The sequence below is a fragment of the Aspergillus candidus genome, assembly GCF_002847045.1.
Source record: "Aspergillus candidus strain CBS 102.13 unplaced genomic scaffold BDW47scaffold_28, whole genome shotgun sequence".
NCBI lineage: Eukaryota > Fungi > Ascomycota > Eurotiomycetes > Eurotiales > Aspergillaceae > Aspergillus > Aspergillus candidus.
Genome location: NW_020194033.1, coordinates 1 through 123,260, shown reverse-complemented (window position 1 = coordinate 123,260; position 123,260 = coordinate 1). Strand labels below are relative to the sequence as shown.

General features: G+C 53.5%; 50 protein-coding genes and 1 non-coding gene across 51 annotated transcripts; 30 read left to right on the top strand and 21 right to left on the bottom strand.

Annotated features, from left to right (window-relative positions):
• Positions 1-355: 355 nt before the first annotated feature.
• BDW47DRAFT_118118 (uncharacterized protein) lies at positions 356-1,668 on the bottom strand (the record flags this gene model as incomplete). The annotated part of the gene is made up of 3 exons (XM_024815169.1): positions 356-873; positions 969-1,530; positions 1,603-1,668. The coding sequence occupies 3 exons, from the start codon at positions 1,666-1,668 to the stop codon at positions 356-358; spliced, it is 1,146 nt and encodes a 381-aa protein (XP_024671258.1).
• Positions 1,669-3,293: 1,625 nt separating this feature from the next.
• BDW47DRAFT_107177 (uncharacterized protein) lies at positions 3,294-4,213 on the top strand. Its single transcript, XM_024812943.1, has one exon. It carries the CDS (start codon positions 3,436-3,438, stop codon positions 3,772-3,774), a length of 339 nt encoding a protein of 112 aa, XP_024671257.1. The 5' UTR covers positions 3,294-3,435; the 3' UTR covers positions 3,775-4,213.
• On the top strand, positions 3,739-4,434 carry BDW47DRAFT_38816 (uncharacterized protein). The gene has a single exon (XM_024818891.1). The coding sequence runs from the start codon at positions 3,843-3,845 to the stop codon at positions 4,239-4,241; it is 399 nt and encodes a 132-aa protein (XP_024671256.1). The 5' UTR covers positions 3,739-3,842; the 3' UTR covers positions 4,242-4,434.
• A 54-nt stretch (positions 4,435-4,488) lies between these two features.
• On the top strand, positions 4,489-5,552 carry BDW47DRAFT_38798 (DNA-binding protein). Its single transcript, XM_024818888.1, has 4 exons — positions 4,489-4,739; positions 4,817-4,926; positions 5,001-5,011; positions 5,100-5,552. Exons 1-4 carry the CDS (start codon positions 4,716-4,718, stop codon positions 5,381-5,383), a joined length of 429 nt encoding a protein of 142 aa, XP_024671255.1. The 5' UTR covers positions 4,489-4,715; the 3' UTR covers positions 5,384-5,552.
• Positions 5,552-6,705, bottom strand: coq4 (ubiquinone biosynthesis protein COQ4). The gene is made up of 2 exons (XM_024818890.1): positions 6,432-6,705; positions 5,552-6,367 (listed from the first exon to the last, which is right to left on the bottom strand). Exons 1-2 carry the CDS (start codon positions 6,646-6,648, stop codon positions 5,721-5,723), a joined length of 864 nt encoding a protein of 287 aa, XP_024671254.1. The 5' UTR covers positions 6,649-6,705; the 3' UTR covers positions 5,552-5,720.
• Positions 6,706-6,884: 179 nt separating this feature from the next.
• BDW47DRAFT_126442 (TMEM199/VMA12 family protein) lies at positions 6,885-7,924 on the bottom strand (the record flags this gene model as incomplete). The annotated part of the gene is made up of 2 exons (XM_024816552.1): positions 6,885-7,568; positions 7,658-7,924. 2 exons carry the CDS (start codon positions 7,922-7,924, stop codon positions 6,885-6,887), a joined length of 951 nt encoding a protein of 316 aa, XP_024671253.1.
• Positions 7,925-8,114: 190 nt separating this feature from the next.
• Positions 8,115-9,304, top strand: BDW47DRAFT_107174 (tubulin-binding prefolding complex subunit PAC10). The gene is made up of 3 exons (XM_024812942.1): positions 8,115-8,243; positions 8,383-8,851; positions 9,007-9,304. Exons 1-3 carry the CDS (start codon positions 8,224-8,226, stop codon positions 9,130-9,132), a joined length of 615 nt encoding a protein of 204 aa, XP_024671252.1. The 5' UTR covers positions 8,115-8,223; the 3' UTR covers positions 9,133-9,304.
• Positions 9,305-9,903: 599 nt separating this feature from the next.
• Positions 9,904-10,541, top strand: BDW47DRAFT_126440 (uncharacterized protein; the record flags this gene model as incomplete). The annotated part of the gene is made up of 2 exons (XM_024816551.1): positions 9,904-10,369; positions 10,453-10,541. 2 exons carry the CDS (start codon positions 9,904-9,906, stop codon positions 10,539-10,541), a joined length of 555 nt encoding a protein of 184 aa, XP_024671251.1.
• Positions 10,542-11,359: 818 nt separating this feature from the next.
• Positions 11,360-14,020, bottom strand: BDW47DRAFT_38786 (putative mitochondrial respiratory complex I chaperone (Cia84)). Its single transcript, XM_024818887.1, has 2 exons — positions 11,667-14,020; positions 11,360-11,606 (listed from the first exon to the last, which is right to left on the bottom strand). The coding sequence occupies exons 1-2, from the start codon at positions 13,880-13,882 to the stop codon at positions 11,435-11,437; spliced, it is 2,388 nt and encodes a 795-aa protein (XP_024671250.1). The 5' UTR covers positions 13,883-14,020; the 3' UTR covers positions 11,360-11,434.
• A 191-nt stretch (positions 14,021-14,211) lies between these two features.
• BDW47DRAFT_132097 (calpain-like protease PalBory) lies at positions 14,212-17,367 on the top strand (the record flags this gene model as incomplete). The annotated part of the gene is made up of 4 exons (XM_024817482.1): positions 14,212-14,605; positions 14,710-15,086; positions 15,164-15,389; positions 15,445-17,367. Exons 1-4 carry the CDS (start codon positions 14,555-14,557, stop codon positions 17,365-17,367), a joined length of 2,577 nt encoding a protein of 858 aa, XP_024671249.1. The 5' UTR covers positions 14,212-14,554.
• A 368-nt stretch (positions 17,368-17,735) lies between these two features.
• pyrG (orotidine-5'-phosphate decarboxylase pyrG) lies at positions 17,736-19,369 on the top strand. Its single transcript, XM_024818885.1, has 4 exons — positions 17,736-18,030; positions 18,119-18,952; positions 19,036-19,138; positions 19,195-19,369. Exons 1-2 carry the CDS (start codon positions 17,874-17,876, stop codon positions 18,793-18,795), a joined length of 834 nt encoding a protein of 277 aa, XP_024671248.1. The 5' UTR covers positions 17,736-17,873; the 3' UTR covers positions 18,796-18,952; positions 19,036-19,138; positions 19,195-19,369.
• Positions 19,370-21,664, top strand: BDW47DRAFT_38770 (Zn(II)2Cys6 transcription factor domain-containing protein). The gene is made up of 2 exons (XM_024818886.1): positions 19,370-19,860; positions 19,922-21,664. The coding sequence occupies exons 1-2, from the start codon at positions 19,805-19,807 to the stop codon at positions 21,429-21,431; spliced, it is 1,566 nt and encodes a 521-aa protein (XP_024671247.1). The 5' UTR covers positions 19,370-19,804; the 3' UTR covers positions 21,432-21,664.
• A 44-nt stretch (positions 21,665-21,708) lies between these two features.
• BDW47DRAFT_107168 (allantoate permease family MFS transporter) lies at positions 21,709-24,106 on the top strand. The gene is made up of 7 exons (XM_024812941.1): positions 21,709-22,368; positions 22,436-22,531; positions 22,589-22,733; positions 22,788-22,848; positions 22,903-23,322; positions 23,416-23,764; positions 23,853-24,106. Exons 1-7 carry the CDS (start codon positions 22,140-22,142, stop codon positions 24,083-24,085), a joined length of 1,533 nt encoding a protein of 510 aa, XP_024671246.1. The 5' UTR covers positions 21,709-22,139; the 3' UTR covers positions 24,086-24,106.
• Positions 24,107-25,221: 1,115 nt separating this feature from the next.
• Positions 25,222-27,367, bottom strand: BDW47DRAFT_118110 (Pet127 family protein; the record flags this gene model as incomplete). The annotated part of the gene is made up of 4 exons (XM_024815168.1): positions 25,222-26,833; positions 26,885-26,948; positions 27,005-27,170; positions 27,227-27,367. The coding sequence occupies 4 exons, from the start codon at positions 27,365-27,367 to the stop codon at positions 25,222-25,224; spliced, it is 1,983 nt and encodes a 660-aa protein (XP_024671245.1).
• A 789-nt stretch (positions 27,368-28,156) lies between these two features.
• pmi1 (mannose-6-phosphate isomerase pmi1) lies at positions 28,157-29,953 on the top strand. Its single transcript, XM_024812940.1, has 5 exons — positions 28,157-28,305; positions 28,357-28,377; positions 28,448-28,539; positions 28,589-28,826; positions 28,887-29,953. Exons 1-5 carry the CDS (start codon positions 28,275-28,277, stop codon positions 29,888-29,890), a joined length of 1,386 nt encoding a protein of 461 aa, XP_024671244.1. The 5' UTR covers positions 28,157-28,274; the 3' UTR covers positions 29,891-29,953.
• Positions 29,954-30,041: 88 nt separating this feature from the next.
• BDW47DRAFT_132095 (methyltransferase B) lies at positions 30,042-31,427 on the bottom strand (the record flags this gene model as incomplete). The annotated part of the gene is made up of 4 exons (XM_024817481.1): positions 31,268-31,427; positions 31,076-31,202; positions 30,867-30,990; positions 30,042-30,792 (listed from the first exon to the last, which is right to left on the bottom strand). Exons 1-4 carry the CDS (start codon positions 31,406-31,408, stop codon positions 30,042-30,044), a joined length of 1,143 nt encoding a protein of 380 aa, XP_024671243.1. The 5' UTR covers positions 31,409-31,427.
• A 3,195-nt stretch (positions 31,428-34,622) lies between these two features.
• BDW47DRAFT_132093 (heme-dependent oxidative N-demethylase family protein) lies at positions 34,623-36,108 on the top strand (the record flags this gene model as incomplete). The annotated part of the gene is made up of 4 exons (XM_024817480.1): positions 34,623-34,730; positions 34,799-34,949; positions 35,006-35,751; positions 35,819-36,108. 4 exons carry the CDS (start codon positions 34,623-34,625, stop codon positions 36,047-36,049), a joined length of 1,236 nt encoding a protein of 411 aa, XP_024671242.1. The 3' UTR covers positions 36,050-36,108.
• Positions 36,109-36,255: 147 nt separating this feature from the next.
• Positions 36,256-37,038, top strand: BDW47DRAFT_107160 (thioredoxin family protein). Its single transcript, XM_024812939.1, has 3 exons — positions 36,256-36,321; positions 36,377-36,455; positions 36,535-37,038. Exons 1-3 carry the CDS (start codon positions 36,279-36,281, stop codon positions 36,827-36,829), a joined length of 417 nt encoding a protein of 138 aa, XP_024671241.1. The 5' UTR covers positions 36,256-36,278; the 3' UTR covers positions 36,830-37,038.
• Positions 37,039-37,259: 221 nt separating this feature from the next.
• On the top strand, positions 37,260-40,861 carry BDW47DRAFT_107157 (putative MYB DNA binding protein (Tbf1)). The gene is made up of 4 exons (XM_024812938.1): positions 37,260-37,446; positions 37,601-38,484; positions 38,557-39,210; positions 39,277-40,861. Exons 1-4 carry the CDS (start codon positions 37,356-37,358, stop codon positions 40,567-40,569), a joined length of 2,922 nt encoding a protein of 973 aa, XP_024671240.1. The 5' UTR covers positions 37,260-37,355; the 3' UTR covers positions 40,570-40,861.
• A 229-nt stretch (positions 40,862-41,090) lies between these two features.
• On the top strand, positions 41,091-43,694 carry BDW47DRAFT_38717 (aconitate hydratase ACO2). Its single transcript, XM_024818884.1, has 2 exons — positions 41,091-41,162; positions 41,264-43,694. Exons 1-2 carry the CDS (start codon positions 41,118-41,120, stop codon positions 43,625-43,627), a joined length of 2,409 nt encoding a protein of 802 aa, XP_024671239.1. The 5' UTR covers positions 41,091-41,117; the 3' UTR covers positions 43,628-43,694.
• A 195-nt stretch (positions 43,695-43,889) lies between these two features.
• BDW47DRAFT_38715 (putative SNF2 family helicase/ATPase) lies at positions 43,890-47,696 on the top strand. The gene is made up of 2 exons (XM_024818883.1): positions 43,890-47,118; positions 47,172-47,696. The coding sequence occupies exons 1-2, from the start codon at positions 44,104-44,106 to the stop codon at positions 47,565-47,567; spliced, it is 3,411 nt and encodes a 1,136-aa protein (XP_024671238.1). The 5' UTR covers positions 43,890-44,103; the 3' UTR covers positions 47,568-47,696.
• A 243-nt stretch (positions 47,697-47,939) lies between these two features.
• BDW47DRAFT_126426 (putative mitochondrial inner membrane protease subunit Imp2) lies at positions 47,940-48,829 on the top strand (the record flags this gene model as incomplete). The annotated part of the gene is made up of 2 exons (XM_024816550.1): positions 47,940-48,379; positions 48,472-48,829. The coding sequence occupies 2 exons, from the start codon at positions 47,940-47,942 to the stop codon at positions 48,827-48,829; spliced, it is 798 nt and encodes a 265-aa protein (XP_024671237.1).
• Positions 48,830-48,916: 87 nt separating this feature from the next.
• Positions 48,917-52,528, bottom strand: BDW47DRAFT_107149 (PH domain protein). The gene is made up of 3 exons (XM_024812937.1): positions 52,279-52,528; positions 49,690-52,230; positions 48,917-49,621 (listed from the first exon to the last, which is right to left on the bottom strand). Exons 1-3 carry the CDS (start codon positions 52,396-52,398, stop codon positions 49,043-49,045), a joined length of 3,240 nt encoding a protein of 1,079 aa, XP_024671236.1. The 5' UTR covers positions 52,399-52,528; the 3' UTR covers positions 48,917-49,042.
• Positions 52,529-53,055: 527 nt separating this feature from the next.
• On the top strand, positions 53,056-54,063 carry BDW47DRAFT_38694 (GLTP domain-containing protein). The gene is made up of 4 exons (XM_024818882.1): positions 53,056-53,312; positions 53,367-53,425; positions 53,489-53,607; positions 53,700-54,063. The coding sequence occupies exons 1-4, from the start codon at positions 53,189-53,191 to the stop codon at positions 53,992-53,994; spliced, it is 597 nt and encodes a 198-aa protein (XP_024671235.1). The 5' UTR covers positions 53,056-53,188; the 3' UTR covers positions 53,995-54,063.
• Positions 54,064-54,228: 165 nt separating this feature from the next.
• BDW47DRAFT_38682 (CorA family magnesium transporter) lies at positions 54,229-56,530 on the bottom strand. The gene is made up of 3 exons (XM_024818881.1): positions 55,858-56,530; positions 55,145-55,773; positions 54,229-55,082 (listed from the first exon to the last, which is right to left on the bottom strand). The coding sequence occupies exons 1-3, from the start codon at positions 56,464-56,466 to the stop codon at positions 54,539-54,541; spliced, it is 1,782 nt and encodes a 593-aa protein (XP_024671234.1). The 5' UTR covers positions 56,467-56,530; the 3' UTR covers positions 54,229-54,538.
• Positions 56,531-56,739: 209 nt separating this feature from the next.
• On the bottom strand, positions 56,740-57,966 carry BDW47DRAFT_107145 (3,4-dihydroxy-2-butanone-4-phosphate synthase RIB3). Its single transcript, XM_024812936.1, has 3 exons — positions 57,562-57,966; positions 57,349-57,466; positions 56,740-57,278 (listed from the first exon to the last, which is right to left on the bottom strand). The coding sequence occupies exons 1-3, from the start codon at positions 57,623-57,625 to the stop codon at positions 56,762-56,764; spliced, it is 699 nt and encodes a 232-aa protein (XP_024671233.1). The 5' UTR covers positions 57,626-57,966; the 3' UTR covers positions 56,740-56,761.
• A 311-nt stretch (positions 57,967-58,277) lies between these two features.
• On the bottom strand, positions 58,278-62,585 carry BDW47DRAFT_107143 (mannose-ethanolamine phosphotransferase GPI13). The gene is made up of 2 exons (XM_024812935.1): positions 61,607-62,585; positions 58,278-61,529 (listed from the first exon to the last, which is right to left on the bottom strand). Exons 1-2 carry the CDS (start codon positions 61,855-61,857, stop codon positions 58,556-58,558), a joined length of 3,225 nt encoding a protein of 1,074 aa, XP_024671232.1. The 5' UTR covers positions 61,858-62,585; the 3' UTR covers positions 58,278-58,555.
• Positions 62,586-63,209: 624 nt separating this feature from the next.
• On the bottom strand, positions 63,210-65,693 carry BDW47DRAFT_126420 (AFI1/MesA family protein; the record flags this gene model as incomplete). Its single annotated transcript, XM_024816549.1, has 3 exons — positions 63,210-64,889; positions 64,940-65,000; positions 65,062-65,693. 3 exons carry the CDS (start codon positions 65,691-65,693, stop codon positions 63,210-63,212), a joined length of 2,373 nt encoding a protein of 790 aa, XP_024671231.1.
• A 759-nt stretch (positions 65,694-66,452) lies between these two features.
• Positions 66,453-67,733, top strand: BDW47DRAFT_107141 (putative mitochondrial export translocase Oxa2). Its single transcript, XM_024812934.1, has one exon. It carries the CDS (start codon positions 66,569-66,571, stop codon positions 67,568-67,570), a length of 1,002 nt encoding a protein of 333 aa, XP_024671230.1. The 5' UTR covers positions 66,453-66,568; the 3' UTR covers positions 67,571-67,733.
• Positions 67,734-67,978: 245 nt separating this feature from the next.
• Positions 67,979-70,222, top strand: BDW47DRAFT_107140 (tRNA modification GTPase). The gene is made up of 3 exons (XM_024812933.1): positions 67,979-68,326; positions 68,408-69,930; positions 69,988-70,222. Exons 1-3 carry the CDS (start codon positions 68,060-68,062, stop codon positions 70,004-70,006), a joined length of 1,809 nt encoding a protein of 602 aa, XP_024671229.1. The 5' UTR covers positions 67,979-68,059; the 3' UTR covers positions 70,007-70,222.
• A 2-nt stretch (positions 70,223-70,224) lies between these two features.
• On the bottom strand, positions 70,225-71,579 carry BDW47DRAFT_107139 (guanine nucleotide exchange factor SDO1). Its single transcript, XM_024812932.1, has 2 exons — positions 71,416-71,579; positions 70,225-71,272 (listed from the first exon to the last, which is right to left on the bottom strand). The coding sequence occupies exons 1-2, from the start codon at positions 71,480-71,482 to the stop codon at positions 70,329-70,331; spliced, it is 1,011 nt and encodes a 336-aa protein (XP_024671228.1). The 5' UTR covers positions 71,483-71,579; the 3' UTR covers positions 70,225-70,328.
• Positions 71,580-71,747: 168 nt separating this feature from the next.
• On the top strand, positions 71,748-74,564 carry BDW47DRAFT_107137 (putative C6 finger domain protein). The gene is made up of 7 exons (XM_024812931.1): positions 71,748-72,062; positions 72,140-72,252; positions 72,329-73,186; positions 73,245-73,331; positions 73,380-73,678; positions 73,741-74,188; positions 74,272-74,564. The coding sequence occupies exons 1-7, from the start codon at positions 71,892-71,894 to the stop codon at positions 74,447-74,449; spliced, it is 2,154 nt and encodes a 717-aa protein (XP_024671227.1). The 5' UTR covers positions 71,748-71,891; the 3' UTR covers positions 74,450-74,564.
• A 47-nt stretch (positions 74,565-74,611) lies between these two features.
• On the bottom strand, positions 74,612-76,277 carry rsmA (putative bZIP transcription factor (Fcr3)). Its single transcript, XM_024812930.1, has 3 exons — positions 75,937-76,277; positions 75,624-75,868; positions 74,612-75,547 (listed from the first exon to the last, which is right to left on the bottom strand). Exons 1-3 carry the CDS (start codon positions 76,069-76,071, stop codon positions 75,016-75,018), a joined length of 912 nt encoding a protein of 303 aa, XP_024671226.1. The 5' UTR covers positions 76,072-76,277; the 3' UTR covers positions 74,612-75,015.
• A 188-nt stretch (positions 76,278-76,465) lies between these two features.
• On the top strand, positions 76,466-77,985 carry BDW47DRAFT_107135 (deubiquitinase OTU2). The gene has a single exon (XM_024812929.1). It carries the CDS (start codon positions 76,490-76,492, stop codon positions 77,468-77,470), a length of 981 nt encoding a protein of 326 aa, XP_024671225.1. The 5' UTR covers positions 76,466-76,489; the 3' UTR covers positions 77,471-77,985.
• A 269-nt stretch (positions 77,986-78,254) lies between these two features.
• BDW47DRAFT_38615 (DNA-dependent ATPase RAD26) lies at positions 78,255-82,220 on the bottom strand (the record flags this gene model as incomplete). The annotated part of the gene is made up of 3 exons (XM_024818880.1): positions 81,768-82,220; positions 81,644-81,717; positions 78,255-81,589 (listed from the first exon to the last, which is right to left on the bottom strand). The coding sequence occupies exons 1-3, from the start codon at positions 81,981-81,983 to the stop codon at positions 78,256-78,258; spliced, it is 3,624 nt and encodes a 1,207-aa protein (XP_024671224.1). The 5' UTR covers positions 81,984-82,220.
• A 57-nt stretch (positions 82,221-82,277) lies between these two features.
• Positions 82,278-83,757, top strand: BDW47DRAFT_107130 (uncharacterized protein). The gene has a single exon (XM_024812928.1). It carries the CDS (start codon positions 82,983-82,985, stop codon positions 83,514-83,516), a length of 534 nt encoding a protein of 177 aa, XP_024671223.1. The 5' UTR covers positions 82,278-82,982; the 3' UTR covers positions 83,517-83,757.
• Positions 83,758-83,912: 155 nt separating this feature from the next.
• Positions 83,913-86,059, top strand: BDW47DRAFT_107126 (3-oxoacid CoA-transferase). Its single transcript, XM_024812927.1, has 8 exons — positions 83,913-84,224; positions 84,304-84,588; positions 84,686-84,872; positions 84,924-85,305; positions 85,359-85,390; positions 85,438-85,555; positions 85,616-85,837; positions 85,898-86,059. The coding sequence occupies exons 1-8, from the start codon at positions 83,936-83,938 to the stop codon at positions 86,030-86,032; spliced, it is 1,650 nt and encodes a 549-aa protein (XP_024671222.1). The 5' UTR covers positions 83,913-83,935; the 3' UTR covers positions 86,033-86,059.
• A 427-nt stretch (positions 86,060-86,486) lies between these two features.
• On the top strand, positions 86,487-86,777 carry BDW47DRAFT_126410 (uncharacterized protein; the record flags this gene model as incomplete). The annotated part of the gene is made up of 2 exons (XM_024816548.1): positions 86,487-86,508; positions 86,629-86,777. The coding sequence occupies 2 exons, from the start codon at positions 86,487-86,489 to the stop codon at positions 86,775-86,777; spliced, it is 171 nt and encodes a 56-aa protein (XP_024671221.1).
• Positions 86,778-88,666: 1,889 nt separating this feature from the next.
• BDW47DRAFT_132091 (P-loop containing nucleoside triphosphate hydrolase protein) lies at positions 88,667-96,055 on the top strand (the record flags this gene model as incomplete). Its single annotated transcript, XM_024817479.1, has 6 exons — positions 88,667-90,146; positions 90,222-91,655; positions 91,711-92,047; positions 92,119-93,782; positions 93,835-94,602; positions 94,665-96,055. 6 exons carry the CDS (start codon positions 88,667-88,669, stop codon positions 95,975-95,977), a joined length of 6,996 nt encoding a protein of 2,331 aa, XP_024671220.1. The 3' UTR covers positions 95,978-96,055.
• A 216-nt stretch (positions 96,056-96,271) lies between these two features.
• BDW47DRAFT_118090 (Zn(II)2Cys6 transcription factor) lies at positions 96,272-98,992 on the bottom strand (the record flags this gene model as incomplete). Its single annotated transcript, XM_024815166.1, has 5 exons — positions 96,272-96,293; positions 96,609-97,160; positions 97,221-97,409; positions 97,469-98,085; positions 98,309-98,992. 5 exons carry the CDS (start codon positions 98,990-98,992, stop codon positions 96,272-96,274), a joined length of 2,064 nt encoding a protein of 687 aa, XP_024671219.1.
• A 764-nt stretch (positions 98,993-99,756) lies between these two features.
• Positions 99,757-100,659, bottom strand: BDW47DRAFT_118089 (oxygenase MpaB family protein; the record flags this gene model as incomplete). Its single annotated transcript, XM_024815165.1, has 1 exon — positions 99,757-100,659. One exon carries the CDS (start codon positions 100,657-100,659, stop codon positions 99,757-99,759), a length of 903 nt encoding a protein of 300 aa, XP_024671218.1.
• A 589-nt stretch (positions 100,660-101,248) lies between these two features.
• BDW47DRAFT_132090 (uncharacterized protein) lies at positions 101,249-106,802 on the top strand (the record flags this gene model as incomplete). The annotated part of the gene is made up of 10 exons (XM_024817478.1): positions 101,249-101,478; positions 101,570-101,994; positions 102,069-102,193; positions 102,264-102,661; positions 103,510-106,357; positions 106,388-106,422; positions 106,459-106,486; positions 106,517-106,588; positions 106,631-106,663; positions 106,758-106,802. 10 exons carry the CDS (start codon positions 101,249-101,251, stop codon positions 106,800-106,802), a joined length of 4,239 nt encoding a protein of 1,412 aa, XP_024671217.1.
• A 210-nt stretch (positions 106,803-107,012) lies between these two features.
• On the bottom strand, positions 107,013-107,095 carry BDW47DRAFT_t90. The gene has a single exon. It is a non-coding gene; the product is annotated as a tRNA-Val (tRNA).
• A 283-nt stretch (positions 107,096-107,378) lies between these two features.
• On the bottom strand, positions 107,379-109,705 carry BDW47DRAFT_107117 (isocitrate lyase 1). Its single transcript, XM_024812926.1, has 4 exons — positions 109,055-109,705; positions 108,494-108,992; positions 107,885-108,437; positions 107,379-107,822 (listed from the first exon to the last, which is right to left on the bottom strand). Exons 1-4 carry the CDS (start codon positions 109,256-109,258, stop codon positions 107,462-107,464), a joined length of 1,617 nt encoding a protein of 538 aa, XP_024671216.1. The 5' UTR covers positions 109,259-109,705; the 3' UTR covers positions 107,379-107,461.
• A 919-nt stretch (positions 109,706-110,624) lies between these two features.
• BDW47DRAFT_107115 (uncharacterized protein) lies at positions 110,625-111,289 on the top strand. Its single transcript, XM_024812925.1, has one exon. It carries the CDS (start codon positions 110,715-110,717, stop codon positions 110,955-110,957), a length of 243 nt encoding a protein of 80 aa, XP_024671215.1. The 5' UTR covers positions 110,625-110,714; the 3' UTR covers positions 110,958-111,289.
• A 572-nt stretch (positions 111,290-111,861) lies between these two features.
• On the bottom strand, positions 111,862-113,515 carry BDW47DRAFT_132089 (HAD-like protein; the record flags this gene model as incomplete). Its single annotated transcript, XM_024817477.1, has 5 exons — positions 111,862-112,383; positions 112,443-112,585; positions 112,645-112,726; positions 112,870-112,944; positions 112,976-113,515. The coding sequence occupies 5 exons, from the start codon at positions 113,513-113,515 to the stop codon at positions 111,862-111,864; spliced, it is 1,362 nt and encodes a 453-aa protein (XP_024671214.1).
• Positions 113,516-113,914: 399 nt separating this feature from the next.
• On the top strand, positions 113,915-114,492 carry BDW47DRAFT_126401 (DUF4334 domain-containing protein; the record flags this gene model as incomplete). Its single annotated transcript, XM_024816547.1, has 3 exons — positions 113,915-113,925; positions 113,986-114,262; positions 114,325-114,492. The coding sequence occupies 3 exons, from the start codon at positions 113,915-113,917 to the stop codon at positions 114,490-114,492; spliced, it is 456 nt and encodes a 151-aa protein (XP_024671213.1).
• Positions 114,493-114,941: 449 nt separating this feature from the next.
• On the top strand, positions 114,942-116,763 carry BDW47DRAFT_118085 (cytochrome P450; the record flags this gene model as incomplete). The annotated part of the gene is made up of 4 exons (XM_024815164.1): positions 114,942-114,980; positions 115,202-116,320; positions 116,377-116,549; positions 116,604-116,763. 4 exons carry the CDS (start codon positions 114,942-114,944, stop codon positions 116,761-116,763), a joined length of 1,491 nt encoding a protein of 496 aa, XP_024671212.1.
• Positions 116,764-117,911: 1,148 nt separating this feature from the next.
• BDW47DRAFT_132088 (cytochrome P450) lies at positions 117,912-119,603 on the bottom strand (the record flags this gene model as incomplete). Its single annotated transcript, XM_024817476.1, has 5 exons — positions 117,912-118,086; positions 118,140-118,309; positions 118,360-118,467; positions 118,523-119,361; positions 119,414-119,603. The coding sequence occupies 5 exons, from the start codon at positions 119,601-119,603 to the stop codon at positions 117,912-117,914; spliced, it is 1,482 nt and encodes a 493-aa protein (XP_024671211.1).
• A 622-nt stretch (positions 119,604-120,225) lies between these two features.
• Positions 120,226-121,008, bottom strand: BDW47DRAFT_118083 (acetoacetate decarboxylase family protein; the record flags this gene model as incomplete). Its single annotated transcript, XM_024815163.1, has 1 exon — positions 120,226-121,008. One exon carries the CDS (start codon positions 121,006-121,008, stop codon positions 120,226-120,228), a length of 783 nt encoding a protein of 260 aa, XP_024671210.1.
• Positions 121,009-121,928: 920 nt separating this feature from the next.
• On the top strand, positions 121,929-123,063 carry BDW47DRAFT_126397 (putative cytochrome P450 oxygenase; the record flags this gene model as incomplete). The annotated part of the gene is made up of 3 exons (XM_024816546.1): positions 121,929-122,169; positions 122,227-122,982; positions 123,041-123,063. 3 exons carry the CDS (start codon positions 121,929-121,931, stop codon positions 123,061-123,063), a joined length of 1,020 nt encoding a protein of 339 aa, XP_024671209.1.
• Between the last annotated feature and the right edge of the window lie 197 nt (positions 123,064-123,260).

The window sequence follows — 123,260 nt, the reverse complement described above, 5'->3', positions numbered from 1 at the left end:
ATTTCAATTCCATTCTTGTCCAGTCTACACTCCTGTCCTCCCTCTACTCCATAACTACCGGCGAAACGCGTAAAAACAAACCCAGACAAGACCTCCTAAACTATGGCAGAGGACCCTAACACCCAATGGAAGTCCGGCGAAAAAAAAAAAAAAAAAAAAAAAGAAATCCAAAAACACAATGCACAAGTTGACAGTGATGGAAAACACAGCCAAAAACACGACAAACATCACTAACCACACCCTCCACGTGAGCAGCATCTCCACACAAGCCCATATGGCGACTTTATCCTCTTCTATCCGAGCTCCACAACTTCCCCAGTGTTTCCCCCCTTTTCTCTTCGAGGGGAAAAATGATTCAAGGATACATAGTCCTCTCTTGGGCCAATACTGACGCTTGGGCGCATACGAAAAACTCATCCCCTTGATCGGGATTCCTCCATTGCACACGAATACCTCCGCAAACAACAAGGAGAATGCGCATCCCCTCAACCGACTCATCGCCGAAAGCGGGCACGTGGTCATTGGCTCTCTTCACCATTCCAGACTCTTTGTTGAAGGTCTTTCCCAAGTCGGGCAGTTGGTAGAAATCGAAGTTCCCACGGAGGGACGAAATCCTAGCCCATTTCTCGGCTGACCAGCGGTAGATATCTGTTAGTCTCGAGTGCCTATTTTCCTCCGAAAATCCGCTGTCTGGTCTCAGGAGCCAGCACGCCGGCTCGCTGGCTATGAAGTCGGCCGCCCATTGTTCCACCTGCCGTGCGCGGCGCTCGACGTGGTGCTTTGCCCAGACCCCGGAGCGAACCTGACATGGCGGGATCCCGTTTGCCAGACGAGAAATGTCAGAGCGCAATAGCGAGGCATCGCCAGGGTCGGCTACATTACACCCACCGTGGGTTGAAGTTAGCAATCTGTCCGACGAGGATCGACTACTGTTGCTCAATGTTATAATGGCTGGAAGGCGCACTTACCTTCGATGAATCTGTCCAGCAGGTACTTGAGCCGCGGACCAAACGTTTCGTCTCCTTCTTCATCGTCCTGACCTTTCTTGCCGTCAAGGTACCAAAATGGATTGTCGTACATTTTGGTAACGATATCCTTCTCTATCAAAACACACAATAGGTATTTCGTAAAGTCCTTTTTGACGGAGAAGGGGAAACGGCTCAGCAGGGATTTCCAGGGTATCTGAACGCACCATCCGTCAAGACTACTGATGATTTTTTTTTTCTGGTCGTCCGACAAATGGTTCACGTCTTTGAGTTTTTCCACGCCAAAGTAATTTACCCATCGCCTTATAGCAATCTCGTTTCTGAGTTCACGCCCGATTTCATCGTTCCCCTTGGTCAACCATTCGCCGTTCTTTCTGTCCCACATATTGAATGGACAACCATGTCCAAAACGAATTATCGACAGTTCATCCGAGGTAAGAAGGGCGATTGCATCCTCTATTGGCCTAGGAGCTGGCTTGGTCTCCTCCGTGTCCTGCTCTGTCTTTTTGGCCTTCTGTTTGCGTGGGGGTGGCGAGGAGGATTTCTAGTATCGGCGATAGTCAATAAACCGACACGACAATCACAGCAATCTTCAAGAATGTTTCGCCGTGCTCACCTGAGCCTTGCGCTTGGTCCCTTTGGGAGCCTGGATCTTCTGTTTTGCCCCTTTTGTCTTTGCCATGGTTGAAAATACGTTGCCTGAAACAGGGGATGGTGTGCTAAGAATGAAAATGACAATGACACAAAAGCAGATGAATACAAGAAAAGTCTTCTTCTTGTTTTCTGGTTTCTTGTCGTGATGGTGAATAAGGGATACCGTAAGAGAGATGGTGAGGAGCGGAAGGAGAAGGAAAACAGAACATCAGAAAGGAAACACCTCAAAGGACAAAGAGACTTTATATGTTCCCGCCACCCGTGTCTTCCTTTTGAGCGTAGGAGCGGAGTTTCTTTGTTCAAACGGTCTTTATCCGACCTTTCTTGCTGGAAAACGAGACAGGCCGGCTACTTTGTTAACATCTTCGGGAGGCTGCAGTTCCATAGATGAGATGTAAAACAATAATCAAGACATCGCTCCATGATAATTCTGAAGATAGCTGAGACACAACTCATGGATCTGCCGAAAGTAACTCTATAAAGACTGCGATGTGCTTCCCTCGTCAACTTCATGTCTCCACCACTCACTGTATCTCTATTTTCTGCGCTTGTTAAGTAAATCATCCACAGGAGCGTACTAGCAACATGCAACGAGGCGCTGGACCCAGGCTGGTTTTGGCGGTTGATTACGGTACTACTTCAACAGGTCAGGTTCCCCGATATCGATGCCAAAATCCGGCGACTAACTGTTGTATGTTAGGGGTGGCGTATGCACTTGCTGACGGCTTGAAAGAGCGTCCAATTTTGACGCTTTCGGGGTGGCCTGGTAGTGAAAAAAGCAAAGGCAGGCGTCTGAAAGTCCCATCTCGCATTTCCTACCGACAAAGTCGCGAACTACCATGTGATTGGGGCTTTCGATGCCAGCCGGCTTCGGAGACTTATGCCTGGACAAAGCTTCTGTTAGGGGTTCAATACTCCTCAGAGCAGCGTTCCGACACAAATCCTTTGAACGATCCGATCTTGGAGAGAGTCATGGGGATGGGCATCCTGGAGCTGCCTGGCGAAAAAAGCGCCGTCGAAGTCATTGCAGATTTCCTTCGCCATGTAATTGAGTACGTGCTAACACAATTACCTGAATCCATTGCCAAGGATTGTCAGGTTATTGAAGGAATCGACTTCTGGATTACAGTGCCGGCCACCTGGTCCGCAGAACAAAGGTCCCTCATGAGGCACGCTACCCAAAGAGCGGGATTCCGGACAAGAGCCGAGGATAGGGTGTTTTTCTTATCGGAACCCGAGGCTGCAATGCATGCAGTCGCCTACTTGAATGGGGTGGAACTTCAGGTAAGGGTTCAGGATTGGGATGTTCAAGTACACACGCATCAGAGCGAGCTGACAACCACCTAGCCCGGTGATGGGGTGCTCGTTTGTGACTGTGGGGGTGGCACAGTGGTAGGTTGGCCCGTATACTCTACCTTCTTCCATCATGAGGAGGGCGTCTTCTCATCGGCCGTTCCCTAGGATGCCGCTTCTTTCCTTGTCACCGAATCCGAATCGCGGCCCTATTTCAAACGGCTTAGTGAAGACATTGGTATGTATGGCACCGACGATGCATGAACGCCTCCGTAGCTAAGGTCTTGATTATAGGTGTCAGATGCGGCGGCACGGATATTGAGGGTAGTTTCTATCGGTATCTGGAGGGAAATCAGGCTCGTTCTTTCCAGCGCCTGCCCATGAGCAATATATGTGCATGCGACAACCCGTTTACGGAATCAATGGAAAGGCTATTGGCACAGTATGACGGTCGTACGGGTGGCGGTCATTCGCTGCAATTGACACTCCGGACACAGCGGGAATGCACAATTCGCTACAATCTGACATCACGCCAATTCTTCCTCGACGAAAACGAGATCGGCGATCTCTTTGCTCGGACTTTGGAAAAGATCCATCGATTGGTGATATCCCAGATCGCAGAGGTGAACGAAAGATTTCGAAGGAGCGCTATCAATGTAAGCACTGCCTCGAGCGCTTTCTGGTTGCTCAGATGGGATTGAAGCTGATACCGAAGTCGTTCATACAGAAAGTCGTCATGGTAGGTGGGCTCAGCGCCTCGCCCTATCTTCAGATGAAGTTGAACCAAATCCTGGACGAGACTCCGGGAAATATTACCATGATAGTACCCCCCGAACCGTAAGACCACCGTGACTTCCCAATCCAACAATAGCCTTGGGAATCAGACTAATATGCATACTCCTCAGCGAAATGGCTGTTGCTCGTGGAGCGGCGGCTTGCGGGCTCCGAGGGCACGTTGCTCCAGAGTCCACATGCCAGCGACACATCGGTCTGGAACGACCCCACCCTGCAAGAGCCAGACTGGGAAGCATGGGACCATTGGACCCGGAAGTATGCTGGATGATTAGAAAGGTAACAGGTCCCACCTGCAGTTGTGATCAATTGGGGAAGCCTATGCAGCTTCATACTAACGGGGGTGGTGTTATGCCATTGCAGGGCGAACGGTTTTCGACCGATGTCTATGTCACTTCAATCATCCAACTGCCCTACCAGCCAACGTGGCCGCCTACCACGACACTTCGTATATACGATTGTGATCTTGATGCAGCACCAGATCAAGCAAGTTGCCCAGGTATGTATGATGCATGATGCTCTCTGTCAATCTCACACGTCCGCTGACCGATCATGCTTTCATCCAGGGGTCCGTTGTGTGGGCCAACTCGTCTGCAACTTCGGCGACGTAGACCTCAGCAAGCTTGTATTCGAGGCCGTTGGAGGACAGGGACTATATCATCTCCAGATCCGAGTCCATGCAGCGCTGACTATGACCGATGGGGCTGTGGAGTTCACCGCATATGCATTGGGGCAACAGATTGGACAGACGACGGTGGAGTAAGAAGAAAGAAGAAGAAAGTGGAGGGGATCCACTCCGATCACGTGTCCAGGCAGCAAGGCCCCAAGAAGTGATGCCTCAGGCGGTCAGGCTGGTGGGGTCAAGTCCGTCACGATCCCAGCATCGCTGGGTAAAATCCTCGGATTCCACTTGATCGCACCCCACTTGGCAGCTGGACCGTCAACGTTTCTTTGTTTGTTAGCTAGATTGTTGCAATTTGAACCAAAAATATGGCCGATGCAGAGCTTGAGGAGGTGAATCCCCTACGCTTGACCCCGTTATGCGTCTTAACGTCGCGGGTTGTTGAAGCTTCGTTTTAACCTCTGTACAGATAAGACGCGCCCGTCTTGCGCAGCTGCAGCAACAACAGGGCGGGCCCCGGGGCGGCGGCGGAGTTCCACGCGGGGGAGGTGGCGCTGAGGGTCAGGACGAGCAGAGAAAGTAGGTTATCCTCTTCCGACCACGGACCGTGAGGACGTACCAAGCCCCGTATCACTGACAGGCTATATACAAAGGCAAGCCGAAGGTATGTGACGATGAGTAGATTGCCCAACAGTCGCGAGAGAGACACCCACGGACAACTGAATCGCTTACCCCAAAACCACCGACTCCAGCTGAACGTCGCTCCGCCATCTTGAATCAAATCCTCGAACCCGAAGCCGCGGATCGCCTGGGCCGGATCCGACTCGTCAAGGAGTCGCGCGCGATGGATATCGAGAACCGACTCATCACGCTGGCGCAAACGGGTCAGCTTCGACAGAAGGTCTCCGAGGACCAGCTCAAACAGCTGCTCAACGCCGTGGCGGAGAACCAGCGCAAGGACGAAGAGGAGCACAAGATTGTGATCAACCGACGGAAGGGCGGCTGGGACGACGATGATGACTTGTTGGATCTGTGAACGTCGTGGCAGGTTGGATCATAATGAATGAATGATGTGATTTTAATTGGTTGTTTGATGATGCACCGTCACTGGATCTGTACTGTGTGCGTCTTGTACATCGCATGATGTGTGACAGCGAGCTGTTGAATACCGAGCTTTATATCTGCGCGTATTGACCAATCTACGTGCCTTGGTACACTGTCAACAGCTTCGCCTGGGTCAGCTGTATCTATACAAATACATTAACACTCCGTTGTTTCATATACATGCTCCCAAATATGAACCAACGCTTGCTCAGTTTGCTATAATACAGTGGGTCCTAAAAAAAAAGAGAGAGAGGGAAGAGGAGAATCGCCTACGCATGTTGGGCTAACTTCTCCTTCTCCCGCTTCTTCTGCTGCCGAATCATGCGTCGAATATCCCGCATATCCGGCGGTTGCTCGATCCCGAGCTCCGCGCGTAGCTCGCCGACATCCTTCTCCAGGATCTTTTCCCAGTAGACGTTGATAACCTCCTTACTCCCGAGTCCACTGCGCACCGCCCAGGGCAGATACAGCGAGAAGAGGCGCTCCCGCTCAGCAGGCTTGAGTCGCACAGCGGCGAACAGGCTCAGCCCCGTCATTGGGATCACCGTGTTCAGGAACTCAAACGCCTTGAGGGCCAGCTCGCCCTCCGCGAAGACCGGCAGCCCCGTCACGGCGTGGTAGAAGTCGTGACACTCGCGGTACCGCTGCATGACGTAGGCGCACTCTTCGTCGTCGATGTACTGTACGCTGTCGCGGGTGTCGGGCGAGACGCCTTCGCGGTCGAGCCAGGCGGCGTAGGTGCGTCCGACGGAGTTCTCGGGCAGGGAGCGGAGGTAGGGCAGACGGAGGGATTCGGAGGTGATGCGGGGACGGTCGCGCAGGATTTGTCGCCCGGTTTGGTCGGACAGCATCGCGTCGCGCAGTCGGTAAATAAAGTAGGGCGTGGCTGTCGCTTCGCCGCAGGTTGCTACTAGGTCTGGGACCGGCAGAAGCGGGTGGTTAGCTGGCGTTGTCTGTGGCTGGGGGAGGACTCGACATACCTGCTCTTCGGGGATTCAAGAGAGCTCCGACTGCAGATCCCACGGCCAGAGCACCCCGTTCGACAATCGACAGGGGGACATGGCCGGGGTAATTGGGTTGCGGGCGATTGAGGACGGAAAAAGGCCGCACGCGACCGCAGCTCAAGGCTATTGTTTGTGTTGGTGTCGTCAATTCTCTGACACGAAGTAGAGCTCCACTCCTCTTTAAGACCGACATGATGCGTCTGGGTGTATGGACAATCCCAACCTGGGAAGGGTGGAAACAAGACTGGGATGGAAGTGGTCCGATGTTGCTCGGAGACGGCGGGCCAAGATAGATAGGAATCTCCCCGATCGGCGCGGGTGGCGGTCATGCGATCCCGTACCGCGATGGACAGCTCTATACAGATATACAGATTCATGCCATTAACATTGAAATACAATCTGTAGTAGTCTACAATGGTAGAAACACAGCTACGTGGTAGAACCAGGGCTTTCCCTCTCCTGTTCTTCCCACTTCTCCCGAACTCTCCTCCGCAGTCCCCCGTTCGCTCCCCTTCCCCAGATCTCTACTTGGTCCCCATCCACCGCTGTCTCAACCTTTTGAGGACCGTCTCCGCTGCTGACAACTTCACTGGCGATGACCTGCTTGCGCTCTCGCAACTTCTTCTCACGCGCTCGTGCATGATCGACTTTGTGTAGGTAGATCGCGTAGATAGTCACCTCCGCAACACCGACCACCACGGCCACCAGCAATGATACTAGAATGCGCACGGCTTCCGACACCCCAGCTCCGCCCCCCGGTTTTCCTCGACCCCCAGGTGTCTTCCCTGCCAATCCACTCCGCCAGATAGACGAGACTGCGGTCGTTAACAGCTCCGGCGTAGGGAAGCTCGTCAACGCCCAGTAAACCCCGAACCCAGTGATCAACACGGAAAGAAAGATGTTCAGAACGAGGGACGGAGTCAGCGGATCGGGGTACTCAGAGTCGGGGCCCCCGGATGATTTGGTATCGTGCATGGAGGCGAGGATCGGGGTGGATGAGGAAAAGGGCGACGCATGGCTGTGCGATACGGATGGGTTGGTCACCAGTCGGTTATACGCGTCGGCTTCTGCGGCGGCGATGAGACGGGCTTTGGACGCAAGGTATTCGGGGGACTAGTTGAAGAGCATGTCAGTGTTTGATTTCTTGATTGGAACACAGACATTCCATCCTTTTTGCCATGGTTCAGAGATGGAGAACATACCGGCTCAGGTTTCGGCGGCGGCGGAGGAACGTACACCTTTGTCCCTCGAAGCAGGGCGTCTAGACTTGTGGGTGTGAGTCCCGATCGATCATGGCCGTCGTCGTCGATAGAGGAAGTCCGACGATACCGCGCCAGTCTAATCAATTGATCATGGGAAATCGGAGCTGCCAGCGAGAGCGACTCGGGCAGGTCGAGCTCCTGGCGGTTCTGGGAGGACACGGTCTCGAACGCGGAGAGAATGGGGGGAGTGGTAACTAAAAGCACCATGGTCGCAGTCAAGAATCAGTCCAGAAGAACCTCTCATAGCATATTATAAGGCACACGCGTTCAACAATATGGAATCAGAAGGAGAAGATTAACTTGCTGAAGAAGAAGAGAGATAGTAGGATGGCGACCATTCCCGAACGGGTAGATTGCTCCCCCACATCACTTCCATCCCATCCCTCCATCTGCATGAATCTCTTCAGTCCGACAACAGTCAACACTGCTGGTCTGTCTTGTACCTTTTTGTTCCCTCCGTGTCACTTCCTATAGGTCTATCCAGCTGGGCTGGTTTGATTTTCAGTATGGCGCAAAATAACCCCTCGTGAGTAATTTTTTTTAACCTCCCAGCTTCGTTTGACTGCCTCGTTTTATTCCTCTACCCCACGTACCGGAGGGACCCCGCCTACTACCCAGATTGTTAAGTCTAGGGAAAAAAACATATAATTGACCAATAATACCAGAGTCACCCCCCAGACCAACCCTCGTGGTATCCCCGCCGCCCCGTTCGTCGACAACGTATCCGACTATGTCTCGAGCCGCGCCGACGTCGAGTCCACCCTCCGCTCCTTCCAGGAGATGATCTCCAAGTACCAATTCATGGAAGTCAATGCCTCGCGCCGCGGGGCAGGATTGCGCGACAAGATTCCCGATATCAAGAAGACCCTCGAAACCGTTCGGTTCCTACAGCTACAGAAAGCCAACTCCGGGGCACCGATGGACGCCAGTTTCGAGCTGAACGACACGCTGTATGCGCGCGCGACGGTCACCCCGGGTGAACTGGAGGAGGTCTATCTGTGGTTGGGGGCAAATGTCATGCTGGCGTATCCGTTGGCCGAGGCGGAGACCATGCTGAGCGAGAAGCTGGCGGCTGCGGAGCTCAGCTTGAAGAACTGCGAGGAGGATTTGGAGTTTTTGCGGGAGCAGATTACGGTATTTTCTCCTTTCTTTTTCTTTTTCTTTTTCTTTTTCTTTTTCATTTTTCATTTTTCATTTTCATTTTCATTTTCATTTCCTTTTGTTTTGAAATGGGGACTTCCGGCTTGACGCTGGGCTTGACTGTTAATGGATGCTGACAATGATAACAGACAATGGAGGTCGCTACTGCGCGTGTCTACAACTGGGACGTGGTCCAGAGACGGAAAGACAAGGCTGAAGGGAAAGGCGGTGATGACGAAGATGAGAGTGCCGGTAAAGGGAGGCCAGGTGGTTGAACTTGCTCCCAGTCTAACAAATACATTCCCACTGCCATGTCCTGGCCTTGTACGTTCCACAGACCTGGAAACAAAAGTGACATAAGTCCGTTAGGTGAATATATTAAGGGTGATGACCAGCTGCTGCGCCTCTTTGATTTGACAAGACTAAACGCCACAGACTATGTTCTAGATGTATAGGCTTATATCGAAACACCAACAACACTCCTTGAAACAATTTAGCAATATACCAAAGCACATAGCCGTCACTATGATCTACCTACCCGTTCTTGCAATCTGTCTCCCGTCCGTGCTTCTTTCGATGGTTCTGATATCCAACAGTCCATCACTCCGTCATGGTGACATAGTCTGGGAATATCGCCCTGGACATACTACAGACGGTCAACCGCCGACAGAATCATGCCATTGTAGAGTGATTCAATTACTCGTATTCATTACTTCATGTCGACGCTATACTAAATTCACGAGCCGCTCCCACGAGCTATAACAAACCACAGAAGGATCCCGAACCACCCAGCCCCATATTCATTATCCGATATCGATGTCATTCCGGACAGTAACACGGCGCAGATGACAGGATGACGACTGATTGACCTATATCAGGCAGTCAGAAGCAAAAAGTATATAAAGAGTCGTAGTCTCCTCTAGTCTCCCATCCTCCCTCCCTCTTCATCCTCCATCCTTTCATAGTCTTCTCAGTAAAGTATACATCTTATTCAACTTACCTCGACAAAAAAACCACTTCATACTTTCCAACGCAACAAAACCAACATGCCCACCAACCCAACCAAACTTCTCCTCCCTCTGGCATCCCTCCTCCTCCTCCAAGGGTCCATAACCAGCGCCTGCGAGGTATGGTCCGGCGTACAACACACCTTCTACGGCTACCCGGACAACGACCCCCCCGGCGCAGCCATCTCGCAAGATTGCGGCCGCGGCTTCACCGCAGGAGGCACAGGCACCTTCAGCGACCCGCTGACGATGGCCACGGCGCCGGGCGAGCTCGAGAACTGCGAGGTCGTCTACGTGCCGTTCCTGAAGAAGTACCTGCGCAACGAAGACTACTGCGCGCAGTGCGTGGTCGACTGGCAGAGCGGTCTCCGTCACATCGACGTGTGGACCGGCGAGAGCACCGTCAATGGCGGGGAGGACCAGATCAACTGTGAGAAGCAGTTGACTACGGCCGAGTCCATTTATACCATTGTTCGGAGCCCCAGGGGGGATTTGGAGGTTGACCGTGAGTTTTCTTTTTTTTTTTTTTCCTTCCGTTTTGTTGTGCGTGTTGAGGTGGATGTGTTGGCTAATATGTCTTCTTTACAGCCAACCCGATTTACACGCCCGATAATGACGGCCAGACCTGCCATGCTGACCGTGTCTACCCCGGTTTCGACTCGCAGCAGTTCTGCTAGAGTCGTTTATTTGTTGATTGGGGTGGGGGAGAAAGAGGGGAGCAGGGGGCGTCAAGGGAAGAGGCGGAGGAGCAGAGGCACCAAAATCACATTTCATGTTTAGATAGTTACATCTTGTCATTTTATTGAACTTTTTGCAAACCCATTCCATCGTCTCACATGTAGCTTCGTATATATAACCAGTCTCACGCTGAGGCAGAAGCAGTCCAGACCGTGTAACCCTATCAAGTGGATAAGGGTATCGACATCATCCCATATACAAGACGGCTAGCCGTAGAGTCCCTAGAGATCTGGATCGCCAATTTGCTTGTCAGCTTTTCATCTCCACAATCAAGGGCTCCTGTATCGACTATCTCGCTTGGACTCGCGGTACGGGCATAATAAAACGGTTAAATAGATAGTGTGCAGTCTTCTTGGCGATCAACAGTAAGTCTCTGTTAATTATCTCTGCCCTATTCACAAGCATAGGTGGCTAGAGAAGCCATGGTTATGGAAGTCGGCATATCTTCGAGGGCCGGGTTGTCCTGGAGAACGAAGCGCTTGGACTTCGTGGAGGTCTATATAACGAGGACGGACCATGGACGGGTGACGAGGCTTCTGGCGAGCCTTCAACAGCAGTCCAGCTCGCTATACCCTGGAAGTTCCTTTTTAAAAGCGCCCAGTGTTCCCAGACGACGAGTGATGGTCTTCCTGAGTTGTTGGAGAAAAAGTGGTATACATTATTCAAACAGGTATCGTTATTAATTTGAAACATTTTGCTTTTTTTTTTATCCTTCTCCAGCGAGGACTTTTCGTTGTTGGCAATGCAGTTGTACAGTTGACTTCATGGTGCGCGTCTGAGCCACTCATTGCGGAACTAAATTACCGTAGTGTAGTAGTGTAGACTGCACATATTAGGCATAGACCGGATTGTCCTTGATGTGGAACTTGAAGCCGTCTTCCTCAGAGTCCGTCCGTTCGACCTCCTCCAGCTGAGCCCATTGCTCGGGGTATTTGACTTTCGCCCACTTTTCAACTTCGTCTTTCCAATACTGGTAGGGGATGGCGTTGTAAAGAAGGCCGATTCTGGAAATATGCGGGTTAGATTTCTTCCGCGGAAAATAAACGGACATGGGTAGTTCTTACGAGTTGCGGGTGGGTAAGCATCCAACTTCCTCTGGCATCCTGTCAAGGGCCTGGGTAGCCAGTTCGAACTCGCATTGCGCCGCCAGGGCTTCCACGTAGGCCATGTACAATCGCCGATCCATGGGGATCTCCAAAACCTTAACCTTCTTCATCATTTTCATGGCTTCCTGGGCGCCGTTGTGGTGCTTCTCGCACATTTTGAAAAAGATCGCGATCGTCTTGTCGGAGGGGCCCTCGTCTGACTGGAGGATTTCACGGAAGATTTCCATGCTTTTCGCTGGCTTGTCGCAAGCGGCATATGCGAGCATCAGGGAGTCGAGGATGCGCGTGTTCAAGTCAACCTCGACATCTAATTTGAGCATGTTGTGGACGGTCTCGAGATGGGTGTCGTCCAGTGTTCGGGCTATCCCTTGGAAACAGCGGGCGTACGTGTCCGGCTTGGGCCGCCGCGAAAATTCTTCTGCCTGGCGCATGTGTCCAAACACTAGGAAGGCCAGGTCGGCTCTGCCCCTGTTGAAGAACGAGGACATGATCTCGCTTCGGATGCCCACGCCCATTTCGGGAAAAGCAATGCGAAGTAGGCCATACATGTCCCAGACGTCTTTGCTATCTTCGTTAAGGTCCATGATGTAGTTGGTCAGTGCCTTGCGCACTCTTGTCCGTTCTTCCGAGTCATACAGGCCAAGACGTGGGCGGAGCAGCTCCGAGACGCCCTCCCAGTCGTGGCGATAAAGCAACATGTGCGTCAATGCAGCGAGGGTTTCCGAATCCAGGCGAACGTTGTTCGCAAACAAGGGGTCGAGAATAAACGAGACTTGTTCAAACAGAGCATCCTCTTGTCCGGACAGGCAAAGCATCTTGATAAGTCTGTTCATCAACGGCAGATTCGCGCTGTCAACTGCCATGGATGTTATATCGCCCAAGCTGACGATGAATTCCATTGTGCCAGGGACGTCTCCTGCTTGAACGAGGGTGTCTAGCTGTAGGACATGTGTTTGCGTGTCGGGCTCCAAGCCCCAGCGAGGGATCAGAGACGCAAACTCCGTAGCCAGCTGAGGATTGCCGAGGGAATTGGCATATTCAATCAAGTCATTTACACAAGAAGTCGTCAGCGACGATTCCACCTCCGGGTTCTCGGCGATCCACTGCTCGACCGTTGCGCATATGGCGTCCAGCCCTTTTCCACTAGCAGCTTCCCAGAGCACCAGTGTAGCTATGGTTTCAGTAATGGGTCTCTCCCGAAGTGACTCAAAGACCGGTCTCGCCCACTCTTGATCGCCCCGGATGACTGAGTGCTTGATTAAGGCCTGCTTGGCAGCAAGAGTAGGCTCTTGGTCGTGAAATAGGCGGCATTCGTAGATTGTCTGCGCGCCACTCAAAAACCCCTGGCTGATCAGAACATTGACCAGCTCCTCCTGGGAGGCAGGATCGAACTGGATGCCGTATTCGTCAAACTTCTCCGGCATCTTTTTGAGATGGTACTTGTCATTCGCGATGGCATACCCTTTCATGACTGTCAGCCATGGCGAGGGGCAGGTCTTTTGCAACCTGGACCAAAACTTCTCCACCACGTGGCGGGCTTCGTCGGGATTGCCCTGCGAAGCTTGCAGTCCAATATAGGCCAGCAGTGCCGGTCGGCTAATGTGATTGGGACCAAATCCATGATTTGCGCAGAGTTCCAGAAAGGCGAAGCGGGCTAATCGTAAAACAACGGCCCGGGACTCATCGGTGCACTCCGTTTCCGACAGGACAAATAGGACATTCTCCAAGTTCTCGGTGGAGAAAATCATCTGCCACTCCTCCCGCTCCAGCTCTTCCTTATGAGCCCGCAGGTATTTCCACGTTGTAAGGAGCAAGCGGGAGTGGAATCCAGTAATCACCTCCACATTCTCGGCGCGTGCCACGAAGAACTCCCGAAATGCTTTGGCCAACGTTCCATTTGCTGGTCCCCGACTCTTGTCCGACAGCGCTCGCATGAGATCTCTCATCGGTTTCAGTCCCTTTTCGGAGGAAAGAACGGTAGACGCCGGGGCCTCGGGCGGGGCGCTAAAGGCGAACAGTGACCGTCGTGGGGTATACTGGGGATGGGGGAAAGCAAGCTTTCGCATTCGACCATTCCGGACCGTATGAAACAATCGACAACGGCATCGAGTAGACGACAGTGGTTCGTTGTTGAGTATAGCGCGAAAGACGCCTCTGGTTAGATGCGACTGCATGGTGTCTTGTTGACTCGTAGACTGATGAATTTCCTTCAAGGGAGATCGTGATCCTTGAGGTCAATTCAATATGAGAAACAGTACACCATTCCTTGCGTTAATCGATCCAAATGAAGAGAAGTGGGCTGGTAGTGTAATTTGTCGCCAAAAAAAAAAAATCCCACGGCACGATGTCATGAACGCGAAGAAGCTCAGGAAAGCTCGGGGAGATGGGCGTTCAACACGTGACCTGCCGTCATGGCGCCGATTGTTACCGTACAGTAACAACCACTACTTCTACTTCTACTTACAACTACAACAGTCACCATGATCAAGTCCCTTCTTGTGAAGAACACCGGTGGTTGATTTTATCTCCTTCTAATTTCCTTTGTATGGACGTTTGTACCATTATCAATTTTGTCTGTCAAACAGCGACTGTCAAGCGTACGGAGTGTATATCTCGTATACTTGTACTGATTTCCGTACTGGAGATCGTCCGGCACCTGCAGGCCTGCCTGACGAATGTGCTGATAGGGAACTTTGCGGGGCCTCTTCGCGAGGGTGCTGACTGCTGAGGGTTCGAATCATTCGAGGACACGGGCTGACCTCCTGGATGCATGATTGCGCAGAAACGTGCGCCGTTGTTTGACTGGAGTGTGACCGTTGAGATCAACCGACCCGCCGTGGGACACGATGTCTGCGTTAAACACTGCGGCTCAGAAGTCGCATATTACTCAGGCCTTAGTACGTGGTTACTATATCCTCTTCCTGTCCCCATACCGGCTTTCTCTTGAAAAATGGAGTGGTAATAGAACATGGGACCAGCTAACCGCGAGGGTGTGTGTTAGAGGTTGGAGCGGGATGTGTCTTCAGCTACCTCCCAAACCCAGGCCCTAGAGGCGGCCATTGAAGTGGTGGAGCATTACATGAAGGCGTTGAACCTCGCAACTGTCCAAAAAGACAAGCAGGCTCTAGATGCAAAATGCCAAGAATGGCTGACCCGAGCCGAGAAGATTAAGGGCGCCAAAGATTGGCAATCTGCGGCCCGCGTGCATTCCACGGGCGAATCTGGGCTGCGGCACCCGTCATCCACCCGCAAACTGACGACTCGCGAGGAGATCATTCTTCTGGAAGGGGCAAAGTTGAATAACTTCGTGTTCCCTCCTTGGACACATCCCCCAGCGCCCAGCGAGTTCAAACTGGAGCGCGGGAAAGAGCCGTTTACGTATGTACCTTGAACAGTGGCCCCATTTCGGCGCTGGCATGTCCGTCGTCGTGTGCACATGGTCTAACTAGAGTCAGCGATCACCCGGAGCTCCACCTGTCCAATGTGCAGAGGCAATTATTCGACGGCTGGAAGAGGCCTCATGAGTTGCTGGCGAAGATTAATGAACGGACGGGGCACACCCTGACACCTGTGATGTCTCCGAGGGAGAAAACAGATCTGGTCCAGGACATGCTGACGGATTGCTCGGTTGTTGCGAGCCTCTGTGCAACGACTTCACGAACCGAACGGGGCTTATCCAAGGTTTGTTCTCTGAGCCCTCTGATTCCAGCATGGACGGTGCGACTGACCAGTGCAGGGCTATCTCCCTGTAGCATTCCCCTGCGAGTCTGGGCAAACCGAGATCTCGCCGGCAGGGAGATATATCTTTCGCTTCTACTTCAACGGGTGCTTCCGAAAGGTGATCGTCGATGATCGCTTGCCGTCTTCGAAAACCTCGAGGTCACTCCACGTGGTCGATCGAAATAACCCAGATTTCCTGTGGCCTGCCCTGGTAGAAAAGGCGTATCTAAAGCTCCGGGGAGGATATGACTTCCCAGGGAGCAACTCTGGAACCGATTTGTGGGTTCTGACCGGTTGGATTCCGGAACAGATTTTCCTTCACCATGAGGACGTCACAAGCGATGATCTCTGGCGGCGGCTTTACCGATCATTCTGCCACGGAGACGTGCTGCTCACCATTGGCACCGGTAAGCTGACGGAGAGAGAGCAAACGGAAGTCGGACTTGTGAGTGAGCACGACTACTCGATATTGGCGCTGAAGGAGTCCAAGGGGCGTCGCCAGATGCTAGTGAAGAACCCGTGGGCTGGAGCGGATATGGTTCATCAGGACATTGAGACAGCGCTTGATTCCGTTGAGCTGACCCATGACCAGCCGTCTTTTGCGCCTGGGTCTTTCTGGATGGACTGCGACAAAGTTCTCCAAAACTTTGAAAATCTGTATCTGAATTGGAATCCGGGACTCTTTAGATACCGCGAGGATATCCACTTCCCTTGGGATCTCACGAGCGGCAGAGGCGTTGCTGGTTGCTTTGTGAAGAACCCGCAATTTTCAGTGTCCACCAAGAGCGGGGGTACTGTCTGGCTGCTGCTTGGAAAGCACTTTCAGACAATCAAGCACCGTGGAAACATTGATGACGCTCCGGACAGCGCTGTGGAGCATGAGGAACCGGGATTCATCAGCATCTACATCTTCAACACGGACGGGAAAAGAGTGTCTCTAAGTGATGGAGCCCTCCACCGCGGACCTTATGTCGATTCCCCCAATACCCTCATGAGGCTGGAAATGCACCCCAACACGACCTACACTGCCGTGATCTCGGAGCAATCCCTACCCTCCTCGAATCAGAATTTCACACTTTCCGCTCTGTCCACAGCTCCCGTGCAGATCGCGCCCGCGCAGAATAAATACAAGTACGTCACCAAAGTCCAGGGATCATGGACCGGTTCGATGGCTGGCGGAAATGCCGAGTCCCCCCGGTATCCCCAGAATCCCCAATTCGCCATGAAGGTCTCGAGCGCCACCGACGTCTCCCTCTTGCTAGAATGTCCCGAGACGGAGATCGCGACACACATCAAATTATTCTGGTCCAACGGAAACCGCGTCGCCAGGGTTCGGAGTCGCGACATCATCACGGACAGCGGTGATTATCGTCGGGGCGGGTGTCTCGCCGAGAAACAAACCCTCGACGAAGGGATCTACACCATAGTGTGTTCCACCTTCGCCCCAGACCAACTCGGCCGATTTACACTCTGGATCTCCTCCTCGTACCCGTGCAAAGTGGATCCCCTGGCCCCGGAAGCCGCCGGACGGCTCGCGAGCATATCAGACATTGGCATTTTACCCCCAGGGAGCGACCGCATGCTGGCCCCCTTGCGGGTCCCACGGCTTACGCGGATCAAGCTCATCGCACGGAGCCGACAGTCTCTGATTGGGAATCACCCCGTTGGGCCGTCGCCGGTGCTCATGACCGTCGAGCTGGGCCAAGGACCGTACAAAGAGATCCTCGCCAGCTCTGAAGATGGACACCATAGCGATGCCATCTCTGGAGTGCGGGTGTCGGACTTTGATCTGCAACCGGGCTTGGAAAACCAGGGCGGCGTTTGGATTGTCCTCGAGCGGATCGGGGGCCCTGGGGGACAAGTAGAAGATCACTTCGAGGTGGAGGCTTTGGCCGAGGAACGGGTTGATTTTGGGGAGTGGATTGTTGAAGATGCCTGAGAATCTGTAATTGCCCAGAGTAAAGCTGGTTTATTATGAATATCATGAATGATTGAATCTCTAGATCTTGCCGATGCAGCACCATACACTGTATATATATATTACGGTGAGCGCAATGGTAAACCTGGTGAGATTACCAGGTTGGACGACCTTCACACAATCCTGATTATGCATTTCATCAACCATCCATCTTAATACCTATGAGATTCTAGAGTAAAAAGAAACAATTTCCGTGTTGGCGTATCTCGAGTATAGAACTGAGAACTGGTGTGGCTAACCGGATGTGGCTGATTTCGGGGATCCTCCGTCGCGACCAGGAATTTCTCCCGACACTCCATGAACAACCTGCATTTCTCTCGGTGAAAAGCATCTTTTCAACACCGACACATTCATCTTGACCTTTGACCCAAGTCATTCGGTCGATTCCTAAAGACCCCGCCAGATCAGGACGATTTTCTCCCCATCGCATCGGTCACCCCGCATTACCCCTCCAATTCCGCATCAGGATGTCCTCCAAGTCACAATTGACCTACACGGCCAGGGCAAACAAGCACCCCAATGCCCTTGCCCGGCGCCTCTTTGAAATTGCCGAGGCTAAGAAATCTAATGTCACCGTCTCTGCCGATGTGACGACGACCAAGGAGTTGCTGGACCTGGCTGACCGTACGCACTCCCCACCCGAAGACCTTGAAGCTCTCTCGTTGCGCACGACAGCATTGAATTGTACTAACCCGACGTGTCGCTACTACAGGCCTTGGACCCCACATCGCCGTGATCAAGACGCACATCGACATCCTCTCCGACTTCAGCGTCGCCACCATCGACGGGCTGAACGCCCTGGCAGCGAAGCACAACTTCCTCATCTTCGAAGACCGCAAGTTCATCGACATCGGCAACACCGTCCAGAAGCAATACCATGGCGGTGCGCTGCGCATCTCGGAGTGGGCGCACATCATCAACTGCGCCGTCCTGCCCGGTGAAGGCATCGTGGAGGCTCTAGCGCAGACAGCCTCCGCCGCGGACTTCCCCTACGGCCCAGAGCGCGGGCTCCTAATCCTCGCCGAGATGACCTCCAAGGGATCGCTAGCGACGGGGTCATACACGGCCGCATCGGTGGACTACGCGCGCAAGTACAAAGGGTTTGTGATGGGCTTTGTGTCGACGCGCGCGCTGAACGAGATCCAGTCGGAGGCTACCTCCGCGTCGGAGGACGAGGATTTCGTGGTGTTCACCACGGGCGTGAACCTCGCGTCCAAGGGCGACAGCCTGGGCCAGCAGTACCAGACGCCGCAGTCGGCTATTGGGCGCGGCGCGGACTTCATTATTGCGGGACGGGGCATCTACGCTGCGCCGGATCCGGTCGAGGCGGCGCAGCGGTACCAGAAGGAAGGGTGGGAGGCGTATATGGCCCGCGTTGGGGGCAACTGACTGCCGAGTAATCTATACTACATGCCTGTCACTGGGGTTTCATCAACTAGCATTAGTTATTTCCATCCATGGTGTAGTAATTCGTGGCGTTCGCGTGGTTGTCGGCATAAACGAGGCTGTGCGCATAGTTTCGGACATCGTGATTATAGTGCTTAAGGTATTCCACTTCTTCTCTTGATCAACCATCGTGTTTCTGGTTGAGTCATATCCTGTGTCCACTATTCTGACCAGCAATTCCAGAGTCTACCGGGCTATACCCATGCAGATCCAACAACCGGAGTATCCGATGATTGGACGTTGAATACTGGGATACAGCTGAATCAAGCTTCACTCCACGTGGCCGGTGAGCAGCCTCACTTTCCGAGACAATGGAAGGATACACGCTAACCAAGGATGTAGACACTCTAGCTATCAACCCTTGCAATTGTGGAAATTGTCTGACGGTTTCTGTTGAAAGTGCGCTCCTTGTGGCGTGTACCCACGAGGCTGACACTAGGATTAGGCAGATGGCGCCTCTCCTCATGACTCAGGGAAAGGGGCCTTCTTTCGAATACCTCGCCAAAGATGATCAATCCAATAGGTACCTGAACCCAATTCGGCACCGGGTAGGTTCCTGTCGCAGATGATCACCGGGGTTAGCTAGGCTGGGGGCTGTGCTTCCCTTAGAGCTCTGGGGGCGATGCATGATCGACGACTAAGTGATTACGGCTACTACTATAATTATCGCTTACAACCGGGATTAGGGTCGTCTAGGCTGAAGTACTATTGTCTTGTCGCCGTTCAGCCCTGTCTATTCTGTCCTGGCCAGGGTCTTCGTCGACAATAGCTTCCCTGCTGGGCATGGCCCAGGTCCTCAACGACCTCGATCCATGGGTATTTAATCCACCCCTGGACTACCGCTCTTGACGGATGGCTCGTTCCTCGCCGTTAGTGTTTCATTCGTCACGCCTTTCAATCGTCACTTGGCGCGAACCCATATCCTGTCCCGACATTTGAAGGAATAATCAGCATGCAACAACGGAGAGCGGACAAACCGCGGTCACGCGATGGATGCATCACTTGCAAGTAGGCTATCCTCTTTTATCTCGGCTGGGACCATTAGCTGGACAGACGCTGACCAGCTCAGGATCCGTCATGTGCGATGTGACCAAGCTCGCCCGGCCTGCGGGCAATGCACGAGAACCGGCCGCAAATGCGACGGATACGACTCCGAACTGTCTCAGAGGCAGCTCCGGGATAAGATCCTCGCGGGAAACGTCCAAAGGCGGCCCAGCCCCAACGGACGTATCATCCTCTACCCCGGGACAGTCCCGGAGCGCGAGCATGTGGCCTTGTTCTGTATCCACACGTCGCAAGCGTTGGCCGGCTTCTTCCCCTCTGATTTCTGGACCCGCCTGCTTCCCCAGCTCAGTCAAACCGAGCCACTGGTGCGCCATGCGGTCGCTGCGGTCGGTGCCGCCCATCGGATATACCTAGGGGTAGGCCATCGAGAGGAGGACTTCATGCTCCAGCAGTACAACCTGGCTATTCGTAACCTGCTGTCTCCGCCGTCCCCACCCGCGGGTGAGCCCAACGGCGCACGGCAGTCTCACCTGACGCTCCTCGGCTGTAGTTTGTTCGTCTGTCTCGAGATGCTTCGGGCCAACTACGACCAGGCGCTCGATCACGTCGACTCCGGGCTGAAGCTGATCTCGCAGCAAAGCGACCGACTGGACGTACCGCAGCCGACCGCCGACGCCGATACCATCAATCGCGAGTTGCGCGACCTGTTCGCGCGCCTCCACATGGACCTGGCGAGCTTCAACCGCGGCATGAGACCCCACGTGACGAGCATTGGGGCCGGGCATGCCATGCCCTTCGCCTTCACCGACCTGGGTGAAGCGCGTCGCCATCTGACCCTCTTGATGAACCAGAGCATCTGCGCCGCTCCCGCCTTGAACACGCGCCCCGGAGCGGGAGCCAAGCCGTCCACCTGGGACCCCGGATTTCGCGCGATGGTCGAGGAATTACAGGCGAAACTCGCTGCACAGGTCCGGGAGTTCCAGGCGTGGTCGGGCGCGCTCGATCGGTTTCTGCGGACAAAGCAGGGGAAGGCGGCTGATCCACGGTCGGTGCTAGCTCTGCGCATCGATGCCCACTTCGCTCGAGAAATGACATCGGTGGGGTCCACCTTAATCCAGTTCCGCGCTGACGAGCCGGAAGCCGACCGTTTTACCCCCATTGTCTCGATGGTCGAGGAGCTTCTCCTGTTGGAGGATCGTCGCCGCGAGCCAGGCGATCACCACCGACCGTTCTCCCTGGAGGCGGGCATCATCCGCGCCCTGCAATGGGTCGCCACTCACTGCCACCAGCCTGTAGTCCGTCGACACGCCATGCGACTGCTGTCGGAGTGTCCGCGGCAGGAAGGGCTCTGGAATTCGCAGCGTGCGCTCCGGATCGGAGAGACCGTCATCGGCATCGAAGAGGCGGGTCTGTCTGACCTCCCGACCGAGCAGCGCATCCCGCGAGTCCCGCATTATCTTCGTCTCGCCGTGGACGACTGGAGCGCCCGAACGACATCGATTCTCCTTATATCGGAACCGGACGGGCCAGCGGGGGAGAAGCAATATCGGCAAGAAGTAGTGGACTGGTCATGACGGGTGGACGAAAAGACGAAAAGAACAGAATGGCCTCTCTCTCTCGCCACGAGATAAGCCAGGAGATACATACCCAAAACGCATAGGCTATCAGAGCGAACCCAATCGAACCCACAATATATCCACATGGTCTGAATGACGCGCGCGAATAGTTACTTGATAAGATAAGAGCCCACAAACAAAGAAAGCGACCAGAAAGGAAACGGAATTTGTCAATTAACCAAAACCCCCCGATAATGCCCATCCAATGACGGCCAAACAATCTCCAAGCCATGGGCTTCTCCACCGTGCATCCTTTCCCCGACGGTCTCGTCCATCCCCTCCCGTTTCTCCACTCTTCCTAACTCTCGTAGTTTGGTTTCCCCTCGGCCTCCACTCGCCTGATGGCGAAGAGTGGAGACTGGAGTACACTAGGTCTACCCCGGATATCGCGCGCTGCAACGCTGCGAGATAACGACCCAGAAGAGGAGAAGATGCGTTGCTGTTATCCCGGTTTTTTTTAAAAAAAAGCCCGCCCTTGCGTGGTGTATTTGCATCTCCTCGTGAGGGGAAGTTGCGGTGACGCTTAATCGGATATCGATCTGGCGGCTTTAAATCGGGTGGCTCCCCTCCTTCTGAATCCTTCATTCCTGTCAACCTTTTTTGCCCTTTCTCCAGTCTGTGGCTTATCTAGTGTCTTTTTCTTGTTCCACTAGTTGTTTGCCCGCCATGGCCGACGAGAAAGCCGCGCCGCCGCCCACGGTGGAAGTAGAGAAACATGTCGACCCCACCTTGGAGAAGCATGCCCACGATGCAGATGAGGCCATGCAGGCCATTCAGGACCTGCAGGGCGAGGCGATCGAGCTAGACGAGGCGACAAACAAGCGTCTCTTGAGGCGGATCGACTGGCACATGATGCCAATCATGTGTGTCGTCTACGGCATGAACTATCTGGACAGTATGTTGCTTCTCTTCCAGAGCGACGCTATCGCCCGGATGGGATGTTAACCAGCCGGAAATGACAGAAACCACACTCTCTTACGCTAGCGTCATGGGGATCAAGGAGGATTTGTCACTGAAGCATGACCAGTACCAGTGGCTGGCCAGTTTGTTCTACTTCGGTGGGTGACCACATGAAGACTGCATGGCGTCGCGTAAGCCTAATTCAAAATATCTAGGCTATCTGGCATGGGAATACCCGACCAGCCGTTTGCTGCAGATGCTTCCGCTGGGGAAATATTCCGCTGCGTGTATCATTATCTGGGGCGGCATTCTCTGCTGTTTCGCTGGCGTCAAGAACTTCTCTGGCGGCGTTGCGATTCGGTAGGACTCTTTCCGTGACGCGAGGCTGGTCCATAGGCTAACTGAATCATGCAGCTTCTTCCTCGGAGTCTTCGAAGCGTCTGTCACCCCAGGCTTCGCACTATTAACCGCTCAGGTAAGCCCCATCCTCCACGTCCAGGGCAGTCCATCTTCTAACAATCCACCGCAGTGGTACACCAAAACCGAACACAGCAGCCGGGTCAACATCTGGTTTAGCTTTAACGGCTGGGGCCAGATCTTCGGTGGCCTCGTGGCGTACGGGATCGCGGTCGGAACCCGCGTCCACGGCTCGGCCATCGACCCCTGGAAGATCGTCTTCCTTGTCACGGGCTTCCTGACCGTCGCGCTGGGACTGATATTCCTCTGGGTTGTCCCTGACAGCCAGCTGAACGCGCGGTGGCTCAAGAAGGAGGACCGGCTGCTGGCGATCGCCCGCGTCCGAGTCAACCAGCAGGGTATTGGGAATAAGCATTTCAAAAAGTACCAGATTCTGGAGACTCTTATGGATCCGATGACTTGGGCTTTTTTCTTCTTCTCCATCATCGCTAATATTCCTAATGGTGGTATCACGAACTTCTTTAATCAACTGGTCAGTCACCCTTCTATTTCCATATACAACCTCCCTCCACCATGATAGCTAGCCTTTCACCCTGCCTCAAATGCGATCCTAACACTCGTTCAGATCACCAGCTTCGGTTACACAGAAGAGCAAAGCTTACTCTACGGCACTCCGGGCGGCGCAGTCGAGATCGTCGCCCTGCTACTTAACGGATACATCGGGCAATACACAAGCCAGCGCATCCTGTGCAGCATGGGCGGGCTGGTAACCTCCATCGTCGGCATGGTCCTCATCGTGGCTCTGCCCCTAAACAACAACGTCGGCCGTCTCATCGGCTACTACATGACACAAGCTAGCCCGACACCATTCGTCGCCCTGCTCGCGCTCATCTCCTCCAACGTCGCGGGATACACCAAGAAAACCACAGTGGCAGCTTTATACCTGATTGGATACTGCGCGGGCAACATCATTGGTAAGCCATTCATCCATTCTTGATTCCCAACCCGAAAGAACGAGAACAACAAGGGCAAGCAAGGAATAAGGCTAACAAGCACAAAAAGGCCCCCAAGCTTTCCGCCCCGAAGACGCCCCCCGCTACGTCCCCGCTGAAATCACCATCATCGTCTGCTGGGGCGTCTGCCTGCTGATCATGACCTTCATCTGGTGGTGGTACGACCGCGAGAACAAGAAGAAGGCGCTGAAGCGAGCTGCGCCGGACTATGTCCGCATGGAGAACCAGGAGTGGTTGGATCTGACGGATAGGGAGAACCATGAGTTTGTGTATTCTTTGTAGATGTGACTGGTTGGACTTTTAGTAAAGTATTATTTTATGATGATGAATATGTATATCTATTTATGTGGATGTGAGTGTGGGTATAATGGGCGTGTGCATGCGCTATGATTCCAGCGTGATGATGCATCTCAAGCGCTTGATTAATTCTAATTATCTGCTCCAAACTGTGACATGAGACAAGCCAGTAACGAACTAGACATCTGAAATACAGTGTCACATAATCAGTAGTCTCAAAGACCAAAGAGGGCCCCATTTCCCTATAATCAACCATTCAGTAGATTGATCAATCGACCAACCCGTCAATGTAAGAGTACATTCAGAATTTCTACCAATATACTCAAAAATACAGGTCAATGCAAGTCAAAACAAACAAAGCAGCCGACTCAAGAATGTCCCCGCAGTGACAGCCCACACATCGACGCAGGGGCGTAGGCCGGACATCTCCGGCGCATACATACTATGCAATATGCAAGCAGAAGCACAGATAACCGATCACATACCTATATGCGAAGGATGATCAACAGGTTGACACACTATACATTGATCTGCGAGGTGTGTGCATCGGGTGGAGGTAGTGAAGTAGGCGCGCTACTGCATGTACTATGCTGTGTAAGGTGTATTGGACTGAAGCGCATGCACTATGCTGCTGCGTTTGCGCTGCGGGAGAGTGTGGGGATGGGGACTTGGTGTATGCTATATGTATGTATGTATGTATGTATGTGGTGGGTTTATTCCTACAGAGGTAGGTAAGTAGGTATATGATATAGAGGTAAGGTGATGATCTTAGGGCAGACCGTTAGCTGGCTTGGTTGAGGAGGTTAGACGGCATAGTGATGGACGTATTGAATTCAGTAGGGATTGTGAACTTGAAGATCAATTACAGACGCCTCAATCCCTATCTACCGACTCGAAATCCCCATCTACCGACGCTCGATATGCCCATCTACCGCCTCGATATCCCGAAGTCTTGGCACTGCGTCAACATACATTTAATGTAAATTCAACATTCGTAATTCCGACTCTCTGGCCAATAAACGTAATATTGTACAAACCACCCAGAAAAATAAAACAAAACCTATGCGGGATATTATTATACATTCACCGGAACTTCCCCGGGCACAATCATTGCCAGACAATTATACATCCTCATCCAGGACAACCGTGCCATGCTTGCTGTCGAAATCATCCTGCTTGGCGCGGTAGGCACGCCCCTTCATGGCCAGATCGCGCAGTCGTCGGATATAGACGTTGGAGGCCGCGTCCGCCTCGTCCTCGCCGCGGCCTGACAGAGCCTTCTCCCGGCGTGTCTGGCAGGCATTGTACAGCCTGCTCACCTGCTTGCCCTGCAACTCGCTCAGCTCGTACTCCACGGTCCACTTGTCGTCGGCGCGGAAGACCATGGGCCGGTCGACGGGGGAGCCGTTGACGAGATTCTTGACCACTAGCGTCATCGCCATGATCTCCTTGCCTTTGAACAGGTCGGCTTCCTCGGCTTCGAGCTCGGCGAGGAACGACTCGTCTGGGGGCGCGGACGAGTCATACGCGGCCTGTGCGTCGGGTTGGGCGTCAGGCTGGGAGTTGGCTGCGGGCTTTTCGGGGCTGGCAGGGGTCTCGTCGAGGTCGTCGTTGCCGTCCTTGGGCTCCAGATTCAGGATTCGGCGCTGGTACGCGTCGATCTCGGCTTGGTTCTTGGTCTGGATGTACTCGATCTCGTCGTTGGTGACGGGCTCGGCGAATATGTACATGAACGGGGTCTGCGCGTCGCGGGTCTCAAAGTGCAGGCGGATCGACCGCTTGGGGAACTTGGCGGTCACTTTGTCGAGGATCTTGTTCCACAGCCCGATGCTCAGTCGGAACTCGGCGTCGCCCAGCGAGGTGTCCGTCTGTCCGTGCAACGCCTGGTCCATCTCGGGCAGGCTGACGTACTGGAAACCGAAGATGCGCTCGATGTTGTGGAAGGCCACGAAGATACCGTCCATCCGGCCGATCCGGACCTGCAGCGAGTACTTGAGGAACGCGGCTCGGATCATATCGTAGTACTCGCGCTCGTAAGACTCGTACGCTCCCTGGACATGGCGAATCTCGTAGCCCAGCCCGTGCTCGAAGTTGCGGGCATCCATCCGGATGGAGACGACGGCGCGGGTCTTCAGATCGAACATGCCTGTCCCAGGCAGTCGCGGGTCGTAGGCGTCCAGCTGGGACCGCATCAGGAAATCGCCCATGGTCGAATAGTGGTAGGCCTCGGGGATGGCCTGTTCTTCCTCGGCCGAGATCTTGTTCTCGTGGGTTCGACGGTAGCGCTCAAAGTCCTCCTTGGGCAGAGTCAGGAGCTTCTCCATGGACTTGCCCAGGTTCATGAGAATGTTCGCCGAGTCGAATTCCTTGTCCGCGTCGATGGCATAAGTCCCATTCTGATACCGGAGAAACATGGCGGCGGGAGATCGCAAGAGTCGCGTGAAGCTGCGCATGTGGTCTGGGAAATTCTGGGACATCATCCGCGTATCGACACCTCTCCAGTTGGAGAGGAGATAGTGGAAGTGCGAGAGAACCGAGGTCATACTCGACGAGGAACCGATGTACTTCTTCTTCTCGGCTCGGGCGATACCGGCGAGGGTTTCGTCCTTGGAGGAGGTGATGTAGGCTTTTAACGCGTCAAAGTCGAACTCGGACACGGGCATGATGGAGCCCAGGTAAGGATCGAAGTTGTAGACGCGGGACCGCGGATCACGGAGGTGATAGACGCCGGGGCTAGACACATCAGCTTTGTGTATGGAGAGAGGACATCATGGATGAACATACTTGAACAAGACCCTCTCCAATCCGAACGAAAGCCGCGGGACATCCGGTCTTTCATAGTCGAGTGCTAGTCGCAATCAGTACGCGCCCCGGGCCAATCCACAGGTCAGGTCAGATACATACGCTTCATTTTCAGATTGCTCGTGTCGACGGACCCGGTTTCCTTGGGAAATATCGAACTCATGACGAACGACAAATCCTCGGGTGTTTCCTTGCTTCCCGAGACATTGGGTTTTCCGTTCTGGATTTGCGTGATGATCGACTGCACGGAAGCTTGAACAGGAGAGTTCTATAACCTGATTAGCGAACCGATCCAGCTTCCAGGACATAGACAGCGCGACTGACCGAGACCGCGTCTTTACTTCGGGGTTCGCGTTGGTGGGATTTCCGATTCGGTACCATCTCTTTCAATTCCTGGGCTACCGGACCCTTGACCTTTTGTTGCAGCTTCTGAGAGGCGATCGACTGCGATTTTTCACGAGTCATCTTCTGGTTCTTGGAGCGATCTAACGCGGCAATTCCGGACACCTTCCGGGTGATGCGAGGGGGTCCAGCTTTGTTCGACGGTGCGCCCGCGGGGGCCGATTTCGATTTCTTGCCATCATCTTGATTCGTTTTCTTCGACCTCGCGTCTTTCTTTGGTTTTGGCGAAGGTTTCTTCTCTGAATGCGACGGTTTCTTCTGTGACTTCGCGTTTCAATGTTAGCGCTCTGCTGATCTGTCAGCCAAGAGCTGTCGCCCTACCTTCGTTTCTTTCACCGGCGAGTGTTCCGTAGATTTATCAGCCGATGTGACCGGTGACGCGGCAGTCGTATAAAAGCGAGGAGACGAGCGCGAACCCAGACGCTGGGCTAGACAGGAGAAGCAGACATGTTCGCGAAGAGGGTCTGAAACAGACCGCAACGAGGCGCGAAACATACAGACCAATGGATGGAATTCAACAAGAAAGACAAAAATCAATCAAATCCAGTGAGATCAATCAAGAGTCGGTCGAGGCAACACAAGTCAACAAGTCAAACAGTCCGAATTGAAGGAATGGCTCTGGAGATCAATCGTATCAATCTCCCTGTCGGGCTTATTTGATTTTATTTTTTATTCTGCCCACCCCATTCATACCGCCTGCCCAATTCGGCTCCATAATCCCGGCAACCTGATTGGCCAGGCGCAGCTGCATCCGGAGAGCCCAATGGGGCAAGGAGCCGACCGTCCGCCCACCTGGAGTGGACTCCATTACCATACAGGAGGGGCACTTCCCATCCAGGAACTAGATATAACAATGATGCCACTCCCAGATCATTCTTTCTCTTGTTTCTTCTTTTACCCTCCCTCTGGATAATCCCATATCGGTCCTCGACGGAATTCCTCTTTGATTCACCCCGGAGCTCTATACACAATGCAGGTGCCTTTGCTTCGGCTTCAATGCGGTGGGTATCCCCACTTTTGGTTGGAAGGTCAGGCTAATTAACGGACTGAAGGCGTCAACAGCTATGACTGGGGTAAGTGGTGTATCAGCGGTGTATCGCGTGGTGATTTGAAAGCTCCCCATACTAATTGGATCCTGATCAGGCAAGGTTGGCCCCGAGTCCGCCGCTGCGAGATATGCGGCCACCACGGCGACCCCCGACTTTTCCATCGACGCCGAGAAACCGTACGCGGAGGTGGTTTTATCCTTCCACTGTCCATGGCCGACCCGCTGACTTGGTGTAGTTGTGGATGGGCACGCATCCTTCCCTCCCGTCCAAAGACCTCGAGACTCAGCGCACCCTCCTCGACATGGTCCAAGACAATCAGGCTCTCATGTCGACGGAGGTGAGCCAGAGATACGAGAATAAGCTTCCGTTCTTGTTCAAGGTGCTGTCGATCAGGAAAGCGTTGAGCATCCAGGCGCATCCGAACAAGAAACTCGCTCAAAGGCTTCACGCCAGAGATCCCCAGAACTACCCCGGTGAGTGGGAGATCATGGTGGCCTAGCGTTGAACGTGCGTGCTGATAAGTGCTGGGATAGATGACAACCACAAGCCGGAAATGACCATTGCCATCACGCCCTTCGAGGGTCTCTGTGGCTTCCGTCCGTTGCAGGAGGTCTCCCACTTCCTCAACGCAGTGGCACCTCTGCGTCAGTTGGTCGGCGAACAGGCGGCCGCCCAGTTCGAGTCGGCAGTCAAGGGCTCGGAAGACTCGGAGGATGTTGCGGTCGTGCAGCGCAACAAGGATGCGCTGCGCGCAGTCTTCACGGCGCTGATGAACGCCTCGCCGGAAAGCATCGAGACGGCCGCCAAAGAGCTGGTGGCCGCCGCGGAAGGCTCCCCAGCTACTTTCGCTACCTCCGCGACCACCCCGGAGACGAACCCGAGTGACCCGGCCAAGCTGGCCGCGATCGCCGTTCGCCTCAACAACCAATTCCCGAACGATATCGGCCTCTTCGTCTTCTTCTTCCTCAACTTCGTCGAACTGGCCCCCGGCGAGGCCATGTTCCTCAAGGCCGACGACATCCACGCGTATATCTCCGGCGACATCATCGAGTGCATGGCGTCATCCGACAACGTGGTTCGGGCCGGGTTCACCCCCAAGTTCAAAGACGTCGACACGCTCACCGAGATGCTGACCTACTCTTACGCGCCGATCGAAGCACAGAAGCTGGAACCCACAGACTATCCCTACGCCGTGCTGAACGTCCCCGCTTACTCGAGTGCCTCATCCTGCATGCTCTACGACCCCCCTATTGAGGAGTTCAGCGTGGTCAAGACGGACCTCTACCGGACTGGGGCCAAGGCGACCTTTGACGGTCTGGCCGGCCCCAGTATCGTGATCTGCACCGGTGGCAGCGGAAAGATTACCGTGGGCCACAAGACGGAGGAGATCCGCGAGGGCTATGTGTTCTTCGTGGGTGCCACCGCTGAATGCGCCATTGAGAACACGGGGACGAAGCCAGATGAGGAGAACGCCTTCACCACTTTCAAGGCATTTTGCGATTTGACGGGCAAGGAGGATATGGTCAATGGACACTAGACAGTAGTCCGGGTTCAATATATCTTCTTTCTACCCTAGCAAAGATAAAAATAAATCTCACAGAATAACAGTGCATCTATTCACAGGATGACAATCTCACTTTCTCCCACACACCCAACCCCAACCCCAACCCAAACCGCCAAACCAACAGTTACTTAGGCACCGCCTCAATAACCGACATCAACTTAGGATCATACGGCAAGACATTCAACACCCTCAATCCCGCCCTATCCAGCAAAGCCTTCCACTCCTTCGTAGTCCGCTCAGCACCCCCATTCGCCGCAAACATCGTAACATCAATATAAACCGCAAACTCAGGCACATCCCTCTCGGGCAAAACCATCTCATCAATAATAATGCGCGAGTCGGGCGCCATAACAGGGACAATATTCCTCAGAATCCGCACACACTCCTCATCCGGCCAATCATGCAACACACGCCTCATATAGTAGAACTTCGCCCTCTCAATCGGCTGCGGCGTGAAGAAGTCATGCGCAATCAGCTCCACCCCCTCAGCGGGACCCGCACCCGCCAGCGTCTCCGGCATATCCTGCACGACCACCCGGCCGGGGACATCGCCGAATTTGGCCCGGAAGGCGATAGCCTGCTGGCCCTGGCAGCCGCCGAGGTCGATGAGGAGCGTTTCGCCGGGGAGGGAGCGGGTTGTTGCCTCGGAGCGGACGGGGTAGACGTCGAACCACCAGTTGTCGTAGTACATCATTTTCATGCCCTTTTCGAAATGCTCCATGTGTTCGGGGTGCTGGGTGAGGAATTCGAAGGAGGTGAGGGTGGTGTTGTGGGCTTGTTGGAAGGCGGTGTCTTTGCTGGAGGTTACGGGTTTGTAGGCGCGGGCTTTGAGGAAGGAGGGGAGGGCGCTGAAGGCTGGGCCGAAGAGTTCGTATCTTTTAGGATGGGTTAGTTGATGGTTTGGATGTATGAGTAGGGAAAGGAGGAGGAAAAGGAGAAGGTCACTCACTGGTGCGATAGCAATGCAGAGGCATGCTCGTCGGCGAGGATGCCGGTCAGACGGTTGGCTTTGAATTCGTCGTCGCCGGTCTGGTCGATCAGATTGAAAGTTGCCTGGGCGCGCAGGACGCGCTCTATAGATCTTTAGCGGAGTCTTCATATGAGGTTATCCCCAAGGGATATATGATATGATCTGATTTCGCAGTAACAAGCACCCACCTAGAAGCTCCGGCGCAGCACCCGACTTCTCCGCCAACTGCGCCGTCGAGAGCGACCCTCCATGGTCTCTGAGCATCTCAAAGGTACCAAGGTCAATTCCGACCTTGGCCATACCGAACCTGACTGGCTTTTCGTTGGGTTAGGGTTAGCCAGGCTCGTATCTGTCAGGTTGGTGGAGGTCAAGACACTCACTCCGTCTGCCATCAAGCTAACAAGATCCAGGTCCGACCGGAAGAAGGTCTGGAGGTTGTTGATCTCATGCTTGATGCTCTTGCGGGTGTCTTCGTCGGCTTGGGTATATATGTCTTTGATTTTCTGGATGGCTGCGTCCATGGTTGTTGCTGTGCTCGCGTGAGACTAGTATAAGGAGGCTAGGTAGTTCTGATCAAAGAGATAGTACGGCGGTTGGATTAGATCTGGAGATCTAGGGTCTTATTTATACGCATGTGTCTCTCGTAAAGTTCGGGGAGTAGGACAAAGAAAGGTATACCCTTTTCGAAAGCAAACCCTAGTGGTGGGATCAGCAGAAGCAACTTGCAGGACCAGGGTGCCTGGCGTCTATGCTCGATTTTGAGTTGATATTACCGTATTTGCTTTGATTTCCATCTTCTGTTCTTGTTTTCTGATGTTCTGTTGAACGATGGTACTATCCTCCTTCTACAAGCTTCAACTCTGCTCTCTCCCGTACCAGCAAAATAGACCTCAAGGAACAACCAATATTTTCTCAACCTGATAGTACAAATCAACATCACATATAACCATCAATTGACAGATAATGGTCACTGCGCAGTAAGCTGAGACAACATGTCAAATGCTGACCATGCAGCGTTTTGAAGGTTGCACAAGCACAACCTTGGACATCAGCCATCTGAAGAAAGATCTCAATCAGCTGAAAACAACACTGCTAGCAGAGTATACCATCCGTCAGGTTCAGTGAGTTTCTTATATCAGTATAGCAATCGAAGCCCCCTGTAGATCTCGCTCTGAATTCTAGCAATTCCAACCAAGGTTGCCGTCAAGATGTTCCTATTCTGTACTACCAACCAATCTGACTATTTCATGAGATCGCATTCCACGCATGAGATTTCTTGCAGAGTCGGCTCGGCATGACGGCGCTCGTGCAGAAGAAATGCCGCGGAAAGAGGAAACTTTATTGTCAGTATCCGCTTAGGAAGATTCGGCTGACTGAAGATTCCAGGTCATCATGGGGTCTTGGATGATGGTAGCACCACCATCAGTCTGGATTCTAATTCTTGGAGGATATCTCAGAGTTGTAATCGAATGAATGGGTTCTGTGCGTCTGACTTGTCTGCAGGTGGACAGCGAGCCAGTTGGCATCTGAATTGCGGGACGTGGTCGTCCGTGCCATGAGAGTTGCGGGTAAGAAGGAAACAGCCATGTGTTTAGGCGTTGTCTTCAGATATTGGGAGTGGATGGGATTCTAGATAGTGGTCAATCAGCAAGAATAGTAATGGTGAGGAGTTCCGTATAATTCGGCAGATGAAGAGAGAAATATATTGCCCCATGAGATATATATGTAGCTGTGTCTGAACTGGAAATCACTTTCCCTTGATTATAATATATATTTCTGGCGGGAATCGTGAGAAATATATGCAGTTGATAGTCTAGATCATGAGAAATGGGTGAAAAGTCACACATTGCATAAGAAATGTCCAACTCTATTATCCTATCAGGCGACAATCCATTGTATAGAACCATGGTATAGTATCTCCATCTGGGTGCTCTGCAGAAGGATAGCTTACACGTCCTGACGATAGTTTGGTACATATTAAGAGTGCTGTAGATATACAGCCAGGTTACATATGCCAACTCGAAGAATCATGTATACTTGGACCAACAGATATAAATAGGGTAACAACTCATCATGCTACCATACCTACATAGCATAGAATGGAGTGTGTTGTTGACCGATAAGATAAGGCCAGGAACGGCGGGCCTGCTGGGAATCGGGAACCTCGGGTGACTGATTCGTCGGCCTTTTCCACCCCTGAGCTTGTTCCATTTGACTTCACTACACCGGATGAGTTTGTTGATTCCTCTTCATCACTGACAGCTACCCTCCCAATCTTCGCTTGAAACAACTCTCTCACCACCGCGTCATCGCACCGCGTCGCCTGGTCCATTCAGGAACCACCAAAGCCGAGGTCAGACATTATCTGGGGGCCAAAATCAAGGCACATTGATATTTCAAGAGTGGATTTCGCTCGAACTGCGAGACCACCATCTGCGTTGCTGCCGATCCGAAGCTCTCAAAGCACAGATGTCTATCAGTTGGGTTCCGTGCGGGGGATTCCTGGCTGCCTAGGTTCCGCTATCGTCACCGTCTACGGATAGGATACATGTGCTAGCGAATATTGTCTTGGCTCGCAACAACAACCAGCCCTTCGGTCGATACTACCCCCAACGAAGACCAAAATAACTCGGTTTCTCGATATTTCACGATTGGAGGAAACAAGGAAGAAGAGGGTGGAAAGTGTGAAGAAAAAAAAAGTGACAAAAGTGACATCATGGCCTGGTATACACTACTGCCCCAGGAGGCCGAAACCTGGGTCGTTCGCATCTTCGTACGTCTTCCTTTTCCTTCCTTGGGCGTTTGTCTTTCGGACTATCGTCCGTTGTTTTTGGTGACTAACGATGATTGTGTGGATAGTTCTTCCTCGGCTTGATGACGATCATTCCCTGGGCGGCCCTCCTCCTCTTCGATCTGACCCTGTACCTTTGGCGAATGCTGGCGTGGGAAATTCCGGTGATTGGAGGGCGGGCGAGGGGACGGAGACGACCGCGTGCCCCCAGCTTAATTGAGAGACCGGATGGACAACGGAGGAAGTTCGGACTGATGGGACATGACAATACTCATGGAGACAGTGCGGGGGAGCTGAGGAGAAGGACTAAAGGGGGGGAATAGCGAACTTCCTTGTCCAATCATGCTCGCTCGCACTCTTCGTCTTCAACTTTGTTATGATTTACGGTGCGGCTGGATCGCTACCTGAGGTTCGGGACTTTGATATCGCCAGTTGGAGCTGCCCTGTGGTCTGTGACACCGGGGATAGCCAGTCCAATGCATCATTCGTCATAAATCGAGACACGAACATCGCGTGTGGAGCCCATGCTATTCTGCTCTTCCGTCATGCCTTCGTGCTCACACTCCATGTTGATCCCGAGAATCCTGTGGTACACGGCCATTCCCACCAACAGTCACCCAGGTCCACCTGTCTATCATTGTCCACACATCTTTTGATACCCAGCATTATACATGTATATATCGATGCTGATCTTCGAATTGCATATACTAGAGAGACCATGTATTTTATAATCGGGGTTCAGGTCAATCAGCGTTGAGCGGAGGTTTGAGCCAATCACGGCCCGAACGGCTATCTAATTCGCAGGTATATAGATATATCATTGTAGCTTAGGTCCCAGTTGTCTTGCATCTTCTCCGCATCTCCCACTTCTACGTGTCCCGGGAATTGAAGACTGTTGTGAGGAATCTTCATATCCATTTCATTCGAATAGACTAGAACAAGTAATGGCACACCATGGATATATCGACTCATTGATTTTCTACATCGAACGGAACCCCCTCATCATTGTGTTCATCGCCCTCGGAACATGGCTCTTCGGATACTGGAACCGAGTATGTCTCTCGTTCGCTTCGGGACATCAAATCATACCAAACAAACTAGTGTTAATCCCCTGTAGAAGAACCCAACCCTCGATCCCAACAGCCCTGAAAACACACCGCACAAGGCAAACAATGGCTACCCGCCCATCGAGCCTCTCCCGGCGTTCGACTGGGAGGCAACAGAACCGTTATCATTTCGGCCCTTCAAGCCGAAATACCATCTGACGATGGGTATGTTGACCCGTTCCCGCGGGTTCATACATAGACATCATCTAACAACGAGACAGGTCTAAGACAGCTCGACCCGTCAGATCTCCTCCAGATAGACAGAACCTACAAAGACCGTCTCGCGTTACGTGCCCAGCTTCTGAACAAGCACCCCGACACTGTCGTCGGCGTGAACGGGGACAGCGAACAAGTGCAGGCAGCCATTTACGAGCTATACGAATTCGTACTGGGTGTCTATCTACCCACCCGGTACCCGACCATGTTCCAATTGACGACTACTGATGATACCAATTCGGATCAGAAGGCCCAGACGGTCCTCGAAAGCAAGGTCACAGGAAAACACATCCCGATCAAACTCGCACCCCACTCCCCAGAAACAAGCCGCAAAGCCCTCGAGACACTCGGAACATGGGTAGACGAAGACTTCATCATCCTGCTCCCAGAGAAAACCACGCCAAGCGACAACACAGACAGCGAGGACGGCGTAGACGAGAAATACGTCCTCCACGCCTACACCGTGCACTTCCCAGCCGGGTTTGACCTCAGCAAGAAGCTTGGGCGTCGGCTGGCTGAGATACACACGCCAGTGCCTGGGTACGCGGAGAAGCTCGAGAAGAGCATGGATCGCTTCTTTGCGCGCCTTGAGGTGGGGAAGTTCGTGCAGCGGGTGAATTGGAGTGTTACACTTGATACACCGCTTTTTGCGGCGTTTGGGAGGACGCACGGGAGGAAGAATGCGGGGGAGGATGAGAGGGAGAAGGTAGCGGATGAGGAGATTAAGGTGGGGGAGTTGGATGTTGATACGGTGAGTGGTCTATCCTACCTTATTGCACTTGGTGGCTCTGGGGTAAATAGAACTGATGATCGGATAGACGTTGCTTCGATGTGAAAGACAGACGCTCCACCGTCTTCCACACACCAAGGCCCTTGTGTTCGCCATCCACACATATACGTATCCACTGCAGACGATCAAGGATGAAGGACTGGGCGAAGAAATGGCCACAGCCGTTGATGGGTTGAAAGAGGGCAGTGCGCCTCAGATTCATTGGTACAAGCGGGGTCCGGTGTGGGGAACGGCTGCGAAGGCATTTTTGCGATCCTAGACTATGGATTGGTTGAGGTCTATATAGTTGATATCTTTGCAACAACACGGTTGTCAAAGAATAGAATGATGGTCTGACGGATGAAGTAGATGAGTTGTCCAATCATCCAAGCATAAATGACACATTAGTCATCACGGATCGATGAGCCCAACCAATAACTATGGACGGGACCGAAAGTAAATAATACCTCAGGCACTCCACTTTTTCCTCACTCCCCAGTTCCACAGTCATGGAGCTCTCCACGGTCCTTATCATTGTCGCTGTTTACGCTGGTACGTGCCCAGGATACTACCCAAGAGTCCATCTTCTTATAGCTGACCAAACCAGCCATCCGCTTCTATTTCAGCCGCAGAAACAGTAACTCCGGAGCAAGCATGGCCCACGGCAAAGTCATCGAGGTGGACAAGTACGCACCCCTCCCTCAGTACAAGGCAACACAGACGGAGAGAAAAGAAAAGCCAGATACTAATGCAATGATTCTCCAGCCCCGTCATCTTCAAAGCCCTGACATCCTCGGGTCCCGTCGTCGTCGACTTCTTCGCCACCTGGTGCGGACCCTGCAAGGCCGTTGCTCCCGTTGTCGGCAAGCTCAGCGAGACCTACAGCGATGTGCGCTTCATCCAGGTCGATGTGGATAAGCTGAAGACGGTGGCGACGGAGTTGGAGGTGCGCGCTATGCCGACTTTCGTGCTGTTTAAGGATGGCAAGGCTTTGGAGAATCGGGTTGTGGGGGGGAATATGAAGGAGTTGGAGGAGGGGATCAAGGGGATTCGGTCTTAGGTTTGGATTTCTTGGTTGTGAGGAGGGGAGGTTTGCTGTGTAGATGGTTTATGTCCTGTCATGGACTTTTGTTCTGTGAATGCCTTGTACAATGGTACAGTGGCTGGAGTTATTGTTGTCCACGTGCTGCTTGCATTGTGTACTCCGTACATCATGAATAAACATGGTGAATCTGCTTCCACAGTGATGAGTGATAACATACAATTGAATCATAATCTCACCACACCAGTTACAGAAAGATAACGAAGTAAATACAACTAAACGACTATATATACCCAGTGACTATACAGGTGACTGTTTAATCAACAGACAGTGGATCTGCGGGGCCGAACGTTGAAAGTGAAACCCATGTTTGCTGCCCCAGGCACCCAGGCCGGCCCGCGAAAAATCTGTCACGCCAACCACCAGTCAGTCTCAACTCCTCCCAAGCCCTACGCTTGCGCCCTACCCCTAAGCCCTCATTTCTGCTCTTGGAAGTCAAGACATCCATCCCATCCCATCTTGACCGGTCGGTTCTAGTCGGATCATGGTCGATACAGAGGATCACATGTCGCCGATTGATGGCAAGGGGAATGTAGATCTCCCTGGATCTGCTTTGCCCCAGGAAAGTCACGATGGTGAGTCTACGCGTGCATGATTCTACTGCCGCCTCGGCGTCTGTCGGAGCAGCAGGGAGATGATATGGACTTTTCTTTCTTCTTCCATCTGAATAGACCCTCTTGTCTGAAACAAACAAATGAAAATAGCTAATGGGTTGGCGTTTCTATGCAGGCAACCTCAAACTGTCCCACCCCCCACCCGATGTAGACCACGGTTCTGCCTCTCCTCCGGCCTTTAAGAAGAGGCGCGTCGAGTCCGAACAGCCCGAGTCGACTCATTCTCCGGCCCACTTTCATGAGATACCGGGTACTAAGATCGAGGAAGAACTGGTGTCTGCGTTGGGGTCGGGTGTGGTGGAGGGTCACGAGCAGTCTCATGGGCAGTCTTTCGAGCAGTCTTTCGAGCAGTCTCAGGAGCAGTCCTACGAGCTTCCTCGGGAGCAGTCTTACGAGCAGTCTCACGGGCCATTTCATGAACAGCTTCCAGAGCATCCTCAGGGGCAATCTCAGGACCAGCCTCTAGAGCAGTCTCACGAGCAGTCTCACGAGCAGTCTCATGAACAGCTCCCAGAGCATCCCCAGGAACAGCCTCAAGAGCAGCCTCAAGAGCAGCCCCAGGAAAAGCCCCAGGAACAGCCTCAAGAGCAAACCCCGGTGCCATTTCAAGAACAATATCAGGAGCAGTCTCAAGGGCAAGCTCAACAGCAACATCAAGAGCAACCTGGGGAGCAAACCCAGGAGCAAGCCCAGGAGCAGGTCCCGGAACAGGCACAGGAGAAGCCTCAGCAGGTGCCCCAGGAGCACCAGGATGACAAACATGGTCAGATCGAGAGCTCAGCAGAAAGCGCGATTGCCCCAGAGTCGAATGCTGATATTGACCCCGATATGGCGATAGTCATATCGAGCATCATGAATCATGCAGAGCGTGTCGAAGAACAGTGTGTTGTCAGCCAGCAAATGACCGATACCGCGGGTCAGATGGCCCCCAGGCCTATGGTCTTTGTCAAGGCCAATTCGCATCTCAAGATCCAGAGTTTGCCCATTCTAGACAACCTGGTAAGTTATCACCTTTTCCTCCATGTTTCTTTGTGCATCATGTCTCAACTTCTGACCCGGTCTTCAACCTAGTCAACACAAATCCTCTCTTTGCTGGCCAAGTCCAGCTACCAAGACATCACCTCGTTCGTTTCTGAACCCGACTCGGAAAACGGACAGGCGTACGCTACGATGCGCTCTCTTTTCGACCACACGAAGAAAGTGTATTCTACCAAGAGATCTTTCCTCTCCGCCACGGAGCTGGAGCTCACGGAGCCTTCCCAAATTGATATCATCCGAAAGGCAAATCTGGCTTCGTTTGTCTCCAGTATCTTTGGTACCCAGGAGATCGGCTTTTCGGAGTTGAACGACAACTTTCTCGATGTGTTTGTCCCTGAAGGCGGGCGATTGCTCAAGGTCCAGGGTGCGCTGTTTTTGGAGCTGAAGACCCAAGCATTCATCGCCTCGATGAACAACTCAGAGCGGACGCGGACCGAGCTGCTGTACGAACTCTTCCCTGATGATCTCGAGCAGCGGCTCCTTGATCGACGTCCCGGCACTCGCCAGCTTGCCCCGAGCGAAACCGACTTTGTGAACCGTGCCGGATCCCGTCGTGATATTCTCCTTAGCGATATCAACAACGAGGAGCAGCTGAAGGCGCTCCCCGACAAGTATCACTGGGAGGATTTCCTCAGGGATCTAAGCTCTTACATCACGAAGAACTTCGATCTCGTTACCAACCAACACGTTTGTTCCCCTTCCACCCTCCCTCCCCACCTCGAAGAGCCGTCGGACCCTAATCAGCCTGAAAAGAAAACAACCAAAGGACGGCAGCCATCCGCGTCTAGTGGTGAGGCGCAGGAGTCCCCGAGTGCCCCAATCCAAGGCCAGTTCCCCGCTGCCTCCCAGACTCCCGACGTTCCTGTCGACAGAAATATGCACGGTGATCTGGTCGCGCGGGCCGCTCGTGCCGCGCAAATCGCTCTGCAGGGCCACGGTTTCAGACGGTCACAGCAGCAATCCCAGCAGAGCCAGCAACCACCACAGCAACAGCCACAACCACAACCACAACAGCACCACCAACCGCAGCAGCACCAACAACCCCCGCCGCAGCAGACCCATCAACACTCGCCCCCCATTCAACACCATCAACCTCCTCAGCAACCAATGCACCAGCCGACCTCTCATATCCCCCACGGCTATTCCCCCGCGCAGCCCAGCCCAGCGCCGTCTCAACCGCCGCAGCATCAGCAATACCAATCGAGCCCTGCGCCGTCGGGTTATCAGCAGGCGCCCGGGCAGCTGACCTTTCAGCAGAGTCCCCTCCAGACCAACTTCCAGCAGTACAATCACGCCCCCCTCCACATGGGTGGAAGACCGAATTCTGGAGCGGCCAACCACGGTTACATGCCTGGCATTCCCCACTACTCGCAGTCCCAACCTACCCAGGTCCTTTACGAACGGGCGCGCATGGCCGCCTCCGCCAAGTCGTCCCCTAGCAGCCGCAAATCTGGCCTTCCCAGCCAGCGTCGACCCTGGACGACCGAGGAGGAAAATGCGCTCATGGCCGGTCTGGACCGGGTTAAGGGACCCCATTGGAGCCAGATTCTCGCCATGTTTGGGCCCGGAGGCACCATCAGCGAAGCGTTGAAGGATCGCAACCAAGTCCAACTTAAAGACAAGGCGCGCAACCTGAAGCTCTTCTTCCTCAAGAGCGGCATCGAGGTTCCCTACTACCTGAAATTCGTCACGGGTGAACTCAAGACCCGTGCCCCAGCGCAGGCTGCCAAGCGTGAAGCTCGCGAGCGCCAGAAGAAGCAAGGTGAAGAGGACAAGGCCCACGTCGAAGGGATCAAGGGGATGATGGCTCTCGCAGGGGCCCATTCCCAGCAGCAAGTTCCCATGGGACACGGCCACGACGCCATGTCCGCATCTCCGGGTCTCCCACCTGATGCTGGCGCCCATAATACATTTGATCAAACGGCGGAGCAGAACCTGATGCAGACTCTCGGCCAGGAAGTGCATGGCGATCAATTCGGACAGCATCAGCACCAGCATCAGCATCATCAGGACCATGTTGATCCCGGTATGCATTTGGGGCAGTAACTTGCTTTTTCTTCTTCTTCCTCCAACTTGTTTTCTTTTCTTTATCTCCTTCCGTTCAGCCACTCTTACGGCCATGTTTACTTCTGCATCCTCACTTTAATCACCGCGTTTTCCCAGCAATGGCCATCATCCTTGTACAACGCGCGTTGGTGGTCAGTTTGCAGGGCGAAGTTTCCAATCATCAACTTGTTGGATGCTACGGAGGGATATATCACTGGGGTTTTTTACTTATTTCTTTTGTACCATCATATGTGTAATAGCTCGGAGCAATTAGCGGAATAGCGAATCCAACCTTATGTACTTTATGACCGAGTTGTGCCTTGTTGCCTTGTTGCCTTGTTGCCTGACTGCCTTGCCCCGTGATCGGAGCAGGATCGGCGCCTGGAGAAAGTGGCGACAAATGAGCATCCGTGGATATCAAATGCTATTCCCTTCCAGGTTTAGCACGACTGTGGCTCCCCCGAAAATAACAAACCGCCTCCGATCTTCCTGTTCCTCTGGAGACCTCATCTCTCGTTTGAGTCATTTCCTGCTTCAAGTCGAGAATCATGGTGAGGCAGCTTGTTTGGCAGCGGGCGACCGCTTCGCGTAGAGTGAGTTATTCCCGAATCATGGACTGAAAACCCTGGCATTAGGCTGTTTCCCCGGTTTTTCCACTCGTCCCTGCTAACCTCCACTTTTTTTCTGTTATTAGTTGGCTCCGAAATGCCTCTCCCCGCAACATCTGTTTAGTCGCCGTGGCATGGCCACGGAGGCCTCGTCGGCGTCGAATCGCATGCCTCCCTACCCGAAGATCCTGAAAAACCTGGAGGAAGTCCGGCGCGTGCTGGGATCAGGTCGTTCCCTGACCCTTGCGGAGAAGATTCTCTACTCCCATCTGGCGAACCCGGAAGAATCCCTGTTGACGGGGACCGACAATGGACGGGACATCCGGGGGAAGGGCAATCTGAAGCTCAAGCCCGACCGCGTGGCGATGCAGGACGCGTCGGCGCAGATGGCGCTGCTGCAGTTCATGTCCTGCGGGCTGCCCTCGACGGCGGTCCCCGCGAGCATCCACTGCGACCACATGATTGTTGGTGAACGTGGTGCGGATACGGATCTGCCCGCGTCGATCAAGGGCAACAGTGAGGTGTTTGATTTCTTAGAAAGTGCCGCCAAACGCTACGGGATTGAGTTCTGGCCGCCTGGAGCGGGTATCATCCACCAGAGTGTTCTGGAGAACTACGCTGCACCGGGGTTGATGATGCTGGGTACGGACAGCCACACGCCGAACGCGGGTGGCCTTGGTGCCATTGCGATTGGTGTGGGTGGTGCCGATGCGGTGGATGCGTTGGTCGACGCTCCGTGGGAGTTGAAGGCCCCGCGCGTCCTGGGTGTGCGCCTGGAGGGCAAGCTGAACGGCTGGGCCACTCCCAAGGATATTATCCTGCATCTGGCGGGTAAGCTCACCGTGCGCGGTGGAACTGGGTTCGTCATCGAATACCACGGTCCGGGCCTTGAGTCCCTGAGCTGCACGGGACAGGCTACCATCTGTAACATGGGTGCGGAAGTGGGCGCCACTACGTCCGTGTTCCCCTTCTCCCCCGGCATGGTGCCCTACCTGCAGGCTACGCACCGCGGGGATGTGGCGGCTGCGGCCGCCAAGATCGCTGCCTCGGGCCCCGGGAACCTCCTGCGGGCTGACGATGGAGCCCAGTATGACCAGGTCATCACTATTGACTTGTCGACGCTGGAGCCGCACATCAACGGTCCCTTCACCCCGGACCTGTCGGTGCCGCTGTCGTCCTTTGCTGATACTGTCCGCGAAAAGAACTGGCCGGAGACCTTTGGCGCCGGCCTTATCGGCAGCTGCACGAACAGCTCCTACGAAGACATGACGCGCGCGGAGGACCTGGTCAAGCAGGCGGCTGCAGCCGGCCTGGAGCCTGCGGCCGACTTCTTCATCACCCCCGGCAGTGAACAGATTCGCGCCACTCTGGACCGCGACCAGACGCTGTCGACCTTCCGCTCAGCGGGCGGCACCGTGCTGGCCAACGCCTGTGGCCCTTGCATCGGACAGTGGAAGCGCACTGACGACGTGGCCAAGGGGCAGGACAACGCCATCTTCACGTCCTACAACCGTAACTTCCCCGGCCGCAACGACGGCAACCGCAAGACCATGAACTTCCTGGCCTCTCCCGAGCTGGTCACGGCCCTGGCGTACTCCGGGAAGACGACCTTCAACCCGATGACGGACAGTCTGAAGACGCCGGATGGCAAGGAGTTCCGTTTCCAGGCGCCCACCGGCTCGTCTCTCCCGGCCGATGGCTTTGCCGACGGCAACCCGTCCTTCATGCCCACTGCGGCCGTCCCCGACGCGACTGCCGAGGTCGCCGTGTCGCCGACGTCAGACCGCCTGGCGCTGCTGGAGCCGTTTGCTCCCTTCCCCGCGGGCGAGCTGTCGGGCCTGAAGGTGCTCTACAAGGTCAAGGGCCAGTGCACGACCGACACGATCTCGGCCGCCGGCCCATGGTTGAAGTACAAGGGCCATCTCCCCAACATCTCGGCCAACACGCTGATCGGTGCCGTCAACGCCGCGACGGGCGAGACCAACGTCGCCTACGACGAGGCCGGCAAGCCGCACGGGATCCCCGAGCTGGCCGAGCAGTGGAAGGCCGCCGGCCAGGAATGGCTCGTGGTCGCCGAGGACAACTACGGCGAGGGCAGTGCGCGCGAGCACGCCGCCCTGCAGCCGCGCTACCTGGGCGGTCGCGTCATCGTCTCGAAGAGCTTCGCGCGCATTCACGAGACCAACCTCAAGAAGCAGGGTGTGGTGCCGCTGACGTTCGAGAACCCGGCCGACTACGATCGCATCGATGCCTGCGACCAGGTCGACACGGTGGGTCTGTACGATACGCTCCAGGCGGGCGGACAGGGCTCGGTGCAGCTGCGCGTGCAGAAGCGGACTGGCGAGACCTTCACCATCCCCGTTCGACACACCTTGAGTCCGGACCAGAGTGCTTTCGTGTTGGCTGGTAGTGCGTTGAACCTTCTGGCGAAGAACGCGCAGAAGAACTGAGTTTGGATCTCTTTGTGTTAGACTAGATGTACATACGTAGATATATCCTATAAAAGCGGGAGTGTTTTTATTTCGATACAATGCGTTATATTTCTTTTGTTTTCCACGACTTCCTAGTCGTGGTTAGTTGTATACAAAGTCAGTCCTAGTATGGTATGTGGATCGTGGCGGAGAATTTGCCCGCCACTCGTTGCTGGGGCAAACTCGGCCCAAACAAACGGATCTTCCCACAACCGCCCACTTCTCCTCTGCGTTTCAAAGGGGAATAGTTTCCAGAAGCCAGCTGGAAGTGACTGCAATCCCAAAATAAACAAGTCACTACGATCGACACCGGTGTTTTGTCTGATCTGCTTACTAAAGATTGTGATTGCCCCACCACTGGCTCTCTCTGACATCCCATCAACAACCCCTCCTCAGACTGTCTGTACTCGGCTTCAACCTCAGACTGGGATATCTACCCTCTGTCCACCGCCAACATGGCCAAAGAAAGTGATGTCCCGGTGCCTCCCATCACCCCTCGCAAGCCCAACGAACAACCCCAGCGTGCAGTGAATAGTCACCACCCAGAATTCGGCAAGCCGTCGCCCATCGGCCCTCCCCAACACCGTCACCCCCAGCAGAACAACAACTCGAGCAACCCCTTCAACATTCCTAAAGCCAACCGTCCTCGCGCAGAACATCACCGCCCTCACCCTCACCAACAGCCACGACCCCAGAACTACCCCCCACCAGGCGGTGCCCGCCCACCCTTCGGCACCCCAGGAGCATTATCGACCCCGAAACGCGGCCCGGCGTTCGACCCCTTCAAGCCCGTCCGCCCATCAGCCTACAACAACAACCGCTTCTCCAAACCAGTCGACAGCGATGTGGTTGAAATCCGGCGACCCGAAAATGTCACCTTCGGCACCCCGCGCGCCCCCAAGACCTTTTTCGCCTCGAACCCCTCCGCCATGAAGCCGAGCAACGCGAACAAGACGCTGCAGAAGTTCGTCGATCTCACGGGCGAGGGCGGGTTCACGCCGAGTGCACCGTCCCGGCATGCGGGCTTCGGGTCGATGGACGCCAACAGCTATGTGGATACGGCGAAGGCGAATGAGAATATCAAGGCTCTGTTGGAAGGGGCGTTTGAGGATGAAGATGAAAAGCGACAACCTAACGGGAAGAAGAAGCGCAAGAACCGCGGCAAACAGAAGAAGAATAAGCTCAAGGAGAAGGAAGAGAAGAAGAAGGACGAGAAGCCGCCTGTGACTAGTGACAAGGAGGTGGAGGATGAGCTGGATGACCTAGCTGCTCAGTTCCGCGGTGTCACTGTTGGGGATCCTAATGCTGCCGCGGAGGAGAAGGAGGGGACGAAGAAGAGTGCTTCGAAGCAGGATGTGACGGATGATGTCGAAGGTGACTCCGGCCTTCCGGATGATAAGGCGGGCGAGGAGCAAAGTGAAGAGGAGGATGAAGAGGAAGAGGAAGAGGACGATGGCACGGTGGAAGGCCTGAAGGTCAAATTGCTCCAGCACCAGCGGGAAGGAGTCAAGTGGATGTGCGACAAGGAGACGGGTCGAAACCGCGGCAAGGGTGTGCTGCCCAAGGGCGGAATTCTCGCGGACGACATGGGTCTCGGAAAGACCGTGCAGGCCATCGCGCTCATGCTCACTAACCGCAAGCCTGACAGCGGCATTCGATATACCGGCCCCAAGGAGGACGACGATGAGGATGCCAGCGACGACGAAGACGCGGCTAACCGCAAGCTGCCCCCCGGCGTCAGCAAATCGACCTTGGTTCTTGCTCCTCTGGCCCTGATCAAGCAGTGGGAGGCCGAAATCGCAGACAAGGTCGAGTCGAGTCATAAGCTGCGCGTGCTGGTCTACCACGGAAACACTCGGGCCAAGGCGACGGACAGTCTGGAGGACTACGACGTGGTGATCACCACCTACGGCACGCTGACATCCGAACACGGGGCCGCCGACAAAGGGAACAAGAAATCGAACCTGTTCTCCACCTACTGGTACCGCATCATCCTCGACGAAGCCCACACCATCAAGAACCGCAACGCGAAGGCGACCCAGGCGGCTTACGCGCTGGACGCCGAGTACCGGTGGTGTCTGTCCGGAACACCAATGCAGAACAATCTCGACGAGCTCCAGAGTCTGATTCGATTCCTGCGCATCAAACCTTTCAACGACCTCGCAGCCTGGAAAGAGCAAATCACGAAACCCTTAGCCAACGGTCGCGGAGGTCTCGCCATCCAGCGTCTCCAGGTGTACCTCAAAGCGTTCATGAAGCGCCGGACCAAGGACGTCCTGAAGCTCGACGACAGCCTCAAAGCAGGCGAGACCGACTCCAACGGACAGCAGAAGAAATCCTCCGGATTCCAAATCACCAAGCGAGAGGTCATCAAGGTGAAGGCCGAGTTCATGCCGGGCGAGATGAACTTCTACCAGCGTCTCGAGCAGCGTACCGAGAACAGTCTCGAGAAGCTGATGGGCGGTGCCAAGGTTGACTACGCCGGGGCATTGGTGCTCCTGCTGCGTCTCCGACAGGCGTGCAACCACCCGGACCTGGTCAAGAGCGACCTGGCGAATGACAAAGACGTCTTGCTGCAGAACGGAGCCCTAGGCAACCAGCCTGCGGCTGCGAAGCCAGATGATCTCGACAGTATGGCGGATCTGTTCGGTGGGCTCAGCGTTGTGACGAAGAAGTGCGATATCTGCCAGACCGAGCTGAGCAAGGAGGAGGCTTCCGCGGGAGGTAGTCGGTGTCGAGAATGCGAGACGGATCTGGACGTTGATTTCACCAGTGCGCAGAAACCCAAGAAGAAGAAGACCCCCAAAGACATTGTGGATTTGACGGATTCACCGTCGGCCAATCGTTCGAGTGCGAAGATGGCTCGGGCTCGAAGGAATAGGAAGGTTGTCATCGATAGTGATGATGAAGAGGAAGATGATGGTGAATGGATCGTTCCGGAAGATAAGCGGACTGCAACCAATCTCGGCAAAGCCGGGGGATCAGACGACGAGGACGCCGAAGGGGGTGGGGAATGGCTCGTTTCAGACGACTCCGACAGCGACTCCGACGACTCAGGGCCCGAATCACCCACGCAGCAGCGCAAGGCGTCCAATATCCGCGATAATCGGTCCGACACCGAAGACGACATCTACATCGATAGTGGGGCGGGCAAGAAGCAAATTCTCCCATCGACCAAGATTCGGCATCTGATGAAGGTGCTCAAGAGCGAGGCGTCCGACCATAAGTTCATCGTCTTCTCCGTGTTCACGTCGATGCTCGACAAGATCGAGCCGTTCCTCACGCGCGCTGGGATCGGATTCGCTCGATACGACGGCAGCATGCGGAACGACCATCGCGAGGCGAGCTTGAACCGGCTGCGCAACAACAGCGGAACGCGCGTTCTCCTCTGCAGTCTGCGAGCCGGCGCGCTGGGTCTGAACCTGACGGCCGCGAGCCGGGTGGTTATTCTCGAGCCGTTCTGGAATCCAGTATGTTTTTACATTATCCCGCACTTTTTAAACAGACACTAATGTTCTCCCAGTTCGTCGAAGAACAAGCCATCGACCGCGTCCACCGCCTGAACCAAACCGTCGATGTCAAAATCTACAAAATGATCGTCAAAGACACAGTCGAGGAGCGCATCCTCGACCTACAAGACCGCAAACGCGAGCTCGCCAACGTCACCATCGAGGGCAAGTCCGCCGCCGGCAAGCTCACCATGAACGACATGATGGCGCTGTTCGGCCGGGACGCCGAGTCGCGGTTCACCGGCGAGCGAGGCAATATCGACCTTACCCAGACGACGCGGCTGTTGAACTCGAGTAATGATGAGGGGACGGCGCCGCAGAATTTGCAATATGCGTCTCAGGGCAAGAACCGTAAGCCTGAGAGTCGAGTGTCTCCTACGGAGAGTTCTGTCTATGGACGACGGTGGTAGAGGGTTGGTTGGTTGGTTGGTGTTGGCGTATGGATATATGAGGGAGTGGATGAGGTGGCATTCCCTTTTCGGTCTTGCATTTGGTGTTTAGTTACTTTCGGTTAGAATAGTGGAATATGGAGTATCTACTTCTGATAGATGTATATTGTGGTGTAGACTGTCTGTATACACGGTGCAAACCAGACAAACAAGCTAAGCTCCGCATCTCCGATATCACCGGATCTGCTTCACTTCATCATCATCCACTCTACAATTGACTCTTCTATTCTCCTCCACTCTTACATTCAGAAACCAACACCCGAAAGAGAGCAACTCCACCTATGCAACCTCCATAACGCCCACGAAACCCCCCAAACCACAACAACCCCCACAATGGCACCACCACCACCATCACAACAATCACAACCACCGAAACCCTCATCCTTCCAATCCACCCCCAAAATGCGCATCTCCCCCAATCCCACCCAAACCCCCAAACCAACCTCCAAGCGCACCCCCCTCCTCACAACCTTCCGCACATACTACACCACCCTCCGCACTTCCTACACGACCCTCCCTCTCCCCTTCCGCCGCACGCTCCGCACGCTCCGCATCCTCGCCCCGCTCGTCCCAATCGGCCTCTTCTTCTCCGAACACGTCAGCCAAATTATGTGGGTGCGGGGCCCCTCAATGACACCCTATCTCAACGAAGACTACCACGCGACGCACTCGACCAGCGATATGGTTCTCGTGAACATGTGGCCGTTCGGGGGCGGGGGGTGGCCGTGGCAGCGCACGAGGAGGTTGGAGAGGGGGATGGTCGTTACGTTTCGGTTTGTACCCTTCCCCTCGTTTACTCTTATAAACCATTTCTCGAAAGGAGTACACACAAAGGGGATATGATAGCTAATAAAGACGGAATCAGATCACCCGCGAACCCCTCCCACATAGCCGTAAAGCGCATAATCGGCCTCCCGGGCGACCGAATCACGACGCGCGCGCCGTGTGTCAAGCCCTCGCAGATTGTGCCCTTCAACCATGTGTGGCTTGAGGGTGATGCCGCGGATCCGCGGCATACGCTGGATAGTAATTCTTACGGGCCGGTCAGTATTAGTTTGATTACGGGGCGGGTGGCTGCTGTTGTGTGGCCTAAGTCGAGGTGGTTGAGGTGGGAGGATTGGGAGCGAGAAAGCCTGGGGGAGGGGAAGGGAGGGTATAGGCGGGGGACGAGGGAGAGGGTGCTGAAGGAGGCGGTGCAGTTGGAGGCGCCGCGGTTGCATTGATCTTGGGTACTTTGTAGTTGGTTGGGAGGGGGTAGAGATAGAGATAGAGATGGGTGGGTGGGTGGGTGTATATTATCGTTGGAATGTATTATATACTGTTATGATAGATAAATGACTATTGGCACAATATGCGTGCTATAAAGAGGATATCGGCAGCAGCCAGCCAAAACATAAAAATCCAAGACAAACAACCAAGAGGAAAGAGCAAAGAAACTAAGGTACACCTCTTCTAGCCGACGGCGTCACAACGCGAATATCCTCCGGCTTCTCCTCCTGCAACCGATCAATCTCAGACGCAATACTCAACACCCATCTATCCTTGTCCACGCGACTCCTCGCCTTGAACACAGCCGTGCGTCCATGCACACCCAGCCTCGAAACCTGCTTCAGCGTCTGGCGCTTCTTGCCCTCCTGGCCGAGCTCGTGCGCGCGGAACAGATTCTTCCGCAGCGGCTGCCACACGACGAACGTGATGGCCGTGTCCTCGTCGCTGCTGGTGTACATGTCCGTCGAGAGGTAGACGCGGGGCAGGGCGTGGTGCTGGCCCGGGTGGTTGCTGTCGAAGGTTTGGTTGGCGTAGAGGAGGTCGTCTTCGGTGAGGATGCCGGAGTAGATGTAGCAGTCGTTGAGGTCGAGGGTGGTTTCGAGGTGCGTGTGCGTGTGGGGTACGTTGACGCCGTTGCGCTTGCGGAGCGCGCTGCGGAAGATGAGCAGTTTGCCGTCTGTGAGGACTACCTCGCACTGTTTGAAGGTCGAGTGGCGGCGGGGTTTGCGGTAGAGTTGGCCGGACATCTGGCGTGGGTGAGTATGGGATTGGACATGGAGGTGGGGTTCAACGGGGAAGGAGGAGAGTGACATACCTTGATGGCTCGACATCCTGCTAGCGAGCACATGTTGTGAAGCAGCGGCGAGGCGAGCGCCTTCTTGACTTCCCATTTACAGGCGTACTGCCCCACCATCGACTCCAGCTCCTCGTCGATACCCAGCAGCTCCAGATTCCGCTGGCGGATGCCCTTGAGCTCCGTCGAGTCCGCCGCCGAGCGCAGCTTCCAGTACCGCACCAATGCATCAAGACGCGTGATCCATTCGTCCTTGGTGACATCGTTGTACGCCTGTAACCGGACGACGAGCCCATTGTCCAGACGCAGTTCGAACGTCCGATCGTCGTCGAACTCCCGGGTGTCACCGTCGTCGCGCCGCGAGTCCTGCGCGTCCGGGTGGAACGCGACGTCGGGGCCCGCGCCGACGTTCGGATCCGCGGGGCAGCTGTCGCGCTGGACGGGACGCACTTCTTCCACCTGGCGCAGGTCGATGAAGCCGTCGGAGCGGGAGATGTTGTGGAGGTTCCTGCGCAGCTGGACGACTGCCTCTGTGTCGTGTTTCTTGATGTGTTCTTCATTCCCGCTCGACAGCCATTCGATGCCCCCGTCGTGGAGCGGAAACGGGTCAACGTGGTAACACAGCGGGGAGCCGCTCATGATGTCCTGCGTTGACGGGATGTTGGAATCATGTTCGCATATCCGGGGAGGCGGTGGCGGGAGTGTCCTCGTCGGCCGACAGAAGAAAAGGTAGTGGTCTTGACAGAAAAAGTACAGACGTTTGTAAAACATCTTGTTCCGGCGTTGGTGCACGCCTCGCTGGGAGGTCAGGCGGATCAAGAATCCCTCTACCGGCTCGGGCTCATCCTGCCTTCCGTTGTCGGCTACAATATGGGTGCGATAGTGTTGTCGGGGCCGGAGCTCCAGTTCGTGGGACGTCTGCATCGCCATGGTACCGTACATTTTCTGCTCGTTGATTCCGAAGACCCATTCTAATCGGTCGTAGCGCTTCCAGGCTAGTCCCATCTTCTCGGTCTTGGACCACTGTTTAAGGACGTCAGCCCACTCGGATTCCTTGGAGAGCATTTCCATGCATCCGCGTATGATGGACGCAGCGGCGAATTTCTCGCGCGCCGCGGACCGGGTTAGGGCGTGGTCCTCGTCATCTGAGCGATTGGCGTTAGCACCCACGTCGATCTGCTCAAATGGCTTCTGAAAGACCAAGGACACGCCAAGGTCCGGCACATTGATCGCCAGCGAGGAAGGCCGACGCCAGCCCAACGCCTGGCGGAGGAAGGTGGACCATTCAGCCGCATGCGCCGACGACTTGGGTCGTATGATGAAGATCTTGGTTCCATACTTGGACGGTCTCCAGATCACGATGGTCTTGTCCAGCGACGAATACAGATTGACGCTGACCGTCTTGCGGTCGAGCAGGACTTCGTAGTAGGGTGAGATGCGCGCGCCCTTCTTCTGGATATCGGGGATGACGCGGGTTTTGTACATTTGGAGACAGAACCTAGCCGAGGGATCCGAGGACCTCCGGCAGACGACCAGGAATTCGCGCCACCGGTCCACGACCCTGGTCTCCATGCGCTGGCTGTGATTCTCCATGTAGTCGTCCGGGAGTTCGCGCGGACTCTCCTCGACCCGGGCCAGCATATGCTCCGCCTTGATGATTTCGCCGCCCTTGTTTCGTCGCCGATGCGGCAGATTGTCCGCGACAGCATCCTGCGTTCTGGATATCCGCGAACGGGCTCTTTCCTTCTTATTCCACAAGTTGTCGTCTATTCCGGTTCTCGAGGCCTTCTGTGCCAGCCAGATGGCGGTATTGTACACGGTCCCGCGTCGACTGGATGCGCCCGGCGCATTCGGGTCGGTTCCGTCCGGTGCCTCTCTGGGTTCGCTGGGTATGGGTGGGGTGGGATGTGAATCTGTCGCTTTACCTTTGCCCTTGAGCGGCGGTGGTCGGCTTAGCAAAGGGGTGATCGACGTTTCGCTGGTATTGATTATGGGGGTTGACTGACTGGCCTCATACTGACTGGTTTCTTCCGTGGGGGAGGGTCCCAGGTCCGTTCTACTGGAGCGTTGGAGGGTGGACACCCGGGTTTTACCTTGGCTTGGGGGTGGTTCCCGTGCGGTGTAGTAGGATTCCGAGTCACGCCTGGTGGGCTCCGGCGGTCCCTGGTCTCCCTGGTCCTGGGGGAGTGTGTTCTCTGGTTCCGCGACTGTCGTCGGGTCTCCATCGGTCTCCTCTACGGACGCTATCATGCGGAGGTCTCCAGACGGACCGGATGTCTCTGCTCCATGATCGTCCTCCCGTTCCGTCTCATCGTCCTCGGAAGAGGACTCTGGGGAGGGAAAGTCCCCCGTGCCAGTTGAATAGCCGGGTCGCGGTTGATCGGAGCCGTCTGGGCCGGTCATGAGACCCGTGTCGGCGGAAAAGGTGGGAGCCTTGTGTTTTTTGAACTTCCCCCTGGTCTTGAACCATGATTTGCGGTGGTGTTGAAGCCAGCCCTTGGGGATGGGACCGATGAAGTATCGCCTGCTGGTTACGTGTACATGTTTGGCGGAGGCGTACCGCTGTTGCTCTGGTTAGTTGTGGGCTCTCTCTTGGTTGGAAGATCATACAAGCTTCTCTGCGCTATAGGAATCCGAGGCTAGGCCATGATAATGGTGATCCTGGAACCAGTCTTGTGTCTCGTCCTCCATGGTATCAGGGACATGTTGAACTGGGGGAGGAGTGCTCATGGCACTGTGGGGGGGAGATCAGGAATGGATGGATGATGCATCCACGGGTACCATCAAGCCGTACGTAAGTAGAAAGGAGAATAGACTATAGAGAAAGAGAGCGAGGAATGAAGGGATAGGACTAGAGGGATCGGGATGATTTGCGCGTCGGATGTAACCGATGACGTCGATCAACCGGTGTTTGTTTGGTTTGTGTTGATGCCTCAGGGGGAAGTCTTGGCTTGTTTTATACAGAGTATGGAGTCCACATTACTCCTGCAATCTGGAATATATAAGGGACTATTGAATCAATATCCAAAAAGTTTCCGGTATATGACAGGTTTCAAAGCGTTGGTCAGGAGTGTCTATCAAGATGTCAGGTCTGGTGCCTGGTTCATTCTTCGATCCTTGAGCAATGTAAATAGTAGTTGGTACCTTTGATAGAGACCATCGAAGCATACAGTCCTGTAACTACCAGTTCTGTAACTACCAGTTTCCAATTTGCAAATAACCCCCAATGAAGTAGAGACACCGGAATCAGAATGCGATGTGTCCAGAGCTGTCTCAATCTAGTCAAGGTCGAATGGTGGGGAAGTTGCGTGGCCCGGCGGTGAACAGGAGTACCTCGTCCGCCCGCAATAAGAACAGGTATAGCGATGTACTCTTGTTTCATCTGCCCCTCTTCCTCTTCCTCTCTCTTCCTCCCCTTTTCTTCCCTCCACATCTATATATAAACCTCTCCTGACTTTTTATCTTCCCCTTCTTCACCTCTTCTATTCTCTATAGCCTCCATCAACCTCTATCCGCCAAAATGTCTACCTGGTTCGACACCATCAACCGCTCCTTCGACAGCGTCCCCATTGACGCCGCCAACGACCAGGGGATCTCCACCACCGAGTTCCTCGAGGCCGCCGAGTCGTTGACCACTTTGTTCGGTATATCCACCCCCCGACCTACTGCATTGGAGAATCCCAACACTAATAATGTAGACGTCCTTGGCTCCGTCGCCTTCAACCCCGTCAAGAATGATCTTCTCGGCAACATCAAGGTCCGTCTACCCCGCGACCCCTCCTTCAACTATCTCAAGGTCTAACCAATCTTCCCACCACAGAAAGTGAGAGAGAGGCAGCAGGCTGCCCCCGCCGAGTCGGCCACTCTCCAATCCCTCGTTCTCAACGAGCTCAAGACCAAGAAGCACGTCGCTACCGAAGGTCTGGTCTGGCTGGTCCGGTACGTATCCTACATACACAACACACGACCTCTACAACCACTCCCCCTCACCCCTCAAATTATAACCATACTAACCAATATCATGATTACAGCGGCCTCGACTTCACCGCCCAATCCCTCCGCCACAACCTCGACCAGTCCTCCTCGGAGCTCTCCGACTCCTTCCGCCAGGCCTACGGCAACACCCTCAAGCCCCACCACTCCTTCGTCATCAAGCCCATCTTCTCCGCCGCCATGTCCGCCACCCCCTACCGGAAGGACTTTTACGCCAAGCTGGGCAGCGACCAGGCGCAGGTTGAGGCCGCCCTCCGCAAGGAGGTCAACGCTCTCGAGGAGCGTGTTGCCATCCTTAAGGCTTTCCAAGAGCGCAAGGAGGCTAAGTGGTAGATTTTACATTCTGGGGTAGAATTGAATTACAATATACATATTCATAGCATTTCCAATGCGTTCCGTTTCCTGGGTGTATTCGTAGGGATAGTCGAGGTAATTGCGTGTTTGTTTACACGGCTAGTTCGGGACTGTTCCGGCTGTACAACATTTTACATCACCTGTCTAAATCCCCACTCTTTGAATCAATACATAAATAAGATATAAGATAGATATGATATAATATACATATTTACATTGACCAGTATATCGACCTCTACTCTATCTAACCCAAGACACAACCGAGTAAACCCCACGCCAAAAGAAGAAACACAAAAATAGAATGAGAAGAGAGTGAACCCATCTACCTCCCTATCTACACCAGATAAACCCACCACGTCTATACATTACCCAGCCACCTAGAAGCCAAAAAGAGTGGAGTGGAGGGGAGAGGAGAAGAGGACAATATCCAGTGATCACCAGTCAGAATCAAAGCATACATGCACAGTCAATCCAGCATCACGTGCATGTAGTATGGTATGGGACAGGAATGGTGTCAGGCCAATCAAGCCGACTCCTGCGTTGACTGGGAAGTAGAGGAAGCAGCAGGTTTTACATCCGGGGACGAAGCGTTGCGCTTAGAAGAAGCCACTGCGTTCCTCGCTGCCGACGCCGACGCCGCGCGCTGAGCAGCAGCGGAGCCATCCCGCAGACGTTTCAGACGCTCGCTGCGACCTTCACCGGGAAGGCTGCCCCAAACAGGTTCGATGGAGTCAGCGCGCCAGTTGGAGCGACGGCCGGCGTAGGTGCCTGTGCGGGTGGGCAGGTGGACCAGGGGGCTGGCGCCGGCGCCGGACTCGCCCCACATGCGGACGCGCTGGAGCTTGCGCAGCTTGGCGAGGCCGTAGAGGCAGACGACGCCCGTGATGGCGAAGCAGGTGACCGAGACGGCGCCGAAGCCGAGGTCAGATTCTTCGATGAAGTTCTTCAAGTTCATGCCGTAGAGGGCGGAGAAGAGGGTGCCGGTTGCGAGGCCGAGGGTGCCGATGCTGAACTTGAGGTCGAGGAGCATGAGGGAATTGCGGTTGGCGTCGAGGATGGCTTTGACGCTGTTTTGATGATTTGTTAGTGTTATTCTTCTGGTTTGGTCCGTCTGGCGGATGCAACTTACACTTCCTCTGTGTTGCGGATACTCGTGACCAGGTTACCACTCGATTGCACGATTTCATCGCACACCTTGTGATACGACTCGAGGAGCATCTCCACCTCCTGGTGATCGTGCTCCGGGCGTTGAATGCCATGGGCGCTCTCGCTCAGATACATCGCAGCGAGGTCATCATCCGCCTCGAGGAGATCCTCAATGGCGTCGCGAACCAGCCTCGCCTTCTGCTCAAAGGTACCCAGTCGCTTAGAGTAGATAAGAAGATGCCGGAGCTTTTCCCGATCAATGTCTTCCTCCAGAGCGCGGAGGACCCGCACGACAGGTTCTTTGACGCCGTTGAATTCCTCCTCCAGACCCGTGGTCACGCTGATCATGATGGCCTCCAGCGCGCGGAACTCGTACGGGAGGACACCGTCGCCCTGCGACTGCTTCTGCCGCAGCTTTCCCTCCAGGTCGTACACGAACAGCGACTGCATGTAGGAGTCGGTGGAACCGTAGGCGTCGAACACCAGGACGCGGTCGGACTTGATCAGGACGCGCAGATGCAAGAGGTTGATGAGGATGGCGCTCGGGCGCACCAGAATGTGCGGAAGGGTGGATGAGTCAATTTTGCGTAGATCTCGTGGAAGAAGGCCGTACTATAGATCGTCCATGAGTGAGCTAGCGGTCCCTTCACCTCAAACAGACCAGCAATAGACACCAGTCGATAGAGACAGACAAACCTTAGCAATCAACTCCGTCTTCTTGAACTCCCCATTAACCAGCGTAACATCCCCATTACTATCAAACTCGGTACACCTCAACCGCAACTCATTCGACGCCTTCGCAGCCAACGACCGCCTAAAATTCAAGTGTCCCTCCCGCTCATCATTCAACAACGGGCCGGCGCCCGCGCCATGCTCAAGTTTCGCATTCGCCGCCTCCTTATTCCGTCTGAAATCGAGCAGCCTGCGCAGAAACGGACGACTTTTGGTAGACGACGCCCGCGAGGGAGGCAGCAAGGGCTGTGCAGCGGACGACGGGTTCTGGCCAAGCGCCGCTCGGCATCGGGATGCGGATGCGCCGCCGCGACTTCGCGAGAATCTCGGGATGTGGAAAAAGCTGGCTTCGAGCGATGGCCGACACGGGGCTGCACCACTATCCCTCCATGTTGATGAGGGAGTCCACGAGTCGTGAGCGGCTGATACCAGATGTGATGACGGCGGCGGCTGCGCTCTTCGGGATGGTCGTGCACAGGAGACACTCGGCGTGAAGAACAAGGACGATTCGGTCTGGGAGCGGAGAAAACGGAGGAGAGATGTCGAGGGGACGGATGGTTTCGGGGACAGCATTTCTGTCTTTGACCGAGTCAGAAACAGCGCTGGACTTGTTGATTGCTCCCCAGGGTGTCTTCAGTTGGTGAACATGGATTGATTTGGTTGATCTTCTTTTATTTGGGATTATTTTTTCCGCGGAGATGTCGGATCAACCATGTTCCGGGGTATTCTGTCGCCTCCTTACAGATCTTGACAGACATTCAGGGATATTATAGAGAGACTGTTCAGTCAAGCCCAAGCGCCGTATGATAATGTAATCTAGTAGATCTATCTAAATCGTCTGACAATATAACTTGCGACCACTCTAAGATCAATGCGACCCATTCGCCGCGCCCTTCTCCATCCGCTCCACATAATCCACCAGATCCTCAATCGTACACACCTTGATACCCCATTTCTTCCCGAACTGCAAGCACGCATCGCGTCGCATCATGTCGTTGTTACCACCGATGGCCGGCACCCCAGGGACCAACTCGCCATCCTCAACCAGCTCCGCGATCACACCCACCGGCGCCTTCCCGGCCAGCCGGCAAAACTCAACAGCAGCCTCGGTGTGTCCGCGGCGCACGCGCACACCCCCGTCTCTAGCCTGCAGAGGGATGATATGGCCCGGACGCCGGAAGTCCTCGATGCGGGCAGTCGGGGAAGCCAGCGTTCGGCAGGCGAGGGCGCGGTCATGTGCGGAGATGCCGGTCGTGACGGAGTCGTCGCTGGAGTCGATGGATATCGTGTAGGCTGTTCCCTTGGGGTCGGCGTTTTCGACGACCATTTGGGGGAGGGCGAGGCGGCGGGCGATGTCGGCGGTGATGGGGGCGCAAATCAGGCCACTGTCGTACCGGACATCAGTAAGGACGCGATTCACCGGTGTACTTTCCGTCAGGGGAGAGGAGGGCCTACCTGGTAAACCGGACAAGGAAAGCCATCTGGGCGTCTGTAACAGACTCGGCCGCGATAATCAGATCACCCTCATTTTCCCGGTCCTGCGAGTCGAGAGCGATGATAAATTCGCCATTCTCTGCGTGTCGCATGCGTTAGCCCTTCTCTTTCCACCGACGACCCCCCGACACTGCGACGAAAACGACAGACGGAAAGTAAAAGAGAATCACTAACTAAAAGCAGCAACCGTATCTTCGATCGAGTCGAATTGCAAACTCGGTTCCGTCGAGGCAGGCATTATTATGACTCGACTGGCAATATGCGGGGCAGATATCGTAGCGGGGTGTGTAAAATAACACAATGCGAATTGTGCTCTAGAACAACTGAAACCGAATCCGAGACTCTGGAATTATGTATTGCACAGTATCGCGATCACTCCACAACAAATATGTAAAGGAGTCGTCCAAAGAATCTCTGATTAGGGGGGTGGAGGTTGATCGGTGCCAAAGCGGGGAGGACCGGAGGTGGCGATCGGAGTTAAGTTTGGATGGGGCGATGTCAACTGACAGTGACTGCAACGATTGAGGCGACGATATTATATACTCTGGAAAATGGAATAAAATTGCCAGTGGGAAGAAATCAATGGATGTCAATGCCAGAGAGGAAGTATGTGGAAGAAGAAGAGAGGATCAGTCATGGTTTTGTCAGAAGCCGTGATGCTCTTACCAATTCCGCTGCCGAGGCCGAATCGCTTGCGGGCCGAGTACGGTTGACACTGGGTGGTGGGGAGATTGTCGGTCTTGAAACACTCTTTTCTTCTATTTTGTAGGTAGAATGGTTGTCGGGCTAATCTGATACAATTCATGCTTCATTACGGTTTTATCTTTTCATATTACATCTTTAGGATTTGCCTAGAAGTACTATGGATCATGTGTTTGAACTTTTTTTTTGCATTTTATATGATATAAACAAAGCACCTCGTAACAGGACACGAGTATAATATGCAAGAAAAAAAAAATACTAATAGATAAATAAGATAAAATATGATGAAAGAACGAGGTAATCCCACGATAGTGCCCTGTCAAGGAGGCAACTACTCCAGTCGTGGAGGGATCGACTCTGTGGTAGACAAAGGGGACTGGGAAGTGCAGCACGGCACGATGAAACCCAACCCGAATGGCGGAGCCGGAGAGTGTTGATGAAGGAGTCAAGCAGCTAGGAGAGCACTCTACCACCCAAAAATATCACCCACGCTCAAAACACTATACCGCACCCCCGCAACAGAGAACAACACCAGCACGACATCAACAACACCCAGCAGAGCAGCGCCCATCATGAACCGGGGGTTAAAGATGCGGTACAGCATAAGGTGCCGACGGAGATGGCCAGCCCACATTGTCGTCGCAAGGTTAACGGTCGCAAAGTAGAGCAGGTATGTACAAGCCGCCTGGACGACGTCAGAGAGGATCTTGATCGTCGGGCTCTTAGCCTTGGCGGACTGCGAACCCGTCTGGTCGCTCAGGTGGAGGGGTCGTTTCCAGAGGACGGTGAGGGGCACGGCGACGGTGGTGAGGATCTGGGGACCGAAGGTGTTGAGCGTTACCAGGATGGGGGACCATGGGTATTGGACCGTGGACAGTGGGATGAAGGCGGACTCCCACTGGATGCTGCTGAGGACGGCCTGGTGGCCGGTCGTGAAGTAGTGGAAGGACCCCAGGAGGGCCAGGACAACGGGCCCGATGGACGAGTTTGTGGACACCAGGGCGTTCGTGTCGAGGATTTCGAGCAACGACAGGATCTGCCAGAGCAGCAGGCCGATGGCTCCCTGGCCCATCGGTTTCTGCATGAGGGTGATGGCCAGGCAGAAGTTGATGACGAGAAGGAAGAACCGCGTTCCGTAGACGTTGCCGAACCCAAGGATGGTGACGGTTGTGCGACCGGGTTGCTGCGTGGAGGTTGGAGATTTGGTCTTGGCCTCGGGCTCGGAGTCGCCTTTGTTGACGTCGATGCTGACGCACGGCTTCGAGTAAATATACCCAGTCATGCCAGCCGCAAAAGCCAAGGCGAGCACCAGCTGAGAGACGAACACGCGGATCGTCTTCAGAGTTTCCTTGCTCACCGGAAGCCAGTCGCCATCGTCGGCGCCCTCGAGCATCCAGAAGACGGACGTGAGGACCAGCCCGACCCGGAAGCCATATCCGATCCAAAGCGTGGCAATCCCCTCGTAGGACTTGGACCCAGCATAGAAGCCCTTGACCACGGTGGGAAGCACGAGCGCGACAATGAAAGGAATCGCAAGCTGCCACGGGGCCGAGGTCGACGAGGTGGCGCTCGCGTAGTACGTCGAGCGGCAGAACGGCATCTGTTCCTCACGGCAGAGACGCGAGAACGAAGCGATGCGTCCGAGGATGATGAAGAGGATCGAGTGGTAGACTCCCAGAACACGGTCCGCGGTCGACTTCTGCCGCATGGAGGAGATACCCGCGACGGCGCCGAAGGTGGAGAGGAAGAACAGAAGGATGTCGTCTTCCCAGATCGTGTACGAGTTGGAGGCGAAGCCGATGGACTGGCTGACGGTGAACACCAACGCAAGCCAGCCCCATAGGGAGTTGGGGAGCGGCAGTGTCAAGCGCGATGGGGTGCCAAAGATCGCGAACGAAGCGGCGACGATACTCCCCGAAGCAGCCATCAAGGCGGATGCTTCCACGGCCGGCATGTCCAGCACCTTGGTGACGGCGAGCAAGACACCAGCCACAGCACCCACGCCCGAGCCGATTCCAGCGGATGAGAGCAGGGGCGCGGTAAGCTCCGTCCGGTCCGCCTTCATGCCTCGCGCATAGAACACCAGCAAGGCTACTCCCCCGGCGAGAACCGCAACACCCTGCAGCATGCTCGGAATATCAAACTTCGCCCACAGCCCACGGCAGATATCCAGGGTGTTGCGCTCGTACTCTCGATACAACTGGTAGGCTGCTGCCACGTTTGACTTTCCACCCTTTGCCAGAGTGTTTTCGGCTGCTTCCCAGAGCCCCAGCGACTCGTACTCTTGGCCCTCGTCCGCACCGTGGCTCAGAGCATACGCGTGCTGGTATCTCTTGATCTGAGCCGCGGTCAACCGGTTAACGGTCATCAGGTTCTTCCAGTCGTTTCCGCTACGGCCCGCGAAGGCCTCATCGATCGGCGCGCCCAGGTTATTGAACGGGATCGGCATTCCAAGGAGTAGCGACAGGGTCGGAACCAGGTCGATCTGAGGGACGAATCGTTCGCGGGCAAACCGGGGCGGCATCACCGCTTCGGTGCTGGTGCGGCCGAATATACCCTTCTTCGAGTACATCCATAACGCAGCCTCGACCTCGTCGCTGGATTCCCCGCCATGGTCCCCCTTGGAGTCCATGCCGTGGTCGCCCATCACGACCAACAGAGTATCGTCATCGATCTTGGCGATCAGTTCCCGGATGACTTGGTCCATCTGCCGGAGCTTTGCACCCATCGCGACGTGGTTGGGGCCATAGCGATGACCCGCATGGTCAACACCCAAGTAGTGGCCGAAGATGACGTCCCATTTGGTCGAATTTTCGCGGCTCAGGAGCGGAAACAGGTTCTCCGTCACGCCGTTATCGACGGTGTGCAAATCCCAGACATTGAACGAGTCGAACGCCCGGGTGAGGTTGGCGTCGAAGTAGCCGGGGAAGAGAGCGTGCCAGGTATCATCCCCCAGCTGGACCAGAGTCTTCCCCGCGGCGCGGAGCTGAGCGACCAGGTTGTCCTCGTCGATCGCGGTCCCCGCGAAGTTGGAACCGGCATCGACAAAAGTCGGCAGCGTTCCGCTTGTCAAACCCTTGAGTCGTTGGAGGGTTGTGGTGGGGGGGTCCGCGATGAAGGGGAGCAAAAAGGCGTTCTCCGGCGTATTGACGGCCGTCTCGTACAGGACCGGGATGTTGTCATGGAACAGATGCGCCATTTCACTCTCTGAACTGGGTGCGAAGGGCACCGTAAAATCGTATCTCAGAGCATCGATGATGACCACAACCGCCTTATCGAATGTCTTGGGGTGCCAACACCCTTGGCCCGCACCGCGCGTAGCGGACTGCGCCGATGGGTCGGCATACGGTAGCACCTCACAGGACGATTTATTGTCCAGCACCATGCGCGTCAACAAAAATCCCTTCGTGAAGAAAAATATCCCAACCACGTGTAGGAACCTGTTTTTCATCCCCACGAGTCAGTAAAAAAGAACATTGGTCCGCAAGGACACGTGGTGGAGGGGGCGCAATCTCACAAAATCCACCCGAGTACCCCCATCAACCCCAAGTGTTTGGATTTAAAATCGCGTTCCATCCCATTCATGAAATCTTCCTGTTTGAGACTTCCCTTTCCAGTCTGGGGTTGCATCCCCGGCGGGATTTTCGATCCCGGCGCCCTCCGCGGAACGGCCGGGTCGGCGGTTCGCGACAGCGGCGATCGAGAGGACGACACGCCATTGAGGTTCGGGCTCGCAAGGCCTGGCCCCGAATCGAATGGAGAAGCCATCGCAGGTGTACCCTTTTTTCTCTCCGAAAGGTTGATGTGTTCGCGCGAGGAATTTGTCGTGGTGAGGGGGATCCACCAGCGCAAGGCTGCCCTTTGGAGGTCACGTCGCAAAGACTGATACCGGGTGTCGTAAGAACGCGAGCGTTCAGGTTCAAGCGCACTGGGGGGTCAACAAGAGACTCATTGAAAGGGCCGAGTTGCGTGCGATGCGGGGCTGCTCCAAAATGGACAACGTTTCCAAATTCCTGTTCCGTTGTTTTTCTCGGTCTGAAATTATTTTTCCTTTCAGGAGCTGTGGGACGGGGGGGGATGGTGGTGGAGGGTGCTCCTTAATGGGGAACTGGGAGTTCAAACCAGACACATATTCAAAATTGCATCCAGCTTGGGTCATGCGATGGGGAGGAAGTACTCCGCGGGAGGACGACTAACGTGTACTTCTCCAAGCGGGCTGTTGGGAAGAAAGAAAGAAGACGCAGAAGCAGCTAAGGAGTACCGATTGGAACCCCCCAAAAACCCTCCGGGCTCTCCGTGACGTCGGCGCGTTCGGCAGCTAAGGTGAGAATTTGGCCGCTGTTATTGGCCCAGACGGTGTCGGAATTTCCAGAAACCCTGCCGAGTGTGGAGCCTTTGCCGATCTGGGAGGGAAAAGTGTCTGTGGACTTGGCGCTATGCAGCAATAGGTCGTGGATGGAGTGGAGAACAGGAGGGCTCACGCGGTGGTAATTGACCCTGAGAAAGGGTCGATCAATTGACACAGACTATCCTGCAGACCGCATCGAATCTGCAGTGGATTTGGTCTCGAGTCGCTGCTTATGTCACGTGATACATACTTGTCTATGCGCAGTCATCTGATATTGTACTCCGTGTACGATGGTATGATGATAGATTGGGCTGCTGAGGTCGACTGGGATTTTATCAATGAAGTATAGAAGATGGGGTTGAATCCAACGGTCATCAATGGGTGCTAGTGTTGTGTAATGTCTAAGTACAAGATTGAATACCTCGGAGCGTTCTTCCTCTTATAGAGTGACCCCACAGGTGCTAGCACGTAATACGTATACCCAACATATACAAAAAGGCAAGGGCACCGATGGAGAGTATGCAAAAGAAGCATTGTACCGGGTCGTGACAAGTATCATAAACTAGATGAAGGGTACTGGTTTGCACTGGTCCATTCCAGGCAAGCTGAATCGAGTATGGAAATAACAGACATAGTCACAACAATGACTGGCTAGAGGGCATGGGAATATGTATAGGTGATAGAGATAATGTGATATAGAGGAATCGGGTAAGGGGCGAAACAAATATCCTGCCAAAGGAACCAACGCAGGTGCGAAAAAGTATCGGATTGACTAGGTCTTTCCGACTCCGCCATCGCCCATAGCGACTCCTACCAAACTCTGCGGCTCGCCAGGCACCGTCTCCGGGGACCGGGGTGAGATCGGGCTCGCACTCAGTGCAGCATCTCTCTCCCGCTTGACTCGGAAGAACGCCAGTTTCGAAAACCGGTTGAGCTGCGCCCAGAAGTGGCGACCAGCCGCGTGGACGGAGATTCGCTCCAAGAGAGCGGCAGTGGCTTCACGAACAGTGCGGTCAGAATGGAAGAGGCCCATGCTGATGTAGAACAGTCCCGCTTGGTTTTCGGGAGTCACCGTGAGGAGTTGGCAGATCCCGGCGTAGTCTTTTACGGCATGCGAGAACGCAATGTAGACGGCGCCGGCGTCCGGCGCAGAGAGTTTCAAGGTCCGCAACCGATCGTGGTGATGATGCAGATCCGGTTTCTGGATGGGGCGTGCCGGGAAGTACATCGCCGCGATGTCTTGGATGAACGAGTAGTAGGATCGTGTCGAGCGCCAGCCCTCGATCCTCGAGACCGATGCCATGAGTTCGCGCTGCTTGGACCCCTCGTCGGCCCACACGTAACCATGGCCGCGGAGAGTAGTAGGGTCTAACGGATCGGCTTGGTGGCCGCTCGGGCTCTCCGGCGACAGCTCTTCATTGGGTCCGATGATGTAGAGGTTTGAAGCACCGTAGACGGTCTCTTCGAAGGCCGCAGCGATCCGCGTGAACTTGGTGATGTAGGCGCGCCATTTCGCACGGATGGCATTTTCACCATACCGGTTGGTGATGCTACGTTGAACATCTTCCATAAACAGATTGTCCCCCGTCGGGTCTGTGTGGGATGCGTGGTGGTTGTAGGTCAATGGCGTCTGTTGTTGGAAAAACAGCATGCCTTCGGTGACCGGAGCAGCTTCAATGTGACTGCTGATTTTCATCCGCCCCGTGGGAAGGTCGCAGAGAAGATCCCACCACTCAGGATGGTTGGCAAACGTGGGGTTGGTCACTCCAGCAATGAACCCCGGTACTTTCAAAAGGTCATCGATCTTGGTGAGATCGGTGTAGGGAAAAGCGTGTCTGGTGAAACCGCGGAGGATCCCGCCGGACGCGAGGGCACACGCTGCGAGAACGGCTTCGGCGACTTCACCCGAAGGACGGTTATGTCCCAGGAACACGACCCGTTTTTGTGTGAGCATGGCGTTGACAAGCACAATGATCGGATGAGTGTAGGCGCCACTGGTAGTCAAATGAGAGTGGAGGGGGAACGGCTGGGGGTTGGTAGAGTGGGTGGCAGAGAAGATTTGGACGAGTTTGATGAGAGAAAAATCTCCCACAATCTCGGGCCAGATCAGAGTCGGCACCTTGACCGGAATAGGAATATCATGGTAGACAACCTTGGACTCAAACTCGTGAGTGTCGCGTGGCAGTGCGTATCGCGAAGTCAGTTTCTTGGGCGAGGGCGGACACTCATCATCGTTGGGCTCCCCTTCTTCCGCCATGCGCTGCTGGATCATCTTCTCAAATTTCTCGATGAAGATGTCCTTGGAGTTGCTGGCTTGCAAGATGGTCCGCTCAAGAAGCGACAACTTCGGCAGCAAAGACAGGTCCATATTGTTCACGGCTTCGTACAGCGACGCCAGCGTTTCTGGATAAGGAGACTTGAAATAGTCCTCCAAGGCCAGAAGCAGCAAAGGCTAATTCAGGTCAGACGAACATCCCTTTCCGGGTCGGGAGGGAGAATCACCTTGTATATGTGAAGGAATGAATGCCGCGTACAGATCGCCATGGATTTCACAACCGCACCACTGTAGACCTGTCAGCCACCATAATCGAAAGCAATTGAGAGACTCGGACTGGGGAACGTACCGTTTGGCTGTGTTATCCTGTTTCGTATTTACAAGATTCAGCACATACATCAAGGGTGGCCCCTCACCCCCCTCCTCTTCGTCTTCGCTGCTTTCATCGTCTTCGGACGCCTCCTCCGCGTCCTCGTTTGGAGTGCCGTCGCCCTCGCCGCCCTCCTGATCGTTCCTTTTGCCCTTTCTCTTCTTCTTCTTTTTCCCCGAAACGGAATCGTCATCGTCTCCGTCTGCGCTGGTGTCCTTGTGTAAAAAGAAGATGGTCCAGTCCTGACTTCTGACGTGAGTCTGATCCGGAAGCATCAGTTCGGCCAACATGCTCTCATCCCCACTGATAGGCGTCGGGTACTGATGTTCCATGATGGGGCCCCGATCAATATGGAACGAGGCCACCAGGATATATTCGACATGTCGCTCGGGGGAATCGCGGGGGTATTGTGACTTGCATCGTCGGGGCGCAGTGCTCGCCCCAACACGATCGACGGAGCGGCGACGCACCGACGTGTGCGAACTGCTGGGAGACCGGGTCTGGATGAAGGACGGGGATGGTGAGAGTCGAGGCAGGCCGTTCGCCTTGGAAGATTTGGTCGGCGAATGCGCGGCATCGTCCGATGACCGGAGGGGCAGCGACAGGCTCATTTTGGGGCTCGGCGACAAGGGTGGACCGGTGGGAGAGAGGGTATGTGCCATGTGTGCGATTGGATTTCGATCGGCACCAGGCCGGTGCGCTCGTGGCTATGCAGCAATATTCAACCTAGATCAGAAGCAGGAGTACCGCATACTCCACCCAGCGATACGGATAGTGGGCGACAAAGCTCCTCGGGGGAGGGAATGCGGAGTGAATCAATTGATAACCACAGTAGTTAATCCGCTGCTGAACAGTTGTCCGCCCTGACTCAGGGAGCTTGCAGTAATTCCATGGCCCATTGAGGGTTGTTCTGCAGCGATCGATCGGAGGTATGTTCAGATAGCGCGTGGTCCATTCGCATCGGATTGAATTCAGGGGAAGAAACCCTGCGGGCCTGAGGCAGGCACCCCCGCGGTTTGTTCTGTTTGACATTCCAGTTCCACATCTATATAAACCCTACGGAGTATAAGGATTGAGCTACTACAAATGTATTGAAGATCGAGGGTGTGATACTCTGGATATTCTGCGCTCTTCTATTTATTATACATCTTATGGAGAAGGAGTCAACAGACAGGAACTTTTCGTTTTTCTAGCCCTTGAATCCTCCCTCAAATTGTACATACCCCATCAAGGCTGCTAAGATTATACGCGGAGTTATGACCACACCAACTAAACAATGACTAAGCGCAATGCATCACATCATGTGATTAGCATGATCCCGGTATCCCGATAAGGCCTGAGGTTTCTAGAAATTTGCTGCGTTCGGAGTCAATCTGCCCATCGTTGAAGAGAGACCAATTTCATTTGTGTCCGCGCAACTCCCGAGATATCAACCATCTCAATCTTTCCTCGTTCCCCAGCCAATGGACCGAGGGTCAAGGCTGCGATGAGAACCTTCCGCTCCTCGCTCCGCGCGCCGCCCCGGCCGTTCTTTCAGCAGATCCGACACTTCCACCCCACAAATTCCAGACCGTTTGTTCAAGAGGTGCTGGAGGTGTCCTCGGGTTTCGTTCACGGGGTCCATACATATAGCGGCCTCCCATGGGCCCTGTCGATCCCATTGACTGCGTTCATCGTCCGGACGACTGTCGCTCTGCCATTGCAAATATACACCAAGGTCCAAGCTCGTAGACAGCGAGACCTCATACCTCTTCTCGATTCCTGGCGAAGGTACTACCAGAATGAGATTAATACGGGTATCCGGAAAAATTTTACAAAGCCAGTCCCCCCTGCAGAGGCGCGCCGGCATCTCAAAGCCAAGTTAGCTGGGAAAACGCGGGTCCTGTACCGACGCTGGAATGTAGCCCGGTTTTGGGCCCCTCTTCCCTTTCTACAGGTTCCAGTTTGGCTATGCGTTATGGAGAGCCTTCGGGAAATGTCTGGGAGTACTCGCGGCCTGGTGCCTTACCTCCTCTCGTTCCTTGAGAGCACTCCTTCGGAAGGAGGAGGCTATGTCCCTTCGGCTGTCGAGCCGTCGCTGGCGACGGAAGGCGCCCTTTGGTTTCCCGATCTACTCGCCGGGGATCCAACGGGGATCTTGCCCTTAACGCTGACCCTGTCCATACTGTTGAATGTTCGCACCGGCTGGAAGTCGCCGAAGATGTCCGAGATCACGGATCTACCTCGGGTAGAGCGAGGGCGGCATCTGTCAATGAAGCTGCTGAAAGGATTTGTCCAGGTTCTGGCCCTGAACATCGGTGCCTCGTCCTATCTGCATGGGATGCCGACCGCGCTCATGATCTACTGGATCACCAGTACCAATATCGCGACCCTTCAGACCGTTCTCATGGACAAATACATGTTTGCCAAACCACCGCTCAAGCGTTGGAAAGAAATGCATATCTCATATACGGAACCCGAACAGAAATCGTCTCCCAGCAAGAAATGAAAGATCAGCTCGCGCTTATTGTTGACAGGGGCCTTTTGTACATTATAACATCGATAGAGAATGGGCCCACTTTAAACATAAGCTAATACAAAGAAATAAATACATTGAACTCTCGATCTCAACCTTCCATCGGCAGCATGACCGGCATAGCCTGGTCTTTTCCATACGGTCTACAACTACCTACAAGACGCTGAATCGCGGGCAATACTAAACTCTCGAGAATAAACAATTGAATATTTTATGAAAGAACATAAATTAGTCCAGGTATATTGTCTATTGTAATAAGTAATAAACAAACCCAAAACAGCTGCAAGATATGCCATATTGCCACCAGATCGGTCTCTGGTGGTGGATCCGGCATTTAATCCCGTCACTCACTTCCCGCATTTATCAGTCTCAACCGCCTACTCTAAACCCTGCAACATCTACATCCCTTCGAACAATTGATTTTCTACACCATACCTCGCCATTCCTTTCTTTTCCCTGCGCATGCGAGCATTCTCCACCCAGAGCCTGCGGTGGGTGAGCCCACGTCGCCCGTCATGGAGTCGGATCTCCGCGTTGGCGCCGAGTAAAGCGCGTCCATTCCGCGGTGCTGCATTTCCAGCATTGTTTCGTCCACAGGTCCGACCATTCTCTGCGTCGATACCCTCCAGGTCCACATTCGATAGCGAGTCGACCATATATGCGCTGTCCACAGCATCCGGGCGAGCAGCGATCGCAGTCGTGCGGGTTTCCGGTCCAGCATGCGTGCAGGTAAGCCACTAGAAATGTGATTCTCATCTCTGGCGGACAGTACAGAGCGACTGACAATCTGGATTCGTCTTGTACGAGTAGATCTACAACGCACTATGTCCCAACACGCGACTCCCCCGACCGCGAATGGCAGCAGTCCGCACGCTGTACGATCCCACCCGCGACCCGTCCGCCAACAGCGTCCTCGATGCCGGTGCGCTGGTGCTATACTTTCCCGGCCCGAAGACCGTCACAGGGGAGGATGTGCTTGAGCTTCAAGTGCACGGTGGACCGGCGATTGTCCGATCCGTCCTTACGGCCCTCGCGCGACTAAATCAGCCAGCGCAGTCAGTTCGCTACGCTGAGCCTGGCGAGTTCACCCGGCGCGCGTTCATCAACAACAGATTGGATCTCACGCAGATTGAGGCGCTTGGCGATACCTTGGCGGCGGACACAGAGCAACAGCGTCGACTCGCCGTCCGAGGGGCCAGCGATGCTCTGTCGAAAAGATACGAGGAGTGGCGCCAGCAGCTGCTCTTTGCGCGCGGGGAGATGGAGGCACTTATTGACTTCTCGGAGGATCAGCATTTCGACGAGTCGCCCGACGAATTGACCTTCTCGGTCTCATCGCAAGTGCGGAAACTGCAGGCGCAGATTAGATTCCACATCCAGAACGCGTCGAAAGGAGAGTTACTGCGCAGCGGGATCAAAGTTGCGCTTCTCGGAGCTCCGAACGCGGGCAAGAGCTCTCTCCTGAACCAGGTTGTGGGCAAGGAGGCGGCCATTGTTAGCACCGAAGAGGGGACCACGCGGGATATCGTGGATGTGGGTGTGGATCTGAGCGGATGGTACTGCAAGCTCGGGGATATGGCTGGGATCCGATCGGAATTGGGGGCGCCTGCTGGACAGGGCTCGTTTATCATCGGGGCAGTGGAGCAGGAAGGGATCCGTCGTGCGAAGGCGCGGGCGTTGGATTCCGACGTGGTCATTGTGGTTCTCTCTCTGGAGAAGCGGCTTGACGACCCGTCGCTGTATCAGCTCTCCGTAGAGCCGGAAGTGGCCAGCGCTGTTCACGACTGCACGCAGGCTGGAAAGTGCGTCGTCGTCGCAGTCAACAAATGTGACCTACTGCCTCAGGAGGACCGGAACGGACAACTGGCCCAGCAGTTGACTGCAGCAGTTGGCATCCATTTTCCAGATGTCCCTGAGAGACGCATCTTCTTCATCTCCTGCAGCGAAGCCCAAAAGGGCATATCCGTGGACCCTTCAGACCCAGGTCAACTACAAACCTTCCTCCGAGGGTTGGTCACCACATTCGAAGAAATCACATCACCCCTAGGAGGGGAAGACGGCGAAGCCGGAACATACGACGCATCCTACTGGGAGGACTCACTCGGAGTGACGCACCGGCAGAGCGCTAATTTAGAAAGATGTCTGCGCCATTTGGATGACTTTCTTGACGAAGCACAACCCCAGAGATCGTCGGTGGACCCCGCCCATGGAATGGAAGTGGATATTGTGACTGCCGCTGAACACCTCCGATTTGCGGCTGATGCTCTTGCTAAGATTACTGGGAAGGGCGAGAGTGGGGATGTGGAGGATGTGCTGGGGGTTATCTTTGAGAAGTAGGTTTCCCTCCTCTTGTTTGGGAATATTGGAGTATGGCTAATGCGTTGGTTTAGGTTCTGCGTAGGGAAGTGAAGCATTTGGGTACTTGCTTTTTGGAGTTACTGCATGGCATTGCATTTGAAGCGCTAGACATACTGTATAGTAAAACACCCTGGTTCCATATCGCGTTAACACCAGGCGTACTTGCATGATCCACATGGCTAGCACTGGCCAAGTCATATCCCTATCATACAGACTACGGCTTGCGTGAAAACATATCTCGAAGCAATCGAAGAAATAGAGTTGGTATCCTTGCATTTAGTTATCGACAATCATCTTGGTCATCACTCATATCAGCAACGTCTATCTATGTAGACAAGTTCGAAACAGCCAGATAGGTGCTGCAGAATGGGATTTATTCGTCCTGCGTCACCGTCATATCCAGAACCTCCACTCGCCCCCTACCCCGAGTCTCATTGCCCACAAACTCATTCAACCCTTTGAAGGCCCCCGGATCCGCAAACCCGACCACCTCCCACTCATCCCCCATCACCTCCTGCGTCTCCACCGACTCAATGTAACTTAGGACCTTATCCTTGACAGTCCCCGGAGCCTTCGCCGCCGGCACCGGCAGCTCGGCATCCGACCCCTCATCCGACTCCTGATGCTTCCCCGATTTCTTCGACCCCTTCGCATTCTTCTTGCCAGTCTTGGGATTCGACTTCTGCCCCCCACCCTCCTTAGCCTTCGGCGCTCCCTCCGCTGGCCCCGCCTTAACACTCTGCTTCAGCAGCGCCACAGGACACGAGACCCTCAGACGCATGCGCGCGCGCATAACCGGAATCGGCTGCCAAGCAATCAAAGCCTTCATGGCCTCGAGGGCCTGAATCTTCGCAGACTTCTTCTCAACAACACCCGTCCACAGCGGCTTCTTCGGCCGGGCCTCCTCCGCCTCGCCATCCCCATCCTGACCCTGAGTCTGCAACTGCCCACTGGCAGAACTCAGCTGATCCAGCGCCTTGGCAATCATACCAGACGTGTACACGCGCTTCGTGTTCGGATCGACCAACCGGCCAGAGACAATATCCAGCATTTCGCGCTCCACGCGCTCGATGATCTCCTTGCGCTCGCGCTCGCCGACCTGCACTTCGCCCTTGCGCAGGATCTCCTGTCGGATCTCGTCGGAGGAGACGTCGCGCCCGAAGGACTTGGCTAGCTCGGCGGAGGGGGCTGTCTGGGCTTTGGAGACGGAGAGGAAGATGGTGGGAACTTGGAGGACATTGTCGAGGTCTTTTTCGGCGCCGGAGCGGTATTCGAGGAGTTTGTTTTTGTAGCAGGCTAGTTCGAAGCGTTTTTTACCTGGGGAGAAATCATGGTTAGCGGGGTGGTGGGGTTGGAAAACGGATTTTTCTCCTTTTCAATTTTCATCTTTTTTTTTTCTGCTTCTTCTATTTTTCCTATACTAGGAGCGATGATTCTAGACCAACGAAATGTATACTAACCTTTTTTTAAACGCACGATCGATACGTTGGTAAATTTGATCTGGTTGGAGGGTTGTTGGATAGGCATATTGATGTGCGTCCCAGACGCAAGATTCCACGATAGTCAACGGTGTGAAATAGATACTGCACGGTACCAGCGAGAACAGATCCAAGTAATATGAATCAACAAACCAGGACAAGTGAGGTTACAGAGAGATGGCTAAACCGGTTCTCGCGATGACGCTGGATTTTCCGTCAGGTGACTCACCGATAAGCCCCCCGATAAGCACGGATGAGTCATTCAGATCTAGAACGCGCACGGGCGGTGATTGGCTGGCCGGGGCCCAGACTGCCGCCGAAGTCACTTCTTCCCACTGAACGTACCTGTACCATTCCTCGACACTGTTGAAGACACAGGACCGGTCGACGGAGTACTGTGGATGCGTTAGCCTGTCAAGCGGTTAGTGACTCTTACCGGATCGATTCAACCATGCGCCATGAGCAAGCGGTCGTTCGAAGAGTCATTGTCCAGAGGTGGCTCGCAGCCGCCGGAGCATATCGATAACGCGCAGAACAGATCATTGCCTATTAACGACCTCCTCTCGCCCAGTCAGGAGCAGTATTCCTCGTCGCAGGCCAAGAGACCGCGCAACTTCATCGCCACAGTGGTATGTGTCTGACAAAATTTGCCTTCCCTGCGCGCGTCGAGCGAATACGCCGCGGACAGATCTGACAGATGTGATAGGCGTGTGAAACATGTCGGCTGAAGAAGACCCGGTGCGACGAATCGCGCCCCAAGTGTGGATTGTGTAAGTCGCTGGGTCTAGAATGCGTCTATAATGAGCGCAAGTCCTCCAAGTATGTTTTCCGCCCCCCCGCATGGATCCGTGCGTCTTCGCGCCAGGCGTGGGTGGCTGCTGACTGGCGACAACAGGCGGGATCACTCGCTCAGCTTGATTATGAGCACACTCCATCGGCTGGAGACTAAGCTGGAGAACATTCCGTCGGCGATCACGAAGGATGTCCGGTCCCTGCAGGGCCAGCTGGGCCGTGCTCTCGATCATCCGTCCGAAGGGAATACCCCGAGATCGGGCACGACTCATGGCGTCGGCAAGCCGCCGACGCCTGCGCCAAATGACCTGGCGCAGGCTCTCACGCCGGACGAAGCGGAACCGGATGACTTTGAATTCGATGAGCAGGCCCATGTGCCCAACCCCAACGGACAGGTGTCCATCTCCTTCAGCCAGCATGGTGTGATCCTGTGGCCGGGGGCACGAGCGGTCCTTCCGCAGGTGCTTCTCGAAGCCCACGAGAGGCTGGGGAAAAATTATGTCATTGATCTGGAGATGAAACGGCCCCAGCTAATGATGTACACGGCGCCCTTTCCGGTGCAGGCGGGAGAAGACTGGCTCGAGGCGTTGCCGCTAGCTATGATCAAGGGACTCTCGGATGCCTTCTTCGCGACCTTCAACCCGTTTACCCCGATCATGGACAAGAATTTTTACTTCACGTTCACGCTGGGTGCCGCCATCGGGAGTGGGTTCGGGTTCACGATGGAGAGTTGTCTCGTCCTCAACGTCCTAGCCTTGGGCTGTCTAGCGGTCCAGGCCCACCGCGAAGGGAACTACCCACTGCCGGGGACCCGAAGCGGGCGATTCAAACCGCCTGAGTGGATGGACGTGATCCATGAAGACCCTCCCGGGCTACGATTCTTCAATGAAGCTCGCCGGCGCATCGGGTTTCTCATGTGTCACAACGATATCCAGAGTTGCCAGTTCTATCTTTTATCTTCGTATGGACCCCATCCATGGCTTGATAGCTTAACGAAACGGTGGCTGACCATGCTGCAGTGTATACTATACCCAAATCCTTCGACCCATGGACTCGTGGGCGATGCTTCACCGCGCCGCCACGTCTTGTCTCTCAATGCTGACCAAGTAAGCATAGTGTATTCCTTCTGACCTTGATAATACTGACAGTATCAGTCACAATGTCAACTTCGACGAGTGGGAAGGCGACATGAAATCTCGCGTGTATTGGAACTGCCTGATGAACGAGACGATCCTAGTCCAAGAACTGCACCTCCCCCCAAGCGGACTCGCCCGACTCGAAGAGTTCGTGCCTATACCCAAGTTCATCAGCTTCGAGACCGTCGGCTTCGTGTCCACCCGGTCATCATCGTCTTCCGATGAAGTCGACGACTCCTTCTTCCAGTACCACTTTCTCGCGCAGGTCGCACACCGCATCATCCTCACTCGAATCCGCCACTCACTGTACTTTTACTGTACGTTCAATATATCCTTCTAAACACCCCCCTCTCACCCCAACCTATGCTAAACTCCCCAGCCGACACCGGAACCTTCCCCCTCCCCGCCATCAACGCCGAACTCCACCACCAACTCGACCAATGGCGCCTCAACCTCCCCTCCGTCCTCCAGTTCCCCGACACCCTCCCCACGACTCCAGCCGCCGTCTCCGCCACCGACCCCGGCAAACCCGCCCCATCACCATCCCCGATCTCCCCCCACCCCCAACAAGACATCCACCACCACCGCCCCCTAACCCCAGCTACAGCCATCTCCGAAGCAATGCTCCGTGGCCGCTACATGATCGCCAAGTTCCACATCGGCCGACCCTACCTCTACAAAGCGCTGCGCATCCCACAATGCATCTCCGACGAAGACCTCGAGCAGATGCGTATCGGGCTGCGAAACGCCATGAATTGGCCTGTCGTGGGAGGCATCTTCCACTCCATGAAGAGCTGCATCCCGATTAAGTTCGCGTTTTGTTCGCAGTATGTTCCACTGTCATAACCCTATACACCCCAACCCAACCCAACCAGTCAATGAATGAACCAGACTAACAAACGCGATGTAGATTCTTCGGCCAAGTACTCCTCTTCTACTGTATATCGCACTCCCACGATGCGCGGCTGCGGAGTACCCTACCCACCGGCTGGGAGCAGTGGAGTCAAGAGATGATGCAGTTCCTGGAAGATTGCGCACCTTATAGTCCCGCTGTGGCGCAGGATTTGGAGCTGTTGCGGCTTTTGTAGTTGACTGGTGGCCTATAGGGGTGACAAAGGCATGCATGGTATGACTTGGTCAAATGTAAAGTGTAAAAATACTGCTATTATATCAACCGGGACACTACGTTCTCGCAAACAACACATGATGACTATATATATGATATCAAGATAGATGGACAGATAGCATTGTAAAAGCAAGTAAATGTGTCGTGTCAAATTGTGAACCCAGATGGGATGGATATATCGTATAACTAGAGCATGAAATAAAAGACCGTGGTCGAATGGTGAATCTCCCATAACTCCGGGGCCATTGAAAAGTAAAGAAGGATTGTCGGACATTCGCGCACATCTTTGACTAAGATGGCGAAGAGATGTCTGTACAGTCCCAAAAGAAGCAAGAATAGGAATGAAACCAACACATCCAAATCACACCAGAACCGTCCTTGAAGACCCCATAGTAGAGCTCTGTCGCCACATGCACCATACCATACCATACCATCACATACCGCTGAACCAAACCAAACAACCAATAAATAACAAGCGTAAATCGTAGCCGAAATCAATAAAAAAGGAGACGCAAGAGGAGCAAGGAATCATATCAAATCATCCTTCCCCTCCGCAGCAACCTCCTCAATCGCCGTACGAACCGCCCCCACAGCAAACGCCGGTCCCCGCCCATCACACTGCGCCATACCCTTCAACCTCGCCGAGATAGCCTCGATATCAACGAGCCCCTTCTTGAAGAGCTCATGGTTCTGAATAAAGTCCCACGTTGCACCCGCATCAAGAAGCCTCTCGCCCGTAATCTTGCACACGGCGATGCGGTGGCGCGGGGACGCGTCCTCCCCGTCCGGACCCCCATCGGACGAGAAATCCGTGGGCCTATACTGCATCGGGCCGGTGGTTGTGGCGGTCGGTGGTGGTGAGGGCTGGCTTGGGTTTCGGGCGTCGAGGGATTGGCGGGAGGTTGCGCGAAGGATCTCATTCTCGGTGCTGAATCTGGCGAGGTCGTGCTTTAGACGCTCGTTTTCGGCGAGGATGGCGCTGGATTTGTCTTGCAGGGAGGTGACTTTGTCTTCGAGGTCGCGGACGTGGCGCTCTTTGCGTTCGCGGAAGGCTCTTTGGCTGTGGTTTGGGGGAAGAAAGTGGTGTTAGTTTGCTCACTTGTTGATACGGTTGGATAGTTGTGTAGATGACTTACGCGGCGCGGTTCTGCGCTTTGCGCTTCGTCTGCGCCGGCATAGAGGTGTCCTTCTCTTCGCTGCTGCTGGGTCCTAGACCCCCGGCTTGGTCCTCGGTGCCATCGAGGGATGTCACTTCCGTGTGGCTGTTGCGAAAATCGTTGCTAGAGGAGGACTGTTTCGAGAAAGACTCTGGGGGCGATTGTGGCGGAAGGGCGTAGGACCCCGGGGGCGGCTGAAACGCTGGATCGAAGGTTTGATAGTTCTGTCAGCGGTCAGCATTAATCTCATCCTTAATTTGGCGCGACAATCATTCCATGAGGCAAGGCGCACCAACGAAGCTAGAGTCTCCTGGATGTCATCGGGGCTCGAGATCTGGTTGTTCTGGTCGGGGGCCGCTGCTCCATTGAACCCGTAAAAGGGCGGGTACTGTTGAGACTGCGGGTTCGAGTAGTATGAGTAGTCCATTTCGCGACCTTTGATTCAGACGAACATCAATCGATGGTGGAGGATGAAGGGTGGCGGCAGAGAGAGAGATTGAAGGCGGACGGAGGAGAAACCATACATGGCTGGACCGACGTCAATGCGATAGGCCTGCCTGAGGCGGAGAATTCATCCCCCGCCGATTGCGATCAACTCTTCCCCCCTACGACTAGATCTATTGGAGTGATGCGGAAATTGGAAGTCTGGTCATATGTAAATGAGAATTACCCTCGAATTATAGAAAGTAATAAAGCAGAGGCGAGTCTGTCGATCGAGTCGTGAGACAGAGTCAGTTTATAGAGCGATTATGTCATCCGCCCTGCTGTTTTGTCGGAGATATCGCGGGGTTCGTTCTTTTTCACCTCATCCATCCTCTCGCCTCGAACTGAGCGTCTTCACCAAGATGGACGAACTACTAGCCAAACACCGCAAGGAGCAGAAAGACCTCCAGGCTCGCATCACGCAGAAGAAGAAATCCGCAACGAAGAAGACGCGCAAAGGAATCAACGACGAATGCGACCGCCTCCAACGAGATGTCTCCGAGCGACACCAGGCAGAAATCGCCCAGTTAAATGGAGATTCCACCGAGCCTGTCAATGGGATCGAAGACCTGAACATCAACGATGGCGATGACAGCAAAACCACAGACAAAGAAGACTCCACCACCTCCTCCCAGACGCCGACGACCGATTCCCCCGCCGACACATCATCCGCCTCGCAATCCTCCACTCCCCGACAAAAGAAACCCAACCGTCAGAAGGCGCGTCTAGCCCGTCGCGCCGCCGAGCAAGCCGCCCAGTCGGAAGTCGCCGCAGAAGAAGCCTCGAAACAGACCGACCACCGGGGGAATGAGCGGGAAGTGATGGAGGGGGTGTTCAAGCGTCTGGGGCTAAAGGAAATCGAGATCAACCCCGACGGACACTGTCTTTACTCAGCGATAGCATGCCAACTTGAAGGGTCCGGACTCGGGCTGAAGCCAGACCCGGAGCGGATGCCGCTGCAGGGGCCGACACAGGCGCGGGTCGAGAACGTCGCCTCGGCCCAGCACGACGGCTACCGCGCGGTGCGGGCAGTGACGGCGGACTTTATTACCGAACATGCGGACGACTTCCAGCCGTTCATGGAGGAGCCTGTCAGCCAGTACACGCATAAGATTAAGCTCACAGCTGAGTGGGGAGGGCAGCTGGAACTCTCCGCTATTGCGCGCGCGTACGGGGTCGATATCAATGTTATCCAGGGAGATGGGCGCATTGAAAAGGTCGAGTCTGGGGATTTGGAGAAGTTGGATGAGGAGGAGAGACGCAAGCGCGTTGTCTGGATGGCCTACTATCGGCATACGTACGGCCTTGGGGAGCACTATAATGCGCTTGTGCAGAAGACCTAAACGGATCCCCACACGGGTGACGGTGTATGTGGACTGGTTGTCGAGGAGACGAGAGAAATGATGGATTTTCAAATACCTCCCGAGAGGTTTGAACAGAACCACGCTGGTTGTTGGTGCTGTGTCCTCACTATCGTGCCGGGGTAGATCACATATGGACTGCTCTGCTCGTCTCGGGCATATCTACTGGTCATACTCTGGGCTAAACCGTTGTCATTACGCTCGCTCTGGGGACTTCCATACGTGCTGTCTCATCAAGTGTGTATATGAGCAAAGCATTGATGACTCGGATTCTGGTGGTGTCAATCTCGACCTGGTCAACCCACGATACATACCTCTTCGAATTGAGCGCACAAATTACGGCCTCTGCTCGGGGCAAATACAAATAGGCTAGTGTGCTGTGAGAAGGACTCAATCCACACTTTATATAGCTGCATCACCATGTTTAGATACTAGAAGCAACATGGACTGGAGTATTATGGTTGTATAGAGAATATTATGCATATGCAAAGAGAAACCAAGTGATTTTCGCTATCTATGATATAGGACATATGTTTATGACTGAATAGATGATGAATAAGATAGATGCGTTCTAACTCCAGCTCTTCCAAGCCCATGGGTATTTCAATCGTTCGATGAGAGGCAAACTCCGAGAAAAGAACCAGTCGACCACATTATTTCGATGGTCGTTAAAAAACCAAAAAACCAAAAAAAAAAAAAAAAGAAAAAAAGAAAAAGAAAAGAAGCGCGCCCAGAAAATTACCCAAGAATAGAATAAGAAAAGGAAGCTACGTCCGTTTCGCATACTCCGGCTTCAATACCCACCTCCCCCTCCCATTGCGCCCCCCCTTCTGCAGCACGGCAATCGTCTTCAGCATCTCCTTGAACTCAGCAGACCGCTGCGGCGTCGTGCAATAGCGGTTAAAGTGGTCAATGAGGTTCTGCGTGAAAACAGCCCCACCATGATTCATAATGAAATCGCGAATCAACGTGATGAAGTCCATCCCGCTAGGCGTCCTAGCCGGCGCAGGGCTATTACTTCCACTTCGCGACGACGACGGCGTCGGCGTGCGCGCAGACAGATTCGCAAGAAGGCTAGCCGAGGACGGACCCGCGCCAGCTCGTCGGGCAGCGCTGCTGCCCCCGCGCCCGCCGCCAAAGGGTGCGCTGGTGGGGAGGCGGCGGTGGTCTTCAGGGCGGCCAGCAAGACCGAACTGGCCTGTCCATGTTGGGGTGCCGATGGGGACGGAGCGTGCGGCTTCGCTTGCGCGCCGGAGTTCGTCCGCTGCTTCGGCGGCTACGCGTTTGGCTTCTGCTTCGATGATCTTGGGGTCGGCTTTGACGACGCGCTTGCCGCCGATGATTTGGTCGTGCTCGAGGGCGGAGTGGACTCCTGAGCGGGAGAAGATGCCTTCCATGATTCGAGACTCGGATTTGTCGTCTGGGTTGGTTAAATCTTGGTTGTTTGACTGGTCTGGGTCGCCTTGGAATTGCTCCATTGAGGAGACGCCTACTACTTTGCTGATGTCTTTCTTCTCGTCTTGGGCGGCTGATGCGTCGGGTTGGGCGGTGGTGTCGTTCTTATTGTCGTCGTAGGTAACTTCGACGTCTTTGAAGATTTTGCTGGTTTCCGTTGCGCCTTGGGAATCTTCTCCGAGGGAGAATAGGTCGTGCATATCGCTTAATTGGAATGTCTGGCGTTGCTTAGGGTCCTTGAGGATCTTGTTGGTGAGGAACTGTTTGAAGATTTGCCGGTGGTAAATCTTCTCTTCAATGGTCCCGGCCGTCATCAACCGGTAGATGGTGACTTCACGTTTCTGTCCAAGCCGCCAAGCACGTTCTCGAGCTTGGATGTCCGTGGAGGGATTCCAGTCGGGGTCATAGATGATGACTCTGTCCGCGCCGGTGAGGTTGACGCCCAATCCCCCTACCTTCGTAGTAAGTAAGAAGACATGGATGTCTGGATCGTTATTGAATTCGTCCACCATAGACTGCCGTTGGTGAATGGGCGTGGTGCCATCCATTCGACGGTATTTGAACCCAGATAGCCCCCTAATGAACTTTTCCAGGATATCCAGCATGATCCGATGCTGCGCAAACAGCAACGTCTTATGACCCGTTTCTCTCCAGAGTTCCAAAAGCGACTTAACGACCTGCATCTTGCCAGATTTGGAGCCACTGCCGTAGTTGGTTTGGGCTGACTGCAGTTTGTGACCTTGAAGATCGGGATGGTTGCAGATTTTCCGTAAGATATCAACTCCGTACAGAACTTGCCTGCGTCCCCTGAGGATAGACTGCATCTCCTCTGAGCCCAGAAACGCGGTGTACGCCTGTCTTTGTATCTTGGTCAGTTTGCAGAAAAGCACTTGTTCGCTCTTTTTGGGAAGATCCGCCGCCACATCGATCTTGAACCTCTGCAAAAGATAAGGGCTGATCGCATCTTTCAGCGTCTCTGCACACTTGGCTGCAGTCTGCACCTGCAGGTTGGAAGCGTTGGCGTATCCACCTTGGCGGATAGGGAACTCGAACTGGTTTCGGAAGTTGATCAGCGTCCCCAGACGCATAGGATACACAAAATCGAACAGCGACCAGAGCTCTGTCAGATTGTTCTGCATCGGCGTTCCTGACAGGATGACGCGATGCGGGGTCCGCAGCTCCTTGCAGTGTATTGTAATGGAGGTGTTTGGATTGCGAATTTTGTGGCCTTCATCCAAAACAGCACATCCCCATTCTATTGGGATCAAAAGAGGCGCGTATGTCTGTAAACCAGAGTAGGTAGTTACCAGAACATGACCTTCTTCCACCACTCGTTTCACGACTCTTCTGCCAGCTCTCAATCCACTGGACATCCCACGCGAGCCAGCAGAGTTCCACTGCTCGTATAACAACGCATCTTCTCGCCTGCTCTCGTTGCGAATGTTAACCATCCCACTACCGGAGGTGTGGAGGATAGACACGCGGAACGCCGGCCACCAGCGGTGGAATTCATTGACCCATTGTTTCATGACGGTGGCGGGACACACCACGATGACCGGTTTCGAGAGCTTCCCACTGTAATGGAGGCCGGCGAGAAACCCGATGACTTGAATCGTTTTGCCGAGGCCCATCTCATCTCCGATGATCCCTCCTACTTGCTGTTGGTGCAATTCCCACAGCCACTGAACGCCCGTCTTCTGATAGTCAAACAGAAGGGGGTGTACATCGCCGGGTAGGCGAAATCCGTTGTCGAGGTCTAAATCCGGCACGGTGGGATGGGGCTTGAACCATTCTTCGGACGCGTTGTCGTCCATCTGCTCAGCGCCATCCCCGGCTGGCCTCTGCTCCGCCAACACACGCTCCCGAGCTGCGCTCCGGGAACTGACCCATCCTTGAAGCCTTGCTTGGTAACCCTTTTCGTTCCCGTCATCTACGCCGCTGAAATCTTCCAAGTCGTCCACGGCTTTCTTGGTTTTGCTTCGTGCAACAGGCCGTTCTCTCGTCTCTTCGGGTTCAAATTCTTCGTCTTCGGAAATTTGACCTTCCGATTCCACGTAGCTTTCTGACCCATGATCTGAAGGCGCTTCTTCGGGAAGAGGTCCTACATCTTTCTCCGAGTCTTCTCGTTCCCCAATAGAGGCTGTTGCGGCGCTGTCCTCCTGCAGTCTGCGTCGCTTCGTGGGGCGAGCCGCACTTTCCGTCGTCTTTGACTCACTCGCTTCATCGAACCCAAACCCAGGACGAACAAGGTTTCGATGAGAAACCGTCGGCCGCTTCTCCAACTCCTGAAGTGCCTCATTTTCATCGCGCTCATCTTCGACGTCAATGAGAGTGTCACGAAGACTGGCAAGAGGACCATCGCTGGTACCGGTCCTCATTTGCGAAAACGGCGTAATCTTTCCCGTCCGAATGAGATAGTCGCGACGCGATTCATGAGGCATTCGCCCCGAGCCGGTGGCCTGGGTGCCAGTCTCTTGATCGCGCTGCCTCCCGTCGATGCGGTCTTGAATGTCTTTGAGGTCACCTGTCAACTCCTCGTTGCGCGCCTCTAGCCTTTCTAGATCATTTTGTATACGAGTCCGGGCTGACGTCCCCACCGGTTGGGAGAGACGTTGGTGTAGTCTCAGGATTTGTGATTCCAATTTCCTGGTGGAACATTATCAACGCCTAATCCAGAGAGAACATCGACGCGCAACATACTTTTTCTCAAGAACGGTCTTTTCTAGTCGCTTGTGATCCCGCTGGTCGGCCTGCTCCATGAGCAGTTTATCCGCCTGCATCCCAGTCAGAAGACCCATCATTCCAAACCCGGGGGATCATATACCTGATAGGAGATATCCCTCTCGAGATCATCTTGGTCACGGATGTCGGTATGCAGCTCCCTGAGACGGCTGGCCTCGTCTCTCGCGGCGGGAATGGATTCATTTGCAGTAGATTCTGGCGCCTCTGATTGGCCTGTATCGGGGCGATCGGCTGTGTCGACCTGCGGCCCTTGCTGAGGCGCCTGGTCCTCACTCTGGGGGTCGCGCTCTTCCTCCATGATCCTTCTCAAACTATGAAATTGATTGTTTGAAGGGAAATCCCTCAGACAGCGTCAGAAACTGGGATACCCGGAGCGATGGTGAGGCTGTAATCCGTCCTGAACGATGGATGACTCGGCCTGTCGCCGCCTGGGGCGGTCAGGTGACTTGACTGGGTTGTTTGTCTGGTTTGTAAAGTGACGTCATTGTTGATGCTTCAAGCCTGAATACATCCACGTTGGTGGGCTTCCTTTCACTGCTGAGGAGTCTTGCTTGCTTGAATTAGTAGCTTGAGAGTCTGGATTATTTCTTTGGTCTTAATGCACATACTGTTTGACAGTGGGTTTTGGTTGCTCACTCCTCTCCAATAAAGACATCCTACCGCTTCGATATATTTCCGCTACCTAGTGCAAACACAGACTGACGCCAACCAAGGAGAACTGTCTTTGATTTATTATACTAAGCAATACTGCTTTACTCTAAATTTTCAGGGTACTAACCCTACGAAAGTTTATCCTGGTGTGGCGCGATTTGTTGGGAAACGCCGATAGATACTAATAAAGGTTACCATCCGCCGTGCTCCTGCGAGGTGCAGATAGGTTGGGACATTGAACCTATACTGCCTGAAGGTTGGCCTCGAGCCAACTTTCCCCGCTCATGGCCAAACTGTTGAGAACTGTGTGGAACATTCCCCGACGCCAATAGGTGCGGAAGTGATGCCGATACACCAATAGCACGTCCAAACCCTATATATGCTCCTCGCAACGTCATGTCTACTCAACCATGAAGTACTTTCGAGATGCTTCCGACCTCGTCCGCGATGACCTGCATAGCCCTGGCCAGATTGCCCTATAGAACCACTGTTCATCCATAGTTCCAGACGAAGACCCCGCCTGCGTCTACATGACATACGCACACAGAAGCCAGAAACATCTCCTCCCACCTACACCATCGCCGGTCATGTCAGAATCCTGAACTGCCCTCTGACCGTCTCACGCGCCTACCCCAGTCCGACCACCATGAAGCTCAGCATGAAGCTCAGCTTCCTCACCATAGTCGCGATAGTAGCACCTGTCATGGCCCTACCCGGCGACATCCATCATAGGTATCGCTTTTTCGAAATGCCCCCGTCGATCGCCCTCCCGCCGTCCCTGTCTCCAATCTCCACCGGGACGGGCCCCGTTCGACACGCAGACCAAATCAACTATTACCACCGGGTGCCGTTAAACGCAAGTGTCCCTCAACCGCCACTCATGGGAACTGCCATCGGAACAGCAGTTCCTTCTCCGAGTAGGCCTCCCACCACCGCTTCCCGAACATCAAGCTCGACGGGGCCCTCTTCCTCGACCGCTTGCCCTTCCAGGGTGACCGATTTGACGCCGATCGTGACTGGGGACATGGCGGCCGCTCGAAAGCGCTGGGCGCTCCGAAGAGGGCACCCTGAAGGCGCATGCCCTGGAACGACCCCCGACGATGGTCCGGTCAACCTGCCGTTTGGTCCTGGTGAACCTGCGGGTGGCTTTTCCATAAGTGTCGGCGCACGTGCTGTCTAATAGGGCACGTGCTATCTAATAGGTGACAGGATGTGGTGCGCATCCATTTCTGGTCCGTTGGCTTGTATACAGGTGGTTAATTTGGTGAAAGGTGTTGAGAGGACGCAGTCGATGGGCCAGCATGGTAGCGATTGGGACTTTCCCAGTGTCGACTGGATCTTCTCCCGCGTGTCATTTTTTGTACTGTGATAATCTGGAGGCAAACTTTGAATCTGACGATGTTACTTCACCGAAACAAAAACCAGCAATTCGTAGAAAAGACTTAAATAAGCCGACCAACAACGCGCAAATTGACCCACAGTAGATCGGAGATAAACCCGATCGCCGAGGGCTGCCTCAGGACTCTTCATCTCACCGTGTCTGTATTGCTTCAACTGTCATATCATTGCCTATCTCAGTCCCTTCGCATCCATTCCATCATGGCAACACTCCATGTCCCGGCTCAGGTCTTACTGCGGAGAACAGCGATCGTCGCACGCCCCCGAGTTCTCGCCACAGCAGTCCCTAGAGCCAGACAGCGCTCGCTGTTCAGGGTAACAAGCACCAGCATCAAGGCAGCATATTCCACCGCGCCATCAGTAAACTCCAAAGTCCCAAAAATAGACAGAAGCGCCTCCAAACTCTTCAAAACCGCAGACTCAGCCGTCGCAGACCTCCAAAGCGGCTCCTTGATCCTCAGCTCGGGGTTTGGACTATGCGGGGTCGCGGGTGAGTGGATCACCATTAACCCCCCGAATAGTGTGATTCGAGAACCCCCTGGTGACAAACGACTTATCCATTTATATAGAAACCCTGATCGCAGCCATCGCGCGTCGAGGCCGCCAAGACCTGCATTCCTTGACGGCGGTGTCTAACAACGCGGGCGTCCCTGACAAGGGCGGCCTCGCGACGCTCATCCAGACGGGCCAGGTCAGCCGGCTGATCCTATCCTATCTGGGGAATAACAAGATCTTGGAGAAGAAGTATCTGGGGGGAGATATTGCTGTTGAGCTGTGTCCGCAAGGGACGCTGGCGGAGAGGATACGGTGTGGGGGCGCTGGGATTCCGGCGTTTTTTACGCCGACCGGCGTTCGTATGTTTTCTTTTCTTTTTCTTTTTCTTTTTCTTTCATTTGATTGTATATGTTTTGCTGGGGTGAGATACGACTCAAATTGTTCTGACGTCGATAGATACATTCCTGCAAGATGGAAAGATCCCGGCCCGGCTGGACGAGTCTGGCAAGGTGTTGGAGCATGGTCGAGTCCGCGAGACGAGGTCATTTAACGGCAAGACATACTTGATGGAGACAGCGCTCACAGGGGATGTTGCCATTCTCCGCGCTTGGAAGGCTGATGAAGCCGGAAACTGCGTGTTCCGGTGAGTTGGACTACATTGAAAGAACGATTGACAATTGTTGACGTTGACTAGCTACACTACAAAAGCCTTTGGACCCATCATGGCCAAGGCAGCAGCCCTGACCATCGTTGAAGCAGAGAATATTGTGCCGGTAGGATCTATTGATGCAAATGATGTCGATCTTCCTGGCATATTCGTGAACAGAATCGTTCCTGCGGCCGAAGACAAGCACATTGAGATCACAAAGCTGCGGTCGGACGACCAAGCGAGCGAGGGTAAATCTGCTCCGGAGGCTGCGCTGGTGCAGAGGAACAGAATTGCCCGGAGGGCTGCAAAGGAGCTCAAACAAGGGTATTATGTCAATCTGGGCGTTGGCATTCCTACCCTTGCGCCGTCTTTCTTGGCTGAAGATGTCAAGGTGTGGGTACAGTCGGAAAATGGAATTTTGGGAATGGTGGGTTTTCGAATCATTGAACCTGATGATGCAGAGAGCTGAGAGCTATATAGGGCCCGTATCCCACCGAAGACGAAGTTGACCCGTAAGTTCACCTCACCTTATTTTTTGTCAGCGGCTAATCGCTTACAGGGATATCATCAACGCCGGCAAGGAGACCGTGACTCTGGTACCGGGAGCCTCGATATTCGACAGCAGCGAGTCCTTCGGCATGATCCGAGGCGGTCATGTCGACGTCTCCATCTTAGGTGTATGTCCTACCATATCTAGATACCATGACGACAGTTAAACTAACGAATCACAATCACAGGCCCTCCAAGTCAGCGCGAAAGGCGACCTCGCCAACTACATGATCCCCGGCAAAGTCTTCAAAGGCATGGGCGGGGCCATGGATCTGATCTCCAACCCGGACAAAACCAAAATCGTGGTAGCCACCAGCCACACGGCCAAGGACGGGTCCCCCAAGATCGTGGGGGAGTGCAGCCTGCCTCTGACAGGGGCGAACTGCGTTAGTACCATTATTACGGACCTTGTGCGTATCATCCCACTAGCCTTATTTGGATGGGGAAGCCACTGACATTGATCCAACCAGTGCGTGTTTGAGGTCGACAGGGCACGAGGCCAGCTGACGCTGACGGAACTTGCGCCGGGCGTGGAAGTGGAGGAGGTGCAGGCGAAGACGGGGGCTTCGTTTGCTGTTGCGGCGCAGCTGGGGCTGATGGAGTAGGTGGCTGGTAGTAAGCAGAGCCTCGCGTGGTATATAAATATTACTTTATATATCTATCATCTTCCAGGATGACGTTAGACATATACAACCTTCTAAAATTAACACGAATAAAAGTCGACAGGCCAAATATGAGGAATAAATACTAGTCAAATGAGTCACGGTGACCAGTCCATTAGTGGCTCGCCGACCCAAACTCTATCATATTCACGAGGGGGTTCATCATCCGATATGTTTCCAGTTTCCACCCAACCAGCCCCGCCTGATCTTCCATTTTCATACTTCCCGCCAACTAGTTTACTGTCTTTCTGCCCTAACTCGGTGGCTGTCCGATCTGGTTCTTATAAGAAGAAGTCACCACTGACTATTGCCACATCTACAACAATCTCAAACCCACCTTACCACTACGCCACTCTACACCACACTACATCCACTTTACTATACAATATACATAAAAATGCCCAGCACCGACTGTCTCCGTACGCTCCTCCCCTCCCTGATCCATCCTATATCCCGCCACCACCACGGCAGCAAAAGAAAAAAGAGAGAGCCACCAATACCAATACCAACAAAACGTCCGATGTCTGACGTTACTACAGAACCCTCCCTCACCCCCGAGGAGCGATCCATCGTCAAAGGCTACGGCGGCTGGACAGCCTTCATGCAGAGCTTTCTCCTGAAGCCGTCGGAGAACGACGACGTCGAGGAAGCCAAGGCTATCTTGAAGGGGTTGGCGGTAGGGGAATAATTTCCCTGATTTGATCAGGGATAGCAGGGTTTGAGAAGATGACGGAGAAGAGGGCGCTGGAGGGGTAGGATTTTTTTGATTATTGATTTATTTTTCAGCCTGTTTTCGTTAGTCCAGGTTCGTTTGTTTGGGAAAGGTTTGCTTGTTGGATCTGGTAGCAAATGATAGGTCTTCTGTGTCTCGAACTACTGGGGCTGGGGTGGGGATCGGAAATGAGGCAGGCAGGGATCGTCTGGCTGAGATCATATTGATACCATGTTGTTATTGAATGATATTTAGTGATTTTCTTGATGTATATATTTCTTATTTATTCTACACTATGGTTGGGAAAATACTGTTTATTTCTTGGCTACAATATTCTATAGTATATACCCCGTAGAAGGCTGATTGTTCATGCAGATCGGTGGATATCAAAATGACGCTATCAAAATTGCCCAGAGAGTGGGTCAGGATGGAGATTACTCCGCCATACTAGGTCGTATACTGTGTTATTCTTGTAAACAGTTGTCCCAAACCGGCACTATATATGTGTATACATGTTCATATATATATAGTGTGATTCTGTAGCTATCACCCTGTCACTATACCCTATGGTGCATGTCAGTCTATAATATATTTTGGCAGCCCTCAGGTAATGATAGAATGCTTTTCTTCGTTGTGTTTGACATTCACTGTGTCGAGTGTGTGGGTTGTTACCCTTGCGTTCCTCCTTTCCTCCTTCCCGTCAATCAACCCATGGTTGACTGTCTGTCATCCTCTCGATAAGGTAAGCCTTACTTGGAGATCGCGTTGGAAGGAACCTCTCTGCATATCGTATGTACGCGACTGCAAACCTCTAGGATGCTTCTGTCAAAAGCCTACTGCGGCATATAGGATCTCACTATCCTGTCTGGTATATTGTGTGGAAACGTATGATGAAAACAAGTCAGAAATGGTCCATACTGATGATATCCAATCTCCTGAAATGGTTGCAGATGGTTGAGATACAAGATGGTTCAATATGAGGGAAAGGACTCTGTAGGTCAGCTGACACGCCCACTGCCTGTAGGTACTCACTTCCACATGTTTTTCTCCTATCTTCGCATCAGATGCGGAAGTTGTCCTGGACCATACTTGATCTTTCTCCGTCCTTTCTTTGCCCCGTAACCACAGGACACGGATGTCATATTGCTTGTTCTGCCACTAGTCATGACCGACTCGTCCGGAACTATGTGAGTACCCAGGCCTGCTTGGATCTTTGAGAGCGTTCGTTCTAAGTGGGCCAAGTGGCGTCATGATCTAACACCAGGGAGATATTTATAGCCATAGCATATACGTCGATCGCGATAGGATGTCATATCCCAGTATCAGCGACTGGGCCCATTCAATGGGCATTATCCGGATGATAACATATCCATCCTAAGATATCATTTGCGGAGAAGTACGGGGATGCTGCGGCGACCACCGGGTTAGTATGACCAACGCATACTTTACCTATGCATGTCCCTAGACATGTTTGTCTTCCACCTCATGCCCAACAGCGCCCACTTCGTTTGGTTGCACCGGATAGGCGGGAGATTGGGTCATCATGCGCTGGTGTGGTTAGCAAAGCGCGCTGATATGCTCGCTTTCATGGACTTATTGGATGATGTGAATCAGGGCAAAGTGAGGGGCGTTTAGCGCATGCGGGAGGCATGCCGCTATATCAGATGGCAAAGCAACACATCTAGGGTGTATGACTGCATGGCGGGGATATATCATGGCTGTCGTCACGGCGCGAGGAAGTCATTATCCTAGTTCTAGGTTGGCTGCTAATCGAGGTTCTTTGACGGGGTAATACTTATAACTCTGATTTTGCTCGTTTACTGATTCCATTGTGGGCGATTCTATCGTGGTCAAATACCGATCCAATGCCTCCATTGGACGCTCGGTCGGAGCGGTTGATCAGGTTCTACAGAGATGTTCTTGATGGTAAGGTGGAAATCCGCAGCGTTAATGACTTCAAACGTTTTCTGGAAGGTCTGTTTCATCACAAAGACCCCGGCGAAACGATTGAGCGACTCGTCGCTAGACCCAAAGCCCTGGATGCCCTTCGTGGTGGACTACGACTCGACATCACTCCGCCGTTCATCAACCAATACACGGCGAAGTTTGTCCGCTACCTAGACGATCCCAAGGTGAAACTGCTCTGCAATGGGCAATATCTGGAGCAAATCCTTCTTATCATCGCCGAGCCACGCACTGTGTGGCTAGCTTTTCGCGACGCGCTGACCCATCGTAAATTAGACCAGGATGGTGTCTTGGCCCTGGCCTGGCTGACGACAGAGCTGCTCTCATTACCAAGGTCATCCGGTGTCGACGTCATGGCTGATGCCCAGTGCATCGTGGACGACCAGGAAATCCACATGTCTTCCTCCAGCGAATTGCGAAATCTGGGACACAAGATCCGGTACCTTCTGCAGATGAAATCTTCCGCAAAGACGACCGGACAACCAGGGGGTAGTATTGCCGCTGGTGGACGCCACGACAACGACTTTCCAGACTTTCGCCAAATTGCCATTCTTCCGACCGCGGACGAATTTGCCTGTGCCGAAAGACCCTTCTATCGTCGTGCCGACGAGGTCCTTGAATTAGTGGGTGATCAGCGCGTCGCCGGACACCTGGACAATCAGTTTCGCCTTCTGCGAGAGGACATGATATCCGATCTACGTGAAAGCGTGCAAGTCGCGCAGGGTAAGAAGAAGGGTCATCGACCAACCCGGCGGCTGGGGAATCTTGCCCTTGATTCAGTCGCCTGCCGAGATACGGGTAAAAGACATCTGAAACCATGTGCCGTCGGGGTCACCTGGAGGACTGGACAAGAGACGATTCGAGAGATGACTGGTAAAGTCCGTAAAAAACACCTTAAGAAAAGTCCTAACACCCTGAAGCACAATGCCCTTGGCTGTGTGCTTCGGGCGGACGAAATTGTGGCCTTTGCGACGATCGAACGAGACATCGAGTCGCTCGCGCTCAAGACTCCGGTTCTTAAGCTACGGGTCTCAGGACAAGATGCACTCAAGAAGTGTCTCTTATACTTGAAGATGTACAACGACGTCGACTTTGTCCTGGTGGATGCGTCGGTCTTCGCATACGAGCCGATCCTGAAACGGTTGCAGGATATGGCCATCCTTCCGCTCAAGGAGGAGCTGTTTCTGTACGAAGACGGCAATCCTGTTGGCATGTCGGGCTTGGTGCCCGGCAGGCTTGTCTCCAAACTAGAGGGAAAGGTGGACAGCGACATCTCAGGCCCCTTGGGCATCGATAAGCCTGTCCAGATTGACCGGTCGCAACTCCAGTCTCTGATTACAGGTCTCACGCAGAGCGTTAGCCTGATACAAGGCCCCCCAGGTATGGCCAATTCGCATATTATATCTACCCTATTGGTCGTTTTTCTGATGTAGCAACCGGCCGACTGATTTATAGGCACCGGGAAATCTTTCATCGGCGCACTGCTGGCGAAAGCTTTCCACGATCAGACGACGGAGAAGATCCTAGTGATGTGCTACACCAACCACGCTCTGGACCAGTTCCTGGAGGATCTGCTTGACATTGGAATCAAGCACAGTTCGATCGTCCGGATAGGTCCAAAGTCAACCCCTCGTACTGAGCCTCTTCTTTTGAAGGAACAAAGTGCGAATTTCAAGCGGTCTTCCCAAACATGGAATAAGATCAATGCCGTTGAGAGCGATGCCAGCGAACAGGAATCTGACTTGATAACGAGTTGCGCAAGATACAAAGAAACGGGGGCTAATGCCGCCTCGATTCTAGAATACCTCGAATTCGAAGATGAGGAGTGTTTCGAGGCCCTAAGTGTTCCTGAAGATGCGAACGGCATGACCATTGCTGGTAAAAAGGGGCGGGCCATCAAAAAAGACCACCTTTACAAGCAATGGATAAGGGGCCAAGGGCCCGGGTTTTTCAAGGATTTGATCCCTTCGAGCTGTCGAGCTGTGTGGCAGCTGGACCTGCCCGCACGTCAGGAGAAGAATAGCATGTGGACCCGAGCTTTGTTGGAGGAACAGGCTTCAACGTTGGGAGCCCACGCATCCCAATTCAATCGCTCACAAAGAATGCTAGATACCCTTCGGAGAGATAAGACTCGACACATTCTGGAAAATAAACGGATAATTGGCTGTACCACGACAAAAGCAGCCATGTTCTTCGATGAGATTCGCCAAGCAGCACCTGGGATCATTCTGCTTGAGGAAGCGGGAGAAATTCTCGAGTCCCATGTTCTTGCAGCGATGACCGAGAGCACCAAGCAGCTGGTCATGATCGGAGATCACCTTCAATTGCGACCAAAGGTGAATAATTACGCTCTTACCCGAGAGAAGGGGGAGGGATATGAGCTCAACGTCTCGCTATTTGAAAGATTGATCCACGCTGGGTACCCCCACACAAGACTTCGAAAGCAGCACCGAATGTGCCCGGAGATCTCGACATTGGTTCGTGGGTTGATGTATTCCGACCTGGAAGATGGTGCAAAGACACGGGATCGCCCGCCACCGCGAGGCCTGCAGGACCGCGTTATCTTCATCCAGCATGAGCAGCCAGAAGTGAACTTGAGCAATGTTTCCGAAAAAGGGGACGAGGGCTCTACACAAAGTAAAAGCAATCTTTTTGAGGCTTCGCTCGTCTTAAAGATCGTAAAGTACTTGGGACAGCAGGGTTATGGTACTGACAGGGTGGTCGTGCTGACCCCGTATCTGGGCCAGCTCCATCTTCTCAGGGGAGAATTGAGCAAACAGAATGATCCAGTGTTGAATGATCTGGATTCACACGACCTGATTCGAGCGGGTCTGATATCACAGAGCAGTGCGAATCAAGGGAAGCGTCCAATCAAGCTTTCCACGATCGGTAGGTGGAATCAGATCCGGTTGCTGACTACCAGGCGCTGACATGGAATGCAAAGATAACTACCAGGGTGAAGAGAGCGATATTGTCATTGCGTCACTTACCAGAAGTAACAAACAAGGCAACATCGGATTCATGGCAGCACCTGAGCGAGTTAACGTCCTGCTTTCTCGCGCCCGTGATGTTTTAATCATGATTGGAAACTCCGATACTTTCTTATCGAGTAGACAAGGGAAAAAATGCTGGAAACCGCTATTGGACCAGCTGAAGACCAATGGCCATATCTACGATGGACTGCCTGTCAGGTGCGAGCAGCACCCCCGGACTACCGCCGTCTTGAAAAATGCTATAGACTTCGACAAGGAATGTCCAGACGGTGGCTGTTCTGAACCCTGGTACCACAACCCCTCCATTACCCCCCGCGGCCAAAATCCGCTTGATACGGCAGTACTGACACTCATCAAAGTGGCGTAAAACTGAACTGCGGTACCCACGACTGCCCCTCTAGATGTCACCAGCTCTCAGATCACTCAAAAATGAACTGTCCCACGATGGTGGAATGGAAATGCTCTCGTGGACACCGCCGTACAGCCCCCTGTTCCAAGACTAGGAGCGCATGCGGAAGTTGTATCAACGAAGACCAGGAGCAACAACGCAGACGCCAGAGAGATCTCCAGCTGGATGCAGAGCGTCAAAGAAAACAAAATGAATATGCGGAACAACTTGCTGAGGCGCAGTCTGAGATTGCTCATCTAAAGCGCACTCAGCGAGACGCCTGGGACGACGTGGAGCGACAGAATATTCTCCGTCAGCATCAACAGGAGATCGAGAATCTGAAGTCTCCCAAAACTCGGAATGTCCCGCAACAGCTCATATCCCCAATACGTACGACCAACGAAGTGAACGTCACGAATGCCGGGGCACAAATCACACCGCCAGCGACCCCTGAATCGACATCTGGTCAGCCGAGCACCGATGTGCAAGAGGATCCCAGCGAGCCCCAAGAGCCCGAGGCATCGTCGCCATCAGAAGATGACTGGGAATATCAAAAGCAGTTTATGAATGCTAGAAGCAATGAAATCGATAAGCTGATGGCAATGATTGGACTCGAGTCTGTCAAAGAGAAGTTCTTGGCCATCAAAGCCAAGGTCGATATTGCCGTTTCCCAAAATGTCAAGCTTGACCGTGAGCGGTTTGGAACAGTGTTGCTTGGCAACCCCGGCACGGGTAAGACGACAGTAGCACGACTGTACGCGAAATTCCTCGCGTCCATGGGTGTGATACCTGGGGCAGAATTCGTCGAGACAACAGGTTCCAGGCTGGCGAATGACGGTGTCTCGGGATGCAAGAACATCCTCGACAAGATTCTGGAAAATGGCGGAGGGGCTATGTTCATCGATGAGGCGTATCAACTGACCCAGAGCAGTTTTGGAGGCACGCAAGTCCTCGACTTCCTCCTAGCCGAGGTGGAGAATCTCACCGGCAAAATGGTATTCATTCTGGCCGGGTATCAGAGGCCTATGGAAAAGTTCTTCGCTCACAACATTGGCTTGCCGAGCCGTTTTCCACATGAGCTTAAATTCCACGACTATGACGACGGCGAGCTGCTGAAGATTTTAGGACGAGGAATCGAGTCGAGATGGAGACAGCAGATGAAGGCGGAGGGTGGACTTGGGGGGTTATTCTGCCGCGTTGTGTCTCGCCGTGTTGGACGAGGTCGTGGCAGCGAGGGATTTGGAAATGCACGAGCCATTGAGAACGTCATTTCTAAAATTGCCGACCGCCAGTCTGACCGACTGAAGAAAGCGAGGCGAAGATCCAAGTCTCTAGTCGACAATTTCCTTCTCACGAGGGAGGATCTGATTGGACCAGAGCCAACCCAAGCTTTGGAGGGTTCGAAGGCGTGGAAGACACTGAAAGCGATGATCGGTCTGGATGCCGTCAAAGAGTCGATCCAAGCACTCCTAGGTACCATCAGCTGGAACTACAAGCGGGAGCTCAGTGAACAACATCCCATCGAATATGGCCTGAACAAGGTCTTTTTGGGTTCTCCCGGCACCGGGAAAACGACCGTGGCGAAGCTGTATGGTCAGATCTTGGTTGATCTGGGGTTGTTATCCAACGGAGAAGGTGAGTATATTGATGCCAGCTTGTCATCGGGCTATCTGACAAAACTCGGTAGTGGTAATCAAGAATCCTTCCGATCTGATCGGGAGTGCAATGGGCGAGTCGGAGAAAAACACCAAAGGAATTCTCTCTTCGACAGCGGGCAAAGTCCTGGTGATTGACGAAGCCTACGGTCTCTTCGCGGGAGGGACCTCCACCGAAGGAACCTCCCAAAGCGACCCATACCGAGCTGCCGTTGTCGACACCATCGTGGCCGAAGTCCAGAGTACGCCCGGTGAAGATCGATGTGTGCTACTCCTGGGTTACAAGGACCAGATGCAGCAAATGTTTCATAACGTCAATCCGGGTCTCAGTCGACGGTTTCCCATTGACCAGGCCTTTGTATTCGAAGACTTCACCAAGAAACAGATGGATTCTATCCTGACACTGAAGCTTAAAGGGCTTGACCTTGGGATCACCGAGCGTGGCCGGGCAGTGGCACTGGAGATGATCGAGCGTGCCCGCAACCGCCTGAACTTCGGGAATGCAGGAGAGATTGATATCCTCCTGAACTCTGCTAAGATGCGTCTGCAGAAGCGGATCTCTTCCCTGCCGGGTGTCGATTATGCATTAGCAGCCGTGTTTGATGCCCCGGACTTTGACGAGGACCATGATCGCGCTGATAGAGAGGCCAATGTTGCAGAGCTGTTCGAAGGCGTGGTGGGGGCCGAGGATATAATTTCCAAACTGGAAGACTACCAACAACTCGTGAGGCGCCTCAGAGCTCTAAATATGGAACTTGGTGAGGAGGTACCTTACAACTTCCTCTTCCGCGGGCCACCAGGTAAGTAGCTATTACCAGTATCTTTCAAGCTGGTCGTATCCCCAAATTCTGATGTGTTATAGGCACGGGAAAAACAAGCACCGCAAAAAAGATGGGCCAAGTTTACTACAACATGGGTCTACTAGCCTCAACGGAGGTAGTGGAAGCCTCCGCGACGGACTTGGTGGGTCAATATGTAGGACAGACAGGTCCGAAGACCCAAAAACTGCTCGAGAATGCCCTCGGCAAAGTCCTTTTCATCGACGAGGCATATCGTCTGGCCGAGGGAAATTTTGCCAAAGAAGCAATGGACGAGCTAGTCGACTGTATTACCAAGCCTATGTTTTTCCACAAGCTGATCATCATTCTCGCGGGCTATGACGATGAAATTAACAACCTGATGTCCATCAACCCGGGCCTAACCAGTCGATTCCCTGAGTCTATACAGTTCCACTCTTTATCCCCGAGACAATGTGTTCAGCTCCTGATCACTCTCTTATCTAAGCGGCAGAAGAGCGTCAGCTCCAAGGAAAACGGAGACGTGGGTTTTGACCTAGGTGCACTGGAAAGACCGCAGGAGACTTTTGTCACGACGGTGACCCAGCACTTCGAGACGCTTTCCCATACAACCGGGTGGGCAAATGCTCGCGATGTTGAAACTTTAGCAAAGTCTATTTTCCGAAAGGCCTTACAGACTAGTGGTGTCACCGCCGTGGTGGTGACAGAATCGCATGTACTGGAGGCTCTTGGCGACATGGTCAATGATCGAGCGTCCCGCGAGAAACCATTACCCAAGCGACTGTCTCTTTGCCAGGACGGCACAGAGAAGACCCAACCCGCCCCGCTATCTCAAACCTCGCATCGCCCCAAGATGAGCACACCGAGCATTCAATCCTCGTTGCTAGAAAAGATCGAAGTTCGCGAAGAGCACGACGAAGAAACGCAGCACCAACTGGTGGAAGCCGAAGCCAAACCGCGAGATGCTGGCGTCAGCGATGAGGTCTGGTATCAACTACAGAAAGACAAAGCCGCGGCCCTCGCCCTTGCACAGGAAGACGCAAAGCAGCAGGAAGCCGAGGCAAGGGAGCGGGAGATTCTCCAGAAAATGAAAGAACCGGTTATTGCTCCCCCTACCGCTCCCGATGACGAGGACAAAAGACGCCACGAACAAGCTCGACTGCAGCGTTTGGCTCAACTTCGCGAGCAGGAGGCGATTCTTAAGAAGCTTGAGAAGGAGAAAGCCGCGAGAGAGGAAAGGCAGCGGCAGGAGGAGAAAGCACAGAAAAAATTGAGAGAAATGGGGGTGTGCCCTGTAGGTTATCGATGGATCAAACAAAACGGTGGTTATCGGTGTGAGGCTGGGGGTCATGTAGTGTCTGATGCACAGCTGGCATAGAGTTGACTATCCATCGACCCTCTGTGGTCGACTACTGTGCCTCACTTTTCATGTGCAATTGATTGTTGGAAAATCAGTCAGGCTATGCCCTATACTAATCGTTGATCAACGTTTTGCCGTGGCAGTCATGAGAGTATTAGCACGATAGATCATAGCTCTCGATATTGATGGATATCAAGGACTCCTCCATGAAGTGATTATAACTTTCTAGCTTGGTGCATATGTCTCCTGTTATTCTTCTCCTTCATATTCATCTTTCTGCTCTTTACAGTGGATCTGTGATCTCTAGAATCCCTACATGTCCTCCTGTTTTATACTGTATATAATATTTAGAAAGATAACCCCAATAAACTAGCCTTATATTTTAGCTCTATACTGGAGCTAACAAATCACTAGAACAAAGATAAAAAAAAAAAAAGACCTTAGAGTCGCAAACTTCACTACACCCTTAATACTTTATCTTCAAGTATCAAAGTTGAAGAATTCCAGACTCCGGTCCAGACCGTCTTCCCCATCCTCTTCCTGGTCCTTCCCTTGCTCCTCCTGTTCAGGCCAAGACTCAGCAGTTCTCCCAACCTGACAATCCGACTCAGATCCCTCGCCCTCCCGGCTGTGCAAAAGTGTCCAGTACCAGGTATCGTCGAGGGGGGTTTGCGATGCCCCCTCGTCACGGCTAGACGCACAGCCAATACGGCGCCGTTTGCCGCCAGCGGAGGGAATAGGCACGTCGATCGCCCACGGAAGCCTAGACACGCCCAGAGTGAGCGGCACTGTCTGGCGGACGATCGCGGGGAGGGAGGATCCATCTGGCGGGAGATGGCCGGTCGCGAGGCTGCTGTCGATGCAGGTCGACAGCAGTAGGTATGCGCGCGGGTGTTTTAAAAAGGCGTGGACCCAGCCTGTGACACGCAGGTTGGTAAAGGGCGCATTTTCGGGGTGGTGGGCTGGGGAGGGGGCGTTGTTGGTGTCGCGGAAGAGATTCTGGGTGATGGCGTAGGCCAGCTGGAGGATGTGGTTTGTGCCTTTTGAGAAGAGCTCGGTGACGTCGTAGGCTTTGCGAGACTGGCGGATGACTTCGGTGCAGTTGTTGAGGCTGTGTTGGCGATTGATGGAGTGTGCGTAGGATGGGGAGAGGTGCATGTCGATGGCGGAGAGGATCAATGGAGTACCGCAGTTGGCTAGACTGATGGCGCTCCGTTGCTTGTAAGATGGTGATCTGGAGGATTAGATATGAGGTACTTACACGCTGAGGGGAATACTTTCGGGGAGGTGTCGAGAGGCAAAGAAGGCCATGGTTTGCGTTAGATGCGACATGGAACTCTCGAGGTCTTTGGCGATACCAAGGAGGATTGTCGCGGAGCGTTCTTGAATCAAATCGATGTGCTCTTCGACGAGCAGGGTCTGGTGGTGGGATAGTGCCATGCGGGCATTTCTGGTCTTCGTCAGTATCCTTTTTGATTGATCGGACCGTGTTCCATCCGTGACACATACTGATAGTACATGAATGTGAGGTTGATATTGACATCGATGATCTCGTGCTCCGGGTTGTGCATCGGGACCTGGACATCGACTTCGTCTTTCCACAGCGCAAGTTGACCTTTCAGCCGCTCGACTCTTGCAAGACTCTGCTGGAGCCCCTGCCAGGACAGTCGCGGGACGTAGCCATCTGAGCTCGCAAAGGCGATAGAGATGACCCCCGTCAGGATCACCGCGAGCCGGCACTGGGCCTGGAAGATCTTCAGAAGCGAGCGTTTCGCGTCGGCCCCATACACTGGCGAGAACATGATCTCGTCCGCGACGTCGTCCTCGTCCAGGTAACCGGTCGTCACGTTGAAGCTGGCAGAAATGAACTGCGGCCGCCGATGTCGCCCCAGCCACAGGATCCTGTCGCGCACAAAGACCGACCAGATCAGCCGTTTTTTCGCAATGCGGGTGGCGTCTGCATCTGGTACATGCGTGTCCTGGCCGACTGCGATCGCATTTTGAATGGCACAGAGGTTCCACGTCATGGTGGCCTCGGGGTCTTCGGCCGTGGTGTGAAAGGTGAGCAGCGCTGCGCCTTGAGCTCTGGCTAGTGGGTTGCTTTCGAAGCCCGTATCATAGAGGACCTGTGTCGGCTTAGTTGAGCGAGCTGGGACTCGTCGACTCTAGGGTGATGGGAGCCTCCGCGCAAGAATGCGTTACCTTGGCTCGCTTGTAAAGGGCCCTTTTGGCCTCGTGCACATTGCCAAATCCCCACTGCTGAAGAACGTCGACCGGAACGAACTAGTTAGGGAAGAAGACTATTAGGAAGACGTCGACGACATCGTGGAACAGTCCGTAGTGACCTACTGAACAACTTGCCAGGAGCATGGCTTGAAACACGAACAGTGACACCTTCTGGCTGGGGTCGAGATTCTCATTGGCGTGCAGGTAGGTATTCCAGAACTGGACCTCGTTGAGGATAGGCAGCGATGGGTGGATAACGAGTAAATACTTCCTCAGAAACACATCCACCAGGTCCTTGGGAGGGATGTCAAGTGAGCCATTGGTGACCAGAACGTGCACATCATCCATCGGAAGAGACGATAGTTTATCTAAGGCAAGGAAGTACTGTCCTGGAACTGCGGCGCCACTGTCTTCCACCACGAGACTGTCGACGCTGTGAGGGTCCCCAGCCCCGTTCCACAAACTCATACCAGCCCCTCCCGCGAGATCTGTCTGCGTCGATGGCTCCGGGACCCGGATTTCTGGCAATGGCGATGAGATGACTTCTGGCGCCGCTTCATATGCACTCAACCCGGGGGTCGTGGGCGGGATGATCTCGGCTGACGCGCCGAACTGTGAGATCCCGTTTTGCTGAAGCCTTTTGAAGCGCGCTGTCACGTTTGGGCGCAGCGTACAGTCCGTTCTTCCATCCAGCGTGCAGTTGGTGCAAGGCGATCCGAGAACGGCGGCATCACAGCGAACCTTGCGCCAGTGACACCGGTAGCACGCGGCCGCTGCTCGTCGAATGCGCCGTTCAGGCCATACCATGCCTTTGGTGGATTCCATTTGCGTCCTCGACGAGGTTGTGTTCCGCGAGTGTCATCACCGTGCACGTCTCCGGCTCTCCGGCGCACTATCTGGGGTAATCTACTCACCCCATGGGGGTGCGCAAGGTTCTCCGCATAACACTAAACCACCTTATACGGTCGATCATCCTGCGGGGCTGGAATTCTCCCGATGGTTTACCTCGGACTGATCCCTGTCAGCCACCGCGTGGATCTGCCTGATATTTGCGGCTTTAGTCGTCGAGGTTAGACCATTTGGGCAGACTAGCTCGCGCATATTGCCATATAACTTGTGGGGTAAATGACTCATTCTGGAGAAAGTTCTGGGGAAGCACGCGGTTCCGAGTTAGGGCTACTAGTGCAGTATGACCTGCCGAGCGGACGGCATGGGTTCAGATATACCCCGGTCCACGGCTGCGAGTGATGTATCTTGGATATCTATTGACATATGACTGCAGAGAAACTGTCTAGACGACATGATGTACCAGCTGTCAAACGAACTCTAAAACCAGCTTGCGCTCAAGCTTTCAGGCGGCATGAGTAAAGTCATCAAATCATAAGAGCTACGTCGAGATGTTGACCAACATATGGTATAGGGCTAAGGTGACTGATATCACAACATCTAAATTCATTCGACATTCTAGGGCACAGAAAAGGGAACGACAAGTAGCACAACCAAACGAGTAGATGAATCAACGAAAACAATAAGCAACAACTAACAAAAAAAAAGTTGTCGAAATATACCAATCAAACCTGGCCGCGTTTCTTCAACCGCCGCCTCATATCTTTCATGTAAAACTGCAACGGGATAGTACGAATAAATTTCGGAATGGCAGGATAACCAATCTTAGCCCCCAGTATCACTGAACTGTAGAAAATCCTTTGGAATCTGCCCGTCTTCAACCCATACGCCTCGCGCACACTATCCGGCAGCATCTGCGCCGTCATTAGCCGCACAACAGGCAGGCCCATCCGCAGGGGCAGAAACAGATGTTTATTCCACAGGAGATCGCGCGCGACACGTCGCGCATGGGGCGTGATCTCCAGCTTCTCGACAGCCGAGTCCCAGTACTTCCAGAAGGCCTTGCGCGAGGGAGGCCACATCTCGGACGGGACGCGGAGGGAAACGGCGAGCACGGAGAACTCGCGGTAGACGTGGTCGGCGCGAGCGGAGTCCATGGGTCCGTAGACCTCTTCGTACATGAAAATGCCGCTAGCGTACAACGTCGACGCAACCCAGACCTGGAGCTCGGGGTTGTTGGCGGAGTAGTCCGGGCCTTGGACGTCGGCGTGGGCGCGGTTCACCATGGTGATGAGGGCACGTTTCTCGTCGCGCGTGCCGAACGACATGCAGTAGACGAAGGTGAGAGTCGTGCGGAGTCGGCGCAGTGGCTTGTACGCAAAGCTGCTGTGGTTGTCAACGCCTTTGGCTACTCCGGGCATTGCGACTTGGAGGAGGATGGCGGCGGCGCCGCTCGCGAGCAGGATGCCTTCGCGGACGACTTTCTGGACCTCGTGGGAGTTTTGGAGCCGGTCGAGCAACTCGTCTGAGGGGATGTCGCTCAGAGGTTGCTTCTCCGTGTCGATCAGTACTTTCTCGCTCTCTGGTCGGTCTTCATCTTCTTTTGGTGAGACTTGCGATGGTTTCATTGTGGTTGGGGAGTCGGTGGCGGGCGTTTTGTGTGCTGCCATGTTGAGGATAAGGAACGATAGTCGTACATCTCCTGCTGAAGGGGTCGACGCATGCTTTCCATGAGGAAATTATATTGTCTCTGGAAAGGTAGGTAGGACGCAAGAGTGATGGCAGCTCGTTTGACGTGGTGGGTGTAAAGGTTGGCAGCGCCGCGGTATACGGACCGAGGGAGCAGAAACCCTGAGATGACCTCCCCCGCAGAAAATCAATCCTCCAGGGTTCACCGTCCGGGGTCTAGTGGATCTACCTCCAAGTTTTGACCGGCTCATGCAGCTAGCACTGACCATCTCACGGCTAAAGCGGGGGGCTCGTGGTCACAGGCGAAAAACAGTCATGAACTCCCTAACCGTCTTCGTGGATGCGATACTTAGGGCTAATTTCCCCGGCTTGGGCACGCGCCATCGACCATGCGCTCGACCATGGAAAGCTACAAGTACTAGCTGACGCTATCTAGAGTCAATCAATACTGATCTCCACTCGCTTTGTATTGTTTTGGCGCTAAGTTCACTTTCCCCGTTGCCCACAATGCCCATTGGAGATTCGCGCATGTCCGCTGGCATAGGGCCATCCAAGGTGTCGACCGAGTCGCAGTCTTCCTCAGATGAACGTGAGGAAGCCCAAGCTGAACGCGCAGTGGGGGACAAACAACGACACATAGGTTCACAGGGCAGCCAGCCCGTAGGATTTTGGCCCAAATTCTGGAAGCACTTCAAGCGGTACTGGTTGTGCTATGGCATCGCCGGGGTGATATTTCTCGCCATCTTTCTCCCCGTTTTGTAGGTCGTTCACTCATCTATTAACAACCTCCTGGCTCACTGGCCAGTTATTGTTCGCTAATTCATACACCTCTCTCTTTCTCCCCTCTAGCTTTCTCGTCATCATTCCCGCCATCGCGCAGAGACTGGTGGACGATGCCGCCATCCCCATTAAGTTCGCCCAAGTGCTGCAGCCAACACCCGACAGTATTACCTTTTCGCTTTCCGCCTCGCTGAAGGTCCCGCTGGGTTTGAGCGTCACCATTGACCCCCTGGATCTCAATCTGTTCAACCGGGAGGTCAAACCGATGAAACCCTACATCACGGCCCCCTTGGGACGCATCCGCCTCAAGGGAGAATCCGCCATCACCGTTTCGAACCAGACGACGAAGATCCGAGATCAAGATGAATTTATCAAGTTTCTGTCTAAAGCCGTCTACTCCAAGAGATTCACTTTATCGGCGTATGGAAAGACAACGGCGCATCTTGGGAGACTCAAAGTTCCACTGAAGCTGGACAAAGACATTGAATTGGATGGTGTGCACATCCAAAAGTTCCCCTGGTTCGTCCACGTAGCCCTTGCTGACGACGGATTGATCCACGACACGCAGGTCTCGACCAGCTCAATGGCTTCTCCCTTGACACAGCAAGCCTCGCCATTCCTCCCAAAGAAGATGGTTCGAACCTGGTTGGAGAGGCGACAATTCCGAACCACTCACGCGTCACCTTCGCTCTGGTAAGCCCATTTACTCACCTCCATTTCCTGCCCCTTTACTGAGATACTCACACGCAATCAAAACATACAGGGCAATGTGACCCTCGCGCTCAAAATTGACGACCTTGTCCTTGGCAACGGCACCATCAACAACGTCCTCCTCAGCCCAGGCAACAATACCATTCCACTCCGGGGTATCCTCGACATTGGCAAAACGCTCAGCAACGTCGCAACCGTTCTAGCCGCGGAAGCCGACTCCCTCAGCCAGCTGCAGGTGAAGCTCTGGGCCTCGGGGCAATCGGTCGTCGCGAACGGACTACACCTCCCCTACTTTGAGAAGGTGCTGAGCAATCTGACCGTTAGTACGCAGGTGCCTGTTCTCAAGGTGCTCATAGGGTCGGTTTCGGAGCTCATAGACTCTAATCCGGGGGTCATGTCGAATGTGACTGAGGCGTTGCGGGGTACAGACTTGTCGAGTGGGCCTAATATGTGACCGTTGTGCGATTGGTTGTGTTAATCGATGGATTGACACCACTCCACGAATGGGTCATATGGCATATCCGTATCTAATAGCATGAATGAATCATCGTGTCGACTGCGTATCCATCTGTATGACTCGGCAAGCCTGAGTCAGGGAGGGAAGGGGAAGACCGTGCGTCAAATCCACCATTTGAGTTCCTCCCACGCTATAATTCTCAGAGAATTTCCCTGTCTCCAGTCAGCTCACGCGAAAAGTTGAGCCCCTGCGCAAGATAACCGCCAATGATATGATTCAATTCGTCTCCTGAGCAGAGGTTAATGCACTTCCCCCGCATGGGATAGTCCCCCCCACCCCCACACGGGCCCGCCAACGGTCCGAGGTAATGTTTTGCCATATTTAAATTAACCCTATGCAGTTTTGCGTCTTGGTTCTACGCCACCAATATATTAAACTCGGAAGCTCTGTCACCCCTCTCGCTCTAGACAATATTCACGCACGCTATCTCGGACCGCTATCGTCGCGCCACCTTGGAGAGATGCGCTGGAGTGGGCGGGGTAGCGTGCCTAGGCGAAGGGTTTGGGGTTCTCTTTCACGTAAGTCACTGGAACTGGGGCTTTCAGAAAGGGCCGCCATGGTTCAGACACCTCCGACGGAACGAGCTATCACGGGGAGTAGAGGACAAGGCAGGGAAGATGGTCACGGTGGTGGATTCAGCCCGAGGCAAGTGAGTATGGGCCGGGGTCGAGCGGCCTCACGACCTATTCATAAGACTTATCGATGGCTCTACTCAAGTCAGTAACTCTCGATGCTCAAGAGTTCTAGTGACTTGCCTTTCTGATCACTCGTTGACCATGAGAATTCTTCCGACCCTTGTCGCCCTGTTGGCTGCAGGATCGCTGGCGGCAGATCCAATTGTCACGTCGTCGGGTCCTTCTGCGACAGAGGACCAGGCGTCATCGACGGTGGACAGCCCCAAGCACTCTGTAACAGACACTGGTGTTGCATCTCCGCTCGTGGATGCGGGCCCTGATGTCACAAGCGACTCGCCGCAGGACATCCCTAAAAATCCAGCCAAGGATTTCGTCTCTTCGGCTGCGGACAAGGTCACCCAAGTCGTTCCACTTCCGGACTCGGATCCAACATCGTCGTCGTCGTCGTCAGAAACCACGGAAAAGGCACATAGCACAACGTCGCCTTCAAGCGCCCCACCGCAGCCGTCCTCTTCATCTAACGGTGAAAGAGAACATGGCCCGCTTGATGACTTTCTCGGGGGCCTGGGTGGAAGTGACTCCAACAAATCACCATTCAAAGACCTCCGTGGCCTCGAAGATGGCTTTAAGAATATAGCCAGTCTATTCACGCCGGACTTTGTCAAGGACACCGCAGGTCTCGTCGGTCAGGCGTCCAAATTCTTTGACGATGATACCATCAAGGATACCAAGGCCATGATCAGTACTGTAGCAGGGTTAAAGCCTGCACTCTCCTCGGCCAAAGGGGGAGATCTCTCTGCAATTTTCCAGAATGGCTCTTTCGTAAAAGACATCGACAACGTCTTCCAGGACCTCATCGCACTGCCGGGAATCTTGAAAGAAATACTCGATCTTTTGACCAGTGATGAAGTGAGGGACGTGATCAAGGCACTCCCCGAACTCCTCGAGGGTGTCAAACCAATCTTGAACCCGGAGTTACTTAAGGCCCTAGAGTCGCTGATCACAAAGAATGCGACCCCGGAGTTTATAGACGACCTATCGAAGACCCTCAGCGCGGTCCGACCACTCCTTCACGATCTGCAACCGCTCTTGGGGAACAACACAGTCGGGCCTATTCTCGACCTGGTGAAAACCATCGCCGCGCCGGACTTCATCAAGGAGATTAATTCTCTACTGAAATCTCTGCCACCCATTTTGAAGGAAATCGCCCCTCTCCTTGGTCCAGACGTCATCGGGCCACTACTAGACCTTATCAAGGAGATATTGTCTCCGGAGATAATAAAGGAGCTGTCGTCCTTGGTCAAGGCTCTTCCCCCGCTAATCAAGGACATTTTACCCTTGATCAAGCCACTCATAGAGTTCATATCTGATCTTATAACGCCGGAACTGACCGAGGCGATCAAGTCACTACTCAAGGACCTGCCGTCGATCATCAACGGCCTTGTGCCTCTTCTCAAGCCATTAGGCGATATCCTCAAGGATGTCCTCACCCCAGAGTTTGTTAAAGACATTGGAGGCCTTCTCAAGGGCCTACCACCAATTGTCAAACAGCTGACGCCCTTGCTCGAGCCACTCGGTGACCTCGTCAAGGAGATCCTGACACCCGAGTTCATCAGCGACATCAAGTCACTCCTTGAGCTCGTACCAGGGTTGATCAAGACCATAATGCCACTTGTTCCCAAGCTCGAGGATCTCCTCAAACAACTTCTCACCCCAGAAATGATTGACATGATTGAAAAGGTCATCGAGGGACTACCTGGCCTTGTGAAGGCCCTGCTGCCTCTGCTGCCGCCAATTGAGCAATTGATCAAGGACATCATCACGCCTGAGTTCATGAAGGCCATCACATCTTTGCTGAAGGAAGTGCCAGGGCTGCTCAACATGCTTCTCCCACTTCTTCCGCCGGTGGAAGATCTCATCAAGAAGATAGTCACTCCCGAGTTGATCAAGACGCTCGGATCACTGATCGACATGATTCCTGGGCTTCTTCAAACACTCTTACCTCTGATCCCGCCATTGGAAGACCTCATCAAGAAGATAGTCACTCCCGAGTTGATCAAGACGCTTGGGTCGCTGATCGACAAGGTTCCGGGGCTTATTCAAGTGCTCCTACCTCTACTTCCACAGCTCGAAAAGATGGTAGTCGATATCATCACCCCGGAATTCATCAACGAGATCGGAAAGGTTTTGGCGGCGGTTCCGGGCCTATTGCATGCCGTGTTACCTCTTCTTCCACCGCTCGAGGAAATGATTCCCAAGGTCCTGACAAAGGACCTGTTCTCGGCAGTGGAATCCGTACTTGCCGCTTTGCCAGGCATCATCAACGACCTGCTTCCCTTGTTGAACGGCGACACGATCGCGTCCTTGGTGAAGATCCTAACGGACCTCCTCACCCCACAGTTCATCAAAGACGTGGGCAAAGTGCTAGCCATCGTCCCACCATTGCTCCACGACCTCGCCCCGATCTTCACCCCGGAGCTCGTGAAAGCAGTGGGAAATCTGCTATGCAGCTTGGCCACCCCGGACACCGTCAACGCCCTCACCTCGTTGGTCACGGCCGTGATTCCCGTCCTCAAAGACCTCATCCCCATCATCAACAACAAAACCGTGAAAGAGCTCATCGCCGGGCTCCCCGAGATCCTCGAAGGTCTTCTCGAAATCTTCAACGTCGACGTGATTCTCGCCCTCGAGGCAGGACTAGCAAGCCTAATCACCGAAAAATCCGTCACAGACCTAGGTCAAGTCCTCGCCGCGCTCCCACCCCTCCTCCACAGCGTAGTCCCCATCTTCAACAAGACCCTCATGACCCCAATCAACCGCGCCATCTCCTCAGTCCTCACCGTCGACCTCGTCGAAGACGTTGGCAGTCTCGTCAACGTAACCCCAGCCCTCTTCGAAGACGTCATGCCCCTCTTTCACGAGGACATCATCGCTCCCAGCGAAGACATCCTCAAAGATCTCATCACGCCAAAGACAATGGACAGCATCGGCTCGGTGCTCCACGCCGCATCACCCGTGATACAGAGCCTCCTCTCCGTGGTTTCCAGCAGCGCAATTACGTCCCTCCTGGACGCCGTCCCCAAGATCCTCGACAGCCTGCTGCCGCTGCTCAACGGGGACGCGGTATCGGCGCTTGTGAACGATCTGACAAAGGCATTGACGCCCGCGTTGGTGGATGACATTGGGACCGTGCTTGAGTCGCTCCCGGGCCTGGTGCACTCTGTTGTTCCTATCTTTTCGGGAAATATCCTTCCGACACTGGTGGAGAATGGGATTCCCTTGGTGAAGGCTGTGGTTGCGGTGAGATCTGTCCCCTTTGGCTTAGTTTTTTTTCTCAAAAAAATAAAAAGAAGGAAAAAAAAGAAAAGGATAACTGGCTAATTCTGTTGAACAGCTACTACCCATGTTGTCGGATATCTTGAGCAATATCAAGTTGTAAAGATGACGGATTAGAACTTCGACGTCAGGATGGAGACGCGATATTCTATGTGGCTTGACTGGTAGTGGGCTTTTACGGATGATAACAATGACTCTTGATGTTAGCAGATAATGAACACGACAACAAATGAACAAAACAACACAGAAAGAAGTAAAAAGGAACGCAGTGGTCTCCTAGGAAAGAGTGGAGGGAGAAAAACAAAAAAGAATATGACCGACGCAGGGTTCGAACCTGCGATCTCTCGTGAACATAAGTTTGTAAGACGAGCGCCTTAACCACTGGGCCAGTCGGTCGAACAATACGTTATGTAACAGACATTGAGTTTAATGAGCATTGATATGGTTTATGGCAGGTACTATCTTTGCCACGCTGGACTCAACCGTGTGGTTCATCCACATGTACTCTATGACCCATACATATTTTAAGTGAGAATATTCTGTATTGAGAAACATACACCCAGACAGCTCTTTAAACTACTCGTCTTGCTACTATAAATCACTTACAATATTGCAGACAAATATTCAACACTTGATACAATCTATTCAATCCATGCAACAGATAAGTTAAAAAAAAAAAGAGAAAATGCTACTAATCCATTATATCCAAGATATCACAAACAAAAGAAAAAGAAAATTTTTACAATACATCAAAGCACCCGCTTATTTCTTGAACTGATCCTCAGTAACACCCTTACCCATAGCCGCAGTGCTGCTCACACCACCGCTAACCATCTTCAGCATGTTATCAACGTAGTTGGCACCGCTCCACTTCTGGTGCGTGACGACGTCCACGCCGAGCTCCATCTCGGGCTCCTGGACCAGCTCGCCGTAGGCGCGCATGCCCTGGTGCGAGAAGGCGCTGGCGAACTTGTGCGAGATGAGCGCGGTGGTGTGCAGGCCCGCCAGGGTGATGAACTGCCAGCAGTAACCCAGGGCGCCCAGACGCTGGATGTAGGTCTCTTGCTCGTCGCGGGGCATGGCCTTCTTCCAGTTGAAGGAGGGGGAGAGGTTGTAGGCGAGCCTGGATGATTTGTTAGTGGGATGTTCTCGAGAATACTTGGGAAGGGTTCAATGGGGACATACTTCTGCTCGGGCCAGACGGCGTGCACACCGTCGGCGAACTCCTTGGCCTGCTTGTAATCGGGGAGCTTGCTCTCCATCCAGATGAGGTCGGCGAAGGGGGCAAAGGCGACGGCGCGGTTGACGGCGCACTGGGTGCCGCCCTGGTAGCGGTAGTAGCCCTCGCGGGTGCGGGCGGCGTCCCAGTCCCAGAAGATGTCGGAGCCGGTGATGCCCTTGGCGATGGCGCGGACCTCGGGGTTAGACTTGCCCTTGGCCTGCTTGAGGAACTCGGCGATGACGGCGGGCTTGTTGGCGTGCGAGCCCTGGTTGATGGCGTCGACGACGGCCTCGCTGAAGAGCTTCAGGCCGGCCTGGGCGGTCCACTGGTCCTCGATGGCCTGCAGGTCGGCGCCGTTCTTGCCGGCGCGCTCGGCGGCCACCATCAGGTCGTTGAGGGGCTTCAGGTTGGGGTTGGTCGCGCCGACGATGAAGGCGTGGTCGCGGTGGTCGATGGTGGAGGTGATGAGGGTGGCGGCTTCGGAGTCGGTACGGGCGATGGCGAGGAGGTCGGTGCCTATTTCTGTTAGCGGGGTGTGTTCTGTGCTCCGCTGATTGTGTCTCAAGACATACCCATGATATCGGCCTGCGCACGGATGGCGACCAGACGGTTGATGTGCTCGCTGATGGGCACCAGCACCTTGCCGGCCATGTGGCCACACTTCTTGGTACCGGGGGCCTGGTCCTCAATGTGGATACCGGCGGCACCGCGCTCGATGAACAGCTTGGTGAGCTTCATGACGGCGGTCAGACCACCGTGACCGGTATCGGCATCGGCGACGATGGGGCGGAGGTAGTCGACGTTGGCGACGTTGGCGCGCTGGCTCTTGGGGGTGGTGACGCGCTCCTCGCGCTGTTTCCGGTCGTGGAACAGCTGGGCCAAGAACAGCTGGTTGACCTTGTTGGGGACGGTATTCATGGGGTAATCGGCCAGATCGGGAGAGGGCTCGTCGGTGGACGAGGCGGTGGAGGAGCTCTGCCAGCCGGACACGTAGACGGTGTCGAGGAACTTGGCCATCTGGGTGATCATGGTGGGTTCGAGGCAGCCATAGGTGGCGCTGGCCAATTTTTTCTGCTATAGTTAGTAACCCGGTCTTCAAAAAAAAGAGAAAAAAGAGTATGTTGTAGGCTCACCTGGAAGTTGTTCTCAACGATACCCCACAGCTTCTTGCTCTGGGCGTTGGAGGGGTACTCGATCTTGAGGTTGCCACGCTTGGCGACGATCTGCTCGGCGGTATAAGGACGCTTGGTGTACCTCCATCGCGAGTCCTTCCACCAGTTCTGGACGGCCTGCACCTCGGCCTGGTATTGCCGGTCCTCGTTTTCGTAGAGAGACATGATTATAACAATCTATGATATAATGTATATGACAGGGTGGGAAGGGTATATGGGGATCCCGAAGCTATACAAGGAATGACAAGACAACACACTCCCAAGTCAATGAGGAGGAAATGAATGCAGAAGAGAAGAAAGTAGAGAGAAAAAAAAAAGAGATCCGAGGCAAATGGCCGAGCGAGACCCAAGGACTTATTTATTCATGGCGAATGCGTCAGAGATCATGGACCATGGTCGGTAAAGGCTCGGCTCAGCGGGAGAAGAAGGGAAATAGCGGCGCCCTTGGCCGGGGAGGGGGCAAAAAAGGGCCTAGGGAGATGAATCATGGTCCAGCAGAGTGTTTCTGTAATACCAATAACTCCAGTATTCCACCAGATAATTTTCGAGTGGAATCCTTGAAAATGGCGAATGATGAGCAATGATTGGTTTGGTTCGGGAGAGAGGATGAAAACTGGGGAAGATGGAAAGATCCTCGGTCTAATGGATTTAGATACCTCTGCCTGTCGGATGGGGTTGTCTCCTGTCTAACAAGGTGTCGTTGTGACTATAGTTTTTATCTCGATATTCCTTCCTCTTCATTATCCTCTCACTGTTATCTTCAGTCATTCTATCCCCAATAATCCTATCTTAATGTTGAAATGTAGAAATACTACCTACAAAATACGACATGGATGACGTCGTCAACATGTGCTTTGGTGATCGACATACCATACCTGACAATACCATACGGCCCATCGGAGTGGTATCGGATGACTCATTCATTAGTCTCCTCCAGTGGACAATTTCGCTGTCTCAGTTGAATATATTTAGTTACTTCAGTCCACATACTATGAGCATACGATAAGATCAATAGTCAATGTTTCCTTATTATGATTTCACTCAAGTAACGTCTACGTACTAAGGACCTTGAAGACATGAAGAGACTGAATGACTGGATGATACGGGAATACTGGGTACCTACATCAGATAATCAGAGAATCACGCTAAGCCAATCAGGCAGGTACCTCGGCTTCTTTGCACCAATCATTGTACCGAAATGCATCTCGGATTCTGTAAATTACAGCATGTCATTTCTTCCTTCTTTTCCCGAGGCGCATTCTCGTGCTTCTCGTCTGCTTCTGCCTTCAATCTGCCTATCCTTCCCTCGCTGTTCTCTCGGGGGTTGATCCGATTTGGATTCTTTCCTAGGCTCAATGATATCCCGACCCAGTGAGCTCATTCGGGGCAACTGCTGCCGGAGATATACTGCCCACCTAGACTCTACTATCATTTAGATAGTACTTAGCTCCCCTATATACAGATTATCTACAACATACGTACTACATTCATGTGCCAGTCATTCACATGCCCACTAGTCCTTTTGATAGATGCACCTTCCAGTCAATTGACCCATAAATGGCTCAATCGCGACCTGATCAGGTGCCCCTTATCTTATCGCTTGGAATCGGCCTGACATGTGATGGATGCCCTGTCATGTGATATCCCTGCTGTCAGTCTCGGTCTGTTTGGAAGAAGACGCAACAGCTGGCCGGATGCTGATCGCCCGACTCCTTTATTTCAATCAAAAGGCGATATCGCGATAATGTGTCCGGCGTATCGATCGGTCTCCCGAGACTCCATCCAACCCACATGGGCTAGGTCACGAAGACCCAACTCTTGGTGGGCTGCCTTCGGACTAGACGGACAACGGTCTGGGCCATGACGGACTGACAAGTTTTCATTTCTGTGGATGCTAGATGTGCGTAAAGTCGCTCTTGTGGGAACTTGTCGTGCTGTTGAAATCAGTCAGGACAACCTTCTTGGATAGGGTGCCCAGATTTCTCGCCGCCTCATCCTGCAGGGTCTCCCGGGAGACAATGTTTGGTGGATTTGACAACGACTAGAGTCAAATATTAGTCAGTTGTCAACAAATTGATAGCTCTACCTTGATATAGGCGGTTCGGGCTGTATCTTAAACAGCCTTCTGTATCTTAAACAGCCTTGGTCGGCTTCGTGAGCCTCTCGGCAGGCTTCCTTCATTGTCCACACGGCCCGCCTATCGGGATCTCCCCAGGCATCCTTCGCTGCCTTAGAACGTCTTGCCCTGTGCATTTGTCGCCTCATCACAGTTCCGGTCGGACCACTTAGCCAGCTTATGTTCTAGTTAGACATTGTGGTTTGGTATTCCAAATCATTCTTTCCAGGTTGCCATTTGAGTATTGGACCGGACTGTTTGTACCGCTGTCTGGTGGCGACTATGAGGCATGCGTTGTGAAGCACATTGAAGTCAGGGAAATATACATACAATCTTAACTACGAATTATATATCTCGGCCACTGCACCGAAATACCGAATCGGAATCTGGCGGGTTGATATAATAGAGAATTACTACAATAATATATATTTAGTAAATCCTGCTTCATTTTTATTTTTTATTTTTTCAAAATCTGATGTATGATTATACATCCGATACTATATTATCACCAGATCGAGTAGTTATCTATGACTAGATATAAGTTACCTCTCAAACCATGTCCAAGACTTGTGACGATGAAGTCTATCAACTCGTCAACATACCTAGTACAGCAAAAGCTAGCCCGACTACATAATACACAAATCCAACACCACTAAGCAGTCCCACCCAGTTCAATCCCAGCCTGCTCCTGCAGCGCTCTAACCGCAAAAGCAGTCGTAACCCCCCGATTCCCCAACTCCTTCCCCATCCCGGGAAACCGATACATGAACGAAGCCTCCCACCCCCCGTCCTCCAACTGCGCTGCCCTCAAGGTCTCTACATCGCGAGGGTTGGCAAACCCCAACGCACTACACACCAACAAGCGCATCGCAAGACACAGCGCGTCCCCTCCAGCGCCGATCCGCTCCTTGATCCGCTGTTTAAGTGGGGCTTCGAACCGGTCCCGCAACGTCTGATCGTCTGTTCGGACGAGCAGCCGGCTCAGGTAGTACAGAAACCATTCCGCCGTTGGATAGTATCTTGTGCCGTTGAGGTACGCCCTGTGCAGGAGGATGTCCTGGATCCAGTTGGTTGTCTCCGGGAGTTGGTAGCCTCGTGAGTGAATGCAAAATAGTGTGAGCACGTTGAGGCAGATGACGGCGTCGACGCGGGGTCGGGATTTATCCAGGTAAAGCTGTGTGTGGATGTTGTTAGTGTTGTGGAGGCTGAGAGGGCGTGGAACGGGGTGAATACCTGGACGAGGCCGTCTTCGTCGACGTAGTTGAGCATTTCGTCGAGCATTGAGTGGACTACCTCTGGGCTGTATGGCATGGATGCTAAGGCTAGGGATGTGGTGTCCACGTCGTCGGGGTATTGGGTGGTTGTGTACTTCGGTGCTCCTAAGCGTAGAGCCATTAGCTTGACATAATTTGTTGTGAAAGGTGAGGGAGGCTACCGCTGAAGAAATTCCAGAACCTTTGAGGTCGTTTGAGTTCGACGAGGGTTCTGACAGGTAGAATCAGCATTGGCAGTGTACGCTTTTGCATGTAAAGCGCAGTCGGAGAGTGTACATACGAGTCACTAGTCGTATCCAGAATGAGCAACTGGGAGTAATTCTCCAGAACAACCTCCCCATCGATCGTCGAGAAATGCTGTCCCGCATTAGAGGTCAGATACGCACGACCTCTTTCCACAGAGTCCCCGACCAGACTCCGTAACGACCGCGAGAGCGCATCCGCAGCCTCGAAAAGAACCCCTCGCATCCCAAGCGCCGCAGCCGCTAGAACATTCTCAGGCCGGTCATCCACAAAGACAGTGTGATGCGGACTGGCACCGGTGTTCCTCAGAAGATGGCGGTAGAATCGGGGACTGGGCTTGCGGACTCCCACTTTGCACGAAGGGAAAGAGTAGTCGAATAGCGACCAGAACGGGTGCCCCCATCGCTCTTGGAGCGCCGTATAGTCTGGCAGGGAGATGTTCGAAGCCATGATAAACCGCACGCCGGGGGTGCTTTTCTTGAACGCCCATAGGCCGGCTACCAGGTCGTGGTCGTAATTGGAGGCCTCGCGCCCTTTTTGGATGGCTGTTGCTAGGCCGCCTTCTTGGAGACAGTATTGGTCTCCTAGGAGCTGGTAGCATTCTTCTTCTCCGAGTTTGCCGCATTCGTAGTTCATCCATGTTGACGTGGATGTTAGTCTCCGGACAGAGACTAGCGACGAGCCTACAGTGGAAAGCAGTACATCGTTGGATGGAGGATCGGTGAATACGCCGCCTAGATCGAACACGATATGGGATACATTTGCTGTCGTGGGTTTGAAACGGGACATGTTGTGGAAGTAAGATCACAATGTGGTATTGGTTGTTGTAGCGGGGGATATCTACACCTAAGATGATCATCTCTACTAAGAGCCCTCTCCTTTTATACCCATGCTGTAGTTGGCCTCTTTCTCACCGATATGTAAGGAATCATGAACTGGTCGCCGAGGTAGTGGCCATGACATCACCGTGTAGAATCATCATACATGGAGAAATGTAAACCATGCAAAGGCAACGGGTAATGCAAGGTTACCCAATGGTCAGTACATAGTTGGAAGGTGAAATCTCGCTCGAATATTCTACCATATAAACCCACCCTAACAGTCCGGCACTTTTTCTACTGGTTCTTTCTCTGTTCATTCTTGCAACACCAACCCAGTGGTCAAGAGAAACTTAATCACAGCATCAGAATGGCTACCAGGTGCCGTGTACCTTTACACACTACATGGAGCGTAGTTATGGATCTACTGACCATCTACAGACTCGAGAACAACCTTCTAAAGCTGGTCTCCGAAGGCCAGCACGTCGGAGCAGACGAAGTGACCGCCCTTTTCGACCGACTACCGCCGGTATCTGTGCAGGAGCTCCTAGGAGACTGGCAAGGGCTTGCCATTCAAACCGGCCACAAAGATGTCGAGACCCTGGACAGCATTGGCTGGGTTGGGAAGACATTCCACTCCGCTGACGAAGTGGACCCGGTCATTGTTCTCTCTCCAGACGGGAAGCGCGTGGCCAAAGGAGAATGGGGTTCTGCACGAGTGGGTCTAACATCTACAGCAATCTAGATAAATCTGCTAATAATTGACTACCGTGCGTCCAGATCTACGAGGTCCGCTTCAGAGGAATTGTCTCAGCCGCCATGGTCTACGATCAGTTACCAATTATTGACCATTTTCGGCGTCTCGAGGACAACATTCTGATCGGCGTCATGGACAAGAAGGGGGCATGCGAGGACTTTGGGATGGCGTTTATTTTACGGCGGATTTGAAACGGGCTTGCAGGGACATTATTGGGATGGTTCCACGTCTTGTTTATGCTTTACGTCTGTACGATGGTATACAAGACGAGAATACTAGCGTGTTGATTGGTGATGCCCTCGTAAGACATCGTCTCTGTGCGGTACCTCTGAAAAGTACGAGTGACACAGTACACTCGAGACATATGGAACTGTTCTAGTATAGGGTTAGTAGGTTGAGCGTGTCAGTAGAGAAGCAGGCCTGACCCGAACGGGGCGTGGGGACTAGTAAGAATTGGTAAAAGTTTTGAATATGTCGGATAATTACATTGGAAGGATTCTACATATCCCGAAGAAATGACGCCAATATCATGGAATGGGCGTACTGGTCAATCAACCACCACCCCTTACATCGTCTGCTTTATCTGTAGAACTATTTGCAGGATGATGTCTCATGGTATGGCAAACAAATGCCGTGCGACATGACCCAACGTCAGCTCCACGACAGCAGTGGTCAGCAGGCACGGGGTGGATTGTAAAAGAAACTGGCCGTATACAGAAGAGAGTTGTTGGACAGTGTCACCCCAGCAGAAGAAGAGAAGCACCAACAGTTGTTACCATTTCTAGAGTCAACATCTTCAGGGATCCCAACAGAGGGCTCGAGAAGATGGGTTTACTATTTTACCTTGGTAGCTTTGTAAGTACACTCAAATCTATGGTTTCCAAGCTGATTGAGATCCAGGCCGCGCTGTATATCCTCTATAAAGTGGTATACAACCGACACATTCACCCCCTCAGCCACTACCCCGGGCCTTTCCTAGCCAGCGTCTCTAGAATCCCCTTTGCTACAGCATACATCCGCGGCCATCTACACACCCACGTACGCAATCTCCACCAGGCATATGGCGACATTGTGCGAGTCGCCCCCGACGAGCTCAGTTTCCAGAACGAGCAAGCCTGGAAGGACATCTACGGATTCGGCCGGAACTTCCCCAAGGACACCCGGTTCTTTAACGTGGCACGGAATGGCGCCTGCAACATGGCGGTGGCTCCAACCGACGAGATACATCGTCGACAACGGCGTGTTCTCGGCGGGGCGCTCTCAGACACCGCGCTGAAGCACCAGGAGCATCTGCTCCAGCACTACGTCGATAACATGATCCAAAGACTGCTGCAGCAGAGCACTAACGCGGCAGAAGCAGTTGACCTTACCGAGTGGTTCAACTACACGACCTTCGACTTCATGGCAAAGTACGTATTCGGCGAGTCACTCTCCTGTCTGGAAGACGCGCAATACCACCCCTGGGTGAAGATAATCTTCGCAGCCATCCGGGCCTGGGCCGTAATCAGCATGTCCAAGTACATCCCCTCGCTGTCATACCCAATCAAAATTATCACGCTGTGCATGTATCGTCGTCTTCTCAAAGACCGCGAAAATAATTTCCGCTTCAGCACAACCAGGCTCGCTCAGCGCATGAGTCGTGACGACGAGCCATATCCGCCGGACTTCATCTCGCATGTCAAATCCAGCCAAGGTCCCAAGGCAATCCTGTCAGACGATGAAATCCGTGCAAATGCTAGCTTTTTTATGATTGCCGGGAGCGAGACCACGGCTACCCTGCTCTCAGGGTGCATTTTCCTCCTGCTGACGAGACAAGATACTTACCGCGAGTTGGTATCGCAGGTTAGGGATCGCTACCCGACGCCCTCGGCGATCACCTTTGCCTCGACTGCTAATTTCCCTTACTTACGAGCTGTGGTGCATGAGTCCCTACGCATGTATCCACCAACGCCTTTAGGTATGCCCCGGGTGGTGCCCGAAGGGGGCGCCATGATTGCGGGGCGATTCGTCCCTGGAAGGGTAAGCACAGCTATCCTCTCTCCAAAGCTCGACGTAATATACTAATTACTGCGTAGACAGCAGTATCTGTACCACACTACGCCGCCTACCGATCACCAAAAAACTTCAGCCATCCGAATAGCTTCCTTCCAGAGCGGTGGATGGACAGTCCGGAAGACGAGTACTCCAACGACCAAAGAGAAATCTTCCAACCATTTTCAGCCGGTCCCCGCGCCTGCGCTGGCAAGAGGTAAGTCGCATAGTCATGGGACCCGTAAGTAATACTGGCACTGACATCCCCTAGCTTGGCATACGCAGAGACGTATCTCATCCTCACCAGGCTTCTTTGGCATTTTGATCTAGATTTACTCCCACAGTGCACGGATTGGATCAACCAACAGGCGTTTGTCGTATGGAACAAGAACCCTCTTCTGGTTCGGTTGACGGTGCATAAAGCTGCATAAGTCCTGATCTAGGCCGCGACATGCAATGAGACAGACAAGAAGTGCTATGAGACCTCTAAATATTGTTTTTTGTAAATCACTGGCCTGTAGATCACTGCTTTTAAAGCTCTGTAAGCTAGTGACTTATCTGTAGCTGCTTGCATTTGGGTATATATCCAAAAGTGCGTGACACCATAGCACACCGCTGAATCGCCACACATAGGTATCCATAGGATAGACCCCCGCATGATCATCTAGCCATTACTCAAGATTCAACCTAGCATCACTAGCTGATCCCTCAAGCCAGACAAAATCTTAAAGTAACATGCAAAGGATGTGCGCTGTATTACCAAGCTAACAGAGAGGAGGTGGTGCAAAGACAATACGTGCTCCAATGTATATATCTGTACATAGGTCACCCTACAGCTCACTAGTTACCCCCATGGGTTCACCCCAGGGATGATCAACAGCAACAGTCTGATAAGTGAGTAATGCAGTGCAGCCAAGAAGACGCATACCCGAGCAGAAATGCATGTAGAAGGATAAAAACAGGTCGTTCGTCTGCATGGTGGATTCGGGATTTGCTGTAGGGCTCATCAGAGAGCGAGTCTGTTGGTTGTTTTGCTCTCCCTCTTCCGTTGGATTCTTTCCTATCACTTTCTTGCTGTACTCGGCCGTCTCCTTGATACATGCATACACCGCGTAATGGAGTGCTATAAGGGTCAAGTTTTGATTTGACAATCTGACCATCCTTGCTGTGATACTCCCTCGCAGAGTATACGAGGTATACATGTGCAGTAACTAGGTCCTTATTCACTCTGATTTTCTCATTCATACAGAGCCTTTTCTACCAATACATACTAAAAAGCCGTGCTGCAGAATTTGTCAACAAGCGGTCTACATGCAGAGAGTCAGCGGTGTGGGTGTGAAGGGATTTATTCCCCATTTGGTTTAGGTTACAGTAGGCCTACGTGTGGATAATGCGTAGGTTTATTGCTTAATTTTAATTTCTTCTTATTTTCCATGCTGAGAAACAAAATCGCCGGCCTGCAAGGAACAGGCACCTACTATTCTGCACTACATTTCTCGTTTTCAATCAGGAGGTAAGCATGAAGGCGCGAAACTGGCCTCCAGATAGACAGAACGTAAATAAAAAAGAGCCCAAAAAATCAATGCGTGGCAATACCAACAACACGAGCCTTAACACTCCAATCTCCTTTCTCAGGCCGTGCAATGACACAATCACGCGCGAATTCCACATTCTTCGGGCTCGTATTGTGAAGCTCGAGGTCAAATCGACGGATGACAGTAGCAAGGAGCATGTAGATTTGCGCCGTGGCCAGACTGGTTCATAGTCAGAAGTCGAGAATAGATCACTTCAATATGCCGAAACTTACTAGTGGCCAATGCAGTTTCGGCTGCCTCTTGAGAAGGGAATTAAAGCCTGCGACATGTTGGTTAGTTGCTCTGGAGAGGCTTCGAGCCATCGATGTGGGTTGAATGATTCTGGATCTGGGAACGGGTCCGGGTGCATGTGGATTAGGCGTGCGCTGGAGCTGACTATGGACTGCACCGACTGTTAGCCCAAGGAATGGCAGAGGTTTCGTTTCTCCTTACCCCCGGAGGAATGACGTGACCATGGCACACCAGGGTCTCCGAGACAGGCACACGAGCGATACGAATCGTCCCAGGCGAGAGCCGCAGCATTTCATTAACCACCGCTCTCTGTTTGATATCAGCTACATTTGGTCATCAAGAGACAGTGGAAGAAGAGGCAAACCAAGAGGGGGAGCTGCTCCAACTCCAGCCACGGAGCAGGACTCATCGGAGAGGGCATCACGCCGCGGAGCTCGTCGCGCAACTGCAGCCACAGCGGCGGCCTCTGTACGAGATGGTACAGACCGATCAGCAGAGTCCCACTGGTGGGGTCTGACGCCGCCCCAAGAATGAGATTGACATTATCCCTAATGAACTCAGGCGCTCGAGCCTCGGCCGGTAGCGAAGGATCATTCAGAATATCAATTACCGTTCGAACCCCACCGACCTTTGTCTCTGACACTTGATGCAACCGATCCTGCAGGGCGTTGATCCCCGCGAGATTGGGCCGCAACCAGCAGATGAAGAAGGACGGAAGTCGTTGGAGGAAGCCAGGGAGCCAGGGAAAGAAGCGATTAAGGTGGAACTGGTCCGTCATCTCGCGCATCGAAGCCGTAATGACATTGTTGAAATTAGTATCCTTCAGGAAACCCAGGTCCTTGCCAAAGGTGTACTGCGTCACCGTATCTGCCGCTAAGCCGGTGAACTCGGCGTCCAAGTCCACGATGCCGTCGTTCTCGCCGTGATAGGCTGCCTCGACATGCTCTGCGACGAGGCCGACTTTTTGCTGCACGAGCGGGAGAATTTCGACGATGGCTTTCTTAGAGAAGGCTGGGTTGAGCTGCTTCCGGCGTCGGCTATGATGATCATGGTCGACGATGCTGGGGAGAGCCTCGGAGAGACCAAATCCGCCCACGGAGGTCAAACTCTTGTCACGCTTGCGCCCCCCCGACGCGCATATCTCGCTGTAAAAGGAGGGGTCGTTGACATGAACCTGGTTTGGGTTGATGCGGACAACTGGGCCTGTTGCTAATGTTAATGGGGAGGTCGACTACTTGGGAATTCTGATCCGCACCATATTTCTTGTGCATTTTCTCAACCTGCCATAGATATTTCCCACCTCGGATGACATCGTGGTAGAATTCCGGGAGCCGCGTGACGGCCGCCAACTTTGGGCCTGGAATCTTAGAAAGAGGGTGCAGATAGAGCCGGTAGATACATCTTAGTAGCAGGAGGCCAATGGCCAGAATGGGGATTATCCACATGGTGCGTTGGATGAGATGTTCGTTGGGGTCTTTCTAGGTGTAAACGAGTTATGGAACCCAATCCGGCATGCCCTGTACAAGACCACGGGTACGACACCTATATAGTCTGCCTAGTTTTATATCACCATCTAGAATAGAAGGGGACATACTTCGTGAAGTGGTACGCGTTGGTAGCAGTTGCCGTGTGGGGACCAACTGAAGAATCAAGCCCCAGAAGGATTCGATCCCCACTAGTCATGCGCTGTTGGTGATCACTCCGCATTATTGGAATGCAAGGGAAGGAACAACAACTCATCACAGCCATGTAAGGGCTATAAGACGTAGAATTTTCAGTATCTACTACGGAATTTTTAAATTGGGACGCATAGTGGTATCGATACGAAGAGGTGCAACTTAGATACAATGCTGTATAGGCCACAATCGGCCTTATCTCTGGCCCCGCAGTGGAGACTTTGGAACTGACTAAGGCTACAGACTGGAGCGACAGAAGTTGCAATTATCAAGAGAGCAGTCGTGATGACGAGGTGTAGCAGACGTAGCATTGGCAAATGCGTAAGGACTACCACAGAAGGGACACCCTAAAGTATTGCATAAACAGCCCCACCTTCTACACTCCCAAGAACTAAAATCCAAAAGCCTGGTCCCCAAGAGTCACAGTCGACGTGCTATTCCGAACAAGATGGCCAGACAGACGCTCCACCACCGGCAGTTTATGGAAAGAGTCCGAGTCCGCCAGCGATGGGAGTTTCAAGTCCCAGTCTCCTTCCCAGACCTCCCCATCCTGCAGACTGAAATCAACCTCCACAAATTCGCGGACCGAAGGGGGACCTCCGGGCACCGAAGACGGAATAAGCCTCAAATTCAAAACCGGGCTCCCCTCACTCCCGGGATGCAGCGGACCATGGGCACACTGGCGGTTGGCCGGCGTGAAGGAAGATTCCACCACTGGCCCGCTTGTGTCCGTGTGAGCTGTGCAGCTTCCTCGGATGGCATTCCTTGAGTCTGCCTGTTTAGGGTTGAAATCCACCTGGCCCAATACTTTTGGGAAGCCAAAGACCTCTCGGCCAATGTAGACCGCAATTTGGTTATCCAGGACCAGGAACATGGAGTAGTTATACTTCTGGCCGTTGTAGACCACTTCCACAAATTGGATGACTTCATGACAGGTGCCCATAGGCGAGTCCCCGTAGTCGACGAACATGATTGTTACAACGGGAGATTGTTCGACTGAGAGATTGGAGGGGATGAGGTCGCGCACAAGATTGCCATCTGTGCGGTACTTCATGATGACGGAGCTGATACCGCTCCAATGCATGGTCTTGGGTGGTGTCGGGTACGGCGGGGCGGAGATTGGGACAGGGACATTCAAGGTCGCCGAGGGGACGTTTCCAGGAAGCAGAGTCATGGTGTGTCGTAGTAACCGTTATCTTGAATGGATTTGTGTTTGGCTTTTGGGAGATCTTAGTGTTAGCTAGGAGTGATGTTGAAAAGATCTATGTCTCCTATGGCTATTTATATGTGACAAACTCTTGGGGAAATATCGACCCTAGAAATTGTAGTATGATGACTATCAAAAGGAATATCTGCAGTTGGTGGAGGAGAGGTTTGCATTCAGCCAACATCAGCTGCCTTGCAGGGTTTTTCTACTATTGTAATTTTATTCTTGTAATCCTGCAACTATTTGAAAGCTTTCTGTAGCTTCGAGTTCGTCCGTTTCATCCCCGTTTTGGACTGTTCTCACCGGTCTCCCACACGCTGAGAATCCTTTTATACCAAAGTTGTCTGCTGTGCATGTTGAATTACGACAAGTGCCTCAAGATGTAACCAAAAGATCAATTGCATGCATAATACACAAGTGACTTTTCACCGCAACCTAGGACCTCGTAGTTATCCCCCCCGGTCTACCCTGCAGGTTGATCTACGCTGAAAGGCCCATGCTATACGACCCACTGATCTTAGCCCTAACAAGGAAATCCTGCCCTCAAGGGATTTGTCCCAGTCCCTTCCCGTGGTAACACGAATCTCAACAGTTCAAAGGATTCATTTCGGTGCCTTCCCGTGGTAGCAAGGATCTTAACGGCCCAGAGGATTCATTGTGCGCCTGTCCTCCTCTAGCGAGGAGATACCAGCCCGAAGAGACCCCCCCTCCACAGCATACGCTTTTGTCTCTTATCAAAGCTCCTCTGTCTCATGAGCGCGAGTATTTAAGGGTTGTTTGAATGTTCTTAAACCCTAGGACTGAAAAATACTTCTCCAATCCCAAGTCGCGGAGAAGTGATTTATGGGCGTCTGCGTTCAATGCCCTCTCCAATGACTGTCTTCAATATGGACACCTCTTACCTATCGTTTCCCAATATTGGGCTGGACCTGCCCCTCTACGGGATCGTCATAGTTGCGATAACAAGTGCATTTGCCATTCAAGCGCTCTATCGCCTTTACTTTCACCCTCTTGCAAAAATTCCTGGTCCCAAACTCACGGCAATTTCCTCCCTGTATGAGTTTTACTATGATGTGATCTGTGGAGGAAGATTCCTCTTCCAGATTGAGAAGATGCATGAACAATACGGTGCGTCGAAGCATAGAATCCAATCAAGTCCGAACAGGAGCACTAATTAGACCCTAGGACCTATTGTCCGGATCAATCCACGCGAAATTCATATCATAGATCCCGAATTCTATCATGAGATTTACGCCCCATCAACCCGCAAGCGCGATAAGGAGCCCTCCTTCGTCAGCACGTACGGTGTCCCTTACGCGATGGCCTCAACTGTCAAGCATGACCACCACCGTTACAGACGCGGTCTGCTGAATGACTTCTTTTCCAAGCGCTCAGTGCTGTCTCTGTCACCAGTGATCGAAGCGCGAGTCGAACGGCTCATGGACCGGTTCCAGGAGTTCCACGAAAATGGCCGCGTAGTCAATATCTGCAACACCTTCGGTGCCCTAACGTCGGACATCATCACGCACTACTGCTACGGCAAGCACTGGGGGTTTCTCGAGGATGAGGAGTTCCGCAGTGACATCCGAACGGCCACAAATGACTTTACGGCCTTTAGCCACGCGAACCGCTTCTTCCCCTTCTTGACGCCCCTGCTGCGGAGTGTGCCTACGGAAATCATGGCGCTGCTAATGCCAGGGAAAGCTGCCCTATTTGCATTCGAGAGGTCGATCTTTCAGCACTTCTCGGCTGTCATCCAGGGGAAGGTGTTTACTCTCACGGGAGACCATAACATTGTGAAAAGACTGCATAGCCCGGAGATTCCCGCCGAGGAGAGAACACTGAGTCGTCTACAAGACGAAGGGTTCACTTTCCTTATCGCAGGCACGGAAACTACTATGCGTGCTTTGTCTTTTGCCACGTATTACGTCTACCAGGATCGTGCGATTCTAGAGAAACTACGGAGTGAACTTAGAGAGGTATTGCCTACACCGAACAGCAAAGCGACGTGGCCCGAGCTAGAGAAATTACCTTACCTAGTACGTCTTCCCACGTATATATTGACCCGGTGAATACTGAACGGTGTGGCCTACTAGAATGGAGTGATCAACGAAGCCCTGCGTCTCTCCAACGCTGCTATCATACGACTTCCTCGCGTAGCTCCTCACGAGACTTTACAATATAAAGAACATGTTATTCCTCCAGGAGTATGTCCTTCC

Coding starts and splice junctions, on each gene's coding strand:
- BDW47DRAFT_107177 (XM_024812943.1), top strand. CDS start 3,436: ATGCACAATTCGCTACAATCTGACATCACGCCAATTCTTCCTCGACGA.
- BDW47DRAFT_38816 (XM_024818891.1), top strand. CDS start 3,843: ATGGCTGTTGCTCGTGGAGCGGCGGCTTGCGGGCTCCGAGGGCACGTT.
- BDW47DRAFT_38798 (XM_024818888.1), top strand. CDS start 4,716: ATGGCCGATGCAGAGCTTGAGGAG. Junction 4,740..4,816: donor CCGATGCAGAGCTTGAGGAG/GTGAATCCCCTA, acceptor ACCTCTGTACAG/ATAAGACGCGCCCGTCTTGC.
- coq4 (XM_024818890.1), bottom strand. CDS start 6,648: ATGTCGGTCTTAAAGAGGAGTGGAGCTCTACTTCGTGTCAGAGAATTG. Junction 6,368..6,431: donor CTTGAATCCCCGAAGAGCAG/GTATGTCGAGTC, acceptor TGCCGGTCCCAG/ACCTAGTAGCAACCTGCGGC.
- BDW47DRAFT_107174 (XM_024812942.1), top strand. CDS start 8,224: ATGGCGCAAAATAACCCCTC. Junction 8,244..8,382: donor ATGGCGCAAAATAACCCCTC/GTGAGTAATTTT, acceptor CAATAATACCAG/AGTCACCCCCCAGACCAACC. Junction 8,852..9,006: donor TTTTGCGGGAGCAGATTACG/GTATTTTCTCCT, acceptor CAATGATAACAG/ACAATGGAGGTCGCTACTGC.
- BDW47DRAFT_38786 (XM_024818887.1), bottom strand. CDS start 13,882: ATGCAGTCGCATCTAACCAGAGGCGTCTTTCGCGCTATACTCAACAAC. Junction 11,607..11,666: donor TGCTTACCCACCCGCAACTC/GTAAGAACTACC, acceptor GCATATTTCCAG/AATCGGCCTTCTTTACAACG.
- pyrG (XM_024818885.1), top strand. CDS start 17,874: ATGTCCTCCAAGTCACAATTGACCTACACGGCCAGGGCAAACAAGCAC. Junction 18,031..18,118: donor GTTGCTGGACCTGGCTGACC/GTACGCACTCCC, acceptor TCGCTACTACAG/GCCTTGGACCCCACATCGCC.
- BDW47DRAFT_38770 (XM_024818886.1), top strand. CDS start 19,805: ATGCAACAACGGAGAGCGGACAAACCGCGGTCACGCGATGGATGCATC. Junction 19,861..19,921: donor GATGGATGCATCACTTGCAA/GTAGGCTATCCT, acceptor TGACCAGCTCAG/GATCCGTCATGTGCGATGTG.
- BDW47DRAFT_107168 (XM_024812941.1), top strand. CDS start 22,140: ATGGCCGACGAGAAAGCCGCGCCGCCGCCCACGGTGGAAGTAGAGAAA. Junction 22,369..22,435: donor CGGCATGAACTATCTGGACA/GTATGTTGCTTC, acceptor CGGAAATGACAG/AAACCACACTCTCTTACGCT. Junction 23,765..23,852: donor CTGCGCGGGCAACATCATTG/GTAAGCCATTCA, acceptor AAGCACAAAAAG/GCCCCCAAGCTTTCCGCCCC.
- pmi1 (XM_024812940.1), top strand. CDS start 28,275: ATGCAGGTGCCTTTGCTTCGGCTTCAATGCG. Junction 28,306..28,356: donor TTTGCTTCGGCTTCAATGCG/GTGGGTATCCCC, acceptor AACGGACTGAAG/GCGTCAACAGCTATGACTGG. Junction 28,540..28,588: donor CCGAGAAACCGTACGCGGAG/GTGGTTTTATCC, acceptor GACTTGGTGTAG/TTGTGGATGGGCACGCATCC.
- BDW47DRAFT_107160 (XM_024812939.1), top strand. CDS start 36,279: ATGGAGCTCTCCACGGTCCTTATCATTGTCGCTGTTTACGCTG. Junction 36,322..36,376: donor CATTGTCGCTGTTTACGCTG/GTACGTGCCCAG, acceptor TGACCAAACCAG/CCATCCGCTTCTATTTCAGC. Junction 36,456..36,534: donor AAAGTCATCGAGGTGGACAA/GTACGCACCCCT, acceptor ATGATTCTCCAG/CCCCGTCATCTTCAAAGCCC.
- BDW47DRAFT_107157 (XM_024812938.1), top strand. CDS start 37,356: ATGGTCGATACAGAGGATCACATGTCGCCGATTGATGGCAAGGGGAAT. Junction 37,447..37,600: donor GCCCCAGGAAAGTCACGATG/GTGAGTCTACGC, acceptor GTTTCTATGCAG/GCAACCTCAAACTGTCCCAC. Junction 39,211..39,276: donor ATCTCGTTACCAACCAACAC/GTTTGTTCCCCT, acceptor CAGCCTGAAAAG/AAAACAACCAAAGGACGGCA.
- BDW47DRAFT_38717 (XM_024818884.1), top strand. CDS start 41,118: ATGGTGAGGCAGCTTGTTTGGCAGCGGGCGACCGCTTCGCGTAGA. Junction 41,163..41,263: donor GGGCGACCGCTTCGCGTAGA/GTGAGTTATTCC, acceptor TTCTGTTATTAG/TTGGCTCCGAAATGCCTCTC.
- BDW47DRAFT_38715 (XM_024818883.1), top strand. CDS start 44,104: ATGGCCAAAGAAAGTGATGTCCCGGTGCCTCCCATCACCCCTCGCAAG. Junction 47,119..47,171: donor TCGAGCCGTTCTGGAATCCA/GTATGTTTTTAC, acceptor ATGTTCTCCCAG/TTCGTCGAAGAACAAGCCAT.
- BDW47DRAFT_107149 (XM_024812937.1), bottom strand. CDS start 52,398: ATGAGCACTCCTCCCCCAGTTCAACATGTCCCTGATACCATGGAGGAC. Junction 52,231..52,278: donor CCTATAGCGCAGAGAAGCTT/GTATGATCTTCC, acceptor CCAGAGCAACAG/CGGTACGCCTCCGCCAAACA. Junction 49,622..49,689: donor CAGGATGTCGAGCCATCAAG/GTATGTCACTCT, acceptor CACCCACGCCAG/ATGTCCGGCCAACTCTACCG.
- BDW47DRAFT_38694 (XM_024818882.1), top strand. CDS start 53,189: ATGTCTACCTGGTTCGACACCATCAACCGCTCCTTCGACAGCGTCCCC. Junction 53,313..53,366: donor GTCGTTGACCACTTTGTTCG/GTATATCCACCC, acceptor CTAATAATGTAG/ACGTCCTTGGCTCCGTCGCC. Junction 53,426..53,488: donor ATCTTCTCGGCAACATCAAG/GTCCGTCTACCC, acceptor TTCCCACCACAG/AAAGTGAGAGAGAGGCAGCA.
- BDW47DRAFT_38682 (XM_024818881.1), bottom strand. CDS start 56,466: ATGCTGTCCCCGAAACCATCCGTCCCCTCGACATCTCTCCTCCGTTTT. Junction 55,774..55,857: donor AGACGGAGTTGATTGCTAAG/GTTTGTCTGTCT, acceptor GACGATCTATAG/TACGGCCTTCTTCCACGAGA. Junction 55,083..55,144: donor ATCCGCAACACAGAGGAAGT/GTAAGTTGCATC, acceptor TCATCAAAACAG/CGTCAAAGCCATCCTCGACG.
- BDW47DRAFT_107145 (XM_024812936.1), bottom strand. CDS start 57,625: ATGCCTGCCTCGACGGAACCGAGTTTGCAATTCGACTCGATCGAAGAT. Junction 57,467..57,561: donor AGATACGGTTGCTGCTTTTA/GTTAGTGATTCT, acceptor TGCGACACGCAG/AGAATGGCGAATTTATCATC. Junction 57,279..57,348: donor TTCCTTGTCCGGTTTACCAG/GTAGGCCCTCCT, acceptor CCGGTACGACAG/TGGCCTGATTTGCGCCCCCA.
- BDW47DRAFT_107143 (XM_024812935.1), bottom strand. CDS start 61,857: ATGGCTTCTCCATTCGATTCGGGGCCAGGCCTTGCGAGCCCGAACCTC. Junction 61,530..61,606: donor GGGGTACTCGGGTGGATTTT/GTGAGATTGCGC, acceptor GATGAAAAACAG/GTTCCTACACGTGGTTGGGA.
- BDW47DRAFT_107141 (XM_024812934.1), top strand. CDS start 66,569: ATGAGAACCTTCCGCTCCTCGCTCCGCGCGCCGCCCCGGCCGTTCTTT.
- BDW47DRAFT_107140 (XM_024812933.1), top strand. CDS start 68,060: ATGCGAGCATTCTCCACCCAGAGCCTGCGGTGGGTGAGCCCACGTCGC. Junction 68,327..68,407: donor CCGGTCCAGCATGCGTGCAG/GTAAGCCACTAG, acceptor TTGTACGAGTAG/ATCTACAACGCACTATGTCC.
- BDW47DRAFT_107139 (XM_024812932.1), bottom strand. CDS start 71,482: ATGCCTATCCAACAACCCTCCAACCAGATCAAATTTACCAACGTATCG. Junction 71,273..71,415: donor GATCGTGCGTTTAAAAAAAG/GTTAGTATACAT, acceptor ATTTCTCCCCAG/GTAAAAAACGCTTCGAACTA.
- BDW47DRAFT_107137 (XM_024812931.1), top strand. CDS start 71,892: ATGAGCAAGCGGTCGTTCGAAGAGTCATTGTCCAGAGGTGGCTCGCAG. Junction 73,679..73,740: donor CCACTCACTGTACTTTTACT/GTACGTTCAATA, acceptor TAAACTCCCCAG/CCGACACCGGAACCTTCCCC. Junction 74,189..74,271: donor AAGTTCGCGTTTTGTTCGCA/GTATGTTCCACT, acceptor AACGCGATGTAG/ATTCTTCGGCCAAGTACTCC.
- rsmA (XM_024812930.1), bottom strand. CDS start 76,071: ATGGACTACTCATACTACTCGAACCCGCAGTCTCAACAGTACCCGCCC. Junction 75,869..75,936: donor AGGAGACTCTAGCTTCGTTG/GTGCGCCTTGCC, acceptor GACCGCTGACAG/AACTATCAAACCTTCGATCC. Junction 75,548..75,623: donor AAAGCGCAGAACCGCGCCGC/GTAAGTCATCTA, acceptor CCCAAACCACAG/CCAAAGAGCCTTCCGCGAAC.
- BDW47DRAFT_107135 (XM_024812929.1), top strand. CDS start 76,490: ATGGACGAACTACTAGCCAAACACCGCAAGGAGCAGAAAGACCTCCAG.
- BDW47DRAFT_107130 (XM_024812928.1), top strand. CDS start 82,983: ATGAAGCTCAGCATGAAGCTCAGCTTCCTCACCATAGTCGCGATAGTA.
- BDW47DRAFT_107126 (XM_024812927.1), top strand. CDS start 83,936: ATGGCAACACTCCATGTCCCGGCTCAGGTCTTACTGCGGAGAACAGCG. Junction 85,306..85,358: donor AAAATGGAATTTTGGGAATG/GTGGGTTTTCGA, acceptor AGAGCTATATAG/GGCCCGTATCCCACCGAAGA. Junction 85,556..85,615: donor TCGACGTCTCCATCTTAGGT/GTATGTCCTACC, acceptor TCACAATCACAG/GCCCTCCAAGTCAGCGCGAA.
- BDW47DRAFT_107117 (XM_024812926.1), bottom strand. CDS start 109,258: ATGTCTCTCTACGAAAACGAGGACCGGCAATACCAGGCCGAGGTGCAG. Junction 108,993..109,054: donor TCGTTGAGAACAACTTCCAG/GTGAGCCTACAA, acceptor TAACTATAGCAG/AAAAAATTGGCCAGCGCCAC. Junction 107,823..107,884: donor GCCGTCTGGCCCGAGCAGAA/GTATGTCCCCAT, acceptor CAAATCATCCAG/GCTCGCCTACAACCTCTCCC.
- BDW47DRAFT_107115 (XM_024812925.1), top strand. CDS start 110,715: ATGGATGCCCTGTCATGTGATATCCCTGCTGTCAGTCTCGGTCTGTTT.